Below are 144,179 nucleotides of genomic sequence, written 5' to 3'. Positions count from 1 at the left end.
AATCTTTGGATTCTTGCAAAATGACGTATCGTTTTGCCTAAAGATTTGACAAAAATTCTTTAGAGTTATGTAAAAGTACTACTATTTTGTAAAATAGATGCGAAGACATATTCAAACTGTTCCATTTTACTTTTTTAATTATTAGTTGTCATTCTCTCCTCACGATCTGTGGTAGTTAATATTATTTTAGACATTGTTTTTAAAATTTCCATGTTGTTCTGCTTTACACCAAGCAGAGTTTGAAATCTGGATGTCCACCTAGTCACCGAAAACGTTTTTATAGTAAGCGATTTTGGTTGGACGTTTTTCTGCATTCTTTGGTAAATCGAATCGAGGGAAGTTTTTGAAGATTTCCAGACACTGCTTAAAAACGTTGCGTATGCATGCGTAAAATAATATGTCAATAACACATTTTTACATATATTAGACGACAAGATGGGGCCCCCGATATATTGGGCCCCCCGCAAGCTTCACGCTGCGGGGGCCTCTGTTACGCCCCTGCGTTCCATACACATCTGTATCAAACTCACTAGTTTTTTGGAAAGCTAAGTTCCTTCATCGCTGTCCATAGTCTAGCCCTGCATACTCTATCAAATGCTTGTTTAAAATCTATGAACATCTGATGAAGCTCACGATCAAACTCCCAGCATTTTCTATTATCTGTTTTATTGTAAATATCTGGTCAATAGTAGAGCGGCCCGGTCTAAATCCGCACTGACAGTCCTCAACAATTTCTTCTGCGTATGTTTTGGTTCTTTCTAGCAGGATGTTCGCAAGGATTTTGTAGGTGGTATTTTAGGAGTGTTATTCCCCGGTAGATAGTACATTGCCTTTTGTTTCCTTTTTTGTGGATTGGTACAATAACCCAATATTGGTAAAATAAGGATAGGGCTAGGATTACTAAAAAAGCGTTTCACAAATAAACAATACAACAAAAGTTAATTTTTTAATTTAGTTTTAGTAGATTTCATAGAATCGAGAACATGAGCATACTGTCTTTGACTTTTAGTAAGAATTACCAATGAATCTAATTGTACATTGTTTGCTTCTATTTCTTGAAGTCTTTTTTTAATTGTATTTACGCTGTGTAATAATATTTTGGGTGTCCTACAAATATGAATAGGTTTAAAACCTTTCTGTAATAAAAAATCTATAATATCGTTCATTTTCTTTAAACTTTTCTTCTGCAGGGCGGGTTGTTTTAAAATTAGGTACTTCGACACCTCTTGCGAACATTCCAACTTTTCGGATAAGTATTCTGCTAAAGATGCTTTCTCTCCTAAAATTTCTTTATTATCGGATCGTCTTCTGACATAACTAAAAGAGAAAGAGTTAAACAAATGTTAAACTGATATATTATGTGTTTTGCTATAAACTAATAGTGAAAGGAACGATCAAGGGAAAGAGAGGCGTGGCTAAGAAACATCCAACAATGAACAGGACTAAATTGAGAATCAGACCAACAGTTGCCTAAGCCCAAAAACCAATTTTTGGGTTAAATGCAATCTTTGTATTCGTATTTTCAATATATTTGTTAAGACAACAAGAAGTTATGTAGCGCCATCTAACCAAATACAGAGGTAGGTTGTGTAGGCCCCGGTTAATCCGAAGATCTAATGTTGCTGCTTTCATTCATATATTAATCTAAAAACGCTCAATTTGTGGCTTAGGCCACTGTTCCTCTGAGGGCCTTAATTGTAGTAGCCAACCTCCATTGAGGACACTTTAAGAAGAAACTTTACGTAAAATGCACAACTAAAGTATATTAAACTGGACTATTTTTATATTATAATTAATTTTATATTATAACTGGATTATGCTCTAAAGAGTAATCTTAGTACCTCTATTGTAGTTGGTAGTGATTTTTATATTTTAACAAAAACTCACTCTTCTTCCTAATCATTATTGACAAACTATTTTTTTTTATTTAAATTTAAGACGCATCAACCTATATGGTTATTAGCGCCGCTCGGTATTACAAAGTTTATGTTTACAATTTGTTGATATATAGATAGATACATATACATGGATTTTCATATACATTGATTTTTACAGTGTTGATGTTTATATTTGGTTGTAGATCCCTATTGATTTCAAAAAACTTAAAACTGACGAAAAGTCACAGTCCTCTTCGAAACACTCACGTAGCGTTATCGGTAGTTTACACTTTTTCTGGTTATTTGCATATGCCGAGCATTCAAGGAATACATGTTTTACACTTAAGCTGTTACCGCACATTGGATTAACACTTCCAGTAATATGGTATTCATGTGTTAGACGTGTATGTCCTAATCTCAGTCTATTTAATATATTCTGCTCTTTCCTGTTGGTACACTTACTCTTCCATCTTGTAACTGTTGTTTTTATGTCCCGCAACTTTTGTTGAGACTGGTTCCAGGTTTGAAGCCACCGTTCACTTAGTGTGTAGTTTATCCCGTGATGAAAATCTTTCTTGTATGTAGTGTCTGTTAACTCTTCGTTGTTAACTGAAGATTTGGCTACAGCATCTACTCTTTCATTACCATGTATACCTATATGCGATGGAATCCACATAAACTTTACTATGGCATTCTTTTGCTGAAGTTGGTATAAATGGTTCTTTATCAATCGCAACAAAGGATGGATTGGGTAAATGGTGCCTAAGCTGCTAATAGAACTTAAAGAATCTGTCATTATTAGGCATCTGTCTATGTTAGCATTTATAGTATATTTTAATGCTTTGTAGATTGCGAATAGTTCTCCTGTGTATATTGTGCTAAAATTCGAGATTTTGTATGAAGCAGTATAGTCATTGTGTACGAAAGCACATCCAACTCCTTTTTCTGATTTGGATGCATCAGTATATTATATATGTTGATAATTCTGACACTTATCAATGTTACTGTAAAATTGTTTAACCATAGAGGATGCATTCAGTTGATTACTAGTCTTTGTTAAACTCATATCTAAAAAGGGTTTTCTGACAATCCAAGGAGGAGTGGTAAAGAGGTTGGTTTGGTATAACGTAGGGAAGACAATATTATTACTGGTCATGTATCTGTTAAGTCTTTCATAGAAAGGGGGTTTAGATCTTTTCTTTTGAAGGTATGTTTGGTGAAAACGAGATGCAAAGGCATTATCTCTGACGGGATTTTCATTATTTGCTGACACATTTGCGGCATATGCTAGACTCAGGTATTGTCTTCTTAATTCCAGAGGCATTTCTCCTGCTAAACATAGTAAGCTATCTGTGGGTGTAGTACAAAAAGCTCCTAAGGCTATTCTTACAGCAGCATTTTGGATTGTTTGTAACTCTTTTTAAAGTGATTGACTGGTAGATCCATACACTATTGAGCCATAATCGACTTTAGATCTAATAAGGCTTTTATATACTGTCAATAGGATATCTTGATCAGATCCCCAATTTTTAGTAGCTAGGACCCTCATTATGTTCAAATATTGTTGGCAAGATTTTTTAAGATGATAAATATGTTGCTTAAAATTTAAATGATTATCAAAATTTACTCCAAGGAATTTGATACAGTCAACATAATCTATTTTTTGATTAAAGATTGAAAGTTCGGGACTACTAACATTGCGTTTACTGGTGAAATGAATACATTTACTTTTATTGGCACTAAATTTCATTCCCGATTTAATTGACCATTTTTCTAATTTCAAAATAGCATCTTGTAAAGTTTGTTTAATTAGTTCTATGTTTCTTCCTTTACAATAAATTATGAGGTCATCTGCGTATAGTCTACTCTTTACTGGTGGAGCATCATTTTCCCTAATGCTATTTATAGCAACAAGAAAAAGAGTAACACTAATCGATGATCCTTGGGGGGTACCATTTACCTGTATTCTTTTGTTAGAAATAAAATCATCTACTTTTACTTGGAAGCTTGGTTTTTTAAAAAATTAGTGATAAAATTTAGAATATTTCCTTGTATACCTAATTCCTGTAAAGTTTTAATTATACCATGGCGCCACACTGTATCAAATGCTCTGGTTATATCAAAAAATACCGCTATGCAGCTTAGATTATTTGCTAGAGCTTCGTGTATTTCGGACTCGAGGTCAACTAAGTTGTCTAGGGTTGATCTATCTTTACGAAATCCACTTTGTTTGTTAGATAGAACAGATCTTTGCTCGAGTATCCAAATAAGGCGTTGGTTGATTAATTTCTCGAGTACTTTGCTCATTGCACATCCTAAAGATACCGGCCGGTAGGAGTTTGGGTCTGAACGTGGTTTACCAGGTTTAAGGATAGGTATTGTGTAAACATTATTCCAAGTGTTTGGAAACACTCCTTCAAGCCATATTTTGTTATATATCTTTAGTAAGTAGGCAGTTCCATTTCTAGGCAACTTTTTAAGGAAAATGATAGGAATATCATCTGGATCAGGACTTGAGTTTTTAATAGAATTTATAGATTCAGTTAACTCCTCTTCTAGTATTGGTGAATTTATTGGCAGGCTATCGGTTTCATTATGACTAAATTCTACTAATTCTTCTTTAGTCTTAAACTGTAAAAACTCTTGAGAATAATTTTCATTACTTGAATATGATTCATATGATGAGGCTAATGCATTAGCTATCTGAGGTCTAGATGTATTAACTTTGTTATTATATTCTAAATATCTTATTGAAGAGTTTGTGTGACGTCCCGAAATTTTGTTAATTTGTTTCCACACTATTGCTGCCGGGGTAGAACTGTTTATTGTTGATAAAATTTTTTTCCATGATTCCTTTTTTGCTTCTTTTACCACTTTTCTACTTATGGCTCTTAACTTCTTATATTCCAGGAGATTTTCTTGTGTTTTTTATATCTATTGAAAGCCCTGTGAGTCTTCTTTATAGAATCTTGACAGTGATTATTCCACCACGGTACTCCTATGCGATTTCTTACTATTTTCTTTTTTCCGATGAAATGATCTGCCGCGGTAAGTATGACGGAGGAAAATTTATTTACCGTCGTTTATATTATCATTAGGAGACGGATCTGAAAAAGAATCCAGTTGATTCTCCACAAACTTTGTATATGGTGACCAATCCTCTATTTCTATATTCCATCTAGTGTACGGTTGAATTTCTTGTTTATCTTCGAAATGTATAAATATGGGAAAATGATCACTCCCATAGAGTTGTGCACTAGCTTCCCAAGTTATGTTTTGTACTAAAGAAGGATCTGCAAGAGATAAGTCGGTACATGAAGTGTTTCCAGTAAAAGAATCAAATCTTGTTGGGGATCCATCGTTAAGCAGAGTAATATTGGTGTTATTAATGACAGTTTCTATTATGTGTCCTATTTTGTTATACCTGTTAGATCCCCAAAGTGGATTGTGCCCATTTAAATCTCCCACTACAATCTTAGGCGATGTAATTTGATCTATAATATGAGTTATTTCTTTTATACTTATATCAGTATTTGGTGGAAAATAAATGTTGCAGATATTAATAATTTTGAGAGTTTTTATGCTTACTGCTACTGCTTCAAAGTTGGTATTTAAAGGTATTTGCTCAGATTCCAATGAGTTATTTACGTAAATGGAAACTCCTCCACTAGCTTTTTTAGAATCATGTCGGTTTTTATGATAACCTTTAAATGCGTTTAATTTTGCTAATTTTTGTTCAGTAAAGTTAGTCTCTTGGAGACATATAATTGACGGTAAGTGTTTAGCAATTAATAATTTAAGTATTTCTAGTTGTGTGTAATAACCGTTTATGTTCCACTGTAGTATTGACATTTTGTTATACGTATATGTTAATTTTTATTCTTGTACTTGATCGCTATCTATTTCGGAGGAGGAATATAATACATCCAACTGTTTAGATATTTTACGTTTAATTTTTGTACAACGTGTTTTCATGATTTTTTTATCGAACAAAGGATAGATGTTGTCTAATAATTCTAGTAATCCCTCAATATCTTTTGTGAAAGTTTGAGCAACACTCAATGTGTCAGCTGAACCATATGCGTTTTCACAGAAGTGAATCGTTTCTTGATAATTAAGAACAGTGTGATTTTTTTCGTCTTCAAAAAATGTTTTAGTTGGTTCCATCTGTTTCTTTATATCGATAGTATCTCTTGTTTGGGTAGTTTTCTTTTTTTTTGAACGTGTATCTGTAGTAGGTTGTTTAAAGCATTCAGGAGTATCAGGTGGTGTTACTGTTTCGGAAAAAGATCTTTTGCTCTGTATTTGTAGCGTCGACTCTTCGTTAATTTGTGAAGTAAACGATGATTCATTGATTTCTGGTCCTGGTTCACTAACGTTTATATCTTTATTTGTGGGCGGGTTCTCGGTTTCTGGCTTTGGTGTGTCGCATTTGTCTGTTAAATTAAAGTCTTTATTTTTGTGTTGTTTAGATTGACTATCTTCTACAAATTGATTCGATTCAGAATGGATTTGTGCTGAATGTAATGTAACGTCAGATATAGTGTCTGCTGTAGTTACCGTGTTATTTATTACTGAACTGGAGTTATTATTTTTTTGAGGACAGTTTGAGGCTACATGATCAATATTTTTACAAATATAACATGAATGTTGGTCTAAAGACATAAAAATTCTATTGGTTGTATTGTCATTACAAATTAATAAGGACCCAGGAAGTATTAAGTCGACTAAAGGTGTAATATATACCTGTCTGCGGAAACTTAGTATGTGTTGAAATTCAGGACGAGATGTGCCAATTCTAAGGAATGATATGGGAGACATAATTTTAACACCTAGTTTCTGTAGTTCTGTTTCTAGAATAGTATGTGGAATTGATGGGGATACATTGGATAATATTAGTCGTTCACTAGGAGTAATTAATCTTCTTCCTTGTATTATTTGATTGTTAACTCTGATTTTTCCTTGATGAATATTGATAAATTTGTCCACTAATTCTTTTTTAGATAAATAAATACAAATTCTGTTATTAGATATACGTGAGATGAATAGAATATCTTTTGGAGATATAACTGATCCAAGTGATATAAGGTAATCTTCAAGTTTTACATTTTCCAATAAACTGAATACAACAGATTGCTTTCTGGATGGAAAACTAGCATTAGAAGGAGTACTGGGTTTTTATAGGTGTTGGTGGTGGAATAGAGCTCATTTCTTGAGCTAATTCGGAATTGATGTTATCCATTTAAATAAATATTGAAATAAGTCATTTGATCTGATTACGGTCCTGTATTAAGACAATAACAAGCCAATTAACCGGTGTAAAAAACAAAAAGATGAACACAAAGAACACAAATTCTTGTTTGAAATTGAAATAATTTAAGGTTATTCTTGTGTTATTAAATGGTTATTCTTGTTATTACTGATGATTGATGTAATGTAATATGACTTACAGAGCCTCTGATGCAACTTCTACTCAGGAACTTCACCAACTCACTCTTGTAAATTTTCAACGGGTATATCTAACGTAAAGTTTACTTAATTTAAGAGACGATATTTAGCTACTGTACTGGTTAACTTCCAGGTCAGGATCTTGACAAACTATTTAAAAATATAAAAAGAACAAACAAACAACTTAAAAACAATATTACTCAACACAACTAACATAAGTTAGAAGGATTACTGTATGTAGATGTTGTGGTAATCACAGCTTTTAACGAGAGAAAGATGCAAAGACTATATAACTGATATTGATGTATAAGTCGGAGAGATAGAAGCGGATTTTGCTCGTGATATGTAATATGGACAAACTATACGGGAATATGTTGAATTAGTTGTGTACATGACTTTCCCACACGGGCGGAAACCAGAGCGGGGGACGGGGGTAGTTATCAGGGATCAAAGTCGTGGTTTTTATTATTTCTTTTGTGACACTCATGAATGAGATAGTGCACAATAATTTGGGAATAGTAGGTCATAACGTAACTAAGTAAAATCTTCAGTAAAAACTCCGCGAGGGCGGAACATATTATTATAAGTATGGGATTTTATTTCTCTCGGTGGGCCAATAATATGGCTCTTCAGTTGAGAATAAAGTTTAGATAATAAATGCTGTTTTATTGCTTCCAGAAGATTTTTTCTGTTTATTGTTATAAGCATTGTACCTCAAGGTTGATTTTAATTTGACTAAGGCCCGGTCTTTTCACCTCCGAATAAAAGTTATTCGGAGGTTTATTTGACAGATTTACATGAAATCTGCCGGATAAACTTCCCAATAAATAGTTATTGGGAGGTGAAAAGACCGGGCCTGAATATTCTATTTCTTGCTTGTATTACTTAACCTTTGAAACATTTGGCATTCACTAAATCGATTTTTACAAATTATCTACCTAGAAATCTTTTAACAACAACGTTCATTTCAGAACAAATATTCAATAGTCAAAAATGTCTAATTACATATTATACAAAAAATTAAACTTAGCTTACAAGAAAGAGACTTTTACACTAATTTTAATAGTTATTTTACAGAGTTTTAAATGATGATGAAGATAATATGATTACATAAATGGAGATAATATTTAAATAATCTATACTCCCTACTCCATTGGGAAAAATAAATAAATATATAAATAAATAAAATAAACAATAAATAAATAATAGAAAAAATAAATAAATAAACATACTTATCAAATATTTCACGCTGAGCTCTAACCATCCATGTTTTAATAGTATCAACATTATTTTCCTTAGCCATTCTAATTCTTTCTTCGACTGTAGTAGCATTATAACGTAATACCCAAAGATCATTAATAATTTCTTCTAAAGTAACACCAGACGCTAAAATATTTGAAAAATTACAATAGAAAAATTCAGATACTATTCAAAACAGTAGTACAAAAATTTACATACCCTGCAAAATTTTTTTACATTTTTTAATGTTCTGCATATTGGCAGACATTAAAAATATCTTCTGTGACATCCACTTGCATACTTCATTCTCATCTACCTGAAAATATAAATAACACATATTTTATCTTATATATCATTGCATCTTTGGATTTAATGCGTTTTACTTTACTTGTATTTAATTGGATTACTTGGATACTTGGATTTAATACACAAAATGTTTGAGAGAGCACTGAATGGAGAAGACTTACCGACAGAATCTCCTCAAGCATAATATGGCATATCTTTAATATGACACCAATATACAGGGTGTCTGCGTAACTTGGAACCATATGGGAAACTTTTTTAATATCAATTTTACGAAAAAAAGTCATTCTTTATAAAGTGCTCTGCATAGTCTAAATCCTAAGATGCAATCATCAGATATCAAATTTTGTCAACAGTATACGAGGTATGTCAAAAAATATGAATTTCGCTCAAGAGCAAACTACATACCTTTATATTTCAAAATATCAAACAATTTTATTATGAAAATTTATTTGTAATTAAAAACCATATTCAAATATGCAATAACAGCCTTCTACTTGAAAACAAAAATTTCTGAAATTTTCCTAAATTACCGATTCCGAACATCATTTTTATTTATTAGACACGTAATAACTCTTTTATTAATAATTTTAGGAAAAAAAGTTATTCTTCATAAAAATCTGTGCATGGTCTAAACCCCAAGATGCAACCATCAGTTATCCAAGTTTGTTAATTTTATACGAGGTGTGTCGAATAATATGAATTTAGAAAGAATTCTAGAATTCATATTTGACACACCTGGTATAAAATTAACAAACTTGGATAACTGATGGTTGCATCTTGAGGTTTAGACCATGCACAGATTTTTATGAAGAATAACTTTTTTTCCTAAAGTTATTAATAAAAGAGTTATTACATGTCTAATAAATAAAAATGATGTTCGGAATCGGTAATTTAGGAAAATTTCAGAAATTTTTTTTTTCAAGCAGAAGGCTGTTGTTGCATATTTGAATATGGTTTTTAATTACAAATAACTTTTCATAATAAAATTTTTTGATATTTTGAAATATACAGGTAGTTTGCTATTGAGCCAAATTCATATTTTTTGACATACCTCGTATACTGTTGACAAAATTTGATATCTGATGATTGCATCTTAGGTTTTAGACTATGCTTATAAAGAATGGCTTTTTTCCGTAAAATTGATATTAAAAAAGTTTCCCATATGGTTCCAAGTTACGCAGACACCCTGTATAAGAAAGGAAATAGAAAAAACTGTTGAGGAATCAGAATTATATCGTCTATAGGCAGACTGTATGGCAAGACCATAAAGGAAAAAATTAGAAGTAAATATACCTACAGGATAAAATCGGAGAAGATCAGTCAGGTTTCACAGCAGGGAAAGCATGCTTAGATCACATTTACATGGTCGAACAAAGAAAAAAGAATAGCCAAAAATAGATTCTTTCATCTAGCTTTTGTAGATCTTAAGAAGGCATATGACTCAGCTAAAACCAAGCTATGAGAAGAAATGGAAGACATCAAAGTTCCACAAATATTAATAAACACAGTAAAAGCACTCTACAAGAATAACAAAGTAGCTATCAAAATGGGCAACAAAATATGCAGTCCAGTTAACTAGCTTCCCCACGGTACTTTTAAGTACCACCACATTTTGGTAACCTTAAATCCCAAGTATTGAAGTAGATCTAATTTGAGAATGTTCTGTTAAATATCATTTATTAGTTATCAGCTGATGTTTAACCCTCGTAAGATGGTGCCTAGATTCTTACGTAAACAAGAGTGAGGGGTGCATTTGCACCCCATCCGTATAACGATTTTTTTATATGTACGGGAAATTGATTTGAAAAATAATTAGAACTTGTTTGTTATAATATGAAACATAATTTTACAAAGAAAGTACTTATTTCTTCTTAAAAAATTAATTATCGTTGCAAGACAAACACATGAAGTTTTTCACAGAGTGAACAACACAAAGTTTTTTTTACACACAATACAATGCTGGGACTTTCGGTCTTTTCTTATCTGGCTTAAGTAACACTGACCTTGTCCTGTAGCTTTGTGAGCTCCAGGTGGAACATCAGAAACAATCCATCTCTTATCATTACAAGATTCGATGAGTCACTTGCACAAACCAACTTACTACACTCAAGAAGACTTGGGAATAAACTGAAATATAAACTGAATCCACTACAATAAATAATTCTTACATGTGTATTGGCTGACTTGATTAAGATAGTTACTGACAAAGGCTTCCAAATGTGATAAATTTTCCTACACAAGAAGCCGCACCTGCTCTAGTAAAATCTTGCAGATTGTATTACCAAGCTGACCCTACTATTTCAAACAAACAAATACAACGTCAAATTGTAACATAATTCTCTCGAGAACACACTTGAGATATTGTTCTAAAATACCTAATATATCAAATGTTAACGCCGGTGCGGGGTGAATTTGCACCCCACACTCACTTTTCCAAAGAAGCACAAGAGTTTTAAATGTCGTAATGGGTGGAATACGTTTCTAATTAAATTTAATGCGAATAACAAAATGGACAAAAATAAAAAAAAATATTAAAAAAGATAGGTGAGAAAAAGAAAGTCTGGGTGCAGCTACACCCCGAACCACCTTACGAGGGTTAATACAGTAAAACCCTGATATAATGGACCTCTATTTAATGGGCTTCAGATATAACGGACAAAAAATCCTGCCAAATATGAAAAAAAGTCCCTGTATTTCCCAAAACGTCCCCAAAAAATTTCAATAAAATTTTTATTGTGGCATAATGCGGACACATTTCTAATTATAAAAAAACAGCAAACTTCAAAACTGCCTACAAAACTTTTTTATATAACGGGCTTTCGGCTATAAGGGACACCCCGTCCCCCCAATTAGTCCGTTATATCGAGGTTTTACTGTACTTCAAATGTCATTAAAATGGTTTCATGTTAAATACACAATAAGATTTGTAGTTACTCTAAAGGACCGTTGGGGAAAACGCTTTTGCTTATTTTAAAAAGTTATCGCCAAAAAAATAAGGCGGACTTAAAAGTATCGTTGGGAAGTAACTGTCAAAAAAACTCTAAACCTGCTGGGAGACTAAGGGTTAAGACGATAAAGGGACTACTACAGCCATCATCAGGGCTGCTCCACATCTAATACCCTGTTCAAAATATTCCTGAAAAAACCCTAAAACCATGGAAAAGAAAATACGAAGGAATGGGTATACCAGTACGGAACGAATATCTATATACCCTAAGTTTTACTGACAACCAAATCGTGATGGCACAAGATGAAGATGACCTCAGTTTTAAGATGAGAAAACTGGAACAGGAGTATACAAAGAATGGGATGGAAATAAACCAAAAGAAAAGTGAATACCTAAAAAAGGAGAATACAGAAGTAGGTACCTAAAACAGCTGGAAATAGACAAAGGTAAATAAATCACAGGAACAGACAAGTAAAGGTATTTAGGTTTCATAATATCACACAAAGGAACATGGGAAGAGGACATAAAAAATAGCCTAGGACATAAAAAATAGCCTAGGACAAAAAAAAGACTGCATCCGAAAACTGAATCCAGTACTGTGGGATAAGAACATCACAGCATAAAAACAAAAAAGAAGAATATATAATACATTGACAAGAAGTATCCTCACTTATGGGTGTGAAAATTGGACAATAGAATAAAAGAAATTGGAAAAGACTGCAAGACTTGTACACACTTCTAAGTAGGTCAAAACGGCAAACAGGTGTATGTTCTCAAAAAAATTTTTGATAGTGTGCAAAAAAAGTTTTATTATCAGCTAAGTACTTTCAACACATAACGTGCCATCATCAGAGCTTCATCCTCTTATAAAACCTTCATAGAAGAGCAATTGCTAAACGACACAATAAAATACATGGATACTGGGCAAAAGCCACAGATATCAGGTATAACAACTCCTTAAAATGAATAAATACACATCTAAATTCTTTTATATATTAAAAAAGACAAGACAACAAGGCTGAGTCAAACCATTTTGAGCCCACGTGAACAGCTGTTCACGTGGGCTCAAAATGGTTTGACTCAGCCATGTTGTCTTTTTTAATATATAAAAGAATTTAGATGTGAAATTATTCATTTTAAGGGGTTGTTATACCCGATATCTGTGGCTTTTGCCCAGTATCTATGTATTTTATTGTGTCATTTAGCAATTGCTCTTCTATGAATGTTTTATAAGAGGATGAAGCTCTGATGATGGCACGTTATGAGTTGAAAGTACTTAGCTGATAATAAAACTTTTTTTACACACTATCAAAAATTTTTTTGAGAACATACACCTGTTTGCCGTTTTGACCCAATAAAAGAAAACCAAAAATAAAATAGGAGCAACAGAGATGGAATTTCTAAGGGGACACTGCAGAGTACCACGAAGAGATAGAATAAATAACATGGAGATTAAGAGAAGAATGGAAGTGAACTCATATGAGTGGCCGTTTGTCAAAAGCTGATATGTCCACTTTCGATATTTTTCAGAAGAGCAAATTCAAATATCTACAATGTCCATAAAATCACAGTTTTAGAAATATCATATTTGGTTTTAAGTTTAATGTTTATACAGCTATTTATGTGAGTTGACATTAGTGTTGGAAAATTCTCGAGAATAAAAAATCAGTGAATATTCTCGAGAATATTCTTGATATGGAGAATTTTCTGAGAATGAATCCCAAGACGAACTTAGGAATATAAAAAATATAAAGAATATAAAGATGAAAAATAGGGTATTAAAAATCATGAAATTATATACAAAATTATGAGACGAAACAACAGTGTTCTTTGTATATAAAAATATACAAAAACAACAGAAAACACAAAATTTCTTTGATAAAAAATTATTGGTTCATAGATATCATTAGTTCATCCTGGTCATCTACATTCTGTATTTCAATGTGCTGATGAGAAGTGGGATTTTGTTTTTCACGAGTGGCCAGCTCAGTCATGGATTGGTCTACTTAAACAATTTTAAATTGTGAGCAATAAAAGTTACCTTACGAGCCCGTTCAGCAGTAAGCCGGTTTCTTTTAGAGGATTGGATAAAAAAACCATAAGTATTGAAACATCTTTCAGTAGCTGCGATGGATAAAGGCATGCTTAATATATCAATTGCTATTTTAGTTAATTTTGTTCCGAAACATGTACCTTTTCACCATATGATTGGGTCTAGTTTTTCAATTTATTTTACAACGTATGGTTTTCCAAAAAATCCCTCCTTAGACTGATAAAGTGCCAAATCTGCCATTATTTCAGCCGACTCATCAACATATTTTAAAGTTGCTAAATTATCTACAAACTCAGTTTCCTCAACTTGTTCTCCTCTGCTTAAATGAACACCATTCTAAATATATGCACGTTAATATTGCACCAAAACAATAAATATTGACACTGTAAACACCCTTGCTAGTGGTTCATGGATTTGGCAAAAACAATATACCTACATATTTTTTAAATTATAATAATTTGACCCGTATCTAATTTTTATTTTTGTTTCGGTTTTTGAAAATATAGACAATTTTTGCCGAGAATATTCTCCAGAGATTTTTCTGTGATGGCCCCGGGGTAACATAGTGGGTTACAAGCGATGCCGAAGGGAGATGGCGAACCCGAGTGGAAAATAGCCTTGGAGGGGCAAGGGCGCACTGCCCCACTAAACCGATCAGCATGACCCAACTCGTGGGAAGACAAATGGGACAAAAAAAGAAAAACAATAAAGGCGGAAGAGAGAGCAGCGGGGGCGAAAGAGAAAACAAAAAAGGGAGGGAAAAAGGAAGGGACGAAACTCGAGGGGAGAAAAGCTGTAGACATCACTAGTTGACATATACGAAAAAACTGTAATTTTATGGCTGTCATGGAAATTTGAATTTGCTCTTCTGAAAAATATCAAAAATGGACATATCTGATATTTGGCAAACGACCACTGATATATAATAGACTACATCAAAAACCAGATATTAACCTGGTTCGGACATGTCAGAAGAGCAGATCAAAATCTTTGGATAAATAGAATAACAGAGTGGAACCTGCCAGGAAGAAGGAAGAGAGGCAGACCCTGAAGATCCTTCAGATATGAAGTGGACGAAGCAATGGAGAGAAGAAGTCTACAGGAAGGATACTAGCAAAACAGAAAGAACAACAAGGTTGTGAGAATGAATACAGTGAAAACTGTGAGAAATCCTTAGTGCATATCGCTTTCCTGCAACGATACTGGGACAACTCAAAATTAGTCGTTTTTGAGATGTCTACACTAACATATAGAGCAGGGGTGGCCAAACTGCGGCTCGCGAGCCACATGCGGCTCTTTCAAGAATTGCTTGTGGCTCTCGATAAATGTACCCGAGATCCTTTTCAATTTTGTGTTATTATTTAAAAAAATTATTATCGTTCCATATGTGTTTCAGAATGTCTTTTAAATTACTGACAACAAATATGAAAGACCAAATGCAACTTTGTAACAAATTCCATTTCCATCCAAGCTAAGAGTGATATAACAATTCGAAAACTGTGCGAAAGAATATTAAGAGCGGCACGACATAAAAGTCAGTAATCAACCCACTCCAGACCGATTTGTATATTTAATCATTTTACTCGACTTAAAAAAAAATTGTTACAATATTAAACTAGAAAAACTTAACGAGTAAATAAAAAAACCAGAAGGAATATTGACCGAAGTCCAAAATTCATTTTAAGGCTTAAAATATTTTAAATCGTCTCTTTCATTTTTTTTCTGAATTCGTTTGAATTGTACATAGTCCATAAGGTGAATTTTTGTATGTATTACCAATATAGGACTGGTGAATTAAAATTCATAGAGACGAAAGAAGATCAAGCTCGAAAATAAAACTATAAGTCGACGCCGATTACCGAATTTTGGAAATGTGTACCAAAATCGAAGTACATACTCTAATTTAAAAAGTATACTTGTCGAATTATTTCCATATTATAAATAACGAACTTGTATGGGCCATTTAATTCCATATCAGTATTAACTAACCAGAATCTGAAAGAATTACTGAGAAGTGCTACCACAAATTATTCAATAAATTTTAAAGAATTACCAAAAGAAGGAAAACAAATGTTGGACAGGGAAAGGAACGAGAACATTAGAAACATGCTAAGACAGGGACCAACAGAGAAAAAAAATTAAAAAAGAAACCTGAATTTGTTTGGACATATAACTGGAATGAACGAGAACTAGACGAGAAGACTAGTAAAGAAGGTGACAGATACCAAGATACAGGGGAAAAGAAGAAGGAGCAGACCTAGAAAGAGGTGGATGGAACAAATCCAGGAAATCGAAACCAAGAGACGGAAAACAGCGCAACAGGTAAAGGAAATGGGAAGAAGGCGTGGAAGAAATGGGTAAAAGATGGATAGGTGATAGCAAAGTTCGACCCTCTTATTGGGCAAAAGGACACCGAGAAGAAGAATAAGATAAACAAAAATGTAAGTTTTAATATTTCGTAATTTTATTTCTGTTTTCAATAAATAAAAGTTCTGTTAAAAAACATTGTACATACCTTCTTTACATACTTTTTGAATACGTTTTTAATAAATGCGGCTCGCGAAAAATTTTAACTTATGAAAAGTGGCTCTGGCTATCAAGGAGCTTGGCCACCCCGATTTTAAGCTCTATAATTCGCGATGACTGGGACATTTTTAAGTGCAATACTCTCTGAGTGAAAGCGCAAGGTCCACTGTTACATTCAGAGTGGTAGGAGGTAAACACGGCGCGAGTAGTAGGCTAACGCTAAAATCCTTCGTGAACCTTTTGAATTGTCTCAGTGTGTATGCCACAATGATCACAAAAATATTCATAATCTTGAAATGATTCTTCCAACAATACTGGGACAATTCAAAATTTTTTCAATTAATTGCTAATTATTAACTCGAGTGGTCAAAAGATTGCCAAAATGAACTGAAAAACAATCTTTGATATCAACTGAAACAAAGAACATAGTTTTAGTTAAAAACGAATATAACTCAAAGCATACAATAGCTGTGCAAAATGACAAAAACTTGCAACTCGATTTTCTCAAAACACGTTTTTTTGAGTTGTCCCGGTATCATTGCCAGAAGGCGATATCTGGACCTCGGAGGTACACTACACTATGTAGACATGTAGTGTTGTTTTGAATCCACTTATTTTTTGTTGGTTAATTAATTTGTAATTGGTAATTGTTTGGCAAATTGGTCAGGTATATGCTATCATTACAATATGGTCACATTGTTTTTCGAACAAGTATGGAATATATCAAACTTTTTTTAAGGGATATATCAGATTTTTATGACATTCAAAATGCTCTACTTCACAGTTGCTCTAAATGTCATAGTGACCATACTGCCGTGCTAAGCCCAAAGGCGGTAACTGATTTTTTATCGAAAATGAGATTGTTGTATTTCTACGTAGATTATAGGTATTTAGAATATTTTTACCAAGTCCTTAGAGTTGTAGAACTATTATAATGGGTATCTAGAATATATTTACAAAGTCTTTGCAGTTGTAGAAGCATTATAACATAATGAAACCTACCTAGAAATACAAAAATGTCATTTTCGATAAAAAATCAGTTACTGCCTTTGGGCTTAGCACGGCAGCATAGTGTAGTTTACCTCCGAGGTCCAGGTATACATTTAAGTTACCTGAAAAATCCTTGCAAATTCATTTATTCTTTTCGCAGCAAGTTCATCAAAGACGAAACTTTTTAACTTGGCATAACTAACTAAAAGTAAAGGGGCTGTTACATTGAAATCAAAAGGTAACATTTTCAAAACCTCCAATTTTAAACTTAAGGATTGATCTGCTAACATATTTGGATACAATTTAAAGTTTTCTCTTGTGAGGTGATTGCTTAAACCTAACTTATAGTTGTTTTCTATGTCTTCTGGAGAAACTTTGGAAAAAAGTGTATTATTTGTCACTATGGTATGGGCTTTAACAGCACGTATGTTTAAAATATCCTGCAGCTTTTTCGATACATCACTGTTATTATTACTATCAACTTGTGTTGTACTGGCCAGTCTTTTTATAGATAGTAGTGGTATAAAATGATAATTTCTAACTGGATGTTTTAGGAAGCTGAAAAAATTTGATTGATGTCCATTTGATATCCTATGCACACAGGACAAGTGGTTTAAAATAAGTGTAGTGCTTTTCATTATTATGTACAGTCTTTTTAGCATAAAAATAACACAAAAAATTCAAAACAAATACAGAGAAACAGTGAAACAGATGCAAATGACAGAAACAGAGTAGTAGTTTATATCTTCTTCTTTTTACGCAATTCTTCATTTTTTCATCGGTTTAAACTATGAAGTCAATAGGGCATTCCAACCATATTCCAACATGCTGTCAAAATTAAATCAAGATGACGGCTGGGAGGCAAACATAAATGTGATGCTATCAGTTTAGTTGATTCTGTTGATTCTATCAGTACAATCATGATACTATAAATAACAAGATAATATATTGCACATCCGGAAGTCGTGACGTAACTGGAGACCGGCAAGTTCGTAATGGTTCGTAATCATTCGTAATGTCCGATTACTTTGAATTGTTCGCGGGTATTTTTTATATTTTATCTTTGACAGTTATTTTGACTGGAATCTCGACACTAAATTCTTTTCGAATACAGTGAAGTTTAATGTTATAGTATTTTTACTACAAAAACGTTATTACGTAGGTCAAAATTTTTGACGTAAGAGAACTGTCAAAACATTAGAATGTGACTTTTCATTATTGTGTGTTTATTATAAACATGGCAATAATGAAAAGTCACATTCTAATGTTTTGACAGTTCTCTTACGTCAAAAATTTTGACCTACGTAATAACGTTTTTGTAGTAAAAATACTATATTTTGCTAATTGAATAATTTCATCACATAATGCATACAAATCCCATTTAACTTTAACAAGAATACAAATTCAACTTCCGGTCTCCAGTTCCGTAATCAATGCGCGAACTCGGACGTATTTGAGCTACGGGAAAATACTATCTCTTTATTTATAGTATCATGAGTACAATCACAGAATAGGGCTTTTCATCGATTGTCATTTGTTTCGAGCTCCTGTCATATGTTGTACAATCTGTGTATAATATATTACACTAAAAACCCTATAAGTAACAACACAGAAGCGAATCTGACTGTCGTTTCCATTGATTTTGTAGGGACCGAAATATTTGACCTTGTGTACCAGTTACAGAATAGAACTTTATGTTCTAAGGAATAGACCATTCCATAGGTAATATTTTTGACAAGTAGTTGTTAATTAAATATGAAATATAAAATTTAACTATAAAATATAAAATAAAACATATATAAATATAAAATTTAACTATTCGCTCTGAGCGTTAACCCGCCGTTACACGCGTCTTCTATTGTGACGTGGTTGCACGCGTATGAGCGTCGCCCTCACCTACATCAATTCGACTTATTTCGAGGAAGAATGAATGTCAACATGTATAAATATAAAGTGGGTTGTACTCACATATTATAGAAAGTCTCGTAAACCAATTTTTTTTATTAATTTAACAAAACAAAAGTAAAAATAATATAGATCAAAAGCAAGTTTTCTTAATTTTCAATTTCAGCAAGCCACTGAAGAAATTAACGTTCTTTACGAGAATTCATTTTACTAAAAATACAAATTAAAATTAACAACTGTTCTGAAGCTATTTCTTTGTGGCATTTATGTAATTAACTATTAATATTTTGCATTTTGATAACGACGTCCGAGGTGGAATTCGAAACGTCAATAAAATCAATTTTTCAAGTTAAATTGTGGCTTATTTCCCAATTAAAATAGGTAAATTTAAAAATGGGTTCTTAACCAGCGGCGCACCTAGAATTTTCCTCTGGGGTGGAGGGGGTTTGCTTGGGCACAGAAAGTTTTTTGTACTGTTTGTGAAAGACAAGTTACATTTTCCTACTTTCTTTTATATATATTTCTATATGCTCTTGGTGGGATTTTAACCCCCAAACCCCCCCTCGGTGTGCCACTGTTCCTAACCTAATCCAAACAATAATATTTTAATTAAACCTACCTAAATATTAAATAAAAACCTAAAAGTTTCTTTGAGATAACAGAAACGTGATTTCACCGTGATTGCACGCGCAGTGAGGAATTCCCTCACTTGAAGAGGAATGTCTTTTCTTTCAATTATCACACAGCACACAGACCGCCTGAAATATTCTATAACTTTTTCATACCCTCTCATGAACCATGCTAAAGGCATTCCTGGGTGCTTAAGGTTATCGTATTAGTTTACACAATTTTATTGGTTATAAACAAATATGGTGAGGGATTCCCTCATAGCGCGTGTAATGGCGGGTTAACAAAGTGTCAAAGCAAAATCGACCGACCTGCTCATGGTGGCGGTTTTTGAAATTTTATCAGGACGCTTTGTGTATGTTTAAATGAGACATTTAAAAAAATGCCGTGTCACGCTAGTGATATTATGTATTAATATAAACAGAAAATAAAAACGCACTTAGGCCCGGTACTTTTATGTCTCCGTTAACAGCCGGTTAGTTAACCGGGGTTTAATCGGGACAGAAATATATGCATAACATAGACATAAACGCAATTATACTTATTATTATATTCATAAATAATTATAATAATAATTATAATTGCTTTTTATTACAACGCAAAAGGCCCTATGAGATACTTTTCTGTCCCGATTAAACCCCGGTTAGCTAACCGAGGTTTAACCGGGACATAAAGTACCGGCCCTTAATCTGATATAAATTCTTCTATTTCCAATATTGATTATCAGTTTGATTTTGTATATATAACCTCACTATCGCAGTTTATGTCAATAAATCTTTATTAACGAAAAAGAAAATATTTTTGTTGCACTATAAATTACAGTATAAATTAATAACTAATGAATTCTAACAATTGTATTCGGTTATTATCACTACAAAATAAAATATTCAAGTTTAACAAAATAATCCCATAAGACTCAATGTTAAAACGTCCTGACAAAATCTGACAGCGTGTCACGTGACTGTAAGTAGTGGGAGACGCACGGAGCCAATAAACAACTGTCACGTCAGTCGCAAAAGTGAGGTTGCACCAGTTACGTTGACACATGAGCATAAAAATTGTGTTACCGTTTTCGTCAGGAGTTTCGCTTCTGTGTTGTTATTTATTCTGTGGTACAATAATGATACTATAAATAGGGCTTTTCGTTCACAGTCATTTGTTTCGAGCTTCTGTCAAATGTCGTGTAATCCGTGTATATTAATAGGGCTTTTCATTCACAGTCATTTGTTTCGAGCTTCTGTCATATGTTGTATAATCCGTGTATATTAATATTAGACACGGATTATACGACATTTGACAGAAGCTCGAAACAAATGACAATCGATGAAAAGCCCTATATTATACACAGATTATACAACATATGAGAGAAGCTCGAAACAAATGACAATCGATGAAAAGCCCTATTAAGAGATAGTATTTTCCCGTAGCGCAAATACGTCCGAGCTCGCGCATTGATGATGTAACTGGAGACCGGAAGTTGAATTTGAATTCTTGTTAAAGTTAAATGGGATTTTTATGCATTATGTGATGAAATTATTCAATTAGCAAAATAAAATTAAACTTCAATGTATTCGAAAAGAATTTACGTGTCGAGATTCCAGTCAAAATAACTGTCAAAGATAAAATATAAAATACAACCGCGAATAATTCAAAGTAATCGGACATTACGAATGATTACGAACCATTACGAACTTGCCGGTCTCCAGTTACGTCACGACTTCCGGATGTGTAATATATTATCTTGTTATTTATAGTATCATGAGTTCAATCATTTTTAGTTGCGTTTATTTGTAATTTTGTTTTGTACAAGGCATAATTTAATATTTTTACTGGAAGAATTAATTTAAAAAGATAATATGCTTCATTTCTGTTGTGTTTTGAAGTGTGAATGACGTAATCATGATAAAGTTCAGTTTTGTCAGTTACCATCAGTGCTACATTTTAAGCATGAAACAACTAAATAAGTTATCACCTGAGAGACAAAAATAATGGGTAAATGTTAAATGCTATAAAACCTCCTATAAAAATGCTAAATAACTAGGTATGTCTATAATATTTGTGTGCTTACTTACTTTTGTTTCGATTAATTGGGTAATTATAGGGTGAAATAAAATTAATAAAACACATGGTTCAAATTGACATCTGAGAGGGGTGCTCCCTCCTCTTCTCTTTTTTTCACTTTATTGAATAGGCAATTTCTAGCGAATGCCAGCCATCTAAATGATGTCATCATGACATCTCCCTTCCTAAGATAATAATTCAACATTCGCTGGAAAAGAACATGTCAAGAACTTAGAAGCTATTACAATAATAAACATGTAGACCCATACACATATATACACACATATACAGATAAACAGCTTATACACTATGATTAAAGTTTAGCAGAAAGTTAATTACCAAATTATAAAATCATAAAATACATTGCTTACACATTATAAATTAGGTCGAACAGGAGGTCTAACAATTCGCCCAGATCTTGTTCTACAAGATGTATGCTCAGAGATTACAGTTGAATTATTTATTTCATGATCTGATAAATCTGTATCACATCTGGAAGAGTGATTAGAACTTACACTTGAATTTAATGAATTTTCAACAGTGTCGCGTATGTGTGTGCTATTTGCAGAAGGTGCATTATCATATTGAAACTGATTGTAACTACATGAAGCTTCACCTGAATTTACATTTTTCAACTCTACTTTTATTAGGTGAGCTCTATTTCTTACTACAACATTATTAGTTCCACATAATCTTATTTTATATGATCTCGGATTAGACAGTTTTTCAACTACTATACCATCTAGCCATTTTTCTTTGTTAGATTCATTAAAATTTTTTACTTTAACTTGATCATTAATTTTTAATACAGGCAATTCTTTAGTATTTTTATCATAGTACTTTTTATATTGATTTTGCCTTTGTGTTAATTCCTTCCGTACATTGTTTTTTACCACTTGTGGTCTCAAATTTGATTTTAATACAGGAAAAGTTGTTCTAACTTTGCGACTATATAGCAATTCAGCAGGACTTGGAACTTTATCTGATATTGGTGTATTCATTAAATCTAATATACACAAATAAGGATCTTTATTAGATTTGAATGCCTTTTTTAACATTGACTTTGCAGTTTGTACAAATCTTTCTACCTGACCATTGGATTGAGGAAAATGGGGACTAGATGTTTTATGAGAAAACCCCCATTCTGCAGCAAAACGACTGAACTCCATAGAAGAAAAGCAAGGCCCGTTATCAGAAAACACAACTGTAGGGATTCCATGTCTGCAAAAAATTTGTTTTAAGAACTGTATTACTCTATTACTAGTTTGTGACGTTAAAGCAGACATTTCCACGAATTTTGAATAATAGTCAACCACTAAAATATAATTTTGTGAATTAAAAACAAATAAATCAATTCCGACTTTATCCCAAGGGAGGTCAGGAATGGTGTGAGGCAGTAAAGGTTCTCTCTGATTACATTTTCTCTCTGATAGGCAAATATTGCAACATTTCACAACATTTTCTATATCTCTTGACATTCCTGGCCAAAAAAATATTGCCTAGCTAATAATTTTGTTTTCTGTATTCCTTGGTGTGACATATGTAATTTATCCAGGGTTTCTTCCCTTAGATGTTTAGGTACAAGCAATTTATTATTTTTTACAATTATACCTTGAACTACACTTAGTTCATCTTTAAATGGCAAATATTTTTGAAATTCTTGATTTATGTACTTACTATCAGGGAATCCTTCTGTAATTAATTTCATGAGTTGTATTAAATGAGGGTCTTCTGCAGTTTGTTTTTGAAACTCTCTAATTTTACAATTTGAAATTGGGAAACTCTCTGTAATGCTTAGAAGCTGTGATTCAATTTCACTGAATTTATTTTCAAATGTTTCATCATATGATTTTGGAAAAGCCCTACTTAAGGCATCAGCAAAAAACATATCCTTACCTTTCTTATAAACAATAGTAAAACTATATGGTTGTAACATGACAAGCATTCTTTGAATTCTAGCTGGAGCATCCACTAGAGGTTTGTTAAAAACTCCAACAAGAGGCTTGTGATCCGTCTCGATTGTCACATCAACACGACCAAAAATATACTGGTGAAACTTCAAACAAGCATTAACAATAGACAACATCTCTTTTTCAATTACTGCATAATTTTTCTGAGTTGGTGTAAAAGCCTTCGAGGCATATGCCACAGGTTTATTATTTTGTAGTAAAACAGAACCACATCCAAACTGACTGGCATCTGTTGAAATCACTACAGGACATTTTACTGAATAAAACTGTAGGATAGGTGCTTCAACTAACAGCTTTTTTAATTTCTGAAAAGCAGTTTCCTGTTGGTTTTCCCAATGAAAAGAAATATTTTTTCTTGTCAGAAGTCTTAATGGCTCTGTAAGCTCAGAAAAGTTAGGTATGAAACGACATAAATAATTTACAACACCTAAGAATCGTTGTACATCTTTTGCAGATCTTGGTCTTTGCATCTTAGTAACAGCTTCAATTTTTTTCTCATCAGGTTCCAGACCCTTTTTAGAAATATTATATCCCATATAATTTACAGAAGCTAACCCGAACTTGCATTTATCTCTATTAAATTTTATATTATTTTTTCTAGCAATATCTAAAACCTGTTTTAATTTTTTATTGTGACCCTCAAGAGTATCAGAATATATTAATAAATCATCAAAATATAACCCTATTTCTACATTTTCAAATAATTGCTGCATTTTCTTTTGAAAAACCTCAGGAGCTGAAGCTATGCCATTTGGCATTCTTAAAAACGATATCGACCAAATGGGGTATTAAATGTACATAGTTTACTGCTGTTATCATCTAACTGGATATGCCAAAATCCGTTGCTAAGATCCAAGACAGAAAAATGACAAGAACCTTTTAGTCGACTAGAAATATCATCAAGTGTAGGGATATAAAAATGCTCACGCTTAATAGCATTGTTAAGATCTTTAGGATCCATACAAATTCTTATATCATTATTAGCTTTTTTATTAACTATTACAAGAGAATTTACCCAATCCGTTGGTTCTGTCACTTTTCTAATTATCTCAAGTCTTTCCAGCTCCTTCAGTTTCTCCATCAGTTTGTCATGCATTGCAAATGGTACCTTTCTAGGTGGATGGACTCTGGGGGCTACTTTCTCATCAATTTTTATGGTATGTTTACCTTTCAAACATCCTACACCCCTAAAAGCATCATCATATTCATGAATTATTTGACTAATACTCTCAATATCATTGTGTAAATTATCATTTATTACATTAATATTATTTTTCTGAATTAAATTTAACATTATACAGGCATCAAGGCCAAGTATTGCATCATTATGTGTTTTAACAATATAAAATTTCAATTTAGCTATATTTTCTTTATTTTTGCATTGCCTGACTTTTAAATATACACTTCCTACTGTATTTATTATTTTTCCATTATAATCAGTAATTTTATTGGTGCTACTAGTAAGTTCAGAAGTTTGAATATTTAATTTTTTAAAATAAGTGTATGGCAAAACACAACAGTCTGCTCCTGAGTCTAATCTAAAAGATACACTTATTTTATTATTTATAAAACAGTCTTCATACCACTTTTCTGAAGACTTTTCATTTATATTATTTAGAAAAAACTGATCTGGCGAAAGATCAGAATCTGAATCGGTATCACTTTGATGGACATTTACATTATGGACTCTGTTTCTATAACTATTAGCATTACAAACTTTTGCAAAATGGTTAAACTTATTACAAATTTTACACCGTAATCCATAAGCCGGACACTTGTTTAAACTATGATTAGAACCACACTTATAACAGTTTTTTATAAAATTGTTACTTATCTTTTGATTTCCTGACGTCTGGGGATGATTTCGGTAAGACTGACCAGGATCAGCTGTATACTGAGGAGCAGATTTCGGCTGCTGGTTTCTATTTGATTGATGTTTTTTCTGTTTTTGTATTTCTAGAACTTCTAATGATTGACTACTATTGGCCCCACTAATAACGCTCAACTGTCTTGCTGCCACCTCAGCAGCTCTGCATATTTCTAATCCTCGGCTCAGTGTTAAACCTTGTTCTCGTAACAATCTATCCTTTAACGAAACATCCGAGATTCCAAGGATTAGACGATCACGTATTAAACTGTCAGTTAGAGTGTCGAATTCACAGGTACTTGCAAGCTGTCTCAGTTCTGTTACATATGAGTCATATGTCTCTAACCCTATCTTGTCTCGAGTAAAAAATAAGTATCGCTCATATGTGACATTTTTTGAGGGTGTAAAGTACTCTTTAAACTTTTTTAGAATAGCTTTACAAGACGTTTTCTTTTCATCTGAAGACCACTCGAAATTGTTATAAATACGAAGAGCCCGATCTCCAACTCGATTCAACAGTACGCTGCCTTGCAAACTATCGGTCTCTTCATTAAGCTTGCTGGCTTCCAAAAATATATTAAATTTTTGTTCGAAAAAACTCCAATTATCTCCCATATTACCATCAAAACACAGTTCTGTTACTGGAACAATGTGGTCGTTCATTTTGGAGGTTAAGTCAAATTTACAAAGTATTACTATTTATCAATTCTCCTTAGGGTGCGAAGACAACGAAATATGACTGCGCCATATAATATTTGTGTGCTTACTTACTTTTGTTTCGATTAATTGGGTAATTATAGGGTGAAATAAAATTAATAAAACACATGGTTCAAATTGACATCTGAGAGGGGTGCTCCCTCCTCTTCTCTTTTTTTCACTTTATTGAATAGGCAATTTCTAGCGAATGCCAGCCATCTAAATGATGTCATCATGACAATGTCCATGTTACTTACGCTTGGAAAACTGTCTCCACCGTAGATTAACTCAGACCCCTTGAGGGAAAGTAGGCCTATATTATTTATTTTGCCAATCTTTTGGTTGTACCTTCTAGTAACATCTTTCTACAACTTTCGATAATATTCACTAATGTTTATTTATTCACTGCTTAACACGCCATTTTGTAATAAGTCAACCGGTTGCTAATAATTCTCAAATAGTTTGTATATTTGACTGAGCAACGATGTAAGTATATAATTCTGTAAATCACATTATTTGTTCCCTTTTTTATGTAAGCGCTTGTTCACAATGGACGTAACCATAAGGTGAACGTAAACCGTTATCATTTCGTAAACCGTAATTTGTACATAATTTTATGCAGCGTTCACAATAGACTTAAATTTTACGTAACAAAACAGGTATTTTGATTGTCAATTGTCAAAACGTTATTTATGGGTTGATGTAAATACCAACATGTTTGTTTTTGAATTTGTGTGCATTTATTTAACAGAAATATGAATACAGCTGTTTTGACTTGTGACCTGCTTACCATTTTATTATTACGGGTGATTTAAAAAACAAATACATAAACCAAAAAGAAAAAAGGAAAGGTTAGGAGGCTTATGAATGAAATGAGGGTGTATGATGCACAGTGGTTTTTTACTTACACAAGGATTTTTATATACAATTTAAAAATGTTTTTCACCCTTACTATATTATAATTAGGGCTAGGGCTTTGAACGCACAAGCTGAATTAAAAGTTCAATATCCACGTTCTCCATTTTATTTAATTTATATTACCAAAACGTGAGATAAATATAGATTAATAGAGTAATGGGGTAAACAAAAACAAACCATAAGTAAACTGACAGAGTGCACCCGTCTGAAATGTCAAACTTTTGATCACCAACATTAAAATACAAAAAATACTACAGTTATCCTTAAAATTCACGTAATTCCAACATAAAGTTGAAACAATCTCAACTTTATGTAATCCTTACGTTTAAACGTAAGACAACCATAACCATAAATTTTACGTTTGCCCATTGTGAATACTTACGTTTGATTTCTACATGTTTAACTTTATGAATTACGGATGCATTATGCGTACATTACGTTTTACGTCCATTGTGAACAAGCGCCAAGAGTATTACTAGATTCTCATTTCAGTCTTTAGGGATAGCTATTATGGACACATCTGTTAAATAGCTCTGTTAGATTACCATTAATTTTATTAAGGCATTTATAACTCTTTTTCTAAATTTAAGAAGAGACACGAGACATCGTTGTTCCACTTTGGTTAAAATTTTTATAGATTACCCATGATGCCTTTACTAATGTATCAAAAAGAAATTTAATGAAAATTTCTCCATAAAAGGCATATTTATTTTAAAAACCCTTAAAGGGCTACATTTATCACAGAACGTTTTCGCTCTAAGTAGATCATTATCAGTGCTGTTAAAGGCGTGACATGCAGAGCCACCAAAAATACATAGGTAAAAACCCTTTTAATTATTGACAAAAGTCTTACATTGACATAACAAATGAAAAATACAATTAATGGATACAATACGTATGGATCATAGACATATATATTATCATAGACTAAGGGTAAGAACAGAATTTAAGTGGGTCGAGGTGGAGGTGTCCCAAGTAGCAATTTTTCGACGCATTGGTTGTCAGTACAAACAAATGCACTGTATACAACGTTGCCTGAGAGCATTTTCAGTTGTTTCAGCCAACGTCCTCTACCCCGACTAACATTACGATGTTACAACCTTTAGTTATACGCATGATACTATAAATAAAGAGATAGTATTTTCCCGTAGCGCAAATACGTCCCAGCTCGCGCATTGATGATGTAACTGGAGACCGGAAGTTGAATTTGAATTCTTGTTAAAGTTAAATGGGATTTGTATGCATTATGTGATGGAATTATTCAATTAGCAAAATAAAATTAAACTTCAATGTATTCGAAAAAAATTTAGTGTCGAGATTCCAGTCAAAATAACTGTCAAAGATAAAATATAAAATACAACCGCGAACAATTCAAAGTAATCGGACATTACGAATGATTACGAACCATTACGAACTTGCCGGTCTCCAGTTACGTCACGACTTCCGGATGTGCAATATATTATCTTGTTATTTATAGTATCATGGTTATACGGGCAACTAATTGATTAAAATTGAGACAACTACATATCACAGTTCAGTTTTCTCAACAATCGCAACGACTTAAAAATGTTATAATGCTAAACTAATTTTTCGCCCTGGCCGACTCTGTAGTTGAGTAGTTGTCTGTCACGTCACGACCCTGTGTTGTTCTAGAGATGTGACACGTTTGCGCCAACTTCCAAAGGAGAAAAGAATTTACTTTATAACCTAATTTTTTTCTTATTATTAGGTATATATTTTATTTTGATGGAAATTTTCGATTTATTTAACAACCTGTTTATTTGTTTTTTTAATAGCTGGTTTACATTCCATTGTTTTATCAGTAGATTTGAGATTTGATTCTTTGTATCAACTTTGGTAGACAGGGTTGTCAGGTCAGTTTTTACTCTTTCAGTAGTTTTATTTTCACAAAATCAGTAGATTCTTTTTAGGCCATGTAAATACAGTAATACAGTGATATGCACATCCGTCCTAAATGTCCGAAGAGGAATTCCACAAAATTGGAAACCTAATTATTCCAAACCACACACTGCTAATTACCATTTTTTAGCTAAAATCTACTAAATCAAAAACTAAAATATACTTAAGGATTTTTGGGATATATTTGGGATTTTTTATAATAAAAACAACAGCTAACTTAAGTCGATAGGCGCAAAATGTCGTCTGTTAAAATGTTCAATGTATTTTAAATGTTTTCATTTTTTGCGAATGCTTAGAAAACTAATAAGTATTTTTGAAAAATTTAAACGCACAAAGAAAGATTACGTTATTACCGAGGACCGAAAGTCCCTGAAAACTTCTATAATGTTTATTTTAATAAGTTACAGGGGTGAAAAAAAGAAAAAATTTAGTGTGACTTTTAATTCCAAATATCTCGTTCAAAAGAAACGTTTTGGTTTTTCTAAATAATGCAGTCTTTCATTCTGCGTTTAAATTTTTCAAAAATACTTAGTATAGTTTCCTCATGGTTCGAAAAAAATGGATCAAATTCTGTTGAAATATACCAAAAATCTACTAAAAAATATTGCCTACAAGAATGTTTTAAAAAATATCAAAAATCTACCAAAAAAGTAGAAATCTGCTAAATGTGGCAACGCTGTTAATGAGAATGATACACTTTTGACACTGGTCACATGACCTCAGTCACACAGTAAGAGGGTGCGTTCTAAAATGGTTTTGATAGTCGGCGCGGCCGGGTTTAGTTTTGGCGATTGGACTTCTAAGTTGTCTTATCCGTCTAAGGTTGGTAATAAGGTAATTTTTAGTAATATTGGTAATATTGTTTAATGTGCTATTTTGGCTTTACTTGAGATTTTTGGGATGTAAAGAAAATGAAAACACAGAATATAAAAAATGCAGGCATTTTCTGATACCTTTAGAAGCACCATCAATACATTAAATTTATACAGAACATCTTTAACATAAATTTTGACTTTTATATTAAAATTTGATTTTTTAAATTTGCATATTTTTTGTCAAAAATGTCATAAAAAAGGAGCGCGTGTGTTTTTTAAAGGTGAAATATCCATATTTGACGGTAATTTGAGATGCGTTTATAAATTTCACATCAGGTAATAAGTCCTTTATGTATTTATATAAATTTAAATACCCAATACGATGTCAAAACAGTTTACTTTTTGGTTTTCGCATTCACCATACAGGTGTTAAAATATAGGTAAAAAAACATAACTAGTCTGACTCCTTGAGCAACCATTGCACGCGCAGGTGCTTTTTATAGTCGCTTCAGTTGTCTTATGCAACGCTTACGAAACGATGTTGCTTAAACAGGAGGTTGCCTAGGCAACGTCAAGACAACTCAAAAATCGTCCACCAAATCAGTGCAGAATAGGGTCGTCTTCTAGGTAATAACAACGTTGTAAGAAAACGTTGCCACGCGGTAGACAACGTTGTCACGTCGACAAATTGCTACTTGGGGTAGGTCGCGGTCGATATCAACAGCACATAGCAAGGAGGTCACCTGTGCTGTCAGTCGAGCTAGTATCAAGTGAAGTAGTTTATTGAAATTTGAATGACAAAAAGACTGTTCTTTGCGATGTTGTGTCAGTCAAGTGATGATAGTGATGAAATGTCAGCCGTAAATAATCAGATCCTCCTTCATATTTCAAAAATTTACTGAATTTAATTACTTTAGAAATCCAAAAATAAACTGAATACAAAAAAGGATTATATAAAAAGTATCAACTCAGATAGCGCAGGAAATGACAACTTGGCTTCGAACGGACTAATCACAGGGAAGCATTCTTGTAGGTCGCGCAGTAGACATCCATCTAAAACAAACTCATTTTATTTTCAAAAGCATCGATGTAAACCTCCTGGATGGCATCGCGCTAAACCTTCACCGCGATTTACCTGCTCTGTTCTCTTCCATTCACTACAATCTGTTTGTTTTACATGGATATCGACATCGACCGCGAGCTCCACCTCCACCTCTACCGCGACCCACTTGTTCTGTTCTTATATACCCTTAGCCTACCCTCCGCGCTTCCTGACGACAAGATCTCTTGGAAAGGTTAGCGGTATCTCTTTCTAGCACATTATATCGAGAAACTAACATGAAACTGAGTGGGGGTATAGGCGCGGAACGGGAGGATTATTATCGCAGCTTTACTATGCGTAAGAGTGAAACAACACTGAGCCACAAAAAAAAGATGGTGTCGTCACTTCGCTCATCATGACAGTCTGTCTATATCACTGGTCTATGATGTATGTCTATGGTATGGATACGGTCTTTGGCATTATACGACCCCCACAAGGCACGTGGGTTATTTAATAGACAATATTATAACTTCTCATTGAGGATGGTGAGAAGCAACTCTAAACTAAATTAAAAAAAACATTGTTTATGTAACAAATACTTTATTAATAACTTTTATACGCAATTTATTATATAGAAATATCAATATAATCTCCAAAATTTGTCCAAACATAATTCCAGTATTTAGGATTTCCTCTCGGGTCTAATGGAAGGTTACCTGGTGGTATAGCTGTCCTATTGTATTGATTCAAGATATCAGTTAACCATCGAACAATGGATGGGTTGCTAAAATTAATAAGATTTATTTATTGTACGGTATAATTAGACCCAAACCCTGACATACAAAGTAAAAGTTATCCTACATCACCAAATTGTTCTATATGGTCCACATAATATAGTTCAGTAAAAAGTTATTTAGAGTGTCGGGTTTGGAGCGGCGGGATTGGGAAGAAGTAAAAAAATTAGTAGTTTTCGCAAATATTTCGAAAACTATACGGTTTAGCGTTATATAAAAATATTCTACATCAAATTTAAAACAATAAAGGTCGTATGCATAATAATTGTTCTAAAATCAACGATTCCGAAGTTACGGAGGGTGTAAATTATAATACTATAACTGAGAAAACTAATTTGCTTTAAGTGTTTTGTAAATGTAATTTTCTATTTCAGTGGCCGGTGGTATGTTATTGATAAGCCCTTGAAGGAACGTCAACTTCACCACCTTCTCAAGGGATGCTACTTTTTAAGGGAAAAGAAGCTTCCACAGACCTAGGCCATACCCACATAACAATTTCATGTTCTTAGTAGATTCATAGAACATACTTTTCAGAAAAAGTATATACTTAGAATATGCGTAATTACCATTGCGAATGTGCAGAGCATATACTGAGTATATACTACATTACAGTACTTAAACGTTCTATGTATATACTTAGAATGTACTACCGCACTTCTTTTCAGTATATACCAAGAACATACTTTTTAGAAGATTCTAAGGAGGTGCTATAAACGTTCTATTTATATACTTAGAATGTACTATCGCACATATTTTTAGTATATGGGAAGAATATTCCAAGGAAGTGCTATATACCTTCTAGTTATATACTTAGAATGTACTATCGCACATATTTTTAGTATATGGGAAGAATATTCCAAGGAAGTGCTATATACCTTCTATGTATATACTTAGAATGTACTATCGCACATATTTTTAGTATATGGGAAGAATATTCCAAGGATGTGCTGTATTTCTCAGAAGTATGTTTTCAACATCACCCAATCTCATCCTATAGGTTCTACCAAAGAATACTAAGTATTCTTTGGTTCTACTAATATATTATATTTACATATTTTAATTGCATATGAGAATGTAGTTATTACATTATTCTACAATATTACGTAAAAAGTAAGTATAAAATATATAAACTTTAGTTAGTTATATAGGTACCTATGTATAATAAATATTATATGGGTAAGTAGCCTATATATAAAATATAAGTAATATATTTAGTTATTATGTGCACATCAAAATAAAAATGCTGCTTATATAATTATATAATAGCCAAATATATATAATATGTATGTAAATTACTAAAATTTATAGGTATCTATATACATTATACATACTTTTACTTACTAGGTATTTAGGAAATATTGAAGTACCAATATCAATTTATTATTTTCAAACTGCTTTTTATGTTCTTAAAAATGTTTTAGTCCTTGTAGCTAGAAATACTTGGTCCTACCTAACAGCGTAGACATAAATGCATAACTGTACTGGAAACTGGAAACTTTTCATATTTTGCTCTTTTGTTACCTACCCCCTTCCCTTGTGCAGGTATAAAATGCAATGCAAGGGTCAGAATGACAATGAATGGCCGTTTCCGGATTCCCGAAAATTATAGGTAAAAATACTTATGGTATAAACTCAAATCAAAATGGTATATATTCATTTCAACTGAAAACGAAACGAGAATTTCTCATTTTTCTTCAATAGAATTAAGTTTTAAACTCTTTACCATACAACTAAACCGGTTAAAAAAAAATGAATTAGATAGTTCACTAGTACCTACCAAAATACATAAATTTGATTAATTATTCTTAACGCGAAGTTGATAATCTATAGGCTAACATTATTCTTCTTCCTATAGGTACATACAGTATATTCTTTTTAAGATATTTTAAAAGTATATACAAGTATGTGTTAAGCATATACTTTTGCATATACTAAGAATATTCGATTAAGGTATATTCTAAGAATAAACTTTTACGAACATTCCGAGATACTACGTACCCAAATGTGCTCAGTATATTCGGTGCAAGAATATTCTTTGAGGCACATGCAAAGAACATGAAATTTAGAATGTTTTTTATGGTACATGCTATGCTTGTACTACGCATATACTAAAAAGGATATACTTCGACGAATGTTGGTAGGATATGCTTAGAACATGATGCGAACATCATTGTTATGTGGGTATAAACCTGTGGTACGGAGAAATCCACTCTGAACTTTCTATATGGACAATGTCGCATGAATATCTTTTCAACTGTAAATTCCAAATAAATTATCTTAAATACACAAAATATTTCTTGCATAAACATGATTATTATAATGCACCGAGTTTCAAGTAAACTTATTCATCGGTTTCAGTCCTCTTCAAATACAACGACGTCCTCTTCTACGTCTTCGTCTATGATGGTTGTGTCCCTATTATCACATCCTAGGCCTGAGTAATTGCAGCATATGCTTGAGCAGTTTAGCCCACTCTTTCTACACTCACAGTTACGAAGGCATTCGTCTTTGCAAGTACACACTATGAGGGAAAGTAATTCCTCTGGAGCTGCAGCACCTACTATATTGTACTGAACCCCACTGTACCTGGTGGTAGGTTCTGAACGAATGCTGGCTGGAAGCTCCTGAAGTGGGGGGTAGTGCAGCTAACTTGAGTAAATAATGCATAGGCTTCTCTGCAATAGCCTTCAAGTAAAACTGGTGAAAGCAATCTAGATCTTCCATGTTCCTGACACCAAATATCGCAAGAAGAAAATGCATTCCGGCATCAGCTACTGCACTCGGGTCAGCTTTGGAGTAGTTAAAGACTAAGTGCGTCATTAGCGTGTACTGTCCTATACGGTGTAATTTTCCACTTCTTGGAGATAGATGATACCGTGTCACATCTTGTAAAGGCGTATAAATATTGCAAGGAGTACATCCTTCATATCTCCAATCTGAATGTCAGCAATAAGGTAGACTTTTTTCTGCTGATTGCCTTTCTTTGGTGCCACTATTTTCAATTTAATCTCTGATGGTGCGTGGACAGTCAACATAACTAGTAGTATGTAAATAATATAGAAAATACTATATTATGTATAGACAAAAATATGCAAATATAAAATGATCTTGAGTTGAAATGTGCGCAGATTCGTTTTTTTTTAATCAAAAGGCGTTAGACCGAGTTAATTTGTTACAAATGGTTTAGGATAGTAGACTATTAAGGTACAAGAAAAATTACTAAACTAAATATTATAGTATTGTAATATAAATTTTTTCTTTTCTACAGACTTACTTGGTTGCAACATTGTTTAGTTCACATGGATCATTTTCAATATTGTATAAGCATACTTCTTCAAGTAGATTACATTCCTTATGCTTCGTCACAGCACAATCAACCGTAGCTTGTTTTCTTAAAATTTTGATTTGGGTTCCATTGGCTGCTTTTTTAATATGTTTTAATGCCTGTCCTGATAACGAGTTAATTACTTTAGTTTCGTTGTACTCATAATCTCTTCCAGATGGACCATACCACGAATCCCATGTGCCATTATAGGTTGTTCCTTAAAACAATGAGTTAGTGAATATGTACAGGGTTATTCACTATATTTTGACCCCCTGTAAACTGATTTATTTACAGAATTAGAAAAAAATGTAAAATACAAAAGTTATTTGATTTATAAATTATGATTTTTTGACATATATATCAGACTAGTGACGTCATCCATCTGGGCGTGATAACATAATCGACTATTTTTAAATGAGAATAGGGGTTGTGTGATACCTCATTCGAAAGGTTATTGAATCCTCTATTCAGTAATATAAACATTACAATAATTATTTATACAGGGTGACCAAAAATTTTTTTGGATTAAATTAATTGACACAAAAAGAAAAATTTATGTAATTTATTTAATTCAAAATATCTTCTACTGCTGTTAGAAAACATAAATAAAAGTTTATTGCACAAATAAACATTGCTTTTTGCTTAAATTTACAGTTTGAACATTGAATTTAACTGAAAAGTAATGTTTATTTGTTCAATAAACATTTATTTCTGATCCTACTTCATTGTAGATCTCATGGCATTTTTAATGCGAGAAAGACAACTAAAGGAGCTTTCCTCTTCAGCGGGTAAAATTTCTTAATTGCTTAAACAATCTATGACAATACTAAATATTTCACAGCGAAATATTTCGACGGGCTCAAAATTATCAGTCGCGTCACTTTAAACGCATTATATACATAAAGTGAAGAGCAAATTACGTGCTCAAATAAAGTGAAGGAAAAATTACGTCTTTGGTCTGGTCGACGCCGGGCCTCTTACATCGCCGGGCCCCGGTAAAATGTACTGGCTATACCCCCCTCTCGGCGGGCCTGCCTATGGCGCTACAGCCCAATTCGAGCCCAGTTCTTCTTCTTGTAGTACCGTCTTCTATCGAAGGTTGGCTACCATCATAGCAATCTTAACTTTGTTGACTGTAGATCTGAACAATTGTATTGATCTGCATCCGTACCACTTCCTTAAATTTCGCAACCAGGAAATCCTCCCACTTCCCATATTTAATTACGTTGTCGACCCTAAATATCTCTTTAGTATCGGTCACCACTTCGTCTATCCACCTCTTTCTTGGTCTTTCTACTGGCCGAAGTACTGCCATAGTTCCGTTAATGATTTTACTAGATGGTAAGGTGTTATGGTCATTATCCATTTTTATAAGGTTACCTGCAGTACCGGCGCTAGGGTATAAGGCGCCCGCCTGCAAAACTAACATAGGCGCCCTTCGGCTTCTTTTAAATTAGTATTTTTTATAGCACCAGCAGAAAAAAGATCATTTTGGCGCCCCCTAAACAGGGGCGCCCACCTGCAATGCATCCCTTGCTGGCCCGTTATCGCCGGCCCTGGTTACCTGCCCAGCGCAATCTTTGTATTTTTGCCTAATTTGCTATAGAGGGTTCTTTGTAATATTGGTATAACTCGTAGTTGAACATAGAAAGGTACGGCCCTGTAACGTTTTAGCATAGGATTTTGCGTTCCATGAGTAGGTGCCATGAAGGTGCACAGACCTGACAGCGACTACGGACTACCACCGTCCGCACTGCGGCCGCAATATCCCTCGTCAACAAGCCTGCTTATAAACGTGACCATCTGTTTCATGTAAAATCTTCTTCTAGGAGCTGTATATTCGTTGGTTGAATCTTGTTCTCCATATACCATTGTCGCTAATGGGTCCCAATATCCTCCTTAATATCTTTCTTTCGAAAGTATTAATAAGGTTTATTGTCTTTTCTGTCATGATCCATATTTCTACGCCATATATTGCTATTGGTCGTATGATGGTTGTATATATTTTAAACTTTCTTCCCTATGGATGTTATGTGTTTGGATTTAAACACCTGTGACGGAGAGAAGCATGCTTTGTTAACAAGCCTTATCCGTTTTCGTATTTCCTCCCCCTCGTTGCCGTCCTGTTTTACTAGTTCAATATTAGCGTCGTCTATTCACAAATTTAATAATGTTTATTTTCTACAATAGTATTTTAGTCCAGGAATCAAAGCTTTTCACTTCGCAATTTTTACAGAATGGATCAATTTGCTTGAAAATTTGAGAATAGGTAATGGATAGTCCATACATCAAAATCTATATGATGCCGACAGGCGCTTTTACCATGGGGTTGGTTGCCACCCCATCTCGGGGGTGGAAATTTTTTATTATACTTTGACCGCAAAAGCTAATAAAAACATTCATTCTAAGCAAAAAATGTTCTATACATTTTTTTGATAAAATTAATAGTTTTTGATTTATTCGCTATCGAAAGTGTTAGTCTTATATCTAAAAAATCAATGTTTTTCGATGGTATACTCATTTACGATTCACTCAATTTTTGACGTAGAACAAATTTTATCAAACCATGTTCTTGAGAATTAAATTACCTACAATTTCATATTTAAACATTTTTTGTATGTCTGATGCTAATCTTTCTATTCTTGAAATCTCTGATTCGTTATTCGCTTTAAACTTCAGTTTTTAAAAAAATAATCATTCTAAGCCAGTCAAACTTCTAGAATCTATTAATAATACACGAATAAAGAAAAATATATAAGGCCAATGACTAAAATCACCGCTAACTTACATTATTATACTTCCCATTGGATTTCTCTTTAAAAAAAATATATTGATTTTTTACCGTACCTTTTTTATTTTTTACCTTAAAAAATTCGTAAAAAATAATTTTGTAGGTTTTTACAAGATCTATAAGGTTATTAATATTAAATCCTTTTAAAATTCTCAGTCGCAAAAAGAGGTGACTTTGAAAGGGTTGGTAAAGGTGGTTTTTGCATGATATTACAAGTTTTAATTGTCAATAGCTCACTCAATTTTTGCCGTAAAAAATTTTTTGCAAACCAAGTTCTTGTGAATTAAATAAGCTACAATTTCATATTTAAATATTTTTTCGTATCTCTCATGCTAATCTTTCTATTCTGAAGAATAGTTTTCCAAACTACAAAAACTCGTTATTCGCTTTTAACTCCTATTCATTTTTTTTAAACTAATCACTCTAAGCCGATCAAACTTCTAGAACCTATTAACAATACATAAATCAAGAAAACCTAATCAGGTCAATGACACATTTTAAATAGGGTGGCGATTAGGGGGTTGCTTACGACCACTGTTTTACTGAAAAAAAAAAAAATAGGGACTGACATTCTTTTCATTATAAGTCACTTAATTTTTTTAGCAAGAGATTTTTTTTATTTCTGGAGATACATATTTTTAAATACTTGAAATTAGTTTCAACAAGTTATCCTCGAAAAATCCATAGTTTTCCCGTCCTTTGACTTTGAAACTACAATATTTAGCATTTGACGAAGAAGAGCTAACATATAATAAAGTATAGCTCGATTACTATTGGTCTTAAAGAAAATAAAATAAAAATGGTTTTGCCTATTTTTTCAAAAGGTACATTTTTGTTAAATAAAGCTGTTTTGATAAAACGAAAACTTTTTGAGTTATTAGCAGAAAACTGATTAAAACATTGATGTTTTCGATATAAAACTAACACTTTCGATAGCGAATAAATCGAAAACTATTAATTTTATCAAAAAAATGTATAGAACGTTTTTTGCTTATAATGAATGTTTTTACCAACTCTTGCGGTCAAAATATAATAAAAATTTCCACCCCCGAGATGGGGTGGCAACCACCCCCATGGTAAAAGCGCCTTTTGGCATGATATAGATTTTGATCCTTGGCTATCCACTATTTATTCTCAAATTTTTAAGCAAATCGATCCATTCTGTAAAAATTGCGAGATTTTGTCCTATTTTAAGCTTCATTACTTGGACTATTTGTAAAAATAAATAATGTATAAAAAATACCTTTTAGCAGCTTCCAAGGACCAACTGTTAAAGCAGCATTACCGTAAATATCATCAATATTGTGTAAAATTTCATTTCTTGTTGACGGTTGATCATTGGATAAAGTCGTCCATTGACTTTTTCCATCAATGTTAGTAATTTTACTAAAACAAACAAATAAATAGTTAAATATATTAAAATCACAATAAAGATGCACGAGGAGCATGAATGCTCCTCGTAGTGGACTCAAAATTAAGTACCTAAGTGAACATGAAAATAATAGGACCCATTCGAATTTTTTAGGAAAAAGTGAAAAATAAAACGTTGGCCATTTCCACAAAAAATAAAATCTTTAGTAATCCCTATAAGACTTTCGTAACTTTAGCATAAGTAATAAGCTCCAAAAGAAGTTGACAGCATCAAAATTAAGTACCTAAGTGAACACGAAAATAATAGGACCCTTTCGAATTTTTTAGGAAAAAGTGAAAAATAAAACGTTCACCATTTCCACAAAAAATAAAATCTTTAGTAATCCCTATAAGACTTTCTTAACTTTAGCATAAGTAATAAGCTCCAAACGAAGTTGACAGCAGCAAAATTAAAAACCTAAGTAAACATGAAAATAATAGGACCCATTCGAATTTTTTAGGAAAAAGTGAAAAATAAAACGTTCACCATTTCCACAAAAAATAAAATCTTTAGTAATCCCTATAAGACTTTCTTAACTTTAGCATAAGTAATAAGCTCCAAAAGAAGTTGACAGCAGCAAAATTAAGTACCTAAGTGAACACGAAAATAATAGGACCCTTTCGAATTCTTTAGGAAAAAGTGAAAAATAAAACGTTCACCATTTCCACAAAAAATAAAATCTTTAGTAATCCCTATAAGACTTTCTTAACTTTAGCATAAGTAATAAGCTCCAAAAGAAGTTGACAGCAGCAAAATTAAAAACCTAAGTAAACATGAAAATAATAGGACCCATTCGAATTTTTTAGGAAAAAGTGAAAAATAAAACGTTCACCATTTCCACAAAAAATAAAATCTGTAGTAATCCCTATAAGACTTTCTTAACTTTAGCATAAGTAATAAGCTCCAAAAGAAGTTGACAGCATCAAAATTAAGTACCTAAGTGAACATGAAAATAATAGGACCCATTCGAATTTTTTAGGAAAAAGTGAAAAATAAAACGTTCACCATTTCCACAAAAAATAAAATCTTTAGTAATCCCTATAAGACTTTCTTAACTTTAGCATAGGTAATAAGCTCCAAAAGAAGTTGACAGCATCAAAATTAAGTACCTAAGTGAACACGAAAATAATAGGACCCTTTCGAATTCTTTAGGAAAAAGTGAAAAATAAAACGTTCACCATTTCCACAAAAAATAAAATCTTTAGTAATCCCTATAAGACTTTCTTAACTTTAGCATAAGTAATAAGCTCCAAAAGAAGTTGACAGCAGCAAAATTAAAAACCTAAGTAAACATGAAAATAATAGGACCCATTCGAATTTTTTAGGAAAAAGTGAAAAATAAAACGTTCACCATTTCCACAAAAAATAAAATCTGTAGTAATCCCTATAAGACTTTCTTAACTTTAGCATAAGTAATAAGCTCCAAAAGAAGTTGACAGCATCAAAATTAAGTACCTAAGTGAACATGAAAATAATAGGACCCATTCGAATTTTTTAGGAAAAAGTGAAAAATAAAACGTTCGCCATTTCCACAAAAAATAAAATCTTTAGTAATCCCTATAAGACTTTCTTAACTTTAGCATAAGTGATAAACTTCAAAAGAAGTTGACAGCATCAAAATTAAGTACCTAAGTGAACCCGAAAATAATAGGACTCTTTCGAATTTTTTAGGAAAAAGTGAAAAATAAAACGTTCACCATTTCCACAAAAAATAAAATCTTTAGTAATCCCTATAAGACTTTCTTAACTTTAGCATAAGTAATAAGCTCCAAAAGAAGTTGACAGCATCAAAATTAAGTACCTAAGTGAACACGAAAATAATAGGACCCATTCGAATTTTTTAGGAAAAAGTGAAAAATAAAACGTTCGCCATTTCCACAAAAAATAAAATCTTTAGTAATCCCTATAAGACTTTCTTAACTTTAGCATAAGTGATAAACTTCAAAAGAAGTTGACAGCATCAAAATTAAGTACCTAAGTGAACATGAAAATAATAGGACCCATTCGAATTTTTTAGGAAAAAGTGAAAAATAAAACGTTCGCCATTTCCACAAAAAATAAAATCTTTAGTAATCCCTATAAGACTTTCTTAACTTTAGCATAAGTGATAAACTTCAAAAGAAGTTGACAGCATCAAAATTAAGTACCTAAGTGAACCCGAAAATAATAGGACCCATTCGAATTTTTTAGGAAAAAGTGAAAAATAAAACGTTCACCATTTCCACAAAAAATAAAATCTGTAGTAATCCCTATAAGACTTTCTTAACTTTAGCATAAGTAATAAGCTCCAAAAGAAGTTGACAGCATCAAAATTAAGTACCTAAGTGAACACGAAAATAATAGGACCCTTTCGAATTCTTTAGGAAAAAGTGAAAAATAAAACGTTCACCATTTCCACAAAAAATAAAATCTTTAGTAATCCCTATAAGACTTTCTTAACTTTAGCATAAGTAATAAGCTCCAAAAGAAGTTGACAGCAGCAAAATTAAAAACCTAAGTAAACATGAAAATAATAGGACCCATTCGAATTTTTTAGGAAAAAGTGAAAAATAAAACGTTCACCATTTCCACAAAAAATAAAATCTGTAGTAATCCCTATAAGACTTTCTTAACTTTAGCATAAGTAATAAGCTCCAAAAGAAGTTGACAGCGTCAAAATTAAGTACCTAAGTGAACATGAAAATAATAGGACCCATTCGAATTTTTTAGGAAAAAGTGAAAAATAAAACGTTCACCATTTCCACAAAAAATAAAATCTGTAGTAATCCCTATAAGACTTTCTTAACTTTAGCATAAGTAATAAGCTCCAAAAGAAGTTGACAGCATCAAAATTAAGTACCTAAGTGAACATGAAAATAATAGGACACATTCGAATCTTTTAGGAAAAAGTGAAAAATAAAACGTTCGCCATTTCCACAAAAAATAAAATCTTTAGTAATCCCTATAAGACTTTCTTAACTTTAGCATAAGTAATAAGCTCCAAAAGAAGTTGACAGCATCAAAATTAAGTACCTAAGTGAACACGAAAATAATAGGACCCTTTCGAATTCTTTAGGAAAAAGTGAAAAATAAAACGTTCACCATTTCCACAAAAAATAAAATCTTTAGTAATCCCTATAAGACTTTCTTAACTTTAGCATAAGTAATAAGCTCCAAAAGAAGTTGACAGCAGCAAAATTAAAAACCTAAGTAAACATGAAAATAATAGGACCCATTCGAATTTTTTAGGAAAAAGTGAAAAATAAAACGTTCACCATTTCCACAAAAAATAAAATCTGTAGTAATCCCTATAAGACTTTCTTAACTTTAGCATAAGTAATAAGCTCCAAAAGAAGTTGACAGCATCAAAATTAAGTACCTAAGTGAACACGAAAATAATAGGACCCTTTCGAATTTTTTAGGAAAAAGTGAAAAATAAAACGTTCACCATTTCCACAAAAAATAAAATCTTTAGTAATCCCTATAAGACTTTCTTAACTTTAGCATAAGTAATAAGCTCCAAAAGAAGTTGACAGCAGCAAAATTAAAAACCTAAGTAAACATGAAAATAATAGGACCCATTCGAATTTTTTAGGAAAAAGTGAAAAATAAAACGTTCACCATTTCCACAAAAAATAAAATCTGTAGTAATCCCTATAAGACTTTCTTAACTTTAGCATAAGTAATAAGCTCCAAAAGAAGTTGACAGCATCAAAATTAAGTACCTAAGTGAACATGAAAATAATAGGACCCATTCGAATCTTTTAGGAAAAAGTGAAAAATAAAACGTTCGCCATTTCCACAAAAAATAAAATCTTTAGTAATCCCTATAAGACTTTCTTAACTTTAGCATAAGTGATAAACTTCAAAAGAAGTTGACAGCATCAAAATTAAGTACCTAAGTGAACATGAAAATAATAGGACTCATTCGAATTTTTTAGGAAAAAGTGAAAAAGAAAACGTTCACAATTTCCACAAAAAATAAAATCTTTAGTAATCCCTATAAGACTTTCTTAACTTTAGCATAAGTAATAAGCTCCAAAAGAAGTTGACAGCATCAAAATTAAGTACCTAAGTGAACACGAAAATAATAGGACCCTTTCGAATTCTTTAGGAAAAAGTGAAAAATAAAACGTTCACCATTTCCACAAAAAATAAAATCTTTAGTAATCCCTATAAGACTTTCTTAACTTTAGCATAAGTAATAAGCTCCAAAAGAAGTTGACAGCAGCAAAATTAAAAACCTAAGTAAACATGAAAATAATAGGACCCATTTGAATTTTTTAGGAAAAAGTGAAAAATAAAACGTTCACCATTTCCACAAAAAATAAAATCTGTAGTAATCCCTATAAGACTTTCTTAACTTTAGCATAGGTAATAAGCTCCAAAAGAAGTTGACAGCATCAAAATTAAGTACCTAAGTGAACACGAAAATAATAGGACCCTTTCGAATTCTTTAGGAAAAAGTGAAAAATAAAACGTTCACCATTTCCACAAAAAATAAAATCTTTAGTAATCCCTATAAGACTTTCTTAACTTTAGCATAAGTAATAAGCTCCAAAAGAAGTTGACAGCAGCAAAATTAAAAACCTAAGTAAACATGAAAATAATAGGACCCATTCGAATTTTTTAGGAAAAAGTGAAAAATAAAACGTTCACCATTTCCACAAAAAATAAAATCTGTAGTAATCCCTATAAGACTTTCTTAACTTTAGCATAAGTAATAAGCTCCAAAAGAAGTTGACAGCATCAAAATTAAGTACCTAAGTGAACATGAAAATAATAGGACCCATTCGAATTTTTTAGGAAAAAGTGAAAAATAAAACGTTCGCCATTTCCACAAAAAATAAAATCTTTAGTAATCCCTATAAGACTTTCTTAACTTTAGCATAAGTGATAAACTTCAAAAGAAGTTGACAGCATCAAAATTAAGTACCTAAGTGAACCCGAAAATAATAGGACTCTTTCGAATTTTTTAGGAAAAAGTGAAAAATAAAACGTTCACTATTTCCAGAAAAAATAAAATCTTTAGTAATCCCTATAAGACTTTCTTAACTTTAGCATAAGTAATAAGCTCCAAAAGAAGTTGACAGCATCAAAATTAAGTACCTAAGTGAACACGAAAATAATAGGACCCTTTCGAATTTTTTAGGAAAAAGTGAAAAATAAAACGTTCACCATTTCCACAAAAAATAAAATCTTGAGTAATCCCTATTAGGTCTGGATCCCGCGTATGAAAAAAAAGTTGATTAATAGCAAGCTGAAAATTTGTTAATAGCTTAAAAGTGTCTAGTCGGATAAACATTGATATATGGGAATACTGTAACAGGGGCAGTTTTAATTGTGGAACAGGTTAAAAATTTGTAACGGTCAGACTACGAAAACGGCACATTTATTTTGTCCGACAGAATAAACTTAAACTCTCCGAACAGAGACTAAACTTTCATGCAAAAATCAGACTGCTATTTATCACCTGTCATAATTCCTGTCATTTGACATATTCTACATGTTTCACTCATTAAAACGCCCATTTGGTGATAAATAGCAGTCTGATTTTTGCATGAGAGTTTAATCTCTGTTCGGAGAGTTTAAGTCTGTTCTGTCGGACAAAATACGTGTGCCGTTTTCGTGGCCTGACCGTTTCAAATTTTTAACCTGTTCCACAATTAAAACTGCCCCTACTCCAGTGTTCCCATATATCAAAGTTTGTCCGACTAGATACCCTTAAGCTATTAACAAATTTTCAGCTTGCTATTAATCAACTTTTTTTTCATACGCGGGATCCAGACCTATATACGACTTTCTTAACTTTAGCATAAGTAATGGACCTTAAACATTTTGACCGATTAAAAATGCATATTTTTAACAGATGTATATTATATGATTAAAAAAAAATCAAAATCTTTCAAATTTTCGTAAATTATTTTCTTTTGATAATAACTCCAACAATACTCGATACACGTAAAAATGATAGAGAACGAAATTTGACTTTTTTTATTGTCTTGTATTTTTATTTCTGTATGAATCAAAATAACCAAGATAGAAACGTTTAAACCTAAATTTTACTGCGAAAACAATGCAACTGGAGCCCTTTAACCTATTATCCTAAAAAAAAGTATGTATTTGAAAGACTAGATGTAATACAGTTTTATATCTCTTCAAACTATGGAAAAATTTTTGGAGTATAAGTTTTGATGTTATCAACTTCTTCTGGAGCTCATTTGATAGGTATTTCTAAGTACTTTGACAAGTATTTAGTAAGTATATGTTATAAAATGCATCGTTTTCCCGTTATTTAAGTTTGGATCCTTAGATTTGAGTACTCGCAGAAAAAAAATATACATTCAATTACCTATAACTTACGTTAAATTAATATTAAGAGGTTTTTCAAGTAAGAAATTTATTATATTTTTATTAGCTTCAATTTTGGCAATTAAAACTTTTTTTGGAAAACTTACAGTTTTTGAGTTATTTATGAAAATCGCTTTAAAGCATGCATTTTTTTACGAAAATTAAAATATTTGATCTTTAATAACTCAAAAAGTATTGATTTATTTTAACCTTCGGAGTACGAAGACTGGGTCAAGCGTGACCCGAAATTCAGTTATTTCTGAATATTTTATGAAATATTTTTTTTACAAATCCGATTGATCGTAAGTTCTCCTTATTTGTTTCAATCTATTTTTTCGTATATAATTCGTGAACATGCAAATTGCAGTTTTTCCTCTACGTAACATCTATGATGCCGGGTCAGTCCTGACCCGGTCTTCGGATTTTGAAGAATATTTTCAATATGTTTGTAGGTACACGTAAATCGCAGCGGTCTCTGTTTACAAGTATGCGTACAGTGGAACCCCGATAAGTCGGCCTCCGATAACCCGGAAGTCCGGCTAACCGGAACCGATTTTCATCAGAAAAAACAAACATATTTTCACTTTGACTAAGTTTTTTACCAAGAAATAAACAATACTGTATACAACTGTACGTAATTTAGATGTATTGTGCATATTTTATGTATTTCATGTTTTTGCAATTATAATGGAGTTTATCTGTAAGTATACCGTGTTTAATTAATTTTTACCATATTCTCCGGCTAACTCGGATTTTCGATAACTCGGATAGGCCGCAGTCTCGATTAATCCGACTTATCGAGGTTCCACTGTATTCAAATATATGGCCGGAGCAAATTTACCTATGCCCGTTTTCTGTAAGGTATTAAAATCTGGCCGCCGGAGCGAACTAGTACATAATATGCCCATGGGTAACCTTAATCTTAAAAAATTTAAATACAATTATTAAGGATTTTGTTTGTTTTTTGTTGAATTAAAGATACTGTTGAATAATACTGACCATTTAAAAGATCCTTATAAAAAAATGAGAATGGGTCACGCTTGACCCATCATCGTAATCTAAGTAAGTCAAATAATCTCCGTACTCCGAAGGTTAATAACTTTATATAACAAATTTTGCTTATAATTTGTCTTTCGATCGATTTCTGCATTTATTTTTAATAAAATAATTTTCACCCCCGAGAAGGGGTGGTATCCACCCTCAGGGTAAAAGCGCAAGGTGTCACCATGTCACCTTTATTTCTTGAGGTATCCTCTACACACTCAACAATTTTCGTGAAAATTGATGAAGGTTCACCGAAATTAAAGGTAATAGGTAGTTGATTTTTACCTTCAGTGACTGCACTACCTATACAAAAGAAATTGCAATTTAATGATCTAAATGCTCGTATTTTGGGGGCTCATAAATTATTAAACGATATGTAGTCGCCAAATAATGAATTTAAATCATTTTAAGTACAACTCTCTCTTAAGCCGGGAAGATGGGGTGGTTTTCTTGCGAAGGGGTTGTAGCTCAATAATCGAAATGCGCGTAATTTAAAAGATTATTCTTAGAATATATAAGCTATACGAATTATATCCGCGATACAACGTATTTTAATTTTTCTCAGCATTTTTCTCTTAAGTTAAATCAATTAAAGGGTTGTTTGGGGGTGAAGGGGATGAGCTCAAAAATCGAAACTATGTCACTTGTAACATCGAAACTATGTAATTCTGCCACAAAGATCGATTCAATATCCCTATTTTTAAGTAGTGGGGGGGCTGCCCCAGCAGCCCCCCAGGGTAACGAGCTGCTATTAAATTCCTGCCCAGGGTAACGAGCTCAAAATTTTTAATATGCGGGATATGAGAGCTCATAAATAGCTCATAAATCAGCGCTATTTGTTTTTGAATTTTTGCAAGTGTGGGGGGGGGCAGCTCAACACGAGTATAAACTTTAGCGATTAAGAAAATATTATTCTATTGATTTGAAATAGTCATGTAACCCAGTATATAGAAATGTTAGAAGCCAAGTTAATAACCTATCTTCCTTTTTAGCGTCCAAGCCTCTATTCCATGAAAGGCTATATGAAAATTATTTAAGTCGAACCCGCTTATTGGAATGGCCTTCGTGCCAAGTGAAAGTATCCCTACTACCGGGATATTCTAATAACCCAGGCAGATTGAGAGCCCAAACTCGAAGGTCTGAGTTGAAGCGATAATTTACTATATTATATACTTACCTAGAATCTCCTCCAGCAGCATCAACAAGTGTTGGTAACCAATCCGTTATATGAAATCGTTGAGAAGCTACTCTTTGGGGTTTTTTAATTAATGGACTCCACAATAAGCCCGCTGCCCGTATCCCTCCTTCCCATAAAGTATTTTTTACACCTCGTAATGGATAATTTGAAGCTGCATTTAAATTAAATCCAGCAGCGGGGCCACCATTGTCACTAGAAAATATTATAATGGTATTTTCTAATTTTCCTGCATTATAAAGAGCCTTTGTGACCGATCCAACTGAGTCGTCAAGTTTTGTTAAAACAGCTAAAATAGATATATTGAAAGTTATTACTGACGTAACTATTAAACAAGCATATATTTTTGAATTTTAAGGTAACAGTAAATCGATCTAATTCGGCATTGGCATCATATTCAATATCATGGAAAATAGTAGTTAACAGTGTGATTTCTCATTGCCTTCATTGTTTTGACTTCAGTGGCCTCTAACACGAGAACACAAGCTTTATGCAGCCGCCCACTCTGGATCAGACACTGTATATTATGGTTCTTAAAGACGCCCAACAGGTGCGCTGCCACTTTCGCTGAACTCGCCGTTTCGAAAATTTTTCTCATCCGTTATCATCATCGTTGTGGTCCTCGTCTATACCCTAAACACGGGATCCTTACAGGGTGCTATCAGTCTTGCCATTTGAACCCTGTTTTTTATAAAGATGTTACTCCTTTATCCCCTTTCTACTCGAACTTGAGAGTGGCTGCATTAGTCTCAAGCTCAAAACTCAGCTGAAAGCATATAAAAATATGCTATATGCCAGACTGGTGATATATAAATAACAATGTCATCTATTTCCTTAAATTAACAAAATACTTATTCTCATTGAGTCAACCTGTAACGATATGCATTCCGCCCATCGTTCCATAGCTCGTCAGCAGAGGACCGAACGAGCATTGATAGCCAGGCACTCCCACTAAGTTCCACCTCTCCTGTGGATGCAAGGATTGATGGCCTTCCGAAAGGTTATTTAAAAAGAAATCGAGGGACATGAAGGCAGTTCCACTTAGTGTACTGAACTATAAAGAAACAACCTGGTCACCAACAGGCGGTCACCCAGCGGCAGTTATGCGACGGATCGAGCCGCAAATATGCCGGGGCGAAGGTACTCTGTATCAAAGAGATACCTCGCCGGCACGTAACCGCCGTGAGCGGTTGCTGTTATCTCCGATCCGGAGTTATTTTATCAGTAGCTGTGTCGATGTTTCATTGTAAGAATACGTGCGATTACACTGTGTTGAGGTGTAATGGTCTGCGAGTCTGTGTATAATTATGTTATTACGTGTTTGGTAATAGTAAATACAATTTAGTTTCCTTTTACAGACGTCAGCCAAGGAGTCTTTCTTTGAGGGCGGAGTAAAGACGGAGTATTATTTTATTTTATTATTTTAATTTTACTCTCTATATAAATATCCTTAATAAATTTAAATTCACTTTAAAACCAATTTTTTTTTTCAAAAATAAGCAATTTAGATCATACAAATAATACACAAGTAAAGTAAACTTTATAGAGGTAGCGAATAATTTCATTTGTAATGCTGTGATTTTCAAGTTTTTTTTTTTACAAAAAAAAAGGTACCGGCTTTATTTTGAACGTTATTTGCTTAGTTTTATAACCTTTTACAAAAAACAAAAATACAATTAAACACCTTATAAAAGTTTTGATGAGTTTTCTCCAAAAAGTTCTTCATTTTTTGTTTATTTCGTTGAATTATTCGATTTGGAATTTCACGAATAAGAACCAAATTTTCATGAGCTATAACTCTGCTTCTTCTGGGTCAATCTTTCTGGGTTACCGGCCAAACCCGATTTCAGGACAAACTAGGCCCAAACTAGTTTGTCCTAAATGCGATAGGATAAACTAGTTTAGCCTAGGACAAACTAGTTTATCCTTATACGGACACTGTACGATAAACCAGAGGTGTAACCAGGATGGTCCTAAAAGCGGGGGGAGAAATAAGGAAAAAAATTCATGTTGGTGACACAACCCCCTCCAGGCCGAAACCAAATTTTTTGAGTAGTGTGGACATCTATAATAATAACCTATATGTTTCCTGCAGCCGATTTTGATGATATACATAGTTATAAACAAATGAAGATCAAAAAACGCTAAATTTTCGCGTTTTTCGTCTATTGCCAAAAGACTAAGCATTTTAAACAAATTTGGAAGTAAGAAACTCATAAATCATATAATAAACTTTAACATCGCGTTCGCTGAATATGTCTATCCTTATTGGTTGCTTAGAAAATTGCAAAATAATTCATAAATTTTGAGTTTTTATAAATATTCATAACTTCTGTAAAAATTAACTTAGAACCTTCTTAATACACGGAATGCTGGGACTTCTGGTGCTTAAATCATACACTAAATTTCATAACAATTAGTCAAATAGTTTAAAAGTTATTTAATTTGTTTATCCCAAATTCCTTTTTTTTTGCAACACTATAAGTCAGAAAATGATGAAGTTACAGTAACACTTTGGATAGTTTATGAAAGAAGAAGATTTATACTAATAACTTAACTAAAAAAAAATTACAAAAAATAATTCTAAGTATCGCATAATTATTTTGCAAGAACATGTCAATTTTTTGCTTATAAACAATTAGAATAACTTTTTAACCATTACCCGTAGAAAAATTATTTTTTCATATTTAGAAAGACTGAATTTTTATACAAATTTAAAAAAGAAAAAATTGTCCTAGGACAATTAGGGACGAAGTTGCCCCCCCTTTTTTTAATTCACAGCAGCTTTCTTTATAATAATTACGAAATCAAATTAGTCACATTTGAAAGAACATACTTCAGTGTTTTAATGTACCAAATATAAAACATATATACTTTCAAACAAATCGTCCACAAAGCTTCAATATGTGACCCTTAAAATCGGCCGGCCTTGAAACTTAGGAGATCTATGAGAAGGGGGAAGGAACTGTTAGCTGTATCTCTTGTTCTCGTCTGTGGATTTCGACGTTTCTTTTTTTAATTTGTATATACTTTTTGCATACAATACGAGTATGCATTATTTAAATAAATTAATTGTTATATACACCATCAAATTTGTTTAAACAATTTTTTTTTTCAATTTTTTTAATAATATTTAAAGTAATTTTAATTACAAAATATAAATATTTATAAATAATATAATAATACATAGTTTTTTATTAAACTTAGTAATAATTTAAAGTATGAAAAACAAATTATCCCATTCAATTGTTTCTTAAAATAGTATTGGTCTATGGAAATCAGAAAATCTCAAATAAACTAAGTTTTATTTTTTTGGTAAACATGCTATTAGATGAATGAAAAACTGAACCACCAGTTACAGAACCACCAAACAAGAGATAAACGTAATTGATTGGGGTTGGAAATTAAGCTAAGAACCGTTAGTACCGATCCGATCAACAGATCTTCTTTATACCAGATATTTTATTAAAATAAACTATCTGCTCTTGCAAAACTGGTTGCACCGAGTACTTGTTAATACAGAGATATAAATAGTTTATGGACGTCGATAACCAAAACCTCAATCTTTCTCTATTATCTATTTTTAAGTTTCTTTTTTTAATCTGTATGTACTGTTTGCGTACGTTACGGATATGTTTTTTGTTAATAAAGTGGTTATTTAATTAACTATGTAAATTGTGTAAACAATTTTTGGAAATTCTTTTACGATATTTTTAGGATAACTTTGTTGGCAATCATAGGAGTGGATCATATGCACTTGATTCTACAATAACTTATAATAAATAGGTAACTGATAATTGTTACTTTTTTCATAAAAATACAAGTATTTCTAGATAAATCTCCTTTAATTTTATTTTAATAGTCTTGTTACATGGACGTTTAAATAAAGATTTTTTTTATAAATAAAGTATAAATAAAGATTCTTTATTTATACGTCCATGTCTTGTTATCATACCAAAATGTATGAAATATCTTAATTTTTGTTTTTTTGGAATCTTAAAATTATAACTTTCAATGTTGTAAGATACAATTATTACAATATTATAGATTGAAAATAATTTTGTTCTTTTTATCCTCTCTCTAATTTTGTTACATTTAATTTTTCGTTTATCTAGTTTCTAGTAGCATGTTTATCAAGAAATAAAACCTAGTTTATTTGAGATTTTTTATTTTCAATTCAATATTACATATAAGCCAATTTTAGATTTAGGAATAATTGAATAGGATTAATATACAGAGAGAGTCTGTAATTTGGAATAAATTCAATATCTCAAATACTAATTGTTTTTTTGAAAAATGCTCAGACCCGTCGTTTAGTATTTCAAATTGTCCTTTTTAACATACAATAATAATGTATACAGGGTGTCCCAATTTAGGGATATGACGACATCGTTGATTTTCTTAAATGGCAACACTCTTATTTTGATAGCTATTTTGATAGGGTGTGTAAAGTTATACATATCTGCAAAATTTCAAATTTTTATTTCCTACCATTTACAAGATAATAAAAAATAAAGTTATGAAAAACAAGTAATCAAATAATAATTGAAATAATTATTTCAATTAAGCAAATGCTCATAATGTTGCCCTTAATTATTGTCAAATAGTCAATGGGCCACATTATGAGTATTTGCTTAATTGAAATAATTAAATTCAATTATTATTCGATTACTTGTTTTTCATAACTTTGTTATTTTTTATTATCTTGTAATTGGTAGGGAATAAAAATTTGAAATTGTGCAGTTATGTATAACTTTACACACTCTATTAAAATAGCTATCAAAATGACAGTGTTGCCAGAGACTCCCTGTATACATTATTATTGTATTTCAAAAATGACAATTTGAAATACTAATCGACGGGTCTGAACATTTTTCAAAAAAACAATTAGTATTTGAATTATTGAATTTATTCCAAATTACAGACATAACTTTGTTATTTTTTATTATTTTGTAAATGGTAGAGAATAAAAATATGATATTTTGCAGTTATGTATAACTTTACACACCCTATCAAAATAGCTATCAAAATGACAGTGTTGCCATTTAAGAAAATCAACGATGACGTCATATCTCTAAATTGGGACACCCTGTATACATTATTATTGTATGCCAAAAAGGACAATTTGAAATACTAATCGACGGGTCTGAGCATTTTTCAAAAAAACAATTAGTATTTGAGATATTGAATTTATTCCAAATTACAGACTCTCTCGGTATAATAATTACAGGGTGTAACAAAAATACAGGTCATAAATTTAATCGCATATTCTGGGACCAAAAATAGGTCGATTGAACTTAACTTACCTTAGTATAAATATGCACATAAAAAAAGTTACAGACCTTTGAAGTTACAAAATGAAAATCGATTTTGTCCAATATATCGAAAATTTCTAGAGATTTTTTATTGAAAATAGACATGTGGTATTTTTATGGCAGGAGCAACTTACAAAAAAATGATAGTAAAATTTTGACACCTCATAAAAATTTTATGGGGGTTTTGTTCCTTTAAACCCCCCCAAACTTTTGTGTACGTTCCAATTAAATTATTATTGTGGTACCATTAGTTAAACACAATGTTTTTAAAAGTTTTTTGCCTCTCAGTACTTTTTCTAAAAGTCAGTTTTTATTGAGATATTTTGAATATTAGTCAAATCCACCACATATTTGTATATGGTTAAGTACGATTATGGAGACTTGGTAATCGTATGAAAATTTATTTATAATTTACATTTTTAGGTATATTTTGAACCATATTAAAAAGAAGCCAAATCTTGATAATAGGTGTCTTATCAAAAAAATACTAAGAGACAAAAAAGTTTTAGAAACATTGTGTTTAATTAATGGTACCGCAGTAATAGTTTAATTGGAACGTACACAAACATTTGGGGGATGTAAAGGAACAAAACCCCCATACAATGTTTATGTAAACATATTAAAAAAGAAGCCGAAACTTGATAAAAACTGCCTTATCGAAAAAATACTAAGAGGCAAGAAAGTTTTAAAAACAGTGAGTTTAAGTAATGGTAGCACAATAATAATTTAATTGGAACGTACACAAAAGTTTGGGGGGTTTAAGGGAACAAAACCCTCATAAAATTTTTATGGGATGCACAAATTTCACTATAATTTTTCTTTAAGATGTTCCTGTCATAAGAATGATACATGTCCATTTTCAATAAAAAATATCTAATATTTTTCGATGTATTGGAAAAAATAGATTTTCATTTTGTAACTTCAAAGGGCTATAACTTTTTTATGTGCACATTTGTATTAAGGTAAATTAGGTCCAATCGATCTATTTTTGGTCCCAGAATATGTGATTTAATTTATGACCTGTATTTTTGTTACGCCCTGTATAACTAATATTTACGTTTTACAATAAAAGTTACATAAAATATTATTTAAAAATTGAAAAAAAAAGTGTTTAAACAAATTTGATGGTGTATATAACAATTAGTTTATTTAAATAACGCATATTCGTAATGTACGTAAAAAGTACATATAAATTAAAAAAAAAAACAACGAAATAAATAATCGAGGAACAGAGATCTCCTCCCCCTCTCATCGCTATCCCAGGTTTCAACGCCGGTCGATTTTAAGGGCCATATTTTTAAGTTTTGTGGAGGATTTCCTTGAAAGGAAATCGTTTGTATACTTGGTACGTTAAAACTTTGAAGTATTTTCTTTCAAATGCGGCTAATTTTATTTCTTAATTTTTATAAACAAAGCTGCTGCGAATTAAAAATAGAAGGGGGTTAACTTTGTTCCTAATTGTTCTAGGACAATTGTTTTTCTTTCTAAATATGTATAAAAATTCAGTCTTTCTAAATATGGAAAACTAATTTTTCTATGGGTAACGGTTAAACAGTTATTCAAATTGTTTATAAGCAAAAAATCGACGTGCTTTTGCAAAATAATTTGACACTATTTAAAATTATTTTTTGTCATTTTTTTAAAATAAAGTTAATAGCACAAATCTTCTTCTTTCATTAACTGTCCAAAGTATTACTATAACCTCATTATTTTCTCACTTATAGTGTTGCAAAAAAATTAATTTGGGATAAACAAATTAAATAACTTTTAAACGATTTGACCAATTGCTTTGAAATTTAGAATATAATTTAAGCACCAGATGTCTCAACATTCCGTATAATAAGAAAGTTCTAACTTAATTTTTACATAAGTTATGAACATTTATAAAATCTCAATATTTATGACTTATTTTGCAATTTTCTAAGCAACAAATAAGGATAGATATATGCAGCGAACGCCATATTAAAATTTTTTATATGGTTTATCAGTTTCTAACTCTCAAATTTGTTTAAAATGCTTTACTTTTTAGTAATAGACGAAAAAAGCGAAAATTTAGCGTTTTTGATCTTCATTTGTTTATAACTATGTATATCATCAAAATTGGCTGCAGGAAACATATAGGTTATTAATATAGATGTCCATACTACTCAAAAAATTTGGTTTCGGCCTGGAGGGGGATGTGTCACGAAAAAATCTTATTTCTCTGGACTAAATAATTTTTTATTAAAACAATAATGATTCGGTGAACCAATGGAGAATTGGAAATACAAACAATCATATAAAACATAATCAGTGTTTTTTGATTAAACAATAAATATATTTTAATTATAAAAATTATTATTTGTTTTTTCATGGAGTGCTTTGGTGACACGTAGAATTGCGGAATGTCATTGTCTTGTTGCAGTTGCATCTGTTTATGAAACAGTTTTTGTTGCAGGTGTATTTTAAAAAACCTTGTTCTGATTCAACTGAATTTCTTGTAGCTGCAACCAATAACGATATTTCAGAGCTTTAGTTTAGGACTTTCGACTTCATCTTTGCAGCAAGAAATCATAAATGAAATTCAAGATGAAGATAACTTAAGGAAGTTAATAGACAATAATTGCAATGTTAACCTAAGAGAAGGCAGTGATGCTAACAGGTAGATGTGATCTCAGAAACATCATTGGAGTTATTCTTTTGAGAAATGACAAAGGATTTTACGAAGTTGGCACCAAAGTTGGTGTCCTTCAGAATCTATATTCTCGGTTTTATTTTTTCTTACTTAACACATTCACGCATACTACTTCATATTCAGACAGTCATGTCTCTTTGATAGTGTCTGCAGTCTTGTCCAAGAATGTGTTAATAAGCTACGAAATTCAGTTGGATCAGTACAAGCAAGGTCTTGGCAAGTGCAACTGCAACAAAAACTGCTCCACAAACAGATGCAAGTGCAACAAGGCAACGAAACTATGCAATTATAAGTGTCACCAAAGCACTCGAAAGAAAAATAAATATTTATTTTTATTAATTATATTTTATAATATGATGGTTTGTATTATAAATTTTCCATTAGCTTTACGACGAATCATTATCGTTTTAAGAAAAATAATTACCTATATTACATCCAATTACAGAGTATTTTATTTAGTTTATCTACACTGCGGTGCAAAAAAATCGATCCACTAAAAATTTGGTCATTTTTGATGTTTCGAATTTCCTAAACCTGTTGTCCGATTTAAGTGATTTTTTACCACGTTATAGCCTTATTCATTGACAATATCGCTGTAGTAATATTGTTGCTAGACAGTCAAACTGTCATTGTATACCGGGTGTACGAATCAAACTGTGTTTTTTCTCAAAGTTTGCATCATCCTGTGGAATATTCTAGCATTTATAAAATACTGAAATAAAAACCCAACTATAGCCTCAGGTTTACTTAACATTCTGTTTTTAGATTCATTCGCTTATGTTGGATAATAAAAAAATTAGGTACTTTAACAACTAGCTATGTTCGTCATCAGTAAAGGGTGTTTTTAAATAAGTGCAACAAACTTTAAGGGGTAATTTTACATGAAAAAATAATGACAATTTGCTTTATAATTATATGTCCGCAAACGCTTCGTTTCCGAGATACGGGATGTTCAATTTTTTTTTTACAAACTGACGATTTATTTATTGCTTTAAAACCAATTTTAAGATATGCAAATGAAACTTGGTGGGTTTTAAGAAGTAGTTATTGCACATTTTTTAACATACAATTAAAAATTGTATTTTCACCATTGACGTGCGTACAGGTAATATTATCGGCCATAACACCCGTTTGCGCGCCAATGGTGAATATTAAATTCTTAATTGTATGTCAAAAATGTGCAATAACTACGACTTAAAACCCACCAAATTTGATTTGCATATCTCAACTGGTTTTAAAGCAATAAATAAATCGTCAGTTTGTAAAAAAAATTGAACATCCCGTATCTCGGAAACGAAGCGTTTGCGGACATATGATTATACAGCAAATTATCATTCTTTTCTCATGTAAAATTACCCCTTAAAGTTTGTTGCACTTATTTAAAAACACCCTGTACTGATGACGAACATGGCCAGTTGTTAAAGTACCTAACTTTTTTATTATCCAACATAAGCGAATGAATCAAAAGACAAAATGTTAAGAAAACCTGAGGCTATAGTTGGGTTTTAATTTCAGTATTTTATAAATGCTAGAATAATCCACAGGGTGATGCGAACTTTGAGAAAAAAGCACAGTTTGATTCGTACACCCGATATACAATCACAGTTTGACTGTTTAGCAACAATATTATTATAGCGATATTGTCAATGCATAAGGCTATAACGTGGTAAAAAATCGCTTAAATCGGACAACAGGTTTAGGAAATTTGAATCATCAAAAATGACCAAATTTTTAGTGAATCGATTTTATTGCACCGCAGTGTATTTATTTAGGCTTTGTAGGTAGGTATACTATAATGTTTATACTAGACCGTACTAGCTTACCCTGCAGTTTCCGTATTAATATCAGGATAAACTAGTTTGACCTAGGCTAAATTAGTTTATCCTATCGTGTTTAGGACAAACTAGTTTGTCCTGAAATCGGGTTCGGCCGGTAACATTTACACCATTTTCTATAACTATAAACTGCATTTGTTTTAAGAATTTTTTTTCGATAAACTAATATTTTGAGTTTTTTTTGCAAAAAACCGTCTAATAAATGTGTTTCTTTGTTGAAAAATGAACATGAACAAATAACTAAAAAAGTATTGACTTAGTGGAAAAACTTTATAGCAGTGTTTTTCAATCTGTGGGTTACGACTCTCGGGGGGTCGCGAAGTCTTTCTCGGGGGGTCGCCGACTGAAAGAAAAAATTGAGGCTCTTAAAACAGAATTTTGGTGGGAAGGATGTGCTTGTTTGTTTTTCGAAAATTTATCAAATTCTGGTGCTATTTTTGAAAGGCTAATAATCAAATCATTTTATAATTGCAGTCTATTTCTCTTTTTAGTTTTACTGTCTACCATTGAAGAAAATGTCAGTTCACACAAGTATGAAGTGGCGAATCGCACTAATAATTTAAGGACTTCCCTTGCCAGCTCTGGATATTGGTGTTTCCCTTTCATCCAAAGTACGTCGACAATCTGCGAATAAAATTCCATTTTAAGCATGTCATCAGCAGGTAAATCTAGAAGACATTCTTTCATTTTTTTGGTGACATCAGCCAAATCTATTAATTTGTCTACAAAAAGAGTTTAATATCCATCTACACCCATTGTCAGCTTCAGAGTGCAAGTCTGGAAAGTATGTCAAAAGTTGCTCTTGTAAATTGTGCAAGCTCCGAATGATGCAAGGAATGTGAGCCAGTACTGGAAAACTTTGGTCTGTTGCATTATCTTCATCAATCTTTTGAACACTTGGAAAAGAGTAATTTTGTTTGGCAGAGAGGTTGACCACAAACGAAGCTTTGCGTGAGATGCTTTTACTTTATCTTTAGCTGTTAAAATACAGTCAAACCTGCCATATCCGGATCAATGTGGCGACAGACCGATCCGGATATGAAAAAATCCGGATATCAAGACCACTACTTCTTTTACAGTATCTGAAACGTTTTCTCCTTCATACATTCCAGTAATCAACGCCTTCAATAACTTTCGTCAATAGACACGTTTTATTGAATCTATAATACATTATTTCGCCATCTTTTAGTTCTTTTTTTAGTGCGTTGTCCAACAGCAGGATTGCCTTTCTCGGTAGATTTCGGTAGATCCGGACGGCGCAGAACCGTCCGGATATGGGGAGGTCCGGATATGACAGGTCCGGATATGGCAGGTTATACTGTATTTTCTTTTGTTCCTTCAAGGTTCTTGTTCAAATTGTTAAGATGGCTAAAAAGATCTGCCAAAATGCTAATTTCAGGAGCCAATAGGGTCAGAAAAACGATAAGCATAATTTAGATTTTACATTTTGTAAGAACATTTCAGCTCTCAGTTGTGAACTGTTAATGTTCTGAATAGCCGGGTTTGCAAAGGTTTACCTTTGATAGAATTTAGAATTTTTATTAGATCCTTGAGCACGTCATTTAAATCAAAAGATACTACCTTAGAAGCTAGCGCCTGTCGATAAAGAAAACTAGTGTGTCTAAGATATGTTTGGCCTGGTCGTTTTTATTTTGCAATGAGTCCGCTATTTTTGCCAGTCATAGCTTTAGCGCCATCGCTATAAATAGCGATAAACTTTATTCCAATCGATATTGTAGTCGCAAGTGTTTTATAAAAACATATCGTACAAACACTGACTAGTAGTGTTTGTAGGAAGTGCTTTGCAAAATAAAATTTCTTCCACGATACTGTCATATGCTTCAAAGCCCGTAAATACTACAAACTCGGAAATATTAATTTGTAGATCCGTCAAACTGCAGAGCGAAATGTTGGCTGTTCTTTAATTGTTGACCCGCGTGATTAAAAGATAAATGTATCAAAATAGGAAAAAAGTTATTACCTAACGTATGTAGTTTTTAATTAATTTATTTCTTTGGTTTTCTATAACACCAGGGGCAGGCGCGGATCTAGGAATTCATAATAGGGGGGGGGGGCTAGACTTACCTCAAATTATATTTTCCAGATTTAGCCATACGACTCACACTTACTCTAAGGATAAAATACACTATATAATCCCAGATATCTACGGTATCAAAAGGATTGATAAACAATTCACGACTATTAATCTCACTGGTCGTTCTTTACCATAAAGATTAACCTTTCTACCATCAATGGGTAGGTACGCATGGATTATCTAGTAAAATACAAATTTTTATATCTTTATTGTATCGCAAATTTGAAACGTGACTTTTCATGAGATAAGGTTTATACCCAGTGTAATGTATTTGCATTTTAACATATAATTTTTGTTATTCTTTGAATTGAGAAAAATATTTCCGTTGTTTATGGTTCCACCGGTGCCCAAACAAATGCGCCTGCAGATTATTTTTCAGAGAAGGGAGTTTTATTAGATTTTATGGCTTCTTTGAATTCTTTGTAAGCGGTTGTCGTGTAATTTAGTGTTGTACTGATGGCTTAAAGATTAGAGTTAACAGAAAAAAATAATAAATAATAAAAAATACTTATAGACTAAATAAAATAGGGGTCCATAGACCCATTGACCCCCCTGTATCCGCGCCTGACCAGGGGGTCGCCAGAATATTTCAACCTGTAAAGGGGTCGCGAAATCAAAAAGATTGAAAAACACTGCTTTATAGAACAGTATGTAGTTGCTTAGAATTAGTCAATTTATCCATTTCCCGACTTATTTTGAACGTATGGTTTTTCACCCCCCGAGAAGGGATGGCTTGTACCCCCAAGTAAAAGCAACCCTAGGCTAAAGTCCAATAGTGAAGTAGAGAGTAAGAGGAACCTAAATCCAAAATTTCAAGCAAATCCGCCATGACGAGGAAAATTACACTCCATAACGGTCATTTACTGGTCTTTATTCTTTCGTAATTTTGCCACGAGATATATAGTCAAGGAAATGAAGCTGAAAAAATAGCAAAACCTCGCAATTTTTTCGTCCAGCATCGATTTGTACAAAAATTTGGGATTAGGCTCATTACACCCTCTGGTTGTTTTTCTATATTGAGCCGTTGTACGCTTTTGGTTTTTTAAGGCTGAAAACTACCATTAATTGTAAAAAATTATAAAATAACTTTTTAAACTTTAATATTGTCAACATTTGGTTCTTATTAGTTACATAATGATTGTTTTCAGATTCAGATTCAGATTCAGAAAGGTTTATTGCTTTTAACTACAGTAATGCTTAAAGTAACATAATAGCTCACCTAATAAAATAATAAAACATTTTCCCCCATGACCGTTGGTCGTCTGGGGCGTTGGCCAAAATATAAATCAACGTTTTTTTTCTATAACTAACACAAAAATTAACAATTATTAATAACAAATATAACTAATGAGTGTGAAAATAATGATAACTATCATAGTTTACAGTGAAATTCCCTTCCTGGGATAAGCTTACCCAGGCACCAGAATACATAATGAAATTTTATAAAGTATTATGTACTAAAATAAAAATATAAACACAATTAAATTAAATATTAATTAAAATTTAATAAAGCATATAAGGTCACTCATTAATTGAGAAGTATATATTAAATTTTACCTATTAGAATGTCGTGAATACAAGCTCAAAATCGGTTAATAACTGGTGAAGAGGCACAATACATTAAGAAGAAGAATAGAATGTCATGAGTCTAATAGTTATATTCAAACACTAGATTGTATCTATACTTCCATACATCCCTTGTATATCCAACCAGTTCCCTCCAGCCCAATCCTCTCATCAGTTCCAACAATTCTTCCCTATCTAATCTACTTTTTCTGAACCACTTCATTCTGTATTCAAGTAGTATCGGACATCGTCCCATGAAACGCAAAATATCTTCCACCTCCCTCTCATTACACAAAGCACACTTTTTCCTATCATCAGCCCTACCAGGTCTATCATTGAGATACAATACTCCACATCTAATCTTGAATATCCACCTTATATCATTAAAACTCACTTCATCCCTCATATAACCCATGTCAACGCCGAGACCCATTAACTCTCTATAATGATTGCATAAATTTGATCTAGTTGCTCTCTTCAATGCTATTTCCCTTATCCCAACACGAATGGCTCCTATCACCTGTTCCAACTTATCCTCCCAAAAAATTCCTATTTTCCCACTCTGTGTTAAATTCCACTCCTCATCTCTCTCCCAAGTTTCCCAATCTCTTCTCCAACCACAGTTAGCTCTTATCATTTCCTGAAGCAGAAATTTAGGCAAACTTCCTTCCTCATACTCTAACACTCTCTTGACATATTTTTTATGCAACTTCATCGTAAATAGATACACATGCTCAATGTTGGTTTCTAAATCCAACATATAGTTTGGACAGTAACTCGGAATATTCAACATTTTTTTTATGAAAAACCTTCTTACCTCCTCAACTTCCTTAAATTCCGCCAATCCCCAAACTTGAGCACCATAAGTCAGAATAGATCGGACTACCCCTTCATAAATACACACCTTAGATGATAGTGGAAGATTCGCCTTAGCTAAGACCTGTCGCCAAGCCATGTTTATAGCTGCTTTAGCCGCTCGTCGTTTTTCGATAAAATGGGAACTAAAAGATAGACGCGGTGTTAGTTTCACTCCCAAATAGCCATAATTATTAACAACTTCCACCACTTCTCCATTTATTTTCCACTCTTCTTTAATTTTTCCACCACAAAAATTTGGGATTAGGCTCATTACACCCTCTGGTTGTTTTTCTATATTGAGCCGTTGTACGCTTTTGGTTTTTTAAGGCTGAAAACTACCCCTAATTGTAAAAAATTATAAAATAACTTTTAAACTTTAATATTGTCAACATTTGGTTCTCATTAGTTACATAATGATTGTTTTATGCTTTAAGATGTACTATCATAATATTTCAACTTTTAAAACCACCCTTGTTGGAGCTATACATAAAAAATTTAATTATTCTTAAAAAATAATCTCGGCTTGCTTCGATTTACATAAAAATTTGGGACTAGGATCATCTCACCCTGTACTTCATATTTTATATCATGCTTAAGGGCGTTGATAATTTTTAGGGGTGTAAACTACCCCTTATTGTCAAAAATTATATAAAAACATTGTAAACTTTAATATGGGTAAAATTTGGTTTTGATTGGTTAAATAATGATTGTTTTATACTTTAGGATATAATATTATAATATTTCAACCCTTAAAAACCACCCTTAATAACATTACAGTTTTTATAAGCAGATATTTTAATAGATCTCTACAGAAAAAAATAGAATTAAAGAATTACAAAAACATTTATTTACACAAAAATACGAATTTACAAATATGTAAAAATACAAATACAAATAGTTTTTTAGTCATCTTCCAGTATGCGAACCGGTTCTGTGGTATAAATTATCCAAAGCGAACTATCCGAATTTTTCGAAAAAAAAAAATTCGTTTTATAAACATAGCTCCTTCACTTTTATTTTGGCGATAAAAAGTTTTCTCAAAAGTGACTTTGTAGGATTTTTGAAGAGTTATAAGACTGTGTAAACTAAATTCCGTAAGATCCGTTAGTTTTTAATTAGGGTGGGTTTAAAGGGCTCGAATAAGGGGGTGCTTGCTCGTAAATAGAGGTTTTAAACAACTATATCTCGCTAACTGTTCACTATAATGAAAATCATGAAAATCTATGTACAGAGGAATTTTAGTTATTAAAAAAGCTACAATTTAGTAATCCATAATTTTTTTTGTATCTCCAGTATTCTCGGAGATATTTTGAAGTAATAGGTGAAAAATGGGAAATTCTAAAAAATAAATTTTTCTTTAAACTCCAATTTTTCTAAAATTAGGCCATTTAAATAGGTTAAACTTCTCGGGTGTATTGATAACAGAAATATAAAAGGAATTGCAGAAAGGTGAAGACCAATTTTTAATTAGGAGGGTAGTTAGGGGTTTGTTTCCCTGATTTTTTCATAGAGAAAAGCAGGTACCGACTTTTTTTTATCATAAATCCCTTAATTTTCAGTCTAGAAACTTTTTATTATTATTTTTTAAAGGCCTAACTGCATACTTGAAAAAATATTATTTATGTTTTCCTCGAAAAATGATTAGTTTTTCCGTTATATTACTTTGAATATTTCAAATTATGCATTTGACGAAAAAAGCTAACTTTAACATGCCATATCTCGGTTTGTCTTGGTTTTAAAGATGTTACAGAAAAAGAATTTGGTTTGTGTTACTAAAAGATACAATTTTGATATTTACAGTTTTTTTTGATTAAATGCATATTTTTCGAGGTATTCTCAAAAAAAAAACTCTCTAAAAAATGGATTTTTTCATCGAAAAACTGTTACTTTCAAGCGCGAATAACTCGAAAAATGTTAGTTTTACGAAGAAAATGTAAAAAACATTTTTTTCTTAGTATTACTTTTTACATAGATTAACAAGGTTAAAATGTAATAAAAAATTCCCGCCCACGAGATGGGGTGGCAACCACACCCAAGGTTTTAGCGTACAGCGACATGATATAGAAAATGATCCTTGGACTATTTCCTACCTTCTGTGAAAATTTCAAGTAGATCCATGCTGGACGAAAAAATTGCGAGCCAAATTGCTTCATTCCCTCGACTAATAGAAAAATACTGAAATAAACTCGAAAAATTGCAAGTTTTTGTGTAGACTGATAAGTCACACCATTAAACATTGTAGTAGAATATTTAATTAAATACCTGCAAATCTTCTTCTGTTATAATCTTCTATATGGGTAAAATCTTTAGCTAATACATCGGGCGCTACAATTGGGTTATAGGGATTCCCAGAATGAACTGCAGCATGAGCAAGGTATAAGAAAAGAGGTTTGGATGAATTGTGATTTTTGATAATACGTACAGCTTCCTCCGTAAATACGTCAGTGGAATATTTGCCATGTAGGTCATACGCTATTGATAAGTTTCTTCGCATGTCTAATCCCCATCCTGGATTTTCAGATGCTGTATGATCGTTGTAGTCTTGATGACCAGTCCAAAATCCTACAAATAATAATTAATTGTCTCATTCAGAAATTAATAATTACACATGTGAGAGTCTGTAGTTACCATCTTCCAAATTACCTTAATTATCATTAATGTAATTTATCTTCGAAAATATCCTTTAACAGTTCTATTTCTGTTTATAATTTAGTAGGTACATTTTTACTATAGTCCAGAGAAATAGGATTTTTCTCGTTACACATCCCCCTCCAGGCGGAATCCAAATTTTTTGAGTAGTATGGACATCTATATTAATAACCTATATGTTTACTGCAGTCGATTTTGAGGATATACATAGTTATAAACAAATTAAGATCAAAAAACGGTAAATTTTCGTTTTTTCGTCTATTACTAAAAAGTAAAGCACTTTAAACAAATTTGAGAATCAGAAACTCATAAATCATAGAAAAAGCTTCAATATGGCGTTCGCTGAATATGTCTATCCTTATTTGTTGCTTAGAAAATTGCAAAATAAGTCACAAATTTTATTTAATTTGTTTATCCCAAATTCATTTTTTTGCAACACTATAAGTCAGAAAATTATGAGGTTACAATATCACTTCGGACAGTTTATGAAAGAAAAACATTTATACTATTAACTTAATTAAAAAAAATGACAAAAAGTAATTTTAAACAGTGTAAAATTATTTTGCAAAAACATGTAGATTTTTTGCTTACTTATAAACAATTAGAATAACTTTTTAACCTAGAAAAATTATTTTTTTATATTTAGAAAGACTGAATTTTTATACACATTTAGAAAGAAAAAAAAATTTCCTAGGACAATTAGGAATGAAGTTTCTCTTTTTAATTCACATGTTTTTGCAAAATAACTTTGCAATATTTAGAATTATTTTTTGTCATTCTTTTAAATTAAATTAATAGTGTAAATCTTCTTTTTTCATAAACTAGCCAAAGTATTATTGTAACTTTATCATTTGCTGACTTATAGTGTTGCAAAAAAAATTAATTTGGGATAAACAAATTAAATAACTTTTAAACTACTTGACCAATTGCTTTAAAATTTAGGGTATGGTTTAAGCACGAGAAGTCTCAGCATTCCGCGTAATAAGAAGGTTGTGAGTTAATTTTTACGTAAGTTATGAATATTTATAAAATATCAAAATTTATGATTTATTTTGCAATTTTCTAAGCAACCAATAAGGACAGACATATTCAGCGAACGCCATATTGAAGTTTTTTTATACGATTTATGAGTTTCTTACTCTCAAATTTGTTTCAAATGCTTAACTCTTTGGTAATAGACGAAAAAAGCGAAAATTTACGGTTTGATCTTCATTTATTTATAACTATGTATATCATCAAAATCGGCTGCTGGAAACATATGTATAGGTTATTAATATAGATGCCCATACTACTCAAAAAATTTGGTTTCGACCTGGAGGGGTTGTGTCACCAACAGGATATTTTTTCCCTTATTTCTCTGAACTATTACGAAATTTCTTTTCTAACACCCTTTAAAACAAAGGGTAGCTATTCCATTCAATACGGTATGCGGCAAAATAAACAGTACTGAAATGAAAATTGAAATGTTCATGATTATTTTTGTATAGTTATTATACTCTTTGTAGCAATACAAACGTTATTCACGACGACCTGTGGTATAAAAAAACCTTTTAATTCCAGTCCATAAATCCAGAATGTCAGATGGTGAATCGTTGTGCCCCTTCAGAATTCCCCATATGTACGCATCAGGTGGTGTTAAGTCTGGTGAGTGGCGATTTCCCCAAATCTTCGCGCAATATTCGAAGAGACTAGCTGGCCGTGTGATTGGTTGCCCCGTCTTGCTGAAACCATTGTTGATTTTAAGCTTGGATCGTTTTCGGGACACTTCCCTTAATGGGCGCATCAGGAGGCGTTACTTCTGGTGAGTGGCAATCTCTCCAAATCATCGCGTAATATTCGAAGAGACTAGCTGGCCGTGCGATTGGTTGCCCCGTCTTGCTGAAACCATTGTTGATTTTAAGCTTGGATCGTTTTCGGGACATTTTCCGTATAAGCGAAAAAAGCACTCCACGATAAATTTTTTTTCTGCGAAACTAAAAACCATCCTGAAGCATCTGACATTAACACGACATTCACATACGTTATAACAACGTTCGGAAACCACTCAGTACGTCTCGGTGCATGACACATACACATTTGAGGCATACGCATTTCAGTACTGTTCTTTTTAACCGCATCAACCTCTAGGGTTATTAGCGGGGTGGTTTATTTTATTTTAGAAATAGTTTTATACATGACATATTTACATAGCAATTGAAAAATACATGTGAAATCTTACAGTTTGTTATAAAAGTTTACAATTTTTGAGATAGTTTATTGTTTCACTAATGTCTTCTGTTAAAGTTTCTTTCAGGTTGGGATGTATTTTCGCTATAGATGTTGCTGTTAAATACACTGGACAGTCTATCATTATGCTGTACTGAAGTTGGTCTTTGGCAGTTGTGGCACATCGGCTGAGGATCCTTGGAAATGATGTATCCATGTGTGAGTTTTGTATGACCTAGCCGCAACCTGTTGAGGACTACTTGGTCATGTCTTTGAGCTGGGAGTGGTAGTAAAGCAGAAGTAACATCTGGTTTGATAATTTTTAGTTTTGCTTCTGTTTGGCTCCATCTTTCCTGCCAGGTTTTGCGAAGGAGGATTTTTATTAATGTTTTTTGGTCTAAAAATGTTATGTTTTCCATCATAGAAATTGCTGTTATTGCGGTTATTGCGAAGTAAAAAAACCGGTTTTAGGTTTAAACCGGTAGGTTTGCCCATCCCTAATCAGGGGGATAAAAGTTAGCTCAAATGAAATGGATATAATCCCGAGTTCAACAATGTACCATAATGTGGGTATATATATAAATAAATATGGTAAATTTTCAATTTTAGAGCACATTTGAAGAGTACAGGGGGAAAATAAGGAATGTCACATTTTATACATATTGAGATCATCATCATCATCTAGCCTTCTGCATCCAAAGTTGAACATAGGCCTCCCCTAATTTCTTCCAGTTTTGTCGATCTTGGGCTTCCTGTAACCAATTCCCAGCAATCCTTTTGACGTCGTCTGTCCATCGTGTAGGTGGTCTACCTCTACTTCTTATGTCTTCTCTTGGTCTCCACACCGTAATTTTTTTGTCCACCTCCCGTCCTTCATTCTGGCTACATGGCCCGTCCAATTCCACTTCAGCTATGCTACTCGGTCTATAAGATCTGTGACGCCTGTCCTTCTTCTGATTTCCTTGTTTCCTATTGATTCGTATCGATTTCATATTGAGATAAACATCAATAAAGGTTTAATTCTTATGATACCTAAAAAATACTTAGGAAATTCTTAGCAGAATTCCAGCAATTCTTATTCTATAATCTTAATATAATATTAATCTATATTAACTTATTAATTTATTAATGCACAAAAAAACTGCTGACATTCCTTATTTTTGTTCAGTGGCGTGCGGACAATCCTGGTCCTTCGTCTGGATATAAATTCTTAGAAAATTTATATAGACTGCTCTTTCTGGTTATTGTCCTGAATTGCTAGGCTAATCGATAGTACTCAGTTTTTGCTACCACATGGGGAGAAAAGCCAAAACCAAAGAAAATATGATTTTCTTTGGTTTTGCTTCTTACACAATTAGAAATATTCACTTATCCATATTCTTTGGTTTTGATTTGAAAATTTTAGCAATTACCGTTTAAAACTGACAGTTAAATTTAAATCTAAAAATCTATTTTTGTCTCTCCTAAAAAATGATATTTTTTGACTTGTGACACTGTTCTTCCGGATGAGCGATATAGTTTTTTCAAATTCAAAAGAAAAGTAAGTTGGTCTTAGGATTTTAAATAAGTTGTTTTTTGACAATAGTAGATAACACTAGACCAGAGATTCCCAAACTATTTTTTCTCGTAGACCACTTTAAAAAATATACTGGTTTCGGTGGACCCCTGCTGCTACATTTTTACCATACTTGTAATGAAAAATATGGGGGGGGGGGGTAAAAAATGACATTGAAGGTGTTTTTCGTCTTCTTTTCTTTTCTCAAAATACTATTTTATGCGATTTTACAGTGATTTGGAATCTACTTAAACAAATTTGCATTTTTTATCGTAAATTATCAATTGAAAAAATAATTTAAATAATTTAATAGAAGGGTTGTCCAAAATGTGATTATTAGGCATTATAACAAGTTTTTTGTTTTATAACAAGTTGATCAAACTTTACCATAGAAAACGTTAAAATACTGTTTTTCCATTTTCCTCCATTCCCAAAATACATGTACTTTTATTTGGCTGAAAATTTGCCCACAGATAGCCAAAACAGAGGACTTTAATGGTTAAAAGAATTTGTATAGTTTTACAATACAAGAAAAGTTACATGCAATAAAGAGTCAAAATTATATAGTACAGTCGGGTTAGCATGTAGTAGTGTAAATTTAAGATCGGGAATAAAGGACAACCGTTTTTGCTCAATATCTCCGCCATATTTAACTTTTCGACAACAATTGTAAGGACTGAAGTTGTGAAAAATATAATTTCGTATAATTTATTCTATTGTAAATTTTTTTGTGCCGTCGATATGGGGGAAAGAGTGACAGTTATAGCATAATTATTGAATTATCTCGTTTATTATTAGTTTTATAACAAATATGTGCCTATACAAAAATGGAGAAAATTAAATTTTATACAATTTTGGTCTGTTTCATGTTTTTGTTAAAATCAATATTTCAGGTTGTACGTATGCGTTAAAGGCACGAGCATAAGCCCTGATTGATTTGATAGCAGTGGTTTTTATTCAATATCTCCGCAATTCCCAACTTTTCTACAAAATTGGTAGGAACTGAAATTGATCCAAATAAATTGTGTTTAAAATAATTATTATAATTTTCTTAACCATTTTTTTCGTATGGTCGATATTTTCCGAATTAATTGTACTTACAGTAGACGCCTATATTTTTGATTCTGATATTATTCCACGTATTTTTTTTGTATTGTAAAACGATACAAATTCTCTTAACCACTTAAAGTCCTGTGTTTTGGCTATCTGTGGGCAAATTTTCAGTCAAATCGAAAGACACGTGTTTTGGGAATGGAGGAATATGTGAAAAACGGTATTTTAACGTTTTCGACACTAAAATTTGACAAGAAACTTGTTTTTAATCAAAATAACTTGTTATGATGCATTATAATAACATTTTTGAGTCACTACTATTAAAATATTATTTTTTCCATTGACATTTTACAATAAAAAATGCAAATTTGATTAAATAAATACCAAATTGCTATAAAATTTTCGTGGACCCCCACTTGCAACTTGTGAACCCCCATTTTTATTTCACGCCAACGTAGACCCCCGTTGAGTGCCTCGTGGACCCCTAGGGGTCCACCTGGACCACTTTGGGAATCACTGCACTAGACAATAGTTTGACAACTTAAGGGAATAGGCGCAAAATCTTGGTCCAATTCTATTAAAATGCATTCATTTTTTTTTCGAATTCTGAGAAAACTAATAACATTTAATAATGTTTATTTTAATAAGTTACAGGGGTTAATAAAAAAGAGAAATTTATTGTGATTTTTAGTTTCAAATATTTCACTCACAACAAACTTTTTGTTTATTCTAAGGGACTTTCGACCCTCGGCAACAATGTAATCTTTCATTCTGCGTTTAAATTTTTCAAAAATATTTATAAGTTTTCTCAGGACTTGAAAAAAAAATGAATGCATTTAAATAGCATTGGATCAAGATTTTCCGCCTATCCCCTTAATTGTAGGTACTTAATGAATGTGAAATTTGGAAACTCACTAAGAGAACAGAACAAAAAAATCGTTATTCTGGAAATGGATTTTGGTGTAAATTAGCAAGTATATCCGGCATGATCACGTAAAAATCAGAACAACCACCATCATAGATGTATGTACAGTGAAGCCATTGTAAAGTGAAGCCATATTACAGTGAAGCCATATTTCAGGAAACGATAGCGGAGCTAAGTGATGGAATCTTTATAAGCGGAAGAATAGTAAATAACATAAGATTCGCTGATGACACCGTTATAATGGCAGACACCCTGGAATCGCTACAAGAATTTCTAAAGAGAATTAACGATTATTGCATTCGATACGGACTAAAAATAAATAAGAAAAAAACTAAATTTATGATTGTCTCGAAAACAGAACATGGAAATGAAAGGTTAATGATAGAGCAAATCCAAATATAAAAAGTTAAGACGTACAAATATCTGGGAACCTGGGTTGATGACAAAAATGACCAAAGCAAAGAAATTAAAGTCCGAATTGAAACTGCAAGGCAAACATTTATAAAAATGAAGACACTGCTTACAAAGAAAGACCTTCAGTTGCCTCTCAGATTGAGGGCTCTAAGATGCTACATATTTTCTATATTGCTATACGAAATAAAAGCTTGGACATCGAAGAGACAACACATAAGAAGAATAGAAGCGTTCGAAATGTGGTGTTACAGAAGAATATTGAAAATTCAGTGGGTTCAAAGGATTACCAATGTTGAAGTGCTACGACGTTTAAATAAGGAGTTAGAAATTATGAAAAGTATAAAAACTAGAAAACTGGAATATTTGGGCCACATTACCAGAGGAGAAAAATATGAGTTGCTGAGAATTATTATGCAAGGAAGGATCCAAGGAAGAAGAAGCATAGGAAGAAGACGCATCTTCTGGCTGAGGAACCTTAGAGAATGGTTTAACTGTAGTTCATTATAACTATTCAGAGCAGCAGCCAACAAAGTGACCATAGCCATTATGATATCCAACCTCCGATAGGAGAGGGAACTTTAAGAAGAACCATCATAGAAGAAATAGAGCAAAACCGCTCATTTGTGCTTATAGACATGTACAGAGAATGACGTACCATCACCTATCGAAGTTAACGTTGGAGTGGTAGCCACAAGGAAAATATTTGGAGGAAAAATGGAGAACGGCATTTGGATCCGAAGGACAAATGAAGATCTGAAGCCCCTATATGGGGAGCCCAGTATACTAGGAGTAATAAGAACCTAATGACTAAGATGGCTAGGACACATACGAAGGATGCCAGAGGGTAGACTACCGAAAATTCTACTCTCAAGTACAATTGGACGGCGTTATGCAGAAAGCTACCAACCCTCAATAGTGGCAAACTGAGGTAATGAAGTTTAAAGTTTTTATTAATTTAAAAAATCTGTAGGATATGTTGCTACTACTTTGTAACTTTTTTTTACTGTGGATAAATATTTTGGTATTTTCTACATGTTTAAATATTTTAATTGTAAATTAAAAAGAGAAATGGCAAATTTTTGTGGTTTGGTAGGTTTCTGCATTTTGCAAAGTGGGAAATTAATACCAACAATATTAAATAAAAACACCAGTAAAGTTAGAAAAATTATTTTTATTTACAGGAAAGTTAAGGATATGAATATTTAACGTATTAATTTAATAAATTTTAATATTAATCTACTTCATCCACTTCAAAATCTAGATGTTCAACATTGACATTGTAACCCTCAACATCTTCAGTGGCATTGGCACCCTGAAAATTTTGATAAAAACTCGATGCATCAGCAGGAATAAGGTGCATCATTTCCTTTAAATTTTGTAATTTCACCTCAGCGATAGGCTTTCCGTTAGGCCACAGTGGTATTAAATCGCTAAAGATTTCTTCGTTAGCAGTTCTATCTCGAGAAAATTTTTTTATAGAAATTTTTTGATACGGTTGTGAAAAATCGTGTTGTTGTATCATTAGCCGAAATGGGTCAGACTTTTCTATTTTGATTGACCTAATCTTCAAAAAATTAATTTTTTCTTTATCTTCGGTCACTTTGCGATTAGTAATTTTTTTCTCAATATTTATTACACCTAAAAAATCTTCGACGTGCATTTGAGTTACTACCAATGGTCTCTGCTTTCTACAAGAACGCATTACCTCGATATAGTCATTTGGGGTATATAATCTTTGCTGTTGTTTTAGAGCCGACTCAATATCACTGAAATCAGTGTCGTTGGGCACAAAACTATGACCAGAACAGAGATATTTTACGGTAATGCTTTCTAGGTTTGTGCGTGTCCCATGCAAAATTGATTTAAGCATACATAAGTATTAACTTAATATTTTGATTTTGCCCACCGCAAGAATCACACCAAAGCGTAAGATGTTTGACTTCTGGAGTTAATTTAGTTGTAGCATGTTTTATAAGGCAAGAGCCTATTTCTTGGGCGCCCCTTCCAGCTGAACCTTCTCCCCAAACGTAGCAGTATCCTCTATTTTCTTTAGCACTGTGCATTCCTGCATTATACACCCACAACTGACGCTTATAAAATATGATGCCTGTAGGTATTCTGGGAAGCGGTAGGGTTTTTTCCAAGTCAAAACTTAAACACTCTTGATCTGTTTGTTCAGTCGCTATCTTGAAATCATCTTTCATCCTTTTCATTATCTATTTTCATTTTAAAAGTATCGCAAACATTGTAGGTGTCTTTTTTTAATGGCTTTATTTTCAAATTAAATTTCGTGTAGAATATGTTCTTGTACGACATTAAGCTTACGGGATTGGTTTCTTCCTGCTTGTAAATTTTAAGTAAACAATTTGATTACCTAATTTATTTAGTCTAGTTTGTTTAGTTACAATCCGTCAGTAAGCTTTTGTACCAAAATTTGGAAGATAAAAATTAAATATTATAATAAAACTTGCCTGAATTTTCCTGTATTGCAAGAGCAGCCTTTAAAATCCTAACACTTCGATTACTGTACATTATGCTAAATAAAAAGTGTACTTTCAACTTTCAACCATTTTTTTCACTGTATTTAAAGTCCTTTTTAACTATCTAGACAATCTAGACCACTACTAAAACACATTAAACACGCCGGTAATCCGGTAAACCACACGCAAAACAATACATAAAATTATTAGGTTAGGTTATTATAACTGTAGAGTTATAGAGCCCAATATTTGCAGAAAGCTACCAACCCACTTGGATGCAAGTGGCGCTTTAAAATTCTACCAAGTGGGTTGGAAGGTTTCTGTAAATTAAAAGTATACTACCAAGTGGGTTGGTAGGTTTCTGCAAATTAGAATATCAGATAAATTTAATATGTGGCTTATAATTTTTATAGTTTTATAGGTTATATATTAATCTAGAGGTGGTAGGTTTTTATAGAATGCAGAACTCCTATTTTGTTGTCCAAATGTGCATCCAACCCAATATCTGATATATTGAGTGTTGGTAGCTTTCTGCATAACGCCGTCCAATTGGAGGACGTCAGAGAAGAGGTCGACCAAGAACAAGGATGGATGGATGGAAAATGGATGTAGAATAGGGTCTAAAAAGACTCAACGTCACAAATTGGAGAATGAAAGCAATGGGCATGGACAAGAATGGATAGAGGAGAATCGTTAATCAAGCCATGGGCCTACTAGGTTCGACGCGCTAATTATTATTATAAATAATGAAACTGAAAGGATACATGGATTGACTATCCAAAAAAGCTCTATGCAGAGGAAGAACAAATGATGATAGAACCGAAAACACCAGAAATTACCACAAACGAAGATGTTAATATAAGTGCACAAGAAGTACGAAAAACTCGAAAAGCTGCAGGTAAGGTTGGAATATTAAACGAATTATTGAAATATTGTGGAGCAGCAATGACAGAACAATTAACAACATTAATTAACAAAATCATAAAACAGAATAAAATACCAGAAGAATGGAGAACGAGCGAACTAATTCTACTATTCAAAAAAGGAGATAAAAAGCAGCCAGAAAACTACAGAGGTATCAACTTGTTAAATACTATCCTAAAACTTACAACTAAAATCTTACAAGACGTTATGAATCAGAGGATAAGTTTAGCAGATGAACAACAGGGTTTTCGTACTGTAAGATCGTGTACAGATGCAACATTCGTCATAAAGCAAATTACTGAGAAATCACTAGAGTATAATAGACCAGCATTTCTGTGTCTGATTGACTTAAAGAAAGCATTTGACAGAGTAAGACTCAACGATGTAATCCATAATAGAAAAGTCCCTCTAGATATCATAAAAACTATTGAAAACATCTACCAAAACAACAAAATGGAAGTCAGAATAGACGGACAACTTACAGAACCTATAGATATAGGCAGCGGAATAAGACAGGGAGACTCATTGAGTCTTATGCTTTTCAATTTAATCATGGATGAAATCATCAAAAATGTCAACAAAGGAAGAGGATATAGAATGGGAAACAAAGAAGTAAAAATACTGTGCTACGCAGACGACGCAATATTGATAGCCCGAGATGAAGATAGTCTGCAAAGATTAGTCCACAGATTTAACATAAGATCAAAAGAATTCAATATGACAATTTCATCTCAGAAAACCAAAACAATAGTAATCAGTAAAGAACCAATCAGATGCAAAATAGAAATTGATGGTATCAGTGTTGAACAAGTAACGGAGGTAAAATACCTTAGAATTACATTGTCAAGTTACGGAGACCTAGACAAAGAAATGAGAAATCAAGTACAAAAAGCAATAGATTGTCAGGATGCCTTAATAACACTATATGGCGAAACCGACATATTAAACCTGATATGAACAGATGAAGTCAAGAATTTATAAAGCCAGTGTAAGACCAATAATGACATATGCATCAGAAACAAGACCCGATAAAGCCACAACACAAAGACTACTGGAAACGGCAGAGATGAGAGTACTGAGAAGAATTACAGGAAATACACTGAGAGATCGAAAGAGGAGCGAAGATATTAGAAGACAATGTAACGTACAGTGTATAAACGAATTGACACTAAATAGAAAAAAAGAATGGAACAACCACATAACCAGAATGGGGGGAGACACGTGTGGTCAAAATAGCACGAGATAAATCACCAATCGGTAGAAGAAGGATAGGCCGACCCCGCAAAAGATGGAGTGACAACCTTCCATAGAGGTATCAATCCGCCAATGAACAAGCAGAATTGCTTATAAAGAGGAAGAGGAAGAAGAAGAAGAAGAAGAAGAAGAAGAAGAAAAAGAAGAAGAAGAAGAAGAAGAATGAAACTGCGACTAGTGACACCAGGCTAACAACGTTCCAGATACTTACCAAGATGTGATTTAAATCCCCTAAACATTGGTGTATACTCTAGTTTATATGATCCAAGGTGCCATTTTCCAACAATATGATTCTCATATCCCAACTCTTCCAAATATTGCGGTAGAAGTTTCTCGGTAAGCGGTAATCCACGAGCTTCTGCTCCGAACAAAACTGTGTGTTGCATACCCGTATGTATCGGATGCTTCCCAGTCATTAAGGCACTTCGGGAAGGAGTACATATTGGATTTACGTAGTAGTTTTGTAAAATAAGGCCTGAATAAGCTAACGCGTCTATGTTGGGAGTTGGAATTTGGCCAGATCCATGAAAACTCACATCGTTCCATCCCTAGCAGCAAAAAGTCATAAATTAATAATTTAAGTTTTTTTATCATTCAATATCTATATATTTCTATATATTGTTAGGGTTCTAAGAATGGGATATATGTTCAAATGTATAATTTCTGTTTATTTTATTTATTTGTTAACTTTCAGTTTTACTTTAATATTTTTATTTTAAAAGTAGTTAGCGCTGAACGTTTCTATTATAGGCTATTGATTATATTCAAAATAAGATAGCTAAAAGGAACTACAACGTTAACAGGGTTTTATTATTTCATATGAGCAATGGGCATCTATGTATGAAAAAACCGCGGAGTGCTACCATTTAAAGGGGTGCGTCTTTGAGAAATGGGTGAATTAGTCCCTGAGCACAGGTTACATTAGAGTGAGTTCTATGCACTTTTGGTACAAACATATCTACATAAAAATTGTTCCTGGTTAAATTTCCAATCTAAATACCACTTTTTAAAGTCAATGATACTTTTTTTACAAAAATATATTCAAAAGAAAAAGCACAAAGAAACCCAAAAGAAAGAAATTTTGTTTTTGTCCCATAACTTTTGTCCACGAGGATATAGGTATAGACATTGCTTTACAGAAAAAAAACCTAGATATTTTTTCTTTAAAATATTGTTTAGTATAGGTAATTAGGATTTATGGTTTTCGAAATATGATTTTTAAAAATTCTGCACTCACAGCAATTTTGGGCAATTGTCCATGTTATTTCGCACATATTGTTCTGTAACTTTTTTCTACGTAACTTTAGGTATATACAATGGTACAGGTAATAGGAATAGAAATCAATTACCTTTAAAATGGTCTACTGTACAATGTTGTACGACTTTTTTTAAACAGATTATGGTATTTTAAGGTTTTATACTTTTAACGATTTTTTATAATATAATATAAACATAAAATAATATTATTATATAATATATTATAATATAATATTATATTATATATACTATATACCTAATATATACCTTACAATATACTAATACCTAATATAAAAAATATTATTTTTTACATTTTTTACGATTATTTTTGAACTTTTTTTCTTCTACATTTAGGTATATACCTATTATATTATATAATAAAAAAAGTTTATTTTGTTTACTTTAAAATGGTGTATTACAAAAAATTCTAGGATTATTTTTGATTTTAGGATTATTTTTTAAATTTTTCATTATAACTTTTTTTTTCTTATACATGAATATACTATATTATATTGCTCAATAAAGAGGGCTTACTTTCTGTTCTTAAAAATGGTGTACCATCTATATTTAGATAATGGAAACCGAGTGATTCTTTGATATTTTTTTACCTGGATTATTTAAAATTATTTCTTTTACAAAAATTACATAAACATTGGTCGTAGAAAACATCACTTTAGTTAAAATTATTTAAACGTTGACATTTACAAAATTTTCGAAATCAAAGTCCATCTTTTTGTTAGCATTAGCTTCAATATCTTCCTCTGACACCTCAGTTATCTTAGATTTTCCACAATTAGTACCCATGCAGATGCATCCTTTGCAGAATATTGAACAACTAATTCATATCTTCTACAACCGCAGTTTTTTGTACATCCTTTGCTACATTTACATACTATTTTTTGAAGCAAAGCTTGGGGTTCAGGAGCTTTGATAGTAAATATTGGTATTAATCCATATTTTGAAGTTCTGAATCCATGTTGTGAAGACTGCCCGGCAGAGTCAAGTGGATTAAAAGTATTACCTTTAAAAAATAAGATTCAATCATAACACACAATCACATAAAAATCGAAGTGGCATTAGACTAATTTTAAAATTCCCGCTAAAAGGAAAAAGGTAAATCTGGCAACAGTGCCGTCGTTTGCTGGACATTTAATCTCTCCCTTCAATTAGTGTCATAAACGTCAAAGTCTTGAAATGGCCTATTGTATTGATGTTAAGTAATGATGTAATTTGATGACTTTTAATGTCAGAGAGACTTTTATAAAGACATTTATAAAGGTTTAGTGAGATCACATCTAGACTATGCTGTAATGTTATAATGTAACACGTGGTAGGGTTCCTAGGTTAACTTTGGAGGATAGGTTATAATGAAACAACTTGTATCTATCGTGTCTAGTTATAATGAGAAATTTAAAAAATAATCTTAAAATCAAAAAGCGTTGCAAGTGCTTATTACATTTTGAAAAAGCATATCTTATTCAAAAATAATCCTAGAATTTTTTATAATACATAATTTTAAATTGAACAGAATAGGATTTCTTTTTTATTATATAATATATACCTAAATGTAGAAAAAAAAAGTTATACTGGGAAATTTAAAAAATAATCGTAAAAAATATAAAAACTCGTTAAAAGTATAAAATCTTGAAAAAGATAACCTCTTTAAAAGGAGTCCTACAACATTATACTGTAGAACATTTTAGAGGTAATTGATTTCTATTTCTCCTACATGTACCATTGCATATGCCTAAAGTTACGTAGAAAAAAGTTACCGAACGATATTTGCGAAATAACAAGGAAAATTGCCCAAAATTGCTGTGAGTGGCGAAGTTTCAAAAATCATATTTCGAGAACTGTAAATCCTAATGACCTCTACCGAACATCATTTTAAAGAGAAAATATGTAAGTTTTTTTTATATGAAGCAATGTCTATACCTATATCCCCGTTGACAAAAGTTGTGGGACAGAGAACAAAATTTCTTTCTTTTGGGTTTCTTTGTGCTTTTTCTTTTGAATATATTTTTGTAAAAAAAAGTATCTTTGACTTTAAAAAGTTATATTTAGATAGGAAATTTAACGAGGAACAATTTTTATGTAAACATGTTTGTACCAAAACTGCATAGAACTCACCCTAATGTAACCTGTGCCCAGGGACTAATTCACCCATTTCTCAAAAACGCACCCCTCTAAATGGTAGCACTCCGCGGTTTTTTCATATATAGAGATTCATTGACCATGTGAAATAATAAAACCCCGTTAACGTTGTAGTTCCTTTCTATAGTACATAATCAATAGCCTATTAGCTAAATATTTTTTAATATACCACATTTTAATTTTTAAATTTTTTTGCAATATGTAATATTTAAAACACTTACCAAATCGTCAGCCATAATAAAAACAATATTTGGCGGTTTTGAAGCAGAACTTCCTCCCTCAATATCTATAACGGCCACCAAGAGTAAAAACCATTTAAAGTCCATCTCAGCAAATAAAATCCTGAAATTGTAATATGTAATATCATATTTATTTATACTAGTAATATGTTTATGATTCTTGAAGTCTTATAAACAATATAATCAGGAGACATGTATAATAGCAGTTAATATTATTTATTTCAACACTTGCTTGTGTGTCATCGTAACACTGGAATATAATATACAGGGTGTCCCGAAAAGATTGGTCATAAATTATACCACACATTCTGGAGTCAAAAATAGTTCGGTTGAACCTAACTTACATTAGTACAAATATGCTGATAAAAAAAAGTTACAGCCCTTTGAAGTTACAAAATGAAAATCGATTTTTTTCAATATATCGAAAACTATTAGAGATTTTTTATTGAAAATGGACATGTATCATTCTTTTGACAGGAACATCTTAAAACAAAATTATAGTGAAATTTGTCCACCCCATAAAAATTTTATGGGGGTTTTTTTCCCTTAAACCCCCCCAAACTTTTGTGTGCCTTCCAATTAATTGGGTAGGTCGAGTTCGCTCCGCTTCGTTCAGGTATATTTTAGAAGGGTACGAATTGGCTCCCGCATGAATGCGGGTAGGCTCTCATATAATCGCGGAAACATTAGACATTGTTGCCAAATCGTGTAATATTTATACTGCTTAGGAAATTTACATAGTGATATAGACTTTTTATAGGAAAATTATACTTTTAGACAAATACTTTTAGAGTTTGTTTTAGTTCAACATTGGCATATGTGGCAATTTTAACACAAATTATCGGTGTCGGCCGGTATGCGCTCGACCGTTTTGCGCTCTTACCTGAAATCGGCCGGTTTGCGCTCTACACTCTAATACTCGAAAGTTAAGTTAGGACCGAAGGGTTAGGTCTTCCTCCTTTCCCATAGATATTTCTAGGAAGGTACCTGTTTCTAACAAAAAGAGAAAATTTGAAAGAAGTGACAACGCTGGGTGATATTTTCGACATGTTTAGGTAAAATAAATTTTGTCTATGGGAGCCAATTCGGACTCTACCTTTTTTAGTTCAGGTAAAATTCTTACCATTGGGAGCGAACTCGACCCCGTCCAATTAATTCATTATTGTGGTATCATTAGTTAAACACAACGTTTTTAAAACTTTTTTGCCTCTTAGTATTTTTTCAATAAGCTAGTTTTTATCGAGATGCGGCTTCTTTTTAAATATATTTACATAAAAATTTCATGGAGGTTTTGTTCCTTTAAATCCCCCAAATGTTTGTGTACGTTCCAATTAAACTATTACTGTGGTACCATTAGTTAAACAGTGTTTTTAAAACTTTTTTGCCTCTTAGTCTTTTTTTGATAAGTCACCTTTTATCGAGATGTGGCTTCTTTTTCAAAATATACCTAAAAATGTAAGTTATAAATAAATTTTCAGATTATAACAGGTGTCTATAATCATACTTAACCATATACCAATATGTGGTGTATTCGACAAATATTCAAAATATCTCGATAAACATTGGCTTATCAAAAAAGTACTGAGAGCCAAAACAGTTTTAAAAACATTTTGTTTAACTAATGGTGTCACCATAATAATTTAATTGGAACGTACACAAAAGTTTGGGGGGATTTAAGAGAACAAAACCCCCATAAAATTTTTATGGGGTGCACAAATTTCACTTTAATGTTTTTTTAAATGTTACTGTCATAAAATTTCCACATGTTCATTTTCAATAAAAAATCACTTAGAGTTTTCGATATATGAAAAAAAATCGATTTTCATTTTGTAACTTCAAAGGGCTGTAACTTTTTTTGTGTGCACTATTGTATATAGGTATGTGAGGTTCAATCAACGTATTATTGACCCCAGAATCTGTGGTATAGTTTATGACCAATCTTTTCGGGACACCCTGTATATCAGGGGTGGCCAAGCTCCTTGATAATCGAGCCATTTTTCAAAATTTGAATTTTTTCGCGAGCCGCAACTAAATAATTATTTAAAAAGTGTAAAAAAGGTGTTTAATTTTTCTCATACTGTTTGGACTACACGAACCTCGTGAACTAAAGTGCGAACTTTAAAGTGAAATAAAATGGTTCACATCGTTGTTTCAAATATGCAAATAATTCTACAAGCAGTCTTTACTAATTTAGAATACTTCAAGTCTTCATCGTCTTCTTCTCGGACCGCCTACTGATCTTCTACCGTCTCTCAAAAAGCACTGTCTTTAACAATTTGTCTTCCTCTGATCTTACCACATGACCTGCCCATCTTTTCTTAGCTTTTATATCTCTTACGATGTTTTCAGTACCATACAGTCACCAATTCAACTTTGCGGCGCCTTCTCCATTCTTCTGTCAATTCATCACTCTGAGGGCCAAATATCATTCTGAGAACTTTCCTTTCAAACACCAGCAGCTTTTTTCCCCTCTGATGTAGAGTTTATGTCTCACTATCATATTTAAAAAATTGGACGAATAATTGACATACAGTCTTAATTTAGATTGCTTTTCAGCAGCATAGATCTTAATAATGATGATAGGGAGTATGATGCTCTGTTCCACGCAGTTATTCTTTCTGAGATCTCTTTTTATATGTGGTTGTCATCTGTGATTACTGCCCCTAGATATTTAAACTCTTTTACTACTTCGAAGTTGTGGTCATTAATAGTATCTTCTGCCTGACTCTTGGTCTTTGATTTTTGGTTACTTGCATGTTTTTCGTCATTCGCCTGTTCCTTTCACTAGTTGTGAAAACACCTCTCTCACGTATCTCGTAGAATGAGCGACTGCACCTAGATCATCAGCAAAGGCCAACAATAGTTTTGATCCTCGATTTGCAAATCCCCCTGTCAGCTCAGATGATATTTTACTTATTACGTATTCTAAGACCAAATTAAATAGCACCGATGATAAGGGGTCTCCTTGTCTAAGTCTAATGTTACAGTCTTTTATATTTTTGTTGTCAATAATTTAAGTCATTTTAAAACAAAAAAAAAAATTAAAAGTAACTCAGGTACATTTATTGAGAGCCATAAATAATCCTTCAAATAGCCACAAGTGGCTCGCGAGCCACAGTTTGGCCACCCCTGATATATATGATTGATTTTGTACTACGAGGTTGTTCTGATTATTTCATTCATAAAGATTGTAATCAACAGAAACCTAAAAAATTAAAACTTTCAGTGATTATTTTTTATTGATTTTAATTTCCAATCGTGTACTAAGATTTTTCATCACGGGTTTAATTCTGTCCAATCAGATTATTATTATACCGGGAATAATCTACCTATATTATAATACTGGGAATAATCGGCAATTTTAAGCGCTCGAGTGGAATTGGTGGAAGTATTCCACCTGTTGTGAATCTGGTGGTATGGGAACGATATTTATTGTCGTTTTCTGTGCTACTTCGATTGATAACTTACTTTGTTTTTCGGTAGATGGCTCTAGTTCATCCGTAACATTTCTTTCTTTGCAATTCGGAAGGGCCCAAAGTGTGATACCTGGTGAAATCGGAGAGAAGAGGATATGGGACTACTGATGAGGGGGAAAAGACCTCCGAAACCGGTATAGACTCTTCCTGCACTCTCCGATTTAACCAGAGTATTATGCAGCTGCTGCATTTTCATGTTGCAAAGAAATTGAAAATGTTTATACATTTTCAATTATTTTGTAATTAACAAAATAAGAACATATTTTGAGTAATAGCGACTAGTCGCCAAAAAATTCAGTGACCAAAAATACACCAGAGAAGACCTTAACACTATCAATTTCTTTTTAGGGCTTCTAATAATACCTGAAAAATACCTAAATTTACCATAATTTGTTAATAACAATTAAACTGACCATATTTAGGCTTCCACAAAAAACCTATAATACCACCATCAAATCTCGGCGAGCTAGAATTTCCCATGGGACCCCTTATGTTGCGACTAGACTATGTAAGGCTTATTCAGCGGCATCGAGAAATTTCAATTGAAATCTGGAGGCATGGGCGCATCACTCATAGGAGCGATTACAATTTAAATAAAGTCGATCAAATAACTTAATTACCGCCAAGGAAAGGGGTTTTGGAAATCAATAAGGCTTTTTTAAAAAATATCTTTTATTTTTGTTAAATATATTCAAAATAGCCCTGGTATGTAACATTCTTCATTTTATAATAAGTTGCGGTATGCGGTATTAAAAGTAGCATCCGACCAGTGGCGAAGCGTCCATGTAACCACTGTTATCATTGGTAACAGTTACACATCTTGCAAATAAATATTTTATGACTATGTACTACGAAATAATTCCATTTATATTTTTCACCAACAGAAATACTTGTTAATAGTACCTAATTCAGTAAATAGCGAACTAGACGCACGAAAATATTGGCGAGATATGTGAATCCATGGCACGTTGTCATATGCTGTTACCAATACTGGCACTGGTAATGGTACGCAGGAGAAACTTCGCTATCGCTCGGGACTAGCTCTGAAAATTTTGAAGGAGCGACGGATCTAGAGACGGAGCGCGGGCACGCTGTGCATATCAGTATTGTAACCATTTTGAAGATTGGTAACGTTGGTTTAGTACCTATTAAAGATTACAGTGTGCGTGCATTTAAACATGGAAGAGTGTTGCTACGTATTGCGTAATTGATCAACTACTTGAAAAGTCATTCTACTTGTATATTTTTTATATATATTATTTTAAAGAAAAAAAATGATATTATTGAAAATGGAAGAATTAAAATATAAACAATAGTTTTCAAAATCTGTTCTTTTTCCTACTTGTTCATTTTTTTATGTTAATTTTATGGTAGAATAATATGTTTAGTTTGTTTATTATTTATTATTATACCTGTTACATATACATAATTACATACATATAATTTGGGAATAGTGATTTGTTTAATTTTATCCCACAGGATTGAAAACAAAAACTTATATTTGGGAGGTTAAAAATATTTTTTTAAATAAGATTTTTTTACATCTGGTTTTGGTAACACTTTAGAAAAGTCACGCGTCGCCACTGCATCCGACTTACTAATAAAGATTTATGAATGTCAATTACGTACTGTAATTAAATATTTCCTAGAGTGGTTATTTATCTCTTGTAACTGTTAAAATAAGATTTTTAGTTAGTAGTAATTGTAGAGGCGTAGCTATCGCCGTATCAGCCGTATCAATTATACGGGGCTCCCAACATTCAGGGGCCCCGGCGCGGCATATTGAAACAAAACTTACATTTAAAAAATTGGACAAAATTAAAACACTTAAAACGCTTTGAAACAGTGTGTATTATTAGGATATCCACATTTTCGTGTAATTGATTCTTTATCTATCTTTTATCTAAAATTTTATATACTCGTAGTATATACCTATGTATATCTATTTGCCGCCGCTCATTGTTATTACATAATAACAGAGCTTTTTTTGTTTTCAAGCTACTTTTCATTGTACATTGTCCATTTACCGTTGGCTGTGTGTGAGACACTGTATAATGTATAATGCCAAATTGCAATTTTTGTAATCGCTATATCTTTGAATATGTTTGAAACAGTGTGTATTGTTTGGGTATATTTTGCTGTAATCTAGTCTTTATCTATATATTGTATTTCGTCTTTAAGGTAACAACTGGTTAGAGCAAAAATGATACTGACTTTATTCTCACATACATTGTATGTGGGGTACCACAGGTTTAAATATTAGGTCCTCTACTTTTTCTTATATTTATAAATGATATCACTAATTTAAAAATCGATGGAAACATTTTTCTTTTTGCTGGTGATACGAGTATCACTTGGAGCAACTCAAATATTGCAACTCTTCATGCAGCTATAGTTTCTGATCTACTTACAATAAAAAACTGGTCCAACCCTAATTTACTCTCTTTAAGGTGAATAAGACAGTAGTATTATTCAACCCTTGCTTCTTAATAACAGCCAGATTAGTACCGTTGATTCTGTAAAATTTCTTGGTATTTTTTTAGACATCAAACATAAATGGTCCCTTCTTATCGGTTTGTTAAGTAAGAAACTAGCCTAAGCTTTCTATGCAGTAATATCTGTTTCGAAGGAAATCAATTCAGTATCTTCCAAAATAACATATATTTCTATGTTCGAGTCTCATCTTCGATATGATCTTCTTTTTGGGGTTCTAGCACAGCTGCCGGATCCAATATTATTTTTAAATTACAAAAAAGAGCAATAAGGTATCTGTTTGGATAACTTATTGCAGCTCAATACAACAACATATTGCAGAAGCTTCTTAAAAGATCACGGAATTTTAACACTTCCTTCTATATTCTAGAAACTGTTTGCTTAAGAGGCTACAGTAGCGATCAACAGGTAGCAACAAACGCGTTCCAAGATTGCGGCTCTAATTTTGAATATTTTGTCGAGATATTTGGCACAAATATTCGTAATATAACAAAGAATGGAGGTACAGAGCCCAATTTCACAAATATGTTAGTACGTGGAAATGACTCTATAACTAAATAAAATATTGAAAAAAGGAGCCTGTACCGCCATTAAGAAGAAAAGAAAATAAACTTTCTTCAAATAAACTTTTTTATCCCATGCCTAGATTTTATGTAATCTTGGAACTACTAAAATTTTTTATTTCTAACAAGAAATCGAACATATTATAACTAAATAACTAATTAGGCAACATAGAGAAATTATCACTGTCATTTTGACAAACTTGCGTCAGATTTTCTCTAATCTGTTCTGTCATCTTTATCGATATCTGTTCAGTGCAGTAGTGTGTTAATTTAAGAATTCGTTTTTGTTGTTTCATAGGAAAGTAGTGTTTATTGATAGTTAATTTATTACATATTTGTTGTTGTTGTATAAGTTGTTGACCTCTTTGAAAGAATAGATTGTTGTTAATTGTGAGTTTAAGTTATATGTAGGTAGGTAAGTATATTTTACGTAAAAATATTTCGAATTCTAATGCGAGTATATAGAGTTTTAGGAGGATTTTTTATTCTAAAAATATTATCAATAGTACAACAAAATGGAAAAAGTAAATCAAACGAAAAATAAAGTGAAACCTTCCAAGAAAAAGTCCATTAAAAACCGTGCCAAAATTATGCGAAAATCGAAATTTGTTTCGCTTCACAACAAAAAATAATTATTTATTATTGTTTTATTATTATATATTTCATGAAAATACCTTTCTAAATACCTGTCTTAACATAAATTTTCACCCATTTTGGTTTATTTTTATAAATATCTATTTATTAATAATAAAATCGTTTTCTATTACACTTCCATTTAGCGGGACTATGATATTGTCAAAATATTAATCTTAGATAATGTCAAAGATTACCACTGTTGCCAAAGTTTATGATACTATCTCTGGAAGTTATATTTTGTTGCTACCTGTTGATCGCTACTGTTTACTCTTAATTTGTAAACACCTAAGTATATGTCTTTCCAGCAAGACCTAGTCATGACTACTCCACCAGAAATTCAACCATTGATGTCTATTTACCGATCCCGCCCACTGAGTTATACTGCAACATATTTTCCCAAGTTCCGTAAAATGACAAAAGCCTATCGATCTGAAAGACCATATTCGGTAGAAGGGTTTCTATGAATAACTAAGAAAGTATAGTTACCCTTATGTACAGGGTTATTCACTATATTTTGACCTCTCTGTAAACTGCTCTATTTACAGAATTAGAAAAAATGTAAAATACAAAAGTTATTCGATTTTTAAATTATGATTTTTTGAACTGTATCCGAAATTTCGTCCCCTTCAATGATCGTATCATGATGATTCAGCTGCAAAATAAACTGCTAAATATTAATATAGTACAAGTCTATGCACCAACAGCTGACAAACCAGATGAAGAAATTGAGCAATTCTACAGCTAAATTAAACAAATTCTCCGGAGCACAAAAAAACATGAAGCTACAATTATTATGGGAGACTTCAACTCAAAAGTTGGTGCCGAAATCACACAAGGTATAACCGGAAAGTATGGACTTGGAGAAAGGAACGAAAGAGGGCAAAGACTAATACAGTTCTGCCAAGAAGAGAAATGCATTATAGCAAATACTTTGTTTCAGCAACCTAAAAGACGACTATATACCTGGAAATCTCCAGCTGATCAAGAGGGAAAGATAGTCAGAAATCAAATTGACTACATTATCATTAATAGAAGGTTTAGAAACAGTATTACATCTGCAAAACATACCCAAGTGCAGACGCAGCAACTAACCATAATCTGCTCTGTGCTGGATTCAAACTAAAACTAAAAAGAATAAAAGCCCCCACAACGCAGAAGAAACCTAATACTCGACTCCTAAGAAGTGCCGTAATAGCAGATGAGTTCGGAAATAAGATAAATCGTGAGATTAAAAAATAGTTAGAAAGATCTGAACAAGAAAATATCGGTCAAAATCTAGATATCATGAATTCCGCCATGGTCACCATAGCAAACGAAGTTTTGAAACCAGAAAAAGACCCAATAAAGAAAAAGTATTGGATGACCGATAAAATACTAGACCTTGTTCAACAAAGAAGAAATTGGAAAAACAAAGACGAGATTCGGTATAGAGAGATATATCGACAAATAAGATACGAGGTTAAGCGAGCAAAAGAGGACTGGATGGAACAAAGATGTCGTGAAATGGAAGAACTACAAAGAAAACATGACGAGTTTAATATACATAAAAAGCTTAAAGAAATTTCCTACACTCAGAGAAAAAGAACTCCTCACTTTATGAGAAACACCAAAGGTAACATAATTCTCGACTTGGATGAAAAAAAGGAAGAATGGACTAACTATATAAAAGAGCTCTTCCTGGATACGAGGCCACCACTTAACACCACAAAGTATAGGAATACTGGTCCTAGTATTTTAAAAGCGGAAGTAGAGAAAGCCATCAAACAGAGCAAAAATGGGAAATCTCCAGGCCCTGACCAAATACCATCAGACTGGCTCAAACTTCTGGATGACGATAATGTCTCACAATTAACAAACATTTATAACCATATATACGAGACTGGAATGATGCCACAGATATGGTTGGAGTCTACATTTATTCCACTCCCAAAAAAACCTAATACATCATCATGTAAAGACTTTAGACTAATTAGTCTCATGAGCCACTCTCTCAAGCTATTTCTTAAGATAATTCTTAATAGAATCAAGCAGAAATGTGAAGAGACAATGGGAAACAAACAATTCGGTTTCAGAGAAGGATTGGGAACAAGGGAAGCTTTGTTCTCAATGTGAACATTACTTCAACGATAATGTGAAGTACAGAAACCAATTTACGTCTGCTTTATAGATTTTGAGAAGGCGTTTGATAGAGTTCAACATGATAGGTTGTTTGAATATCTAGAAATGATTGGAATAGATGATAAAGATCTGAGACTTTTACAACATCTATATTGGAATCAAGAAGCTTCTATTCTGGTAGACGGCAAAGAAACAGACAAAATTTGCATTCAAAGAGGCTTGTGTGTTATTCCCAACTTTGTTTAACGCATACTCAGAAATAATTTTTAATGAAGCCTTGGAAGGACAATGTGGAGTTCGAATCGGGGGAGAAACTATTAACAACATCAGATATGCAGACGACACCGCGATCATGGCTGAAAATATCGAAGATCTTCAATTCCTTATTGATCGAGTCACTAGAGAATGCTCCAATAACGGACTTAACATAAATGCAACAAAGACAAAGTTACTTGTGGTTAGTAAACAAGACGTCGGCCCTATGCAAGTAATTGTCAGTGATGAATCAATAACAAAAGTTAACCATTTTAAATACCTAGGATGTTGGATAAACGAGACACTAAATCCGGATGAAGAAATTAAAGCTCGTATAAAAATTGCAAGAGGAGCATTTATGAAACTTAGATCTATTCTGAGCAACTCTCAGCTGAATTTACAACTAAGAATCAAGTTCCTAAAATGTTATGTGTATCCTGTATTACTATATGGATGTGAAACCTGGATCATGAAGGTTAACATGATGAACAAATTAGAAGCCTTTGAGATGTGGTCGTATCGTAGAATGCTCAGAATATCTTGGGTTCAACGCATTTCAAACAGAGAAGTCTTAAACAGAGTAGGTCAAGGCGAAGGTGACTTAATGAAGATGATAAAAAAGAGAAAACTTGAATATCTGGGGTATATAATGAGAGGTAGCAGATACAGGATGCTGCAGTTAATACTCAATGGAAAGATCGACGGAAAAAGAGGAATTGGTCGAAAGAAATATTCATGGCTCCGAAACCTTCGTCAATGGACTGGCTTATCAGCAGATCAATTGTTACATGCCGCACAAGATCGAGAACGATATCGGCAAATTGTTATGGAAGCTACCCACGCCTAAAAATTTGGGCACGGTACTTAAAGAAGAAGAAGATTTTTTGACATATATATCGTACTAGTGACGTCATCCATTTGGGAGTGATGACATAATCGACTATTTTTTTAAATGGGAATAGGGGTCAAATGCTAGCTCATTTGAAAGGTTATTCCATTCCCTATTTAATAATATAAATATTAACATGAATAATTATACAGGGTGTCCAAAATTTTTTTTTAATTAAATTAATTTACACAAAAAGAAGAATGTATGTAATTTATTTAATTCAAAATACATTCTACTGCTGTCAGAAAACGGAAATAAATGTTTATTGAACAAATAAACATTACTTTTCACTTAAATTCAATGTTCAATTTGCCATCCATCTGCCTCTTGGCAGTTTGAACATTGAATTTAAGCAAGAATCAATGTTTATTTGTTCAATAAACTTTTATTTCTGTTTTCTGACAGCAGTAGAATGTATTTCGAATTAAATAAATTACATATATTCTTCTTTTTGTGTCAATTAATTTAATAAAAAAAAATTGGACACCCTGTATAAATAATTATCATAATGTTTATATTACTGCACACGCTAGCACACGACCCCTATTCTCATAAAAAATAGTCCATTACGTCATCACGCCCAGATAGATGACGTCACTAGTATGTTATATATGTCAAAAAATCATATTTTAAAAATCGAATAACTTATGTATTTTACATTTTTTTCCAATTCTGTAAATAAAGGAGTTTACAGGGGGGTCAAAATATAGTGAATAACCCTGTACAAGTAACTAAAGTATTTTTATCTATATTTGGGTGTGATACGGAGAACTAATTAGTTCCTAAGGTTGTATTATGCAATTTGCAATTTATTTAAATTTTGCAATAGATTGTTTTTTTTTCTACTCTGTGTAAACTTTGTCCATAAAATTGTAAAATTTTCAGTAATAATTAAGTACATATATTTCTATTCTATTCTATACAAGCGTTTTTGCTGTTATTGTTAAACATTTTTTTTAGCACTATTCCTTATCAGTCGTTGAAAAGGGCCCCGCGACAAACTTTGATACCGGCCCCTGTCGGGCTAGCTACGCCACTGAGCAATGGTTGCCAAACTTTTAAATATTCTTTTATACCGTTTTAAATAATAATACCACGCATAAAATTCTGGTAAGAAAAATTAAATCTGATTTTATCTACTAAACAATTATTTTGGTGTAGCAATCCAACCTTATCATCTCATCAACTTTTTACCATTTTTTTTAAATACTTTCTAACTGTTATTTCTTTTAGTCCTATTAGTTATTATGTAGGCCAACATCAAAATCTCGTTTAGAAGTTCCTTTAAAATCCAGTTTTTATTTTAAATTATTATCATCCTAACACTGTGAATTTTACTTGTAATAGGTAGAAGCTAACTGGGTATGATACAGGCATTACGTAAGTAAATTTGTTGAATCCGTTAACATTCACTATATTCCCTATGATACAAAATGAAAGAACAGGAACTCCAGATAATAGTATGTTACGCCGAAATTCCCATAATATTGGCCCAAAATCAACATGATTTTCAGATATTAATTTTACTTTGCTTCAATAAAACATTTTGATTTGAAAAAATTAATGATATCTACATATTGACATGGCGGAAGTGGAATATTTGAAAGTCATATTCATCGGCTACTGCCTATCAATATAGTGTGACGCTCCTAGACCCCGATTGACCGCCGAAGATTCCGGCCTATTTTTGTAATTCTACGTAAACAACTTTTTATTACCTGTTTGATTTATGATTTAAACATTTTCCTCATTCTAGACATTTGCCGATTGTACTATTAAATTCTTTTTACCTAAAAAAGTTGGTTGTTTACTGTTGATGAATTTTATGGATCTATTTGCTTAGGTGTATATATAAGACGCTTTTTAATTAGTATAGGCAGGCAGTGTTGTATATTCTCGCGGTTTGTCTAATAAATAAATTGTAATTTGAGATTATAAAAAATACAGTTTAGGTATTTGTTTTTTAGTATTAGTTGTTTTGTGTTTGTAAATAAAATAATATGAAGTAGGTCTTTTTATTTAAAAATAAATAAAGTCAAGCCGTGTAACAAACCTGAAGTAATAGTATAAGGTATTCGGTAAAAAAAGCGTTAAAAATATTGAAAGGGTACTAAAATAAAGAAATAACTAAATGATAAATAAATAAAATGTACATTTCAATAATATAATTTTTTTTATAAATACATACGTAGTACCTAAACCTAACGATTAATGGGAAGCATAACTAGGCTACATCATTAGGATATATTAAATTTTTTTACAAAAATATATACATACTAATAAATCAGTGTGTGAAGGTTAGGTATATAAATATATACTAAGCGGTAAAGGTTCCTTTGTTCTATGTTTTAATGTTTACATCAGCTGAAGATTTCTTGTGGAGATTACAGTTAATAAGGAGATGTTATCTCGTCATGCTAATCTTGAAGAGAAATAAAATAAATAATCAATAGTTGACGGTTTTATTTCGTGACTACTTTAGTTATTAATGAAACAAAGCTAATTTATACATCCTATGTATAAATACACACACATACATATCAGAGAGGTTCAAAATTATGGAATAAATTATTTTTTTCGAGAATTGACCACTTTGGAGAAAAATTCCGAGGCAGATCGCTTTTTATTTTTAAATTACGATTTTTTGACATATTTTATGGCAGTCTTGTAGTTCATTTGAAATGTTATTCAATTCTTTGTTCAGTAATATAAACATTAATATCATTATTAATACAGTTTGGCTAAAAAATAATTTTTGAATTAAATTACTTACCTCAAAAAGAAGAATGTATGTAATTTATTTAACTCAAAATACATTTTACTGCTGTCAGAAAATAGAAAAAAAAATGTGGTAAGTAAACATTGCTTTTTGCTTAAGTTAAATGTTCAAACTGTCAAGAGGCAGGTGGGTGGCTGTTTGACACTTAATTTAAGCGAAAAGCAATTGTTTATTTATTAAAAAGCATTTTTTTGTTATATTTTCTGACTGCAGTAAAATGTATTTTGAGCTAAATAAATTAAATGCATTATTTTTTCGTAAATTAATTTAATTCAAAAATTATTTTTTGGCCACCTTGTATAAATAATGAAATTAATGTTTATATTACTGAGAATAGAGAATTGAATAACGTTTCGAATGAGTTATAACACGACCCATATTCGCATTTAAAAAAAATCATCGATTACGTCATCACACCCAAATAGATGACGTCACTATTAGGGCATGTACAGTTGAGTCCGGGAATCTTTACCCGTGCGTCATCATTTAAAGCATACGAAATAAGTCGATGATAAGTCGGAACTTGAAATTTACTAAACGCAACAGCAAGTGACAGCAAGTGACTTGCTGTTGCGTTTAGTAAACTTCAATTTCCGACTTATCATTGACTTATTTCGTATGCTTTAAACTGTAAATGATTACGCACGGGTAAAGATTCCCGGACTCAACTGTATGTCAAAAAATTGTAATTTAAACATAAAAATCGACCTGTCTCGGTATTTTTCCCCAAAGTGGGCTATTCTCGAAAAACTGAATTTATTTCATAATTTTTAAGCTCCCTATATATAGAAAATATACAGGGTGTCCTATTTAAAAAACTGTATGTTTGATTTACCACATGGCTATTAATTACTCTATGATGAGTTAAACATACATTTTGTATAGTCAAGCAAGCAAGAGTTAAAATTATATGTCCCAGATAAAAAACACATGATTCGATTTTATTATACCATAAACAATTATTATACTACTTTTATTTTTATCGTTTGTTGATAAATAAACTTCAACCTCTTAGTAGAAATCGAGAATTTTTCATATTAGGTCATTTTTTTATTTGTATTAAATTAACAAGTACTTAACCGGTTAAGTTCTTTATCTTATTATGAAGAAATACTATATTAGATAAAAATATAAAAAGGTACTTATTTATGCCAACTAACGATATATTATATTATACTGGATACAAATGTGTAAAATAAAGACAATCAATATAAAAGAAATAAAAAATTTGACGTGTGATATAAACAATGTATGTTATACTCGTATTATCTACACATCTACAGCATTCACATGGAACTGATGTAGTGTAGAAAAGGTGAGCCCAAGCACTGTTATTAAACAAGTTGAGTATCTAATTCCTTTCTCCTCATTAATCCAATAATATTATCCAATTTGCTGACATATTATCTTCCCTTAACTTCTCTTCTCCTTTACGTGTCCCTGCTCAATGGAGGTTGGCTACGACAACTGCTAACTCTTTTCTGTCTTCAGCTGTTCTTACTAGCTGTTCAAAATTTAACTCTGTTCATTGTTGAATGTTTCCAGCTACGACGGATAGTCTTTTCCTCCCTAGACCCCTTTCTCCGTTGATCTTTCCTTTCACTATTAGTTAAGCATATTGGTACATATTATTTCTAGGTATTTGGCCTAGGTATGACTTTTTTCTAACTTTCACCCTGTCGAAAAGTTCCTTGCGTTCCTGCTCAATGGAGGTTGGCCACGACAATTGCTAACTCTTTTCTGTCTTCAGCTGTTCTTACTAGCTGTTCAAAATTTAACTCTGTCCATTGTTGAATGTTTCCAGCTATGACGGATAGTCTTTTCCTCCCTAGACCCCTCTCTCCATTGATCTTTCCTTTCACTATTAGTTGAGCATATTGGTACATATTATTTCTAGGTATGTGGCCTAGGTATGACTTTTTTTCTAACTTTCACTGTGTCGAAAAGTTCCTTGCGTTCCTGCTCAATGGAGGTTGGCTACGACAATTGGTAACTCTTTTCTGTCTTCAGCTGTTCTTACTAACTATTCAAAATTTAACTCTGTCCCTTGTTGGATGTTTCCAGCTATGACGGATAGTCTTTTCCTCCCTAGTCCCTCTCTTCGTTGTCTTTCCTTTCACTATTGTTACGGGTTAAAAGTCGCTAAGCAACTAGAAACGATTCTTATAAATAAGATTGTCATAATTTTTGCTTTATTGTCACAAGTACTGGCCTAAACAATTATAAAAATCAGGCTTCTATATTGTCTTGAACATTAGCGGCTATCAAGCCATTTTTAAGTCCGAAATCATATAGAAAATCAGGCATGAAGTAGGCTTTAGGTATACATTGCTACCTGTCTAGTAAGGGTCATCTCTTTGTCTTTACCTGTCTAGTGTCATATCTTGCTCACTTTTGATTTACACTTCATGAGGACAAGTTAGTATTGTCCTATGAAACTCCTTGAGGATATTTAATCAGAAGTAATCCAGATAACTAATTAAGAAATATTCAATTTGATGAAGTTGACGATTGTCTTGCTCAGCAAGGATTTAAAATATCTGGATATTTAGGTCCCCAAGACCTTTCTTTTTGGCCATACGCTATCTTTAGGGTAAGCTTTGTTTTTTTAACACCTGATTCGTTGTCTAAAGGGAAACCTTTAGTAATTTTAATTTATACCTTTTGCTCTGCTTGCATGCTGATGTATCTATTCATTTCAGGCCAACAATTTTTCTTTCTCTCCAATTCATTTTGATGTTGTGAGTTTTTTTGAAACACCCTTGTCCAGGGTCGATATTTATATAACCTGTATATCTGTGAAGTATCCAAGTATATAAATGCAGTACGACATCATTCACGTGTATAACATCGACGAAAAAAACATAAGGTAGGATCAAACCAATACTTCTCTTAAAAGAACGTTGTTTTGCCTGTCTAAGCCACCACACCATACAGCAGTCTGACAAATATCTCGGTTTTGTATTTTTTTTCTTGTAAATAGTACCTAAATATAATATTACATAGTTTTAAGAATTATAATATGGGTGTACGCTGAAAAGAATATTCTTAGAGGCAAATATAAACTTTAGTTGAGCTTTTTACCTCTTCCTTTTGGTTTTTTTTTATATTTTCAATTAAGATTAATATGAATTTTTTTAGTTTTGGTTAATAAGAATAAATAGTTTGTGAATTCTCCGATTTTTTTGATTTCTTATTATTATTTTTTTGTTTGGTAGAAAATAAAACTAGTTATTTACCTTCGCATACCTTCAATAAAAACCGGTAACATCGGCGAAGAGTAACATTTGGCGCTCCAACGTAAAATTTTTTTGTTATTATTTATTTTATAAAGCATTGAGTATTATTACATATTATTATTTAACAGATATAAAGATATACACTGCTGTACATAACTATTATTAGGCATAAAATTTCTGATTTTTGATATGGCATAGTGGCATAATAGTAATTATTGTTAGGTACATATTTCACAGATATTTTGATACACACTGCTGTACATAAATATTATTAGGCATAAAATTTTTGATTTTTGATATGGCATAGTGGCTTAATATTAATTATTATTACATATTACACAGATATTTTAATATACACTGCTGTATTAGGCACAATATTTTTGATTTTTGTGCTTTGTGGACACTTTCTTGATTTCTTGCAAATAAATAGTTAATTTTATTCCTTTATTTCCAATATACAGGGTGGCTCAAAATTATTGCACCTCATAAAATATATATTGCATAGTATTTTATCGGTTTTAGTGTTCGGATTTAAAATAGTTGTGTATTGACTTACTACTAGCTCGCATAACTTAAAGTAGTAGTTGAAGTTATTTTCTTTTTGTTTTTTGTAAGCTCGCATAACTTAAAGTAGTAGTTGAAGTTATTTTTTTTGTTTTTTGTAACATTGGGTAAGGGTTGCGTGTTGCCATTTCACGCAAAAATATTTAAGAATAGGATACTATAATATATTGTTGAGATTTTTTTTTGTCTTTACTTTATACTTCATCTCTTATTTTATCATATTTTTTTATCTCTAACGGAGATAGGGTTTTATTTTATTCTTTTTCGGTTTACTTAATATGGAGGTTAATAGACTTTTGGGTGATGAACTCAGTTATGAGTTATCAATAAGAAGTTTACCAATTGATGCAAATGTACACACGAAAAGGGCTACGTTGAGAGAAGCTCTTAAAGCAGAAAGAGAGGGACAAAGAGATTCTCCTAAGGTGGTTAATATAGATCCATCTTTTGAGTTTTCGTTGTGCTCAGGGAAACTTAGCGATCTGGAAGAAGGTATAGAACATTTTAATGAACAGAACAGAACTAATGAATTTAAAAGAATTAGTTCCCGTCTAACACATGTTAAACTTAGACTTAACAGATTTCAATGCAACGAAAAACAGGAAGCTCAAAGGAATCAACTATTAGATTGGCACAAACGGTTACTATTAGAAGTCAACAGGATTTATGAGAGCTTTGGGAAAGATAATCAAGTAGAGCACATCTCACTTTTGGATACTTCAGTTCCATTATTGCCTGAAATTGTTCATTCCGGGTCTCATGAATGTGGTTTCGTAAACTCAGAATCATTAGCTGAAGAGCATCCTATTGAAGCTGCGCTGTTTGGAGCTACTAACAGTTCACCAACTGCAGGCAATAGAGTTTCATTCTTAAGGCAGGTTTTTGAAGAAAATCAACATGATAGCACGATACAACCACAAGTACATTCTCAAAGATGTTCTAGTTCTCTGAGGGTTTCAAGCAGAATATCAGATGGGAATCAAGAGTATATGTCCAGTGCTATAAATAGATCACTTAATTCAAGTAGAGAAATGAATTCTTCTGAAAATCACAATAGGCATACGGAACCACAAACTGATACAAGATTATCAAGGCACAATTTTAATAATGGAAGTAGTGCAACAGTACCTACAAGGGAGATTGATAATACTTTAGCTCGACATTTTAATCTGGAAACACCTTCATCTAACTTCAACAGTAAAATAATGGATTCGCTAGATTTCTTAAAGCATGATGTTCAGAACGTTGATATAAGTCGATGGAGATTACAATATGATGGAATCTCGAGCGTTACTAGTTTTCTAGAAAGAGTGGAGGAACTCAGAGTTTCAAGAGGAGTATCTAAAGAGAGACTACTTCGTTCGGCTCCAGAACTTTTTACCAAAGACGCCTTACTCTGGTACAGAATGGGAAATTTTACATCGTGGGATAATCTGGTCCAGGAACTTAGGTCTGCTTTCCAGCCCCATGACTATGAGAATTCCTTATGGGAGGAAATCCGAAGAAGAACACAGGGCTCACAGGAACGAGTTATAAACTATATTTCAGTCATGGAAAATCTATTCAAGAAACTATTGATCCCCCCTAACGAAGAAGAAAGACTGAATATCATTCGTAGGAATATGCTTCCTTATATTCAGCAGGGCTTGGCTTTAACAAAAATTAGCAACATCAGTGATCTTTGTTCATTAGCCAAGGCTATGGAAGCAATGGAAACAAGGATTCGACAATTTTGCCCTCCTCCTTCAAGCACCAGACTTTTGGTAGAACCTGAATTAGCTTATAGAAAGCCGTCAACTCCTATTTTTACGAGTCCGGTTACAACACCTGTGTTTACAGAAGAAGTTGCAAATAGCGATAAATCTGAACATTTGAATAAGGGTACATGCTTTAATTGTGGATCTGAGGGACACAAGTTTAAAAATTGTAACCAGCCTAAGAAGTTCTTCTGTTATAAATGTGGATGCAACAATATGACAACGAAAAACTGTCCCAGATGTTCAAAAAAACGCAGCTTCTCTCCCTCGGTAAGTCGGACGAGTGGAGTGGAATGTAAATCAACTCCGACAACTGATAATACAGCGGTCCTTGAATACATTTTAGCCCATGCTGAAGGTGATCAACGACCATACTTGAGTGTCTCAATTCTTGGAAAGGATATACTTGGATTATTGGATAGTGGAGCATCACGAACCATTCTTGGAAAATCTGGTTGGGATGTGTTTAAAGACATTTGCCCATTAAATGAAGATAACAAGAAATCATGTATAGTTGCTTCAGGTGATTCATGTGAAAGTATAGGATCTATTACTGTACCAGTACGGTTAAGAGATCGGGTTCGTGTTTTGAATATTCTAGTTATCCCATCCCTTGTTTCTTCGCTTATTTTAGGTATTGACTTTTGGTCAGCTATGGGGATAGTCCCAGACCTTTTTAAGGGAGAATGGTTTTTTAACCGTGAAGAAGAGTTAAATAGTGTATTAATTTCTGGAATCCAGGACTTTGATTCATTAAATAAAGAACAATGTGATCAATTACAAAAGATTGTAGATAAAGCGTTTTTAGGAATGACATCTCAAGAGACAGGATGTATAAAGGGCGTGGAGCATGTGATACATACCAATTCACCACCCATTAAACAGAGGTACTACCCATTGTCACCAGCTCTACAAAAGGTAGTTAATACCGAACTGGACCAAATGTTAGAAAAAGGCATAGTAGAACCTTCAACCTCACCGTGGTCGTCGCCCATAGTCATGGTACAAAAGAATGACAAATGGAGATTTTGTGTTAACTATAGAAAGTTAAATGCGGTAAGCGTTCCGGATGCATATCCAATTCCTTATGTGTCATCTATTCTAGATAAACTTCGAGATGCACGATATTTAACTACCTTGGATGTCAAATCAGCATATTGGCAAATAAATGTAGCTATGGAATCTAGACCTTTAACTGCTTTCACAGTGCCTAATAGAGGTTTATTTCAGTTTCGTCGTATGCCTTTTGGGCTACATTCAGCTCCTGCTACATGGCAGCGTGCAATTGACAATATTTTAGGTCCCGAATTAGACAGTTATGTTTTTGTATATCTTGATGATATAATTATTTGTACATCAACGTTTGAGCAGCATTTAAAAGTTTTAGAGACAGTATTTCAGCGTTTAACCGACGCTGGTGTTACTCTTAATAGGGAGAAGTGTTTAATATGTCGTTCAGAATTGAAGTATTTAGGCTACGTAGTAAATAAATCTGGATTACTTGTCGATCCAGAAAAGGTAGAAGCAATACTGGGAATACCGACACCGAGAACTGTTCAGGATGTTCGTCGGATTGTAGGTATGGCATCATGGTATAGGAGATTTATTCCATCATTTAGTACTGTTGTCTCACCGCTTACTCAACTTACTCGAAAAAATGTACAATTCGTTTGGAATAAGACATGCGAGGACGCCCTGAATAAGGTTAAAGAATATTTAGTTTCGGCACCCATTTTGGCGTGTCCTGATTTTTCTTTGCCATTTATAGTAGAGACAGATGCAAGTGACTATGGATTGGGGGCTGTTCTTTCTCAAAAACATGGAGATGAAGAACACGTTATAGCTTACTTGAGTCGATCACTGACAAAAACCGAAAGGAAGTATTCTACTACAGAGAAAGAATGTCTCGCCGTTCTATTTGCTGTAGAGAAACTAAGACCATACTTAGAAGCTACTAAATTTGTAGTTATTACAGACCATTTTAGTTTAAAGTGGTTGTTTTCCATTAAAGACCCCATAGGCAGAATTGCTCGTTGGGCTCTGCGTTTGCAGGCATATGACTTTGAAGTCATACACCGGAAAGGAAAAGATCATCTAGTGCCTGACGCACTATCTCGTGCAGTTCCTTGCATAAATGCTTTGGATGTAGACTGTTCTACTTCTACACAGGTCAGTCTAGACCGATGGTACTTGGGTATGATTTCCAAGGTCAACAAATTTCCTAGAAACTATCCACTTTGGAGGATAGAGGGAGGAAAACTTTTGAAGAATATAAAACCGCGATACCCTGAACTAGCTTTATCAGAGTGGGTAACGGTTGTTCCAAGGGAACAAAGACTAAACCTTATAAGAGATCATCATGATCCTCCAACGTATGGACACCTTGGCGTTTCAAAAACATTTGGAAGACTTAGTCAAAAATATTATTGGCCAAAGATGCGATCAGATATAGGACGCTATATAAAGAACTGTACAACATGTCAACGGATAAAACCAGAACAGCAACGTCCTAGAGGTCAATTGTTATCTCAGCAGCCGACTGCCACTCATCCATGGACTCTCATCAGTATAGACTTAGTTGGACCTTTACCTAGGACCACTTCAGGATTTTCGTATATTTTCACCGTGTTAGATTGCTTTTCCAAATTTATTTTAGCTTTCCCAATTAGAGCAGCGACATCAGCCAACATAGTTAAGTTGCTAGAAAATGAGGTGTTTCTAGTCTATGGTGTACCAGAGAGAATTTTGTTGGATAATGGAGCACAATTTCGTGGCCATACATTCCAACAACTTGTCTCAAACTATGGTATTGAATTAAAGTTTACAGCACTATACCATCCACAAGCTAATCCCGTGGAAAGAGTTCATAGAGTAATAAAAACTATGTTGACGGCCTATGTCTCTCAAAATCAAAGACACTGGGATCTTCTTTTGGCAAAGATTACATGTGCCTTGCGATGTTCGGTTCATGAAGTCACCGGAGTCTCACCGAACCTTATTAATTTTGGTAGGGAAATCAATCTGAATGGCAATAGAAATAGACATGAGTCTGAACAAGGTCAGTATAATATCGGAACAAGGAAGGAATCTCTGGATAAACTGTTTTCTGATGTTCGGAAGAAACTTAAGTCAGCGTATGAAAAAAGTAAAGTTCCATATAACCTGCGAAGAAAGACAGAAACATATAAAGTAGGGGACATGGTTTGGAGAAGAAATTTCGTTCAGTCTGATGCTACAAGATATTTCAGCGCAAAATTGGCCCAAAAGTTTGTAGGACCATTTAGTATTAAGAAAGTGGTCTCCCCATGGAGTTATGAACTTGTTGATGAAAATGGCTCTCATGCAGGAACCTGGAATGCAAAAGATTTGAAACCGGTTACTCAGGACAGTGAGGTTAAGGACATTAAGTCTAAACCTCCTGATGTGGAAGTATAGAGTTACAATGTGTTGAAAATTTTATTGTAAGATTTTGTTATCTTTACAAGTTTTTGTTTTATTTTTTTTGGTTTTGTTTTTTTTTTTATTTTTGTTTTATTTTTATTTTGTTTTGTACCGCTAGGACTTAAAAGTTTCTTTGAAACTTTTTGCAAGTAAGGGTGGGGTTGTTACGGGTTAAAAGTCGCTAAGCAACTAGAAACGATTCTTATAAATAAGATTGTCATAATTTTTGCTTTATTGTCACAAGTACTGGCCTAAACAATTATAAAAATCAGGCTTCTATATTGTCTTGAACATTAGCGGCTATCAAGCCATTTTTAAGTCCGAAATCATATAGAAAATTAGGCATGAAGTAGGCTTTAGGTATACATTGCTACCTGTCTAGTAAGGGTCATCTCTTTGTCTTTACCTGTCTAGTGTCATATCTTGCTCACTTTTGATTTACACTTCATGAGGACAAGTTAGTATGGTCCTATGAAACTCCTTGAGGATATTTGATCAGAAGTAATCCAGATAACTAATTAAGAAATATTCAATTTGATGAAGTTGACGATTGTCTTGCTCAGCAAGGATTTAAAATATCTGGATATTTAGGTCCCAAGACCTTTCTTTTTGGCCATACGCTATCTTTAGGGTAAGCTTTGTTTTTTTAACACCTGATTCGTTGTCTAAAGGGAAACCTTTAGTAATTTTAATTTATACCTTTTGCTCTGCTTGCATGCTGATGTATCTATTCATTTCAGGCCAACAATTCTTCTTTCTCTCCAATTCATTTTGATGTTGTGAGTTTTTTTGAAACACCCTTGTCCAGGGTCGATATTTATATAACCTGTATATCTGTGAAGTATCCAAGTATATAAATGCAGTACGACATCATTCACGTGTATAACATCGACGAAAAAAACATAAGGTAGGATCAAACCAATACTTCTCTTAAAAGAACGTTGTTTTGCCTGTCTAAGCCACCACACCATACAGCAGTCTGACAAATATCTCGGTTTTGTATTTTTTTTCTTGTAAATAGTACCTAAATATAATATTACATAGTTTTAAGAACTATAATATGGGTGTACGCTGAAAAGAATATTCTTAGAGGCAAATATAAACTTTAGTTGAGCTTTTTACCTCTTCCTTTTGGTTTTTTTTTATATTTTCAATTAAGATTAATATGAATTTTTTTAGTTTTGGTTAATAAGAATAAATAGTTTGTGAATTCTCCGATTTTTTTGATTTCTTATTATTATTTTTTTGTTTGGTAGAAAATAAAACTAGTTATTTACCTTCGCATACCTTCAATAAAAACCGGTAACATCGGCGAAGAGTAACACTATTAGTTGAGCATATTAGTACATATTATTTCTAGGTATGTGGCCTAGGTATGACTTTTTTCTAACTTTCACTATGTCGAAAAGTTCTTTGCGTTCCTGCTCAATGGAGGTGGGCTACGACAATTGCTGACTCTTTTCTGTCTTCAGCTGTTCTTACTAGCTGTTCAAAATTTAACTCTGTCCATTGTTGAATGTTTCCAGCTATCACGGATAGTCTTTTCCTCCCTAGACCCCTCTCTCCATTGATCTTTCCTTTCACTATTAGTTGAGCATATTGGTACATATTATTTCTAGGTATGTGGCCTAGGTATGACTTTTTTCTAACTTTCACTGTGTCGAAAAGTTCCTTGCGTTCCTGCTCAATAGAGGTTGGCTACGACAATTGTAGCTGTTCAAAATTTAACTCTGTCCATTGTTGAATGTTTCCAGCTATGACGGATAGTCTTTTCCTCCCTAGACCTCTCTCTCCATTGATCTTTCCTTTCACTATTAGTTGAACATATTGGTAGATATTATTTCTAGGTATGTGGCCTAGGTATGACTTTTTTCTAACTTTCACTGTGTCGAAAAGTTCCTTGCGTTCCTGCTCAATGGAGGTTGGCTACGACAATTGCTGACTCTTTTCTGTCTTCAGCTGTTCTTACTAGCTGTTCAAAATTTAACTCTGTCCATTGTTGAATGTTTCCAGCTATGACGGATAGTCTTTCCCTACCTAGACCCCTCTCTCCATTGATCTTTCCTTTCACTAGTAGTTGAGCATATTGGTACATATTATTTCTAGGTATGTGGCCTAGGTATGACTTTTTTCTAACTTTCACTGTGTCGAAAAGTTCCTTGCGTTCCTGCTCAATGGAGGTTGGCTACGACAATTGGTAACTCTTTTCTGCCTTCAGCTGTTCTTACTAACTATTCAAAATTTAACTCTGTCCCTTGTTGGATGTTTCCAGCTATGACGGATAGTCTTTTCCTCCCTAGTCCCTCTCTTCGTTGTCTTTCCTTTCACTATTAGTTGAGCATATTAGTACATATTATTTCTAGGTATATGGCCTAGGTATGACTTTTTTCTAACTTTCACTGTGTCGAAAAGTTCCTTGGGTTCCTGCTCAATGGAGGTTGGCTACGACAATTGGTAACTCTTTTCTGCCTTCAGCTGTTCTTACTAACTATTCAAAATTTAACTCTGTCCCTTGTTGGATGTTTCCAGCTATGACGGATAGTCTTTTCCTCCCTAGTCCCTCTCTTCGTTGTCTTTCCTTTCACTATTAGTTGAGCATATTAGTACATATTATTTCTAGGTATGTGGCCTAGATATGACTTTTTTCTAACTTTCACTGTGTCGAAAAGTTCTTTGCGTTCCTGCTCAATGGAGGTTGGCTACGACAATTGCTGACTCTTTTCTGTCTTCAGCTGTTCTTACTAGCTGTTCAAAATTTAACTCTGTCCATTGTTGAATGTTTCCAGCTATGACGGATAGTCTTTTCCTCCCTAGACCCCTCTCTCCATTGATCTTTCCTTTCACTATTAGTTGAGCATATTGGTACATATTATTTCTAGGTATGTGGCCTAGGTATGACTTTTTTCTAACTTTCACTGTGTCGAAAAGTTCCTTGCGTTCCTGCTCAATGGAGGTTGGCTACGACAATTGCTGACTCTTTTCTGTCTTCAGCTGTTCTTACTAGCTGTTCAAAATTTAACTCTGTCCATTGTTGAATGTTTCCAGCTATGACGGATAGTCTTTTCCTCCCTAGACCCCTCTCTCCATTGATCTTTCCTTTCACTATTAGTTGAGCATATTGGTAGATATTATTTCTAGGTATGTGGCCTAGGTATGACTTTTTTCTAACTTTCACTGTGTCGAAAAGTTCCTTGCGTTCCTGCTCAATGGAGGTTGGCTAAGACAATTGCTGACTCTTTTCTGTCTTCAGCTGTTCTTACTAGTTGTTCAAAATTTAACTCTGTCCATTGTTGAATGTTTCCAGCTATGACGGATAGTCTGTCCCTACCTAGACCCCTCTCTCCATTGATCTTTCCTTTCACTATTAGTTGAGCATATTGGTACATATTATTTCTAGGTATGTGGCCTAGGTATGACTTTTTTCTAACTTTCACTGTGTCGAAAAGTTCCTTGCGTTCCTGCTCAATGGAGGTTGGCTACGACAATTGGTAACTCTTTTCTGTCTTCAGCTGTTCTTACTAACTATTCAAAATTTAACTCTGTCCCTTGTTGGATGTTTCCAGCTATGACGGATAGTCTTTTCCTCCCTAGTCCCTCTCTTCGTTGTCTTTCCTTTCACTATTAGTTGAGCATATTAGTACATATTATTTCTAGGTATATGGCCTAGGTATGACTTTTTTCTAACTTTCACTGTGTCGAAAAGTTCCTTGCGTTCCTGCTCAATGGAGGTTGGCTACGACAATTGGTAACTCTGTTCTGCCTTCAGCTGTTCTTACTAACTATTCAAAATTTAACTCTGTCCCTTGTTGGATGTTTCCAGCTATGACGGATAGTCTTTTCCTCCCTAGTCCCTCTCTTCGTTGTCTTTTCTTTCACTATTAGTTGAGCATATTAGTACATATTATTTCTAGGTATGTGGCCTAGGTATGACTTTTTTCTAACTTTCACTGTGTCGAAAAGTTCTTTGCGTTCCTGCTCAATGGAGGTTGGCTACGACAATTGCTGACTCTTTTCTGTCTTCAGCTGTTCCTACTAGCTGTTTAAAATTTAACTCTGTCCATTGTTGAATGTTTCCAGCTATGACGGATAGTCTTTTCCTCCCTAGACCCCTCTCTCCATTGATCTTTCCTTTCACTATTAGTTGAGCATATTGGTACATATTATTTCTAGGTATGTGGCCTAGGTATGACTTTTTTCTAACTTTCACTGTGTCGAAAAGTTCCTTGCGTTCCTGCCCAATGGAGGTTAGCTACGACAATTGCTAACTCTTTTCTGTCTTCAGCTGTTCTTACTAGCTGTTCAAAATTTAACTCTGTCCATTGTTGAATGTTTCCAGCTATGACGGATAGTCTTTTTCTCCCTAGACCCCTCTCTCCGTTGATCTTTCCTTTCACTATTAGTTGAGCATATTGGTACATATTATTTCTAGGTATGTGGCCTAGGTATGACTTTTTTCTAACTTTCACTGTGTCGAAAATTTCCTTGCGTTTCGCTCAATGGAGGTTGGCTACGACAATTGCTGACTCTTTTCTGTCTTCAGCTGTTCTTACTAGCTGTTCAAAATTTAACTCTGTCCATTGTTGAATGTTTCCAGCTATGACGGATAGTCTTTCCCTACCTAGACCCCCCTCTCCCTTGATCTTTCTTTTCACTAATAGTTGAGCATATTGGTATATATTATTTCTAGGTATGTGGCCTAAGTATAACTTTTTTCTAAATTTCACTCTGTCGAAAAGTTCCTTGCGTCCCTGCTCAATGGAGGTTGGCTCCGACAATTGCTAATTCACTATTAGTTGAGCATATTGGTACATATTATTTCTAGGTATGTGGCCTAGGTATGACTTTTTTCTAACTTTCACTCTGTCGAAAAGTTCCTTGCGTCCCTGCTCAATGGAGGTTGGCTACGACAATTGCTAACTCTTTTCTGTCTTCAGCTGTTCTTACTAGCTGTTCAAAATTTAACTCTGTCCCTTGTTGAATGTTTCCAGCTATGACGAATAGTGTTTTCCTCCCTAGACCCCCCTCTCCCTTGATCTTTCTTTTCACTATTAGTTGAGCATATTGGTAAATATTATTTCTAGGTATGTGGCCTAGGTATGACTTTTTTCTAACTTTCACTCTGTCGAAAAGTTCCTTGCGTCCCTGCTCAATGGAGGTTGGCTCCGACAATTGCTGACTCTTTTCTGTCTTCAGCTGTTCCTACTAGCTGTTCAAAATTTAACTCTGTCCATTGTTGAATGTTTCCAGCTATGACGGATAGTCTTTTCCTCCCTAGACCCCTCTCTCCATTGATCTTTCCTTTCACTAGTAGTTGAGCATATTGGTACATATTATTTCTAGGTATGTGGCCTAGGTATGACTTTTTTCTAACTTTCACTGTGTCGAAAAGTTCCTTGCGTTCCTGCTCAATGGAGGTTGGCTACGACAATTGGTAACTCTTTTCTGCCTTCAGCTGTTCTTACTAACTATTCAAAATTTAACTCTGTCCCTTGTTGGATGTTTCCAGCTATGACGGATAGTCTTTTCCTCCCTAGTCCCTCTCTTCGTTGTCTTTCCTTTCACTATTAGTTGAGCATATTAGTACATATTATTTCTAGGTATATGGCCTAGGTATGACTTTTTTCTAACTTTCACTGTGTCGAAAAGTTCCTTGGGTTCCTGCTCAATGGAGGTTGGCTACGACAATTGGTAACTCTTTTCTGCCTTCAGCTGTTCTTACTAACTATTCAAAATTTAACTCTGTCCCTTGTTGGATGTTTCCAGCTATGACGGATAGTCTTTTCCTCCCTAGTCCCTCTCTTCGTTGTCTTTCCTTTCACTATTAGTTGAGCATATTAGTACATATTATTTCTAGGTATGTGGCCTAGATATGACTTTTTTCTAACTTTCACTGTGTCGAAAAGTTCTTTGCGTTCCTGCTCAATGGAGGTTGGCTACGACAATTGCTGACTCTTTTCTGTCTTCAGCTGTTCTTACTAGCTGTTCAAAATTTAACTCTGTCCATTGTTGAATGTTTCCAGCTATGACGGATAGTCTTTTCCTCCCTAGACCCCTCTCTCCATTGATCTTTCCTTTCACTATTAGTTGAGCATATTGGTACATATTATTTCTAGGTATGTGGCCTAGGTATGACTTTTTTCTAACTTTCACTGTGTCGAAAAGTTCCTTGCGTTCCTGCTCAATGGAGGTTGGCTACGACAATTGGTAACTCTTTTCTGTCTTCAGCTGTTCTTACTAACTATTCAAAATTTAACTCTGTCCCTTGTTGGATGTTTCCAGCTATGACGGATAGTCTTTTCCTCCCTAGTCCCTGTCTTCGTTGTCTTTCCTTTCACTATTAGTTGAGCATATTAGTACATATTATTTCTAGGTATATGGCCTAGGTATGACTTTTTTCTAACTTTCACTGTGTCGAAAAGTTCCTTGCGTTCCTGCTCAATGGAGGTTGGCTACGACAATTGGTAACTCTGTTCTGCCTTCAGCTGTTCTTACTAACTATTCAAAATTTAACTCTGTCCCTTGTTGGATGTTTCCAGCTATGACGGATAGTCTTTTCCTCCCTAGTCCCTCTCTTCGTTGTGTTTTCTTTCACTATTAGTTGAGCATATTAGTACATATTATTTCTAGGTATGTGGCCTAGGTATGACTTTTTTCTAACTTTCACTGTGTCGAAAAGTTCTTTGCGTTCCTGCTCAATGGAGGTTGGCTACGACAATTGCTGACTCTTTTCTGTCTTCAGCTGTTCCTACTAGCTGTTTAAAATTTAACTCTGTCCATTGTTGAATGTTTCCAGCTATGACGGATAGTCTTTTCCTCCCTAGACCCCTCTCTCCATTGATCTTTCCTTTCACTATTAGTTGAGCATATTGGTACATATTATTTCTAGGTATGTGGCCTAGGTATGACTTTTTTCTAACTTTCACTGTGTCGAAAAGTTCCTTGCGTTCCTGCCCAATGGAGGTTAGCTACGACAATTGCTAACTCTTTTCTGTCTTCAGCTGTTCTTACTAGCTGTTCAAAATTTAACTCTGTCCATTGTTGAATGTTTCCAGCTATGACGGATAGTCTTTTTCTCCCTAGACCCCTCTCTCCGTTGATCTTTCCTTTCACTATTAGTTGAGCATATTTTTACATATTATTTCTAGGTATGTGGCCTAGGTATGACTTTTTTCTAACTTTCACTGTGTCGAAAATTTCCTTGCGTTTCGCTCAATGGAGGTTGGCTACGACAATTGCTGACTCTTTTCTGTCTTCAGCTGTTCTTACTAGCTGTTCAAAATTTAACTCTGTCCATTGTTGAATGTTTCCAGCTATGACGGATAGTCTTTCCCTACCTAGACCCCCCTCTCCCTTGATCTTTCTTTTCACTAATAGTTGAGCATATTGGTATATATTATTTCTAGGTATGTGGCCTAAGTATAACTTTTTTCTAAATTTCACTCTGTCGAAAAGTTCCTTGCGTCCCTGCTCAATGGAGGTTGGCTCCGACAATTGCTAATTCACTATTAGTTGAGCATATTGGTACATATTATTTCTAGGTATGTGGCCTAGGTATGACTTTTTTCTAACTTTCACTCTGTCGAAAAGTTCCTTGCGTCCCTGCTCAATGGAGGTTGGCTACGACAATTGCTAACTCTTTTCTGTCTTCAGCTGTTCTTACTAGCTGTTCAAAATTTAACTCTGTCCCTTGTTGAATGTTTCCAGCTATGACGAATAGTGTTTTCCTCCCTAGACCCCCCTCTCCCTTGATCTTTCTTTTCACTATTAGTTGAGCATATTGGTAAATATTATTTCTAGGTATGTGGCCTAGGTATGACTTTTTTCTAACTTTCACTCTGTCGAAAAGTTCCTTGCGTCCCTGCTCAATGGAGGTTGGCTCCGACAATTGCTGACTCTTTTCTGTCTTCAGCTGTTCCTACTAGCTGTTCAAAATTTAACTCTGTCCATTGTTGAATGTTTCCAGCTATGACGGATAGTCTTTTCCTCCCTAGACCCCTCTCTCCATTGATCTTTCCTTTCACTAGTAGTTGAGCATATTGGTACATATTATTTCTAGGTATGTGGCCTAGGTATGACTTTTTTCTAACTTTCACTGTGTCGAAAAGTTCCTTGCGTTCCTGCTCAATGGAGGTTGGCTACGACAATTGGTAACTCTTTTCTGCCTTCAGCTGTTCTTACTAACTATTCAAAATTTAACTCTGTCCCTTGTTGGATGTTTCCAGCTATGACGGATAGTCTTTTCCTCCCTAGTCCCTCTCTTCGTTGTCTTTCCTTTCACTATTAGTTGAGCATATTAGTACATATTATTTCTAGGTATATGGCCTAGGTATGACTTTTTTCTAACTTTCACTGTGTCGAAAAGTTCCTTGGGTTCCTGCTCAATGGAGGTTGGCTACGACAATTGGTAACTCTTTTCTGCCTTCAGCTGTTCTTACTAACTATTCAAAATTTAACTCTGTCCCTTGTTGGATGTTTCCAGCTATGACGGATAGTCTTTTCCTCCCTAGTCCCTCTCTTCGTTGTCTTTCCTTTCACTATTAGTTGAGCATATTAGTACATATTATTTCTAGGTATGTGGCCTAGATATGACTTTTTTCTAACTTTCACTGTGTCGAAAAGTTCTTTGCGTTCCTGCTCAATGGAGGTTGGCTACGACAATTGCTGACTCTTTTCTGTCTTCAGCTGTTCTTACTAGCTGTTCAAAATTTAACTCTGTCCATTGTTGAATGTTTCCAGCTATGACGGATAGTCTTTTCCTCCCTAGACCCCTCTCTCCATTGATCTTTCCTTTCACTATTAGTTGAGCATATTGGTACATATTATTTCTAGGTATGTGGCCTAGGTATGACTTTTTTCTAACTTTCACTGTGTCGAAAAGTTCCTTGCGTTCCTGCTCAATGGAGGTTGGCTACGACAATTGCTGACTCTTTTCTGTCTTCAGCTGTTCTTACTAGCTGTTCAAAATTTAACTCTGTCCATTGTTGAATGTTTCCAGCTATGACGGATAGTCTTTTCCTCCCTAGACCCCTCTCTCCATTGATCTTTCCTTTCACTATTAGTTGAGCATATTGGTAGATATTATTTCTAGGTATGTGGCCTAGGTATGACTTTTTTCTAACTTTCACTGTGTCGAAAAGTTCCTTGCGTTCCTGCTCAATGGAGGTTGGCTAAGACAATTGCTGACTCTTTTCTGTCTTCAGCTGTTCTTACTAGTTGTTCAAAATTTAACTCTGTCCATTGTTGAATGTTTCCAGCTATGACGGATAGTCTGTCCCTACCTAGACCCCTCTCTCCATTGATCTTTCCTTTCACTATTAGTTGAGCATATTGGTACATATTATTTCTAGGTATGTGGCCTAGGTATGACTTTTTTCTAACTTTCACTGTGTCGAAAAGTTCCTTGCGTTCCTGCTCAATGGAGGTTGGCTACGACAATTGGTAACTCTTTTCTGTCTTCAGCTGTTCTTACTAACTATTCAAAATTTAACTCTGTCCCTTGTTGGATGTTTCCAGCTATGACGGATAGTCTTTTCCTCCCTAGTCCCTCTCTTCGTTGTCTTTCCTTTCACTATTAGTTGAGCATATTAGTACATATTATTTCTAGGTATATGGCCTAGGTATGACTTTTTTCTAACTTTCACTGTGTCGAAAAGTTCCTTGCGTTCCTGCTCAATGGAGGTTGGCTACGACAATTGGTAACTCTGTTCTGCCTTCAGCTGTTCTTACTAACTATTCAAAATTTAACTCTGTCCCTTGTTGGATGTTTCCAGCTATGACGGATAGTCTTTTCCTCCCTAGTCCCTCTCTTCGTTGTCTTTTCTTTCACTATTAGTTGAGCATATTAGTACATATTATTTCTAGGTATGTGGCCTAGGTATGACTTTTTTCTAACTTTCACTGTGTCGAAAAGTTCTTTGCGTTCCTGCTCAATGGAGGTTGGCTACGACAATTGCTGACTCTTTTCTGTCTTCAGCTGTTCCTACTAGCTGTTTAAAATTTAACTCTGTCCATTGTTGAATGTTTCCAGCTATGACGGATAGTCTTTTCCTCCCTAGACCCCTCTCTCCGTTGATCTTTCCTTTCACTATTAGTTGAGCATATTGGTACATATTATTTCTAGGTATGTGGCCTAGGTATGACTTTTTTCTAACTTTCACTGTGTCGAAAATTTCCTTGCGTTTCTGCTCAATGGAGGTTGGCTACGACAATTGCTGACTCTTTTCTGTCTTCAGCTGTTCTTACTAGCTGTTCAAAATTTAACTCTGTCCATTGTTGAATGTTTCCAGCTATGACGGATAGTCTTTCCCTACCTAGACCCCCCTCTCCCTTGATCTTTCTTTTCACTAATAGTTGAGCATATTGGTATATATTATTTCTAGGTATGTGGCCTAAGTATAACTTTTTTCTAACTTTCACTCTGTCGAAAAGTTCCTTGCGTCCCTGCTCAATGGAGGTTGGCTCCGACAATTGCTAATTCACTATTAGTTGAGCATATTGGTACATATTATTTCTAGGTATGTGGCCTAGGTATGACTTTTTTCTAACTTTCACTCTGTCGAAAAGTTCCTTGCGTCCCTGCTCAATGGAGGTTGGCTACGACAATTGCTAACTCTTTTCTGTCTTCAGCTGTTCTTACTAGCTGTTCAAAATTTAACTCTGTCCCTTGTTGAATGTTTCCAGCTATGACGAATAGTGTTTTCCTCCCTAGACCCCCCTCTCCCTTGATCTTTCTTTTCACTATTAGTTGAGCATATTGGTAAATATTATTTCTAGGTATGTGGCCTAGGTATGACTTTTTTCTAACTTTCACTCTGTCGAAAAGTTCCTTGCGTCCCTGCTCAATGGAGGTTGGCTCCGACAATTGCTGACTCTTTTCTGTCTTCAGCTGTTCCTACTAGCTGTTCAAAATTTAACTCTGTCCATTGTTGAATGTTTCCAGCTATGACGGATAGTCTTTTCCTCCCTAGACCCCTCTCTCCATTGATCTTTCCTTTCACTAGTAGTTGAGCATATTGGTACATATTATTTCTAGGTATGTGGCCTAGGTATGACTTTTTTCTAACTTTCACTGTGTCGAAAAGTTCCTTGCGTTCCTGCTCAATAGAGGTTGGCTACGACAATTGTAGCTGTTCAAAATTTAACTCTGTCCATTGTTGAATGTTTCCAGCTATGACGGATAGTCTTTTCCTCCCTAGACCTCTCTCTCCATTGATCTTTCCTTTCACTATTAGTTGAACATATTGGTAGATATTATTTCTAGGTATGTGGCCTAGGTATGACTTTTTTCTAACTTTCACTGTGTCGAAAAGTTCCTTGCGTTCCTGCTCAATGGAGGTTGGCTACGACAATTGCTGACTCTTTTCTGTCTTCAGCTGTTCTTACTAGCTGTTCAAAATTTAACTCTGTCCATTGTTGAATGTTTCCAGCTATGACGGATAGTCTTTCCCTACCTAGACCCCTCTCTCCATTGATCTTTCCTTTCACTAGTAGTTGAGCATATTGGTACATATTATTTCTAGGTATGTGGCCTAGGTATGACTTTTTTCTAACTTTCACTGTGTCGAAAAGTTCCTTGCGTTCCTGCTCAATGGAGGTTGGCTACGACAATTGGTAACTCTTTTCTGCCTTCAGCTGTTCTTACTAACTATTCAAAATTTAACTCTGTCCCTTGTTGGATGTTTCCAGCTATGACGGATAGTCTTTTCCTCCCTAGTCCCTCTCTTCGTTGTCTTTCCTTTCACTATTAGTTGAGCATATTAGTACATATTATTTCTAGGTATATGGCCTAGGTATGACTTTTTTCTAACTTTCACTGTGTCGAAAAGTTCCTTGGGTTCCTGCTCAATGGAGGTTGGCTACGACAATTGGTAACTCTTTTCTGCCTTCAGCTGTTCTTACTAACTATTCAAAATTTAACTCTGTCCCTTGTTGGATGTTTCCAGCTATGACGGATAGTCTTTTCCTCCCTAGTCCCTCTCTTCGTTGTCTTTCCTTTCACTATTAGTTGAGCATATTAGTACATATTATTTCTAGGTATGTGGCCTAGATATGACTTTTTTCTAACTTTCACTGTGTCGAAAAGTTCTTTGCGTTCCTGCTCAATGGAGGTTGGCTACGACAATTGCTGACTCTTTTCTGTCTTCAGCTGTTCTTACTAGCTGTTCAAAATTTAACTCTGTCCATTGTTGAATGTTTCCAGCTATGACGGATAGTCTTTTCCTCCCTAGACCCCTCTCTCCATTGATCTTTCCTTTCACTATTAGTTGAGCATATTGGTACATATTATTTCTAGGTATGTGGCCTAGGTATGACTTTTTTCTAACTTTCACTGTGTCGAAAAGTTCCTTGCGTTCCTGCTCAATGGAGGTTGGCTACGACAATTGCTGACTCTTTTCTGTCTTCAGCTGTTCTTACTAGCTGTTCAAAATTTAACTCTGTCCATTGTTGAATGTTTCCAGCTATGACGGATAGTCTTTTCCTCCCTAGACCCCTCTCTCCATTGATCTTTCCTTTCACTATTAGTTGAGCATATTGGTAGATATTATTTCTAGGTATGTGGCCTAGGTATGACTTTTTTCTAACTTTCACTGTGTCGAAAAGTTCCTTGCGTTCCTGCTCAATGGAGGTTGGCTAAGACAATTGCTGACTCTTTTCTGTCTTCAGCTGTTCTTACTAGTTGTTCAAAATTTAACTCTGTCCATTGTTGAATGTTTCCAGCTATGACGGATAGTCTGTCCCTACCTAGACCCCTCTCTCCATTGATCTTTCCTTTCACTATTAGTTGAGCATATTGGTACATATTATTTCTAGGTATGTGGCCTAGGTATGACTTTTTTCTAACTTTCACTGTGTCGAAAAGTTCCTTGCGTTCCTGCTCAATGGAGGTTGGCTACGACAATTGGTAACTCTTTTCTGTCTTCAGCTGTTCTTACTAACTATTCAAAATTTAACTCTGTCCCTTGTTGGATGTTTCCAGCTATGACGGATAGTCTTTTCCTCCCTAGTCCCTCTCTTCGTTGTCTTTCCTTTCACTATTAGTTGAGCATATTAGTACATATTATTTCTAGGTATATGGCCTAGGTATGACTTTTTTCTAACTTTCACTGTGTCGAAAAGTTCCTTGCGTTCCTGCTCAATGGAGGTTGGCTACGACAATTGGTAACTCTGTTCTGCCTTCAGCTGTTCTTACTAACTATTCAAAATTTAACTCTGTCCCTTGTTGGATGTTTCCAGCTATGACGGATAGTCTTTTCCTCCCTAGTCCCTCTCTTCGTTGTCTTTTCTTTCACTATTAGTTGAGCATATTAGTACATATTATTTCTAGGTATGTGGCCTAGGTATGACTTTTTTCTAACTTTCACTGTGTCGAAAAGTTCTTTGCGTTCCTGCTCAATGGAGGTTGGCTACGACAATTGCTGACTCTTTTCTGTCTTCAGCTGTTCCTACTAGCTGTTTAAAATTTAACTCTGTCCATTGTTGAATGTTTCCAGCTATGACGGATAGTCTTTTCCTCCCTAGACCCCTCTCTCCATTGATCTTTCCTTTCACTATTAGTTGAGCATATTGGTACATATTATTTCTAGGTATGTGGCCTAGGTATGACTTTTTTCTAACTTTCACTGTGTCGAAAAGTTCCTTGCGTTCCTGCCCAATGGAGGTTAGCTACGACAATTGCTAACTCTTTTCTGTCTTCAGCTGTTCTTACTAGCTGTTCAAAATTTAACTCTGTCCATTGTTGAATGTTTCCAGCTATGACGGATAGTCTTTTTCTCCCTAGACCCCTCTCTCCGTTGATCTTTCCTTTCACTATTAGTTGAGCATATTGGTACATATTATTTCTAGGTATGTGGCCTAGGTATGACTTTTTTCTAACTTTCACTGTGTCGAAAATTTCCTTGCGTTTCGCTCAATGGAGGTTGGCTACGACAATTGCTGACTCTTTTCTGTCTTCAGCTGTTCTTACTAGCTGTTCAAAATTTAACTCTGTCCATTGTTGAATGTTTCCAGCTATGACGGATAGTCTTTCCCTACCTAGACCCCCCTCTCCCTTGATCTTTCTTTTCACTAATAGTTGAGCATATTGGTATATATTATTTCTAGGTATGTGGCCTAAGTATAACTTTTTTCTAAATTTCACTCTGTCGAAAAGTTCCTTGCGTCCCTGCTCAATGGAGGTTGGCTCCGACAATTGCTAATTCACTATTAGTTGAGCATATTGGTACATATTATTTCTAGGTATGTGGCCTAGGTATGACTTTTTTCTAACTTTCACTCTGTCGAAAAGTTCCTTGCGTCCCTGCTCAATGGAGGTTGGCTACGACAATTGCTAACTCTTTTCTGTCTTCAGCTGTTCTTACTAGCTGTTCAAAATTTAACTCTGTCCCTTGTTGAATGTTTCCAGCTATGACGAATAGTGTTTTCCTCCCTAGACCCCCCTCTCCCTTGATCTTTCTTTTCACTATTAGTTGAGCATATTGGTAAATATTATTTCTAGGTATGTGGCCTAGGTATGACTTTTTTCTAACTTTCACTCTGTCGAAAAGTTCCTTGCGTCCCTGCTCAATGGAGGTTGGCTCCGACAATTGCTGACTCTTTTCTGTCTTCAGCTGTTCCTACTAGCTGTTCAAAATTTAACTCTGTCCATTGTTGAATGTTTCCAGCTATGACGGATAGTCTTTTCCTCCCTAGACCCCTCTCTCCATTGATCTTTCCTTTCACTAGTAGTTGAGCATATTGGTACATATTATTTCTAGGTATGTGGCCTAGGTATGACTTTTTTCTAACTTTCACTGTGTCGAAAAGTTCCTTGCGTTCCTGCTCAATGGAGGTTGGCTACGACAATTGGTAACTCTTTTCTGCCTTCAGCTGTTCTTACTAACTATTCAAAATTTAACTCTGTCCCTTGTTGGATGTTTCCAGCTATGACGGATAGTCTTTTCCTCCCTAGTCCCTCTCTTCGTTGTCTTTCCTTTCACTATTAGTTGAGCATATTAGTACATATTATTTCTAGGTATATGGCCTAGGTATGACTTTTTTCTAACTTTCACTGTGTCGAAAAGTTCCTTGGGTTCCTGCTCAATGGAGGTTGGCTACGACAATTGGTAACTCTTTTCTGCCTTCAGCTGTTCTTACTAACTATTCAAAATTTAACTCTGTCCCTTGTTGGATGTTTCCAGCTATGACGGATAGTCTTTTCCTCCCTAGTCCCTCTCTTCGTTGTCTTTCCTTTCACTATTAGTTGAGCATATTAGTACATATTATTTCTAGGTATGTGGCCTAGATATGACTTTTTTCTAACTTTCACTGTGTCGAAAAGTTCTTTGCGTTCCTGCTCAATGGAGGTTGGCTACGACAATTGCTGACTCTTTTCTGTCTTCAGCTGTTCTTACTAGCTGTTCAAAATTTAACTCTGTCCATTGTTGAATGTTTCCAGCTATGACGGATAGTCTTTTCCTCCCTAGACCCCTCTCTCCATTGATCTTTCCTTTCACTATTAGTTGAGCATATTGGTACATATTATTTCTAGGTATGTGGCCTAGGTATGACTTTTTTCTAACTTTCACTGTGTCGAAAAGTTCCTTGCGTTCCTGCTCAATGGAGGTTGGCTACGACAATTGGTAACTCTTTTCTGTCTTCAGCTGTTCTTACTAACTATTCAAAATTTAACTCTGTCCCTTGTTGGATGTTTCCAGCTATGACGGATAGTCTTTTCCTCCCTAGTCCCTGTCTTCGTTGTCTTTCCTTTCACTATTAGTTGAGCATATTAGTACATATTATTTCTAGGTATATGGCCTAGGTATGACTTTTTTCTAACTTTCACTGTGTCGAAAAGTTCCTTGCGTTCCTGCTCAATGGAGGTTGGCTACGACAATTGGTAACTCTGTTCTGCCTTCAGCTGTTCTTACTAACTATTCAAAATTTAACTCTGTCCCTTGTTGGATGTTTCCAGCTATGACGGATAGTCTTTTCCTCCCTAGTCCCTCTCTTCGTTGTGTTTTCTTTCACTATTAGTTGAGCATATTAGTACATATTATTTCTAGGTATGTGGCCTAGGTATGACTTTTTTCTAACTTTCACTGTGTCGAAAAGTTCTTTGCGTTCCTGCTCAATGGAGGTTGGCTACGACAATTGCTGACTCTTTTCTGTCTTCAGCTGTTCCTACTAGCTGTTTAAAATTTAACTCTGTCCATTGTTGAATGTTTCCAGCTATGACGGATAGTCTTTTCCTCCCTAGACCCCTCTCTCCATTGATCTTTCCTTTCACTATTAGTTGAGCATATTGGTACATATTATTTCTAGGTATGTGGCCTAGGTATGACTTTTTTCTAACTTTCACTGTGTCGAAAAGTTCCTTGCGTTCCTGCCCAATGGAGGTTAGCTACGACAATTGCTAACTCTTTTCTGTCTTCAGCTGTTCTTACTAGCTGTTCAAAATTTAACTCTGTCCATTGTTGAATGTTTCCAGCTATGACGGATAGTCTTTTTCTCCCTAGACCCCTCTCTCCGTTGATCTTTCCTTTCACTATTAGTTGAGCATATTTTTACATATTATTTCTAGGTATGTGGCCTAGGTATGACTTTTTTCTAACTTTCACTGTGTCGAAAATTTCCTTGCGTTTCGCTCAATGGAGGTTGGCTACGACAATTGCTGACTCTTTTCTGTCTTCAGCTGTTCTTACTAGCTGTTCAAAATTTAACTCTGTCCATTGTTGAATGTTTCCAGCTATGACGGATAGTCTTTCCCTACCTAGACCCCCCTCTCCCTTGATCTTTCTTTTCACTAATAGTTGAGCATATTGGTATATATTATTTCTAGGTATGTGGCCTAAGTATAACTTTTTTCTAAATTTCACTCTGTCGAAAAGTTCCTTGCGTCCCTGCTCAATGGAGGTTGGCTCCGACAATTGCTAATTCACTATTAGTTGAGCATATTGGTACATATTATTTCTAGGTATGTGGCCTAGGTATGACTTTTTTCTAACTTTCACTCTGTCGAAAAGTTCCTTGCGTCCCTGCTCAATGGAGGTTGGCTACGACAATTGCTAACTCTTTTCTGTCTTCAGCTGTTCTTACTAGCTGTTCAAAATTTAACTCTGTCCCTTGTTGAATGTTTCCAGCTATGACGAATAGTGTTTTCCTCCCTAGACCCCCCTCTCCCTTGATCTTTCTTTTCACTATTAGTTGAGCATATTGGTAAATATTATTTCTAGGTATGTGGCCTAGGTATGACTTTTTTCTAACTTTCACTCTGTCGAAAAGTTCCTTGCGTCCCTGCTCAATGGAGGTTGGCTCCGACAATTGCTGACTCTTTTCTGTCTTCAGCTGTTCCTACTAGCTGTTCAAAATTTAACTCTGTCCATTGTTGAATGTTTCCAGCTATGACGGATAGTCTTTTCCTCCCTAGACCCCTCTCTCCATTGATCTTTCCTTTCACTAGTAGTTGAGCATATTGGTACATATTATTTCTAGGTATGTGGCCTAGGTATGACTTTTTTCTAACTTTCACTGTGTCGAAAAGTTCCTTGCGTTCCTGCTCAATGGAGGTTGGCTACGACAATTGGTAACTCTTTTCTGCCTTCAGCTGTTCTTACTAACTATTCAAAATTTAACTCTGTCCCTTGTTGGATGTTTCCAGCTATGACGGATAGTCTTTTCCTCCCTAGTCCCTCTCTTCGTTGTCTTTCCTTTCACTATTAGTTGAGCATATTAGTACATATTATTTCTAGGTATATGGCCTAGGTATGACTTTTTTCTAACTTTCACTGTGTCGAAAAGTTCCTTGGGTTCCTGCTCAATGGAGGTTGGCTACGACAATTGGTAACTCTTTTCTGCCTTCAGCTGTTCTTACTAACTATTCAAAATTTAACTCTGTCCCTTGTTGGATGTTTCCAGCTATGACGGATAGTCTTTTCCTCCCTAGTCCCTCTCTTCGTTGTCTTTCCTTTCACTATTAGTTGAGCATATTAGTACATATTATTTCTAGGTATGTGGCCTAGATATGACTTTTTTCTAACTTTCACTGTGTCGAAAAGTTCTTTGCGTTCCTGCTCAATGGAGGTTGGCTACGACAATTGCTGACTCTTTTCTGTCTTCAGCTGTTCTTACTAGCTGTTCAAAATTTAACTCTGTCCATTGTTGAATGTTTCCAGCTATGACGGATAGTCTTTTCCTCCCTAGACCCCTCTCTCCATTGATCTTTCCTTTCACTATTAGTTGAGCATATTGGTACATATTATTTCTAGGTATGTGGCCTAGGTATGACTTTTTTCTAACTTTCACTGTGTCGAAAAGTTCCTTGCGTTCCTGCTCAATGGAGGTTGGCTACGACAATTGCTGACTCTTTTCTGTCTTCAGCTGTTCTTACTAGCTGTTCAAAATTTAACTCTGTCCATTGTTGAATGTTTCCAGCTATGACGGATAGTCTTTTCCTCCCTAGACCCCTCTCTCCATTGATCTTTCCTTTCACTATTAGTTGAGCATATTGGTAGATATTATTTCTAGGTATGTGGCCTAGGTATGACTTTTTTCTAACTTTCACTGTGTCGAAAAGTTCCTTGCGTTCCTGCTCAATGGAGGTTGGCTAAGACAATTGCTGACTCTTTTCTGTCTTCAGCTGTTCTTACTAGTTGTTCAAAATTTAACTCTGTCCATTGTTGAATGTTTCCAGCTATGACGGATAGTCTGTCCCTACCTAGACCCCTCTCTCCATTGATCTTTCCTTTCACTATTAGTTGAGCATATTGGTACATATTATTTCTAGGTATGTGGCCTAGGTATGACTTTTTTCTAACTTTCACTGTGTCGAAAAGTTCCTTGCGTTCCTGCTCAATGGAGGTTGGCTACGACAATTGGTAACTCTTTTCTGTCTTCAGCTGTTCTTACTAACTATTCAAAATTTAACTCTGTCCCTTGTTGGATGTTTCCAGCTATGACGGATAGTCTTTTCCTCCCTAGTCCCTCTCTTCGTTGTCTTTCCTTTCACTATTAGTTGAGCATATTAGTACATATTATTTCTAGGTATATGGCCTAGGTATGACTTTTTTCTAACTTTCACTGTGTCGAAAAGTTCCTTGCGTTCCTGCTCAATGGAGGTTGGCTACGACAATTGGTAACTCTGTTCTGCCTTCAGCTGTTCTTACTAACTATTCAAAATTTAACTCTGTCCCTTGTTGGATGTTTCCAGCTATGACGGATAGTCTTTTCCTCCCTAGTCCCTCTCTTCGTTGTCTTTTCTTTCACTATTAGTTGAGCATATTAGTACATATTATTTCTAGGTATGTGGCCTAGGTATGACTTTTTTCTAACTTTCACTGTGTCGAAAAGTTCTTTGCGTTCCTGCTCAATGGAGGTTGGCTACGACAATTGCTGACTCTTTTCTGTCTTCAGCTGTTCCTACTAGCTGTTTAAAATTTAACTCTGTCCATTGTTGAATGTTTCCAGCTATGACGGATAGTCTTTTCCTCCCTAGACCCCTCTCTCCGTTGATCTTTCCTTTCACTATTAGTTGAGCATATTGGTACATATTATTTCTAGGTATGTGGCCTAGGTATGACTTTTTTCTAACTTTCACTGTGTCGAAAATTTCCTTGCGTTTCTGCTCAATGGAGGTTGGCTACGACAATTGCTGACTCTTTTCTGTCTTCAGCTGTTCTTACTAGCTGTTCAAAATTTAACTCTGTCCATTGTTGAATGTTTCCAGCTATGACGGATAGTCTTTCCCTACCTAGACCCCCCTCTCCCTTGATCTTTCTTTTCACTAATAGTTGAGCATATTGGTATATATTATTTCTAGGTATGTGGCCTAAGTATAACTTTTTTCTAACTTTCACTCTGTCGAAAAGTTCCTTGCGTCCCTGCTCAATGGAGGTTGGCTCCGACAATTGCTAATTCACTATTAGTTGAGCATATTGGTACATATTATTTCTAGGTATGTGGCCTAGGTATGACTTTTTTCTAACTTTCACTCTGTCGAAAAGTTCCTTGCGTCCCTGCTCAATGGAGGTTGGCTACGACAATTGCTAACTCTTTTCTGTCTTCAGCTGTTCTTACTAGCTGTTCAAAATTTAACTCTGTCCCTTGTTGAATGTTTCCAGCTATGACGAATAGTGTTTTCCTCCCTAGACCCCCCTCTCCCTTGATCTTTCTTTTCACTATTAGTTGAGCATATTGGTAAATATTATTTCTAGGTATGTGGCCTAGGTATGACTTTTTTCTAACTTTCACTCTGTCGAAAAGTTCCTTGCGTCCCTGCTCAATGGAGGTTGGCTCCGACAATTGCTGACTCTTTTCTGTCTTCAGCTGTTCCTACTAGCTGTTCAAAATTTAACTCTGTCCATTGTTGAATGTTTCCAGCTATGACGGATAGTCTTTTCCTCCCTAGACCCCTCTCTCCATTGATCTTTCCTTTCACTAGTAGTTGAGCATATTGGTACATATTATTTCTAGGTATGTGGCCTAGGTATGACTTTTTTCTAACTTTCACTGTGTCGAAAAGTTCCTTGCGTTCCTGCTCAATGGAGGTTGGCTACGACAATTGGTAACTCTTTTCTGTCTTCAGCTGTTCTTACTAACTATTCAAAATTTAACTCTGTCCCTTGTTGGATGTTTCCAGCTATGACGGATAGTCTTTTCCTCCCTAGTCCCTCTCTTCGTTGTCTTTCCTTTCACTATTAGTTGAGCATATTAGTACATATTATTTCTAGGTATATGGCCTAGGTATGACTTTTTTCTAACTTTCACTGTGTCGAAAAGTTCCTTGGGTTCCTGCTCAATGGAGGTTGGCTACGACAATTGGTAACTCTTTTCTGTCTTCAGCTGTTCTTACTAGCTGTTCAAAATTTAACTCTGTCCATTGTTGAATGTTTCCAGCTATGACGGATAGTCTTTTCCTCCCTAGACCCCTCTCTCCATTGATCTTTCCTTTCACTATTAGTTGAGCATATTGGTACATATTATTTCTAGGTATGTGGCCTAGGTATGACTTTTTTCTAACTTTCACTGTGTCGAAAAGTTCCTTGCGTTCCTGGTCAATGGAGGTTGGCTACGACAATTGCTGACTCTTTTCTGTCTTCAGCTGTTCTTACTAGCTGTTCAAAATTTAACTCTGTCCATTGTTGAATGTTTCCAGCTATGACGGATAGTCTTTTCCTCCCTAGACCCCTCTCTCCATTGATCTTTCCTTTCACTATTAGTTGAGCATATTGGTAGATATTATTTCTAGGTATGTGGCCTAGGTATGACTTTTTTCTAACTTTCACTGTGTCGAAAAGTTCCTTGCGTTCCTGCTCAATGGAGGTTGGCTAAGACAATTGCTGACTCTTTTCTGTCTTCAGCTGTTCTTACTAGCTGTTCAAAATTTAACTCTGTCCATTGTTGAATGTTTCCAGCTATGACGGATAGTCTTTCCCTACCTAGACCCCTCTCTCCATTGATCTTTCCTTTCACTATTAGTTGAGCATATTGGTACATATTATTTCTAGGTATGTGGCCTAGGTATGACTTTTTTCTAACTTTCACTGTGTCGAAAAGTTCCTTGCGTTCCTGCTCAATGGAGGTTGGCTACGACAATTGGTAACTCTTTTCTGTCTTCAGCTGTTCTTACTAACTATTCAAAATTTAACTCTGTCCCTTGTTGGATGTTTCCAGCTATGACGGATAGTCTTTTCCTCCCTAGTCCCTCTCTTCGTTGTCTTTCCTTTCACTATTAGTTGAGCATATTAGTACATATTATTTCTAGGTATATGGCCTAGGTATGACTTTTTTCTAACTTTCACTGTGTCGAAAAGTTCCTTGCGTTCCTGCTCAATGGAGGTTGGCTACGACAATTGGTAACTCTGTTCTGCCTTCAGCTGTTCTTACTAACTATTCAAAATTTAACTCTGTCCCTTGTTGGATGTTTCCAGCTATGACGGATAGTCTTTTCCTCCCTAGTCCCTCTCTTCGTTGTCTTTTCTTTCACTATTAGTTGAGCATATTAGTACATATTATTTCTAGGTATGTGGCCTAGGTATGACTTTTTTCTAACTTTCACTGTGTCGAAAAGTTCTTTGCGTTCCTGCTCAATGGAGGTTGGCTACGACAATTGCTGACTCTTTTCTGTCTTCAGCTGTTCCTACTAGCTGTTCAAAATTTAACTCTGTCCATTGTTGAATGTTTCCAGCTATGACGGATAGTCTTTTCCTCCCTAGACCCCTCTCTCCATTGATCTTTCCTTTCACTATTAGTTGAGCATATTGGTACATATTATTTCTAGGTATGTGGCCTAGGTATGACTTTTTTCTAACTTTCACTGTGTCGAAAAGTTCCTTGCGTTCCTGCTCAATGGAGGTTAGCTACGACAATTGCTAACTCTTTTCTGTCTTCAGCTGTTCTTACTAGCTGTTCAAAATTTAACTCTGTCCATTGTTGAATGTTTCCAGCTATGACGGATAGTCTTTTTCTCCCTAGACCCCTCTCTCCGTTGATCTTTCCTTTCACTATTAGTTGAGCATATTGGTACATATTATTTCTAGGTATGTGGCCTAGGTATAACTTTTTTCTAACTTTCACTGTGTCGAAAATTTCCTTGGGTTTCTGCTCAATGGAGGTTGGCTACGACAATTGCTGACTCTTTTCTGTCTTCAGCTGTTCTTACTAGCTGTTCAAAATTTAACTCTGTCCATTGTTGAATGTTTCCAGCTATGACGGATAGTCTTTCCCTACCTAGACCCCCCTCTCCCTTGATCTTTCTTTTCACTATTAGTTGAGCATATTGGTATATATTATTTCTAGGTATGTGGCCTAGGTATAACTTTTTTCTAACTTTCACTCTGTCGAAAAGTTCCTTGCGTCCCTGCTCAATGGAGGTTGGCTCCGACAATTGCTAATTCACTATTAGTTGAGCATATTGGTACATATTATTTCTAGGTATGTGGCCTAGGTATGACTTTTTTCTAACTTTCACTCTGTCGAAAAGTTCCTTGCGTCCCTGCTCAATGGAGGTTGGCTACGACAATTGCTAACTATTTTCTGTCTTCAGCTGTTCTTACTAGCTGTTCAAAATTTAACTCTGTCCCTTGTTGAATGTTTCCAGCTATGACGAATAGTGTTTTCCTCCCTAGACCCCCCTCTCCCTTGATCTTTCTTTTCACTATTAGTTGAGCATATTGGTAAATATTATTTCTAGGTATGTGGCCTAGGTATGACTTTTTTCTAACTTTCACTCTGTCGAAAAGTTCCTTGCGTCCCTGCTCAATGGAGGTTGGCTCCGACAATTGCTAACTCTTTTCTGTCTTCAGCTGTTCTTACTAGCTGTTCAAAATTTAACTCTGTCCCTTGTTGGATGTTTCCAGATATGACGGATAGTCTTTTCCTCCCTAGTCCCCTCTCTCCCTTGATCTTTCCTTTCACTATTAGTTGAGCATATTGGTACATATTATTTCTAGGTATGTGGCCTAGGTATGACTTTTTCCTAACTTTCACTGCGTTGAAAAGTTCCTTGCGTTCCTTGACTATTCTATACAGCACTTCTTCGTTTGAGGAATGCGATGCCTATGAAATTTTGAGGAGTCTTCGGTAGATCCATATCCAAGGCCTCCAATTTATTTACGGTTGATGTTTTAAGGGTCCATGTTTCTCCCTCATAGAGAAGAGTCTACCGTAGCATTTTGATAAACGTAGTCAAATTTCGAGTTTTATTCGAGAATCATATAGCTCTCTTTTGATCCCACAAGGAATCAAACAAAAAGGAGTTTTTCTAGGTAAATTTAGTAAAAAAAAATTCTGACATTTTTTTTTTCTAAAAGAGCCCCTCTTCGAGTTATAAGCGATTAAAAGGTGAAAGGGTTATGATCAGACCAAAAGTTAGCAATTTCAAAAAATCATATCCTACCTTCTACTAAAGCAACCGTAACTTACAGCCTCGCAAAATATTTGTTGAGACAACTTTTCATTTAGCCCGCGAATTTCTACATCGAAAAAACACCGTTTTTTCAAGGTGAGTATAATCTGAAGAACAAATTTTTAAAGTAATTTTCAATAAACCGTATTGTAATTGTAGAATAAATATTGCATATCTTTATGTGCAATACTATTTTAGGAAATAATTTTTTTTGTAATAAATTTGTTTAATATATGGATAATACTTTTATATTTACATATTACGTGTATTGAAATTATAATAATCCGTGATTATTGATGGTATGGCTCAACTTCAGTCTTACTTCTGGCTTCAACGATGTTTATGGTATTAATTCAAAACAAGAAGAAAGATTTACAAGATATGGATGCGGTGGTCATGTTGTAGAAATGTTAGATGTTAAGGTATATATATCCATACGTGGGTGCTCCGTGCTCGGTGTAGCAGCTCCACATAGTGGATAGGTACGTTGGTGCTCGCCGCTCGGTGCTCCCCCTCTTCGATTCAACCGGTTTGCGGTTTATATGTAGGCGAGCGCATGCCGGATCCATTTGAGCAGCTACCCCGAGCACGAAGCACCCACGTATGGATACGTACCTTTAGAAGTCGACGTGTACGTGATTTAAAAAATGTTTGGCAAATAACGAAAGCAAAACTAGCTTAAGAAATTTTGTTTCTAAATATTTACATCAACACATTCATGAATTTGTTAAGAATGATGAACAGGAAAAAACGTTCATAACTGGTTGATTGGAGCTTAGAGAAAAAAACTTATTTCCAAAAACTATCAGTAGGAAGATTTTAACTCATCTTGTAATCATAATATGGACGCCGATTCACGTTTATTTTTTCATGTAAATGATGTTCAATCCAAATATACTGACAGCATTTAAATAATAGTAGAGTCTTCAGATATATTATTCTTCTAATTCTTTAAAATATGATTTTATATTGGAAGAACCAATAAAAAAATTGACGATCATTGATAAGTATTATTATACTCCTTACATAAGTTACATGAAAAATTAGGACACATAAACGCTTATCACTCATAAGTCTGCATGCTTTCACTAGATCTGACACCACAAGATTTTTCTCTTTATTGGTAAAACAAAAGCATGAATTAAGTAAGTATAAAATATCGAAAATTAAAATTATAACAATAGACATATTACCTCCATTCCAGCCTTCCTTATATATAATCAAACATATTAAACAGGTGAAATGGCAAACAAATGAATGGTCACAATCAAGATATGAAAACATAAAATCGTTTGACTGAATATGGTTTGCTTTTAGAAAATAATACGTGTTGTGTGAATTATTTAGAAGGTGATACAGCAATTTATAATACATACATATTTTTTCATGCAGCGGTAGGAAACCCTGCAATGACGAAGAAATTTGCTCTTGTTTGTCTCAAGGTTTCAAATATTTTGAAATTTGTTCTTGCTCGTCTAAATATAAAAACCCTGAAACTGAGCCAGAAATAATACCTGATGACACTGAAATCTTTGATGCAGTAATCGGTTATGACTTAATAAACTAGTTTATTCATTAATTCCTTTTTTATACATTAACATTATTTAGAAAAATTGTTATTATACCTACATCAATAAAAATTATTTTCAAAAATTTGTTCATCAGCTTATAGGTACTCACCCAAGTGATTATAGAATAGAATAGAAATATGCTTTATTGTCATGAAAAATTTAACAATTTTATAGACAAAGCTTACAAGAATCATAAATAAAAACAATAACAAATACAATTTACTAAAATTATACAAATCGTCAATATAAATAAAACATAATAAAGTCAAATAAAAATCAGTAACAATCTATTGCAAAATTAAAAAAAAAAATTGCAAATTGCGTAATCTACCTTAAGAAATTTAATAAGTGATTTAATAAGTTATGCTGCTGCATATGACACTCAAATATAGATTAAGATTCTACTTATACATAAGAATACTGTAATTTCTTAGTTATTGGTTAAGAAACTCTGCTATTGAATAATATGGTCTTTCAGATAAATAGGCTTTTGTCATTTTACGGAACTTGGGGAAAGATGTTACAGATTTAAGTTGTAGAGGGAGATGGTTGTATAGTTTTTTTGCAGAATATAATATAGATTTCTTTACTAACTCACTGGACGGGATCGGTAAATAGATGTCAAAAGTAGAATTCCTGGTGGAATAGTCATGTCTAGGTCTTTCTGGAAAGACATGTAGATGTTTACGAATTAAGCAAACAGTTTCTAAAATATATAAAGAAGGTAATGTTAGAATTCTGTGATCTTTAAAGTAGCTTCTGCAATGTGTTGTTCTTCTGAGGCCAAACAGATATCTGATTGCTCTTTTTTGCAATTTAAAAATAACATCGGATTGGGCAGCTGTACCAAAACCCCAAAAAGGCAGACCATATCGAAGATGGGACTCGAACAATGAAAAGTATGTTATTTTGGAAGAGGCTAAATCCATTTCCTTCGAGACAGATCTTATTGCAAAGCAAGCTGAGGATAGTTTCTTGCTTAACACATCGATATGCAGGGACCATTTAAGGTTGCTATCTAAAAAAATACCAAGAAACTTTACAGAATCAACGATACTGATCTGGCTGTTATGAAGAGGTAAGGGTTGAAGAGTTCCTTTATAGGGTAATGCGACTGTTTTATCTACGTTAAAAGAGAGTAAATTAGAATCTGACCAGGATTTTATTGTGAGTAGATCAGAAGTTATAGTAGCATGAAGAGTTGCGATATTTGAGTTGCTCCAAGTGATACTGGTATCGTCAGCAAAAAGAAAAACTTTTCCATCGATTTTTAAACTAGTGATGTCATTAATAAAGATAAGGAAAAGTAAAGGACCCAATACTGAACCTTGTGGTACCCCACATACAACATTTCTGAGACTAGAGTCTGTATCATTTGCTCTAACCAGTTGTTTCCTATTTTCCAAGTAAGATTGAAACCAGTTCAAAGAAATACCTCGAATTCCATAGAAATCTAGTTTTTTTATCAAAATGTCGTGATTTACACAATCAAAAGCTTTGGCATAATCACAAAAAACAGTGGAAGTGTGGAGATTATTGTTTAATGCTTGATAAACCTCATGTAGTACAGAAAACATGGCATCGGTGGTACATTTATTATTTAAAAAGCCGAACTGATTTTGTGATAAAATCTTGTTATCAACGAGAAAGGACATAAGTCGGGCTTTTATGAGTCTTTCAATAATTTTGGAGAGTACCGGTAGTAATGCAATAGGTCTATAATTGCAGGCAATAGATTTTTCACCACCCTTATGAAGAGGAATAATGATGGCCGTCTTTAGGCACTCTGGAAATTTACCTTTCTCAAAAGAATCATTTATTAGAGAGATGAGGACTCCCAACACATTGTCTGGGAGATCTGAGAAAATTTTTATGGATAGTCAGTCCATCGGTACTACAGGAAGATTTGCTTTTGATACTCTTGATTGTTTGGATCAGTTCAGATTTACCAATCGGTCTTATAAAGAGTGAATTCGAAACCTTTCCTGAATTAGGGAGATAGGAAATGGGATCTTGTGACACAATAGTTGATGTTATATTTTTACTCACATTAACAAAGTATTCATTTAGATTTTCTGGGTCTGGAAGGGAAAATGTTTGAGCTGTGTGAGTTTTACTTCGAAGATTCATCAGCATTTTACCCCTTAGATACCCAAAAAAAGCAAAAACGTAAATGAAAATTTGCCTATATACAAAAAAAAATTTGTGAGGTTGTACGTTATGCTTTAGCAGAGCTAAGATATGATTTTTTGAAATTGTTAACTTTTTGCTTAATGTCGTGTTAAGTTTAAATTGCTCATAACTTTTGCGTTTGCAAGAGTATCAATTTTTGGATTTTTTAAGTAGATACCTATGTATTATGTACTGTTTCTTTTAATTATGTATTCTGTTTTAATGTTAATATATTATTGTAACAAGAAGAAATTTATCTATTATTAATGAAGTAAACTATTTAGAAACAAGTAAAAATTACGTCACAAGCATTATTTGCTGAAGATAATTAACAATAACATTATATATTACTAACCGGCTTATCAAGAAATATATTATTGACCAAATATTGTCAAAACATAGTTTATTTTTGAAAAATTTAAAGACAGAATGAAATATTAGAATATTAGAAAGTCCCTTAGAATAAACAAAAAGGTTCTTTTGAGTGAAATATTTTAATTTAATAATCACGCTAAATTTTCTGTTATTTTTTCACCCCTGTAACTTATTAAAATAAACAATATTGAAGTTTTCAGGGTTTTTTTGGCCCTCGGTAATAATCTATTTCATTCTGCGTTTAAATTTTCTCAGGATTCGAAAAAAATTAATGCATTCAAATAGCATTGGACCAAGGTTTTGCGCCTACCCCCTTAATAATATATAGGTATATTTATTACTACTAATTACTACTTAACTGTAAGTAGAATGTAAGTAATGCAATACTTGCAATTTGAATAATGCAGTGATTTTACGGTAAACACACTTTAATGAACTAAATTTAAACTACATTAAGTAGAAGCACCGTTTTAAAGGTAACAGAGATAATAGATAAAACAAACATTTTTGATGACAAATTTGAAAACAAATGATTAAAATATAATATAGTTGATAGAATTTTGAATTTATTTTAATGGTAACGTGGACTCGAAAATTTGAATTTAGGTATTAAGAAAAATATGCAAATAAGGAGTAAGTGTACAATCAAAATAGTCTTAAATGTTTTATGAAGATGGCACTATTAGAAGTGCCAATCAAAATATAACCCACTGTATATAAATACCACTTACCTTTTATTATGCGACACAATATTATTCTATTAAGTATTAGAAAATTACTAATTTCACTAACAAGCACAATTAATAAAACTCCACCTTGTGTTTCACACCACTCTAATCAAATAAAAAATAAATATTAAAAATAAAGTAATTGCATCTGAATATATTTATTATCGGTGCTGCAGGCATAAAACTTTGCCCCTTCTATAGCTAGGTCAATTCAATCATTAAAGTTTTCTTATTGATGTTAGTATTATGTATGTGTTGGTTTCTATTACCAAGTGTAGATGGCGATACTTATATTATATTTTAGTTTAAATATTGATATGATTTTCGCGCCTAGTTTTTGGGTTTTTTGCAAGCTATACAAAATTACGCTCACATTGTTAATTTGAGATATTATAATATAATGATTAAATATTATTTAATTATAATGATTAAATATTATTTAATCGATAATTTTCGGTGGCGATAATGTTTAATTTCTAATTACTAGACCACTCTCATCAGCGAGCGGTAGAAAACTGAAAAACCGTGGAATTTTGAGAACCAACACCAATTTTAATGAAAATTTGGGTTTAAGCTCTGTTGACACTTTTCTTCAAAATCTACCCTATGCCGAACTGCGCTTTTGGCCTGGGGGCGAAAACAACCCCATCTAGGGGATGAATTTTTTTTAATCACAATAACTATGGAAATTGATAGAGTGACCAATTCTAAGTAAATTTTGTTCTATAAAATTTTTTATGCAAAATTGAGACTTTCTAAGTTATCTGCGATTAAAACTATGCATTTTTCATTGAAAAACTCACATTTTATAACCGTTTTTCATGAGTAAATTAAAAAAATTTAATTTTATAGAAAAAATTATATTAGGAACAAAATTGTGGCTAATAAAAAAACAAAGAGAGAGTCGCGTCGGAAATAGCTAGGTGAACTGAGCTAGAAACTGAGTTATTGCTCTTTAATGGATGGTTATTTTCGAAGAACCTCGAAATGGAAAACCTTAAATCTCAAATAACTCGAATAAGGTGCAATTTTTTGGGAAAACTTGAAAGACATCTTTTAAAGCTCATTAAAAAATCTTTCAAATAAGCTCTGACAAAAGTTTTCTGCATAAGAACTGACTGACTTATGACGTAAATAAAGTCGCTCTCTGCTTTTTTCTTTTTGAAATGTAAAAATTAAACCCTCGTCGTGATAATCCTAATAGAAATGAATATCTTCCCACTTAAAATTAACTTTATTTAGGTATAATTGATACGATTCATGTGATTTGACTGGTTTGGAATGCCTAGTTTAGAAAAATACTTCTTCTTCTTCTTCTTCTTCTATTTGTATAAACATGACTCTGTCTGTTTCGTGGTCTTACTACACTATTTGTTGTAAAAAAATAGTTGATTAAATCAAAAATGACATTATTATAATTAAAAAAAGTGCATTTTTCTTAAATAAACCTAAAAGTATTCAGGATACAAAAACAAAAAAAAATTCAGCAAGAAAAAACTACAATTAATATTTGAAACATTTTTTCATAGTATGAATACTTTTAGATTTATTTAACAAAAATGCACTTTTTTTTTAAATTTTAAAAATGTCATTTTCTATTTGATCAACTATTTTTTCTAAATTAAGCATTCCAAACTGGTCAAATCACATGGATCGTATGAATTACACCTAAATAAAGTTAATTTTATGAAAGACCTAAATAACAAAAAGACGAATTCTATGATGAATTAGAAAGAGCATAAGACAGTTGTCCCAGAAGAGACATTATAATAGTAATCGGTGATCTCAACGCAAAAACCGGAAGGAAAGAAATATATCTACCGCACATCGGTAAATATAGTCTCCATAATAATACCAATTCGAATGGACACCGAGCAGTCACCTTCGCAGCCGCGAAGGGGAGACAGAGTTGCCCGCGTCCGTGGTCTATCGTAAGGTACGATCACACGTGTCCCCTGGGTAACGCTAAATGAGCAGCAGCGATTCGTCGTTACGCGCGCTGATCCATGAGTGTACGAATCCCTACCCGAAACGGCCCTTCTCAGGGCAGCGACGCAGACCTCAAAGTCATCTTCTGGAACGCTGGAGGTCTAAGCAATAGCAAGTTTTTAGAACTCAAACGAAGCGTTCTCGAAAAGAACGTTGATATATATGTCATTGTAGAGGCAGGAGCCGCTACAGACACACCTCACCTCTACTCTACAGTTGGCTATTCAACCCATGTGCTGAAGAGGAGTCGACAAGTAGCGTCAGGAATTATCATCGGAATCAAAACCCCTCTAGTATGGAAGACTAACATAATCCACGAAATGCAGGATAGAGATAAACTGGAAATGTTCCAGGTCGAAGTCTGGAAAAACTCGAAACATGTCACCCTTTTCTTACTATACAATCCGCCAGATAATATACCTGCATTGGAATTGGTAGAGCAACAAATCCAGCCAAGTACCATCATAATTGGAGATTTCAATAGTCCATCCACGAGATGGGGCTACTCTAGAACCACCAACGTTGGGAAACACCTCGAGGACTTTTTGGATAACAACTATCTTGATGTAGTGAACACCCCACCTACGTTCTTATCGTTTAGAGGAAGTCAATCAAGGCCCGATCTTGTCGTAACACACCCACACATTACAGGGAAGACCAGTGTAACCCTCCTGGACGACGCAGCAGGCTGTGGTCACCGCGCTCTGCTAGTGACATGCAAACTGGCAAAGGACAAAAAAGCCCAAAATCGCGCCTTGCGCTGGAATTTTAAAAAGGCGGATTGGAAAAAGTACAGGGAATGCACAGATGAAGTCCTTACTCTACTAACACTACAAGAACCAGAAGAAGCAGCAAAGAAAGTAACCGAGGCCATACTTAAATGTGCAAAAGAGTGCATACCGCGAGGTCAAATTAAGGGGTATAAGACTTTCTGGTCCTCAACGCTATCCAAATTGAAAGCTGCCAGAAATAAAGCCAGGGGCAAAGCTGAAAAATCCAGGCAAATGAACGATTGTGTAGAGCTTCGAAAGAGACAAGCGATCCTAACTCAAGCCATTAAGTCAGGGAAAAGAGAAGCTTTCAAATCCTTCCTTGCTAAGCTCGACTTCCGAAAAGACGGCGTCAAAGCGCACAGGTTCGTTACTACGTTAAACAATGATGGAAACAAGCAACAGCAAATGCCAATGAGAGGCATGGCTAGAGAACTCACTACACATGCCGATATAGCAAACGAACTCTGTAAACACTACACAAAAGTGAGTAATATTAAGATAAATAAGAGGGAGAGAGCAAAACTGTTGCGCTATCCCCCTCCCCGGAGGATGAGCAAAAGTATAAAGGACATCTGTACAGAAGATTTCTCTATATCAGAGCTGGAAGCGGCTCTCTCTGACACAAAAACGAAAAAGGCAGCAGGGATTGACGAGTTGTACCCGGAAATGCTTAAATATCTGGGAGCCGCAGCCAAAAACACCATTCTGAACTTGATTAACCTAACATGGAATTCAAGAGTCCCAAGTCAATGGAGGAAGAGCGAGGTCATACCCACCCTAAAGAAACAAAAAGACCCGAGCCTGACTGATAGCTACCGGCCAATATCCCTCACAAGCTCCTTATGCAAAGTAGCCGAAAAAATGGTTCTGGACAGACTGAACCGAGCCATAACCCATCTTGAACTGATTGACGAAGCACAAGCTGGCTTCAGGAAACACAGGAACACCATGGACCATGTAGTCGAGTTTGCTCAAAAAGTCAAGGATGCTTTCCACCGTAAGATGTCAACAGTTGCAGTGCTAGTAGACCTCAAAGCTGCATACGACACAGTATGGAGAGGTTTGCTGTTACACAAGATAGCGAAGTCTGGAATTGACGGTAAACTGTTCAATTGGATAAAATCTTTTCTCGGTGAAAGGTATCAGAGAGTCAAATTTCACAACCATTGTTCCAAATTTAGAATACAAAGACAAGGGCTGCCAAAAGGAGCTTTCATCAGCTGTCAATTGTTCAACCTAATGATAAACGATGTGCTCGCAATGATTAGAAAGACACCTGGTGTTGATGCCCTCCTGTATGCCGATGACCTCCTAATATGGGCATCAAGTAGCAGTCTGAAAGCGCTCGAGGGAGTAATGAACCAGGCTCTCAAAAATCTAGAAAAATGGGCGGATAAAAACTGCCTAACTGTCAGTACAACCAAAACCGTATATCAAGTAATTACCCTTTCAACAAAGCAGACTGCTGTCAAGCTGACATACAAAGGAGTCGACCTGGAAAGAGAGGATGTAACAAAATACCTGGGGGTGTACATAGATAAGAAAATGACGTGGAAACCTCAAATCGACGACATTGCAGAGAAAGCCACAAAGAGATGTCGACTGCTCAAACGTCTCACAGCAACAAAATGGGGCGCCACGCAAGATGTCTTGGTAGCAACATACAAAACCTATGTCCGGCAGATACTAGAATATGGGAGTGAAGCTACAATAACTGCGAGTACAAACACCACCTCCAAGCTTGAAGTCGCCCAGAACACTGCCCTTTGCGTCATCATCGGTGCTCCAAAATCAACACCGATTACATCAATGGAAACCCAGACCGGTATTGAACCAATACAATGCCGCAGAGAGCAACACGCGTTAACCTTCTGGGAAAGGCAAAGACGAATACTTCCACAAAAATGGGACGAATATAGACAAGCAGCCGCACGTCTTAAAACACAAAACACTCCGCTTACAGTAGCAAATCAAATCATGGAAAAATACCACATTGACCTGTCGAAAGCCGCCCCCTTCCCAGCGCAAACTACACTCGCCCGCTGTCTACCAAACACAGAATTGCGTCTTGAAAACCATAACGACCCGAAGCACTTATCGTCAGACATTGTCCTAAGGAAAGCCGCCATAGAGACGATACACACCAATTACCCAGCGCATGAGTGGCTCCACATCTACTGCGATGGCTCCTCGATGCCGGACTCGGGAAGAACAGGAACAGGATATGTCTCAACGTTCTCCAAAGGCTCCATAGCTGTGGGTGCCCCTCTCACCAACTATGATGGCGAAATTGCTGCTATATACGAAGCCGCTAAAAGTCTCGAGAATCTCCAACACCCCCAAAAAGTTGCCTTCTTCATCGACTGCCAAGCCGCAATCCTCGTCCTGTCGACAAATCGATATACCGACTGTGCCCAAACAATATCTTGCCGCGTCCAACTATCGAACTTGCTGGAAAAAGGGTGGCTGATGACTTTACAATGAATCCCAAGTCATGTCGGTGTTGAAGGGAATGAAGCGGCGGATGAACTTGCAAAAGAAGGCACTACTCTTCCACAGCTCCCTAGCTTCCAATCGTACACATCAGCAAAGTCCACCATTAAAAGAGGAATCAAAGCGAAGATAAAAGACCAGCAAATACAAGCCGGTGCTGGAAAATCTTGGGCCCACCTAATAGAGTCACCAATCCCTCACAACTTGCCGAGACCCATCAGTGTAGCCGCGTTCAGAACAACTACGGGGCATGACTACCTGGCCTCCCATCTACATCGCATCGGCGTCCGTGAAAATGACAACTCTCCACTATGTAATCAGCCCCAGATGGATGCTGCTCACCTTCCAGAGTGCCCAGCCCTGATAACAGACCCACCCGAGGAGGATGAAGATCGCCTACGAGAAACGGCTCGTCTATACTGGTCAGCGCGCCGCCAAATGGCTAACATGCCAAGGGTGGGCCTTGGCTAGTAAGTAAGTAAGTAAGTAACCTTCGCAGCTGCAAAGAACATGATCGTAGGAAGCACATATTTTCTACATAAAAAAATACATATGGGAACTTGGACCTCGCCCGATGGACTAACGAACAACCAAACTGATCATGTGATCATAGATGCTAGACACTTCTCAAACTTGATGGATGTCCGGACGTATCGAGGCGCCAATATTGATTCAGATCACTTTCTAGTTGGCACAAGAATTCGAGCTAGAATCTCAAACGCGAAGAAGGAGAGAAGTACCAAAACAACGTGCTTTACTATCGAACTCCTCAAAAATCCGCAAACGGTAAAAAGGTTTCAAAACTATCTCGAAACTAACTGCATAATTAATGAGAATCTAACAATCAGCGAACAATGAGAAATGTGTAAAAGTAATATTAAAGACGCAGCAAGTAATATTCTAGGACAAGAAAAACTACCATCACGCAATGACTGGTTCGATGCTGAGTGTGAGGATATTACAAAAAGAAAGAACGATGCATATAAACAGAAGCAGCAAAGAAGAACCCGAGAAAAACAACAAAAATATAAAGACCTTAGGAAAGAAGAGAAGTACATTCATAGAAGAAAAAAGAGAATTTATAAAAATAGATTTCTGGAAGAACCTGAGGCATTAAAACAGGAAAATCAAACAAGAAAATTCTATAAAACTCTGAATAATGCAAGAAAGGAATTCAAACCAAGACTAAGACTATGTAAGGTTAAGGAGGAGCAAATACTCAATACAAAAGAAGAAATATTGAAAAGGTGGGGGAACAATATAAAGAAATACTTACCATCGAAGTAGAAGATCCAAATCAACCACCCCCAGGAGCAACCAACAATACACCATTAGAGCCTCCATCAATTCAAGAAGTACTGTAACGTACTCCAAAAGAGGGTGTTATTTGTATAACGTAACAAGGGGATAGAAATTGGACAAGATGTTGATATGTCATATAAGGGATGTTACACAACGAAATTTATAGCCACGGTCGCTCAGTCTCAGAGATTAAAGGGTGTGGATCCTTAAGGGATGGTAATAATATACTCTTATTAGCTTAGAAAAAAAATTAAAGAGATAGAAAAATCGAAATAAGGATGTAAAATAAAAAAAAAATAAAATATTGGGCGCCACTGGTTACCTTAAGGAACCAAAATATCACAAAATGGAAATATTAAAAGAAAAATAGATCGCTCCATCAAAATAAAACAAAAACATAGTCACACAGAAAATATACATAATATACAAAATATTATAACCTAACTTACCTTAACGACTTTATACTATATTCTATACTCAGCCAGTTTCTTTATTGCTCTTACGATTCAACAGAGAAGGAAAAGAAATAAATTTGTAGTCAGCAAATTAAACATTTATTAAAAAAACAAAAAAAATTAATTTGTGATCTCTTGGTGTTACAAATTGAGATCGTGATTACAAAAAAATAAAATAGAAAGTTTATAAAATATACCTTGTTTATCAGTCCTGTTCTCCTTGGTGTGGTTGTAAGTTGTAAGTCCAAGACGCGATTTCACTTCACTAAAGTCACAAAATTGATACAACAAAAGTACATCAGGTTATCCATAGTTCATTAAAAAAAAACTCCATAGTTCATCAAAAAAACTTTTATATATAGAAAAATTCAGCATTTATCTCTTAAACAAATTGGTACTGCTCACAAACCAATTATTAAAGAAAACTTTACTATTTCTTCAGTAAGTTAAACTGGATCAAAAAAAAATATTTTTTTCTAAATGCAACCGTCTGGCTAAAGAACCAAAATACATTTTGGTATGCAAATTGAAATCTGACTACTATGTATACAAAAATCTAAACATAGACAATCACAATTCAAAAATAGTTGCAGCATTTTAGCCATAAATATTTACATTAAACCCTGTGTTTATCCTAAACAAACAAACAAATACTTGTTTTGTTGGATTTTCAAATATGTACAATTATTTTGCAGGTGGTATTATACGTCTGACTTACATTTGTGGTGTCAATAAACTAAATCACAAACAGTTCTTGTACAGTGATGCCAAATTAGTTAATTTTATGAAAATAAAAGTTCGCTTAAATGGCGCACAATGTAATTTTTTTTGGAAACGGTAAACTTTGGAAAAAAATGTTATAGGACTTTTTTGTTCTACATTGTGTATTATATCTATACCTTAAAGGAACGCACTATTTTCGGGGACATCTTGTATACGCCTTGTCATTACCGTTCCTTTGTCACTTTCTATTCTTAGTTTTCCATTTCTTTATCTCAATTTGATTTCCATATTTCATTGTCGATAAATATCTTTTAAAAGCCAATCTTAAAATGTTTTCCTTTTGTTTTTTCGTCCATTGCATAGTTCCTTCTTTTTGCTTGTATATCTCTTTCTACTTTGGTCATAGCGTAGTTAATATAGATTTTTTGTTTTCATTTTCTTCAGTTTATTTTTATTTTTCATAATTGTTATTTTTCCTTCTCTTCTACTTAACTCAAACAAACATGTTTTCTCTCCCAATTTTTTGCCGCAATTACTGTTATTTCACCTTCTGCTTCTTTCTCTCGCAATTCTTTCTGTACATAATTTTTTATTGTGAGGCCTTGTACTATACTATATTTTTTAATCGTTTTTCACTTTGTATCTGTTCCTCTCTCTCTTTCATCATTTAATTTCTTTCATGGTTTGTTCCAGACCAGGACAATTAGCACAAAATAAATCGATTTTTAAAAATATCACCTAAAGACTTGCAAGTTTTAGCATTCTGTTCAGAATATCAAAATTCTATAGAGAAATGGGTGGAAATGCATAGTCGCATTTTAAAGTGAATAAAATGCATCCAAAAGTGCATAAACATGTCAAAATAATTGTATTAAGGGCCAGATTTTGTTTTCGGCATTTTTGGGCTCGCTGAAGACAAATACGGCATCAGAACTGACCACCGGATCACCTGGTGCCAAGGTTCACTGCTAAGGTACGTCATTTGACGTTTCGAGGGGTTTCAGCACCAAATTGACGCAAACAGATTACTCGTGAGTTTTTTAGGGTCGCTGAATAAGAATACGCCATGAGAACTGATCACCGATGCACATGATTTCAAAAACCCTCCAAACTGCAGAAGATAACATGCCTTAGCAGTGATCTTGGGCGCCAGGTGGTCCAAGGGTAGGTCCTGATAACGTATTCCTATTTAGCTACCCCAAAAACCGCCAAGTAATCTATTTTCATCCATTCGAGGCCGAAAACCTTCAGAACTCCAGAAGATGAGGTGCCTTAGCAGTGATAATGAGCACCAGGTGCTCCGGGGATCAGTTCTGATGGCGTATACGTGTTCAGTAACCACAAAACCCCTCTTGTAATTTGTTTGCATTAATTTAGTGCCGGAATTCCTAGAAACTCCAGAAGATGACGTGAACATAGATACCAGGTGCTCCGGGTGTCGGTACTGATGGCGTATTAGTTTTCAATAACCCCAAAATCGCCCCAGTAGCCTATTGCACAATAAACAACAAAATCCGGCACTTAATATCTATGCTTATTTTGACATGTTGATGCACTTATTCATTTTCTGACATTTTTCTATAGTGAACTTTTTTCTTGACATCATCCTGAACACAATGTAAAAAGTTGCAAGTCTCTAGTTATTGTACTTAAATATCGATTTATTCTGGTGTTGTTGGTCCTGGTCTATTCATTGCCTTTCTTTAAACTTTTATTTTTTTGTTCTTATTTAATTTCCTTGATCTCCTGATCTATATTTATAATACATGATTTATTTATGTTGAATTTTAATAATAAAATTGTGATTCATCATAATCAGAAAATTATAAAATGACATGAACAATGTACAAAATTAAGTTTTAATTTAAAAACAAAACGTGCAATGTAAGTCTTGCATAGTGAATAAATTTCACTAACGTCAAATTCAGGTTAAATCCTACTTTAAATCTGTAGTAATTTCCCAATGTCTTCAGGACATGGTTTTCAGATCCTGTTTTTATTGTAACGTCGCTTTTATGTTAAGTGCTTAAAGCTACGTTTACGAGTAAATGCAAATATAATTTTTATTTCGATATAGTCTTATTTTCAGAGATCACTTGAACAATCGCCAAGTGAAGTGCATCATATATTGTACCTAGATGCATTTACCGTATAAAAAAGTATTCCGATTTTTGAAATAGAAAAATGTAGGTAACAGAAAAAAGAAAACTAAAGACAACATTCAACACAACGCGAAATAGCGAAATTTCTCTCAAACCATAATTTATGGCCTGTGTACCCTATTTTTATTGTTCTGTGGAGCATCGCGTTTTTTCCTGAAGATTCTAGGTAAATGATATAGTTCAAAGAAATTTAACATACAGGTACTAAAGTGTCCCCCTTTCGAAGGAGCTAGGGCGCTGATACGATCAGTGCCGTGGTAATTTAACTATGTAGTGGTAGTGGTATAAATACGTTGTGTTAAAGTTTTTACCATTATCTGAATTCCACTATAGTCCAGGGTAATAAGGATTTTCTCGGGACACTCAAAGATCCAGGTAGCTGATTACTTTTTTAGTTATTGTAGACCTATAGGATGAGAACCTACCTGTTTCCTGCCTAGAGTTCGCGTCCGTTTTTTAATTATTAACAATTTAGTGCAAAAATCGCGATTTTTTCGATTATTTGCACTTTATTTAAAAACTAAATAGTTGACATAAAATTACAAAATTCAGTTTTTTAGAACATTGAAAAACCTTCAAAATGCCGATTTTTGAAAGTTGAAAAGTTAATTTGTTGCTACGCAAACTGCAAAATAAGTGAAAGTCGTTATTTGTTAATAACTTTTACTAAAACTACTTTAGAACTTTAGTGTTTCACCCAAAGTTGGACATTGGGGTATTTAACAAACCCTCAAAATTTGAGACCGATCCATTAATTAGTTTAAGAGTTATTTTATTTGTTTATCCCAGAGACCTTTATTTTGCAATAAGATAAGACAGAAAATAATGAAGATAGTGCAATTCTGAGTATGTCAAATGAAAGTAGAAGAGTAATAGTATCAAAATGTATTAAAAAAAGATAAAAAAATAATTAACATAGTCAAAAATCCTAACTCCCAATTTTTAAAATTTTGTAGTTTAAAAACATTTAGAATAACTTTAAAAATGTTATCCGTAGAAACAATCTTTTTATATATTCGAAAAAATAGTATTTTAACACAGGGCCGGACTGGCTCATCAAAAAGGCGCCAACCCAAATTCTAAAAAAGGCGCCAACCTAATCTATGAAGTAAGGCGCCCTACCACTCCCCCCCTCCTAAACTTTTTTGGAATCCTAATGCATTGAATATTAATTGTAAATTTTTTAAGTTATATTAAGTTTCATTAATTTATTTAATATGCACTACAGGCCTTGTAGGCCTAGGGCTTTACAATTTTACAATTACAACTTTACAATTTTACATAATACACATGGTAATATATTATATACTAATGTCTTATATTTAAGTTTATTTAATTTCTATGTAAAAATTGCTGCACTATGGTTCTACACTGTATCCTATTTTTCGCATTCTCTTTCCAGTCTGTAATTTCCATCGATCCTATATCGTCCTGAAACTTTTCTTGTCATCTTTTTCTTGGGCTACCTCGTCTCATTGTCCCAACTGGTCTACTTAGCAGTACCTTATATGGCATTCTTGCTCTATCCATTCTCTCGACATGACCTGCCTACCTGATTCTTTGTGCCTTTGTTTATCTTGTTATACTTGGTTCGTTGTAAAGCATCCTTAATTCTTGATTGGTTCTTCTTTGCCAACCGTCTTCTGTATTTTCCCCCGAAAATAGCTCTTCGTACCTTCCGTTCCCACCTTTCTATCATTTCTTCTTGTTTTGTTTAGCACCCATGTCTCACATCCGTAGGTGACTGTTGCTCTTATTACGGTTTTGTATATTCTGGTTTTCGTCTTTATCGATAGGTACTTTGACTTTAATAATTTTTTTAACCTGTCGACGTTTCGGTTACCTTTTGATATCCTGTGCTTTAGTTCATTTTGTTCGTTATATTAAGTTTACTTTGGAATAAACTTCTAAGATGCCACAAAAATATAGCTTCAGTTTTCCAGTAGGTACCTATCCCTTTTAATCCGTTACACTCTTTGGTACTCTCTGGAGACTCGAAACAAATTTTTGAAAAATGTGGGTAATTTTTCAACTACTGCTACAGAATAATATACTACTTCTACTACTATCGGTTTACAGAGCCCTCCGACGCCTTCCAACTCCTAACCGCCATTCTTCTCTGTTTAATCACAGACCGACCTGGACTTTCCTCTAGTTCTTCTTCTCGGTCTTCCTCTTTCCCTTCTCCCTTATGGTATCCACGCCAAAATATGTTTATGGATCCTATCATCTGGCATTTTCTGTATATGGCCGTACTATTTTCGTAAGGTCTCCATCTTGTGGAGACTTTTGTTTACACTTTTAAGTATGGTAATGTATATGATCTGTTTGTTCGCTTTAGATATTGTTTGGTCCCACAGAATGCCGTTCATCATGGATATGGCTTTTCTACCCTGTATGTTTCTGTCATTTATAGCAGCATCGAGTATCTCATCTTGAGTTATCTTCATGCCCAGATACTTATATTCATCACAGTGTTTAATTTCTACCCCTTCATCTAATGTAATGGACTACTTTGTCCCTCCAATACACATGGCTTCAGTTTTCTTAATTTTGACTGCGAGGCCCCATTTGTTATATTCTTCTATTAGCTTCCACGTCATGTAACGCAAGTCTTCATGATTCTGAGCAATCAGAATTTGGTCATCAGCGAAACATAAAGTGTATAATGTGGTCTCATCATTGAGAAAAATTCCCATACCATTTTTCCACAGCTTGAGTGCTTGTTCCAGACTTGTTATGCCACTCTGGCTCTCATGGCCTCATATTATAATATAAACAGTGGAGATTGATACCTAAAAAAGGCGCCCGAAGATATTCGAGGTCGCCGCGCGTCGTTTCTAAACTATTAAAATAAAACTCTGGATGCCATTTTCGAGCTATGTTTGCTGAAAACTGTACCTGTATATTTTAAGCTAATTGTGGGATGTAACACTCTTATATTATTATTACAGAAACGGCGGGTATTGATACCCACAAAAGGCGCCCGAAGGTGTTCGATGGCGCCCCGCGTCGTATCTAAGCTATTAACTTAATACGCAGGATCTCATTTTCAAGCTATGTGTGCTGGCCTTTGATTATCTGATAACTGATACGAGTTGTATTTTTTTGTATCCACTGGCTTCGTTATGTATGATTCTGGAGCGCAACAATCCTGTATGTATAATGTAGTAAGGCAAAAGGCACCCGAAGGTCTTCGAGGGCGCCGCGCGTCGCATCTAAGCTATTAACAGAAAAAACTGGATGCTATTTTCGAGCTATGTGTGCTAGACTTTGATTATTTGATACCTGATACGAGTTGTATTTTGCAACCACACTATGCTCAATTGATCTTTGCTTCAACGAATCTTTGTGTAAAGTTTAAAAAAAATTTCAGCGTTTAAATTTTTAATGGAATATCAACGAAAGCAAAAGGCGCACCGGCCCGCGGCCGGTGGGCCGGCGGCCCAGTCCGGGCCTGTTTTAACATGAATTTTCAAATAAAAAAATTTAGCCTGGGCTCATTTGAGACAAAGTTAGCCATATGTTTTTTTTTAATTCACAGCTAATTTGTTTATAATAATTAAGGAATCTCATTAATGCCATTTTAAAGAATGGGATTTGTATTTTTTCTTAAAAAATTTGCACATACATTATAACTTTACAGCACCCTCTACGATTTTTCAAAAATGTAGTGCAAACGATTACTAGGGGGAATCTACAAATCCAGCGAGTTAAAATACCGGAAAAGCAATTTCAAACGATTATAATTTGCTGTATCTCCGGATCGACTCAATGGATTTTGATTTTTCTTTTTTAA

At 33.9% G+C, this 144,179-nt stretch overlaps 2 protein-coding genes across 3 annotated transcripts; both read right to left on the bottom strand.

The window, feature by feature from the left end:
* Positions 1-933: 933 nt before the first annotated feature.
* Positions 934-18,312, bottom strand: LOC114332404 (transcription termination factor, mitochondrial). The gene is made up of 4 exons (XM_028282206.2): positions 17,509-18,312; positions 8,784-8,880; positions 8,558-8,711; positions 934-1,317 (listed from the first exon to the last, which is right to left on the bottom strand). Exons 1-4 carry the CDS (start codon positions 18,046-18,048, stop codon positions 939-941), a joined length of 1,170 nt encoding a protein of 389 aa, XP_028138007.1. The 5' UTR covers positions 18,049-18,312; the 3' UTR covers positions 934-938.
* Positions 18,313-31,787: 13,475 nt separating this feature from the next.
* On the bottom strand, positions 31,788-130,875 carry LOC114332397 (arylsulfatase J). Of its 2 annotated transcripts, none has more exons than XM_050653597.1 (8): positions 130,487-130,875; positions 79,532-79,652; positions 76,111-76,447; positions 64,703-65,002; positions 48,080-48,386; positions 39,361-39,503; positions 35,276-35,543; positions 31,788-31,991 (listed from the first exon to the last, which is right to left on the bottom strand). In XM_050653597.1, exons 2-8 carry the CDS (start codon positions 79,634-79,636, stop codon positions 31,835-31,837), a joined length of 1,617 nt encoding a protein of 538 aa, XP_050509554.1. In that variant the 5' UTR covers positions 79,637-79,652; positions 130,487-130,875; the 3' UTR covers positions 31,788-31,834. The 2 variants fall into 2 exon arrangements, with proteins under 2 accessions (XP_050509554.1, XP_050509555.1); XM_050653598.1 differs by lacking the exon at positions 130,487-130,875 and adding an exon at positions 91,698-91,716.
* Positions 130,876-144,179: the final 13,304 nt, after the last annotated feature.

The sequence above is a fragment of the Diabrotica virgifera genome, chromosome 6 (assembly GCF_917563875.1).
Source record: "Diabrotica virgifera virgifera chromosome 6, PGI_DIABVI_V3a".
In the NCBI taxonomy this organism is placed as follows: domain Eukaryota; kingdom Metazoa; phylum Arthropoda; class Insecta; order Coleoptera; family Chrysomelidae; genus Diabrotica; species Diabrotica virgifera.
The sequence above is the reverse complement of the archived record's forward strand: the minus strand, read 5'-3'. Positions and strand labels throughout refer to the sequence as shown.

Coding starts and splice junctions, on each gene's coding strand:
- LOC114332404 (XM_028282206.2), bottom strand. CDS start 18,048: ATGCTAAAAAGACTGTACATAATAATGAAAAGCACTACACTTATTTTA. Junction 8,881..17,508: donor AATTTGCAAGGATTTTTCAG/GTAACTTAAATG, acceptor TTATATTTTCAG/GTAGATGAGAATGAAGTATG. Junction 1,318..8,557: donor CAGCGTGAAATATTTGATAA/GTATGTTTATTT, acceptor TTTCTCTTTTAG/TTATGTCAGAAGACGATCCG.
- LOC114332397 (XM_050653597.1), bottom strand. CDS start 79,636: ATGGACTTTAAATGGTTTTTACTCTTGGTGGCCGTTATAGATATTGAG. Junction 39,504..48,079: donor GCTGCTGGAGGAGATTCTAG/GTAAGTATATAA, acceptor TGTTTGTTTTAG/TAAAATTACTAACATTGATG. Junction 31,992..35,275: donor CTAAACAATGTTGCAACCAA/GTAAGTCTGTAG, acceptor TATTAATTTTAG/CAACCCATCCATTGTTCGAT.